The sequence below is a fragment of the Mesoplodon bidens genome (assembly GCF_964165515.1).
Source record: "Mesoplodon bidens genome assembly, contig: HAP1_SCAFFOLD_165, whole genome shotgun sequence".
Taxonomy (NCBI): Eukaryota; Metazoa; Chordata; class Mammalia; order Artiodactyla; family Ziphiidae; genus Mesoplodon; species Mesoplodon bidens.
The window spans coordinates 365,023-509,201 of record NW_027672048.1 but is presented as its reverse complement, the minus strand read 5'-3'; the positions used below and the strand labels follow the sequence as shown (position 1 = coordinate 509,201).

The following is a 144,179-nucleotide window of genomic DNA, read 5'->3' as shown; positions in this document are numbered from 1 at the left end:
GGTCATGTAAATTGATACAGTCACTATGGAGACCAGTATGGACGTTCCTTTAAAAAACTAAAAAGAGAATTACCATAGGATCCAGCAATCCCACTTCTGGGCATATACCCAGAGAAAACCATAAATCACAAAGACAGATTCACCAAAATGTTCACTGAAGCACTATTTACAATAGCCAGGTAATGGAAGCAACCTAAATGCCCACAGACAGATAAATGGAAAAAGATGTGGTACATATGTGAAATGGAATATTACTGAGCCATAAAAAGGAATGAAACTGGGTCATTTGTAGAGAAGTCGATGGATCTAGAGACTGTCATACAGAGGGAAGTAACTCAGAAAGAGAAAAACAAATATTGTATATTAATGCATATATGTGGAACCTAGAAAAATGGTACAAATGAACTAGTTTGCACGGCAGAAATAGAGACAGAGGTAGAGAACAAACGTATGGACACCAAGTGGGGGTAGCCATGGGGTGGTGGTGGTGGGATGAGTTGGGAGATTGGGATTGACCTGTATACATGTATATGCATGAAATAGATAACTAAGAATAACCTGCTGTATAAAAAAATAAATAAAATTAAATTTCAAAATTTTTAAAAATAAAATTTAAAAATAAAACAGAAAAAAGTTCTTCCATTCACACAGATATATTTATATGAATAAATTATTTCCATGCTTATATCAATATATACATAAAAGAGGAATAAAATCTAACACGATCCAAAAAAAAAAAAACGGAACCTAACAGTTATACAGAGGAAAACCCTACCAAGGCACTTGCTCCAGCGGTAAACAATTCTGAAATTGGTAGGAGGTGGGGAATCATCTCTGATACAACAAGCAGCCTCGCCCCCCACGCAAGGAGCGTCCTCATCGCAAAGCTGGGGGACCGTGCCGAGGCCTCTGTGAGTAAACGTGAGCTGAGCCCCAGGCCAGCTGCTGTTGAAATTTTCCCTCCCTTCCCAGGTAAAACACCTGAATATGTACAAGGGCTTGAAAACCTAGAGGAAGGGCCATGGAGCCACACCAGTGACAGCACGCTGGCCAACTTGGTGCCTGCAGGCCAGCCAGGATGGTCCTGGCCCCGGGCGCACTTCTGGAAGCTTTCCATTTCCCTGCCTGAGATACCCCTCCTGTCCCGGCCCCCACTCCTTTTTTTCCTTCCTCACCTCAGCCCGGAGAGAAATTCCAGTGGAAGTTATGGGTGACACATCCTCTTCTTTACAGGTGGCAGCCTGGCAACTCCTGCAGAAAGTCCAGCAGAGCCCCACTCACACCGGGCCACCCACAAAGCCGTGGACCCTCACAGCCTCCCACCAGCACAACCCCGAGACTGCTGACGGGGCAGAGAATATGGAGTCAGGCACAGCTGCAGGGGCTATTGCAGCCTGGAGTGCTGTTTATATTGACCTCAACCCAGGCACACCTGTGGAGGGCTTGTCGGCAGGGTCAGGCTGCCCAGGTCAGCTAATCCTCAGCCCTCAGGGAATCACATTGCAGAAAATGGACCTCGCTAAGACAGAATATTAGCCAAGGAAAAAAAGGACACAATGCCATTTGTAGCACCGTAGATGAGTCTAGAGGTAATCACGTGACTTGTAGTAAGTCAGAAAGTGAAAGACACATATCGTATGATATCACTTATAGGTGTTACCTAAAAATTGATACCAGGGCAGATATTTCCATGGAGAAGGGCAATCACAGATTCATTAAACAAACTTATGGTTCACCAATGGAAAGGTGTGAGGATTGGATTCATTACGATATTGGGGTTAACAGACAGATACAAACACAGGTGAAATATATAATCACCAAAGACCTACGGAATACCAAGAGAAGACTACTCAACATTCTGTCATAATGTACATGGGAAAAGGATCCCAGGAAGAACAGACATATGTGTATGTGTAAAAGAAACACATCTTGCACACCAAAAACAAGCCAAACGTTGTAATCAAACTTGCTGTAATAAAAAATAAAAAAATTAAATTCAAAACACGAACAAGAAGTAGTGAGACACACTTGAGGGGCATTCTCCTGGCCCATTCCGTTCTAAATTCCAAACTAGAACGTGAATTCCATTGAGGTTCTGCTGCCCTAGTAACCAGATTTGGTAAGGGAGAACTGCTGCCACCTTGTGGCCGTTTCACACAACAGCAGCTTTAATCCCAGCGCTAATGGTCAGTGGATATTCAAAATCATTAGAGGCCTGTAAATGACACCTGCCCTGGAAACAAATCCTGGGGTCATATATCGACCAAAAACTTCAAAAGACGTCCATATTTCAAAATGACAGTTTCAAGAGGCATATTTTACGCACATTAGTGTTCTGCTTCTTTTGCTTTCTTTCTTTCTTGGTTAAAAAAACGGGAATGGAAAAAGGCAACCCTCAGAATGGGCGAAAACGTTCGCAAAAGAATCAATGGACAAAGGTTTAAACTCCAATATATATAAACAGCTCATGCAGCTTAATATTAATAAAACAAACAACCCAATACAAAAATGGGCAGAAGATCTAAATAGACGTTTCTTCCAAGAAGACACAGAGATGGCCAAGACGCACATGAAAAGCTGCTCAACATCACTAATTATTAGAGAAATGCAAATCAAAACTACAATGAGGTATGACCTCACTCCTGTTAGAATCGGGATCATCAGATAATCTACAAACAACAAATTCTGGGGACGGTGTGGACAAAAGGAACCCTCTTCCGCTATTGGTGGGCATGTAAATTGATACAGTCACTATGCAGAACAGTATGGAGGTTCCTTTAAAAAACTAAAAAGAGAATTACCATAGGATCCAGCAATCCCACTTCGGGGCATATACCCAGAGAAAACCATAAATCACAAAGACACATTCACCACAATGTTCACTGCAGCACTATCTACAATAGCCAGGTAATGGAAGCAACCTAAATGCCCACAGACAGATGAATGGATAAAGATGTGGTACATATATAAAATGGAATATTACTGAGCCATAAAAAGGAATGAAACTGGGTCATTTGTAGAGAAGTCGATGGATCTAGAGACTGTCATACAGAGTGAAGTAAGTCAGAAAGAGAAAAACATATATTGTATATTAATGCATATATGTGGAACCAAGAAAAATGGTACAAATGAACTAGTTTGCAGGGCCGAAATAGAGACAGAGGTAGAGAACAAACGTATGGACACCAAGTGTGGGAAGCCATGGGGTGGTGGTGGTGGGATGAGTTGGGAGATTGGGATTGACCTGTATACATGTATATGCATGAAATAGATAACTAAGAATAACGTGCTGTATAAAATATAAATAAAATTAAATATCAAAATTTTTAAAAATAAAATTTAAAAATAAAACAGAAAAAAGTACTTCCATTCACACAGATGTATTTATATGAATGAATTATTTCCATGCTTATATCAATAAATACAGAAAAGAGGAATAAAGTCTAACTCGAACCAAAAAAAAAAAAAACCGGATCCTAACAGTTATACAGAGGAAAACCCTACCAAGGCACTTGCTCCAGCGGTAAACAATTCGGAAATTGGTCAGAGGTGGGGAATCATCTCTCATAGAGTCAGCAGCCCCGCCCCCCCACGCAAGGAACGTCCTCATCAGAAAGCTGGGGGACCGTGCCGAGGCCTCTGTGAGTAAACGTGAGCTGAGCCCCAGGCCAGCTGCTGTTGAAATTTTCCCTCCCTTCCCAGGTAAAACACCTGAATATGTACAAGGGCTTGAAAACCTAGAGGAAGGGACGTGGAGCCACACCAGCGACAGCACACTGGCCAACTTGGTGCCTGCAGGCCAGCCAGGATGGTCCTGGCCCCGTGCGCTCTTCTGGAAGGTTTCCATTTCCCTGCCTGAGAAACCCCTCCTTTCCCGGCCCCCACTCCTTTTTTTCCTTCCTCACCTCAGCCCGGAGAGAAATTCCAGTGGAAGTTATGGGTGACACATCCTCTTCTTTACAGGTGGCAGCCTGGCAACTCCTGCAGAAAGTCCAGCAGAGCCACACTCACACCGGGCCACCCACAAAGCCGTGGACCCTCACAGCCTCCCACCAGCACAACCCCGAGACTGCTGACGGGGCAGAGAATATGGAGTCAGGCACAGCTGCAGGGGCTATTGCTGCCTGGAGTGCTGTTTATATTGACCTCAACAGAGGCACACCTGGGGAGGGCTTGCCGGCAGGGTCAGGCTGCCCAGGTCAGCTAATCCTCAGCCCTTAGGGAATCACATTGCAGAAAACGGACCTCGCTAAGACAGAATATTAGCCAAGGAAAAAAAGGACACAATGCCATTTGCAGCACCGTAGATGAGTCTAGAGGTAATCACGTGACTTGTAGTAAGTCAGAAAGTGAAAGACACATATCGTATGATATCACTTATAGGTGTTACCTAAAAATTGATACCAGGGCAGATATTTCCATGGAGAAGGGCAATCACAGATTCATTAAACAAACTTATGGTTCACCAATGGAAAGGTGTGAGGATTGGATTCATTACGATATTGGGGTTAACAGACAGATACAAACACAGGTGAAATATATAATCACCAAAGACCTACGGAATACCAAGAGAAGACTACTCAACATTCTGTCATAACGTACATGGGAAAAGGATCCCAGGAAGAACAGACATATGTATATGTGTAAAAGAAACACATCTTGCACACCAAAAACAAGCCAAACGTTGTAATTAAACTTGCTGTAATAAAAAATAAAAAAATTAAATTCAAAACACGAACAAGAAGTAGTGAGACAAACTTGAGGGGCTTTCTCCTGGCCCATTCCGTTCTAAATTCCAATCTAGAACGTGAATTCCATTGAGGCTCAGCTGCCCTAGTAACCAGATTTGGTAATGGAGAACTGCTGCCACCTTGTGGCCGTTTCACACAACAGCAGCTTTAATCCCAGCGCTAAAGGTCAGTGGATATTCAAAATCATTTGAGGCCTGTAAAGGACACCTGCCCTGAAAACAAATCCTGGGGTCATATATCGACCAAAAAATTCAAAAGACGTCCATACTTCAAAATGACAGTTTCAAGAGGCATATTTTACGCACATTAGTGTTCTGCTTCTTTTGCTTTCTTTCTTTCTTGGTTAAAAAAACGGGAATGGAAAAAGGCAACCCTCAAAATGGTTGAAAACGTTCGAAAAGAATCAATGGACAAAGGTTTAATCTCCAATATATATAAACAGCTCATGCAGCTTAATATTAATAAAACAAACAACCCAATACAAAAATGGGCAGAAGATCTAAATAGACGTTTCTTCCAAGAAGACACAGAGATGGCCAAGAGCACATGAAAAGCTGCTCAACATCACTAATTATTAGAGAAATGCAAATCAAAACTACAATGAGGCATGACCTTACTCCTGTTAGAATCGGGATCATCAGAAAATCTACAAACAACAAATTCTGGGGACGGTGTGGACAAAAGGAACCCTCTTCCGCTATTGGTGGGCATGTAAATTGATACAGTCACTATGCAGAACAGTATGGAGGTTCCTTTAAAAAACTAAAAAGAGAATTACCATAGGATCCAGCAATCCCAGTTCTGGGCATATACCCAGAGAAAACCATAAATCACAAAGACACATTCACCACAATGTTCATTGCAGCACTATCTACAATAGCCAGGTAATGGAAGCAACCTAAATGCCCACAAACAGACGAATGGATAAAGAGGTGGTACATATATAAAATGGAATATTACTGAGCCATAAAAAGGAATGAAACTGGGTCATTTGTAGAGAAGTCGATGGATATAGAGACTGTCATACAGATTGAAGTAAGTCAGAAAGAGAAAAACAAATATTGTGTATTAATGCATATATGTGGAACCTAGAAAAATGGTACAAATGAACTAGTTTGCAGGGCAGAAATAGAGACAGAGGTAGAGAACAAACGTATGGACACCAAGAGGGGGAAGCCATGGGGTGGTGTTGGTGGGATGAGTTGGGAGATTGGGATTGACCTGTATACATGTATATGCATGAAATAGATAACTAAGAATAACCTGCTATATAATAATAAATAAAATTAAATTTCAAAATTTTTAAAAATAAAATTTAAAAATAAAACAGAAAAAAGTTCTTCCATTCACACAGATGTATTTATATGAATGAATTATTTCTGTGCTTATATCAATAAATACATAAAAGAGGAATAAAATCTAACTCGAACCAAAAAAAAAAAACCGGAACCTAACAGTTATACAGAGGAAAACCGTACCAAGGCACTTGCTCCAGCGGTAAACAATTCTGAAATTGTTCAGAGGTTGGGAATCATCTCTCATACAGCAAGCAGGCCCGCCCCCACACGCATGGAGCGTCATCATCGCAAAGCTGGAGGACCGTGCCGAGGCCTCTGTGAGTAAACGTGAGCTGAGCCCCAGGCCAGCTGCTGTTGAAATTTTCCCTCCCTTCCCAGATAAAACACCTGAATATGTACAAGTGCTTGAAAACCTAGAGGAAGGGGCATGGATCCACACCAGCGACAGCACACTGGCCAACTTGGTGCCTGCAGGCCAGCCAGGATGGTCCTGGCCCCGGGCGCTCTTCTGGAAGCTTTCCATTTCCCTGCCTGAGATACCCTTCCTGTCCCGGCCCCCACTCCTTTTTTTCCTTCCTCACCTCAGCCCGGAGAGAAATTCCAGTGGAAGTTATGGGTGACACATCCTCTTCTTTACAGGTGGCAGCCTGGCAACTCCTGCAGAAAGTACAGCAGAGCCCCACTCACACAGGGCCACCCACAAAGCCGTGGACCCTCACACCCTCCCACCAGCACAGCCCCGAGACTGCTGACGGGGCAGAGAATATGGAGTCAGGCACAGCTGCAGGGGCTATTGCTGCCTGGAGTGCTGTTTATATTGACCTCAACCCAGGCACACCTGGGGAGGGCTTGCCGGCAGGGTCAGGCTGCCCAGGTCAGCTAATCCTCAGCCCTCAGGGAATCACATTGCAGAAAATGGACCTCGCTAAGACAGAATATTAGCCAAGGAAAAAAAGGACACAATGCCATTTGCAGCAGCGTACATGAGTCTAGAGGTAATCACGTGACTTGTAGTAAGTCAGAAAGTGAAAGACACATATCGTATGATATCACTTATAGGTGTTACCTAAAAATTGATACCAGGGCAGATATTTCCATGGAGAAGGGCAATCACAGATTCATTAAACAAACTTATGGTTCACCAATGGAAAGGTGTGAGGATTGGATTCATTACGATATTGGGGTTAACAGACAGATACAAACACAGGTGAAATATATAATCACCAAAGACCTACGGAATACCAAGAGAAGACTACTCAACATTCTGTCATAACGTACATGGGAAAAGGATCCCAGGAAGAACAGACATATGTATATGTGTAAAAGAAACACATCTTGCACACCAAAAACAAGCCAAACGTTGTAATTAAACTTGCTGTAATAAAAAATAAAAAAATTAAATTCAAAACACGAACAAGAAGTAGTGAGACAAACTTGAGGGGCTTTCTCCTGGCCCATTCCGTTCTAAATTCCAATCTAGAACGTGAATTCCATTGAGGCTCAGCTGCCCTAGTAACCAGATTTGGTAATGGAGAACTGCTGCCACCTTGTGGCCGTTTCACACAACAGCAGCTTTAATCCCAGCGCTAAAGGTCAGTGGATATTCAAAATCATTTGAGGCCTGTAAAGGACACCTGCCCTGAAAACAAATCCTGGGGTCATATATCGACCAAAAAATTCAAAAGACGTCCATACTTCAAAATGACAGTTTCAAGAGGCATATTTTACGCACATTAGTGTTCTGCTTCTTTTGCTTTCTTTCTTTCTTGGTTAAAAAAACGGGAATGGAAAAAGGCAACCCTCAAAATGGTTGAAAACGTTCGAAAAGAATCAATGGACAAAGGTTTAATCTCCAATATATATAAACAGCTCATGCAGCTTAATATTAATAAAACAAACAACCCAATACAAAAATGGGCAGAAGATCTAAATAGACGTTTCTTCCAAGAAGACACAGAGATGGCCAAGAGCACATGAAAAGCTGCTCAACATCACTAATTATTAGAGAAATGCAAATCAAAACTACAATGAGGCATGACCTTACTCCTGTTAGAATCGGGATCATCAGAAAATCTACAAACAACAAATTCTGGGGACGGTGTGGACAAAAGGAACCCTCTTCCGCTATTGGTGGGCATGTAAATTGATACAGTCACTATGCAGAACAGTATGGAGGTTCCTTTAAAAAACTAAAAAGAGAATTACCATAGGATCCAGCAATCCCAGTTCTGGGCATATACCCAGAGAAAACCATAAATCACAAAGACACATTCACCACAATGTTCATTGCAGCACTATCTACAATAGCCAGGTAATGGAAGCAACCTAAATGCCCACAAACAGACGAATGGATAAAGAGGTGGTACATATATAAAATGGAATATTACTGAGCCATAAAAAGGAATGAAACTGGGTCATTTGTAGAGAAGTCGATGGATATAGAGACTGTCATACAGATTGAAGTAAGTCAGAAAGAGAAAAACAAATATTGTGTATTAATGCATATATGTGGAACCTAGAAAAATGGTACAAATGAACTAGTTTGCAGGGCAGAAATAGAGACAGAGGTAGAGAACAAACGTATGGACACCAAGAGGGGGAAGCCATGGGGTGGTGTTGGTGGGATGAGTTGGGAGATTGGGATTGACCTGTATACATGTATATGCATGAAATAGATAACTAAGAATAACCTGCTATATAATAATAAATAAAATTAAATTTCAAAATTTTTAAAAATAAAATTTAAAAATAAAACAGAAAAAAGTTCTTCCATTCACACAGATGTATTTATATGAATGAATTATTTCTGTGCTTATATCAATAAATACATAAAAGAGGAATAAAATCTAACTCGAACCAAAAAAAAAAAACCGGAACCTAACAGTTATACAGAGGAAAACCGTACCAAGGCACTTGCTCCAGCGGTAAACAATTCTGAAATTGTTCAGAGGTTGGGAATCATCTCTCATACAGCAAGCAGGCCCGCCCCCACACGCATGGAGCGTCATCATCGCAAAGCTGGAGGACCGTGCCGAGGCCTCTGTGAGTAAACGTGAGCTGAGCCCCAGGCCAGCTGCTGTTGAAATTTTCCCTCCCTTCCCAGATAAAACACCTGAATATGTACAAGTGCTTGAAAACCTAGAGGAAGGGGCATGGATCCACACCAGCGACAGCACACTGGCCAACTTGGTGCCTGCAGGCCAGCCAGGATGGTCCTGGCCCCGGGCGCTCTTCTGGAAGCTTTCCATTTCCCTGCCTGAGATACCCTTCCTGTCCCGGCCCCCACTCCTTTTTTTCCTTCCTCACCTCAGCCCGGAGAGAAATTCCAGTGGAAGTTATGGGTGACACATCCTCTTCTTTACAGGTGGCAGCCTGGCAACTCCTGCAGAAAGTACAGCAGAGCCCCACTCACACAGGGCCACCCACAAAGCCGTGGACCCTCACACCCTCCCACCAGCACAGCCCCGAGACTGCTGACGGGGCAGAGAATATGGAGTCAGGCACAGCTGCAGGGGCTATTGCTGCCTGGAGTGCTGTTTATATTGACCTCAACCCAGGCACACCTGGGGAGGGCTTGCCGGCAGGGTCAGGCTGCCCAGGTCAGCTAATCCTCAGCCCTCAGGGAATCACATTGCAGAAAATGGACCTCGCTAAGACAGAATATTAGCCAAGGAAAAAAAGGACACAATGCCATTTGCAGCAGCGTACATGAGTCTAGAGGTAATCACGTGACTTGTAGTAAGTCAGAAAGTGAAAGACACATATCGTATGATATCACTTATAGGTGTTACCTAAAAATTGATACCAGGGCAGATATTTCCATGGAGAAGGGCAATCACAGATTCATTAAACAAACTTATGGTTCACCAATGGAAAGGTGTGAGGATTGGATTCATTACGATATTGGGGTTAACAGACAGATACAAACACAGGTGAAATATATAATCACCAAAGACCTACGGAATACCAAGAGAAGACTACTCAACATTCTGTCATAACGTACATGGGAAAAGGATCCCAGGAAGAACAGACATATGTATATGTGTAAAAGAAACACATCTTGCACACCAAAAACAAGCCAAACGTTGTAATCAAACTTGCTGTAATAAAAAATAAAAAAATTAAATTCAAAACACAAACAAGAAGTAGTGAGACAAACTTGAGGGGCTTTCTCCTGGCCCATTCCGTTCTAAATTCCAATCTAGAACGTGAATTCCATTGAGGCTCTGCTGCCCTAGTAACCAGATTTGGTAAGGGAGAACTGCTGCCACCTTGTGGCCGTTTCACACAACAGCAGCTTTCATCCCAGCGCTAAAGGTCAGTGGATATTCAAAATCATGACAGGCCTGTAAATGACACCTGCCCTGAAAACAAATCCTGGGGTCATATATCGACCAAAAAATTCAAAAGACGTCCATATTTCAAAATGACAGTTTCAAGAGGCATATTTTATGCACATTAGTGTTCTGCTTCTTTTGCTTTCTTTCTTTCTTGGTTAAAAAAACGGGAATGGAAAAAGGCAACCCTCAGAATGGGCGAAAACGGTCACAAAAGAATCAATGGACAAAGGTTTAATCTCCAATATATATAAACAGCTCATGCAGCTTAATATTAATAAAACAAACGCAATACAAAAATGGGCAGAAGATCTAAATAGACGTTTCTTCCAAGAAGACACAGAGATGGCCAAGACGCCCATGAAAAGCTGCTCAACATCACTAATTATTAGAGAAATGCAAATCAAAACTACAATGAGGTATGACCTCACTCCTGTTAGAATCGGGATCATCAGAAAATCTACAAACAACAAATTCTGGAGACGGTGTGGACAAAAGTAACCCTCTTCCGCTATTGGTGGGCATGTAAATTGATACAGTCACTATGGAGAACAGTATGGAGGTTCCTTTAAAAAACTAAAAAGAGAATTACCATAGGATCCAGCAATCCCACTTCTGGGTATATACCCAGAGAAAACCATAAATCACAAAGACACATTCACCACAATGTTCATTGCAGCACTATTTACAATAGCCAGGTAATGGAAGCAACCTAAATGCCCACAGACAGACGAATGGATAAAGATGTGGTACATATATAAAATGGAATATTACTGAGCCATAAAAAGGAATGAAACTGGGTCATTTGTAGAGAAGTCGATGGATCTAGAGACTGTCATACAGAGGGAAATAAGTCAGAAAGAGAAAAACAAATATTGTATATTAATGCATATATGTGGAACCTAGGAAAATGGTACAAATGAACTAGTTTGCAGGGCAGAAATAGAGACAGAGGTAGAGAACAAACGTATGGACACCAAGTGGGGGAAGCCATGGGGTGGTGATGGTGGGATGAGTTGGGATATTGGGATTGACCTGTATACATGTATAAGCATGAAATAGATAACTAAGAATAACCTGCTGTATAGAAAAATAAATAAAATTAAATTTCAAAATTTTTAAAAATAAAATTTAAAAATAAAACAGAAAAAAGTTCTTCCATTCACACAGTTATATTTATATGAATGAATTATTTCCATGCTTATATCAATATATATATAAAAGAGGAATAAAATCTAACACGAACCAAAAAAAAAAAAAACGGAACCTAACAGTTATACAGAGGAAAACCCTACCAAGGCACTTGCTCCAGCGGTAAACAATTCTGAAATTGGTCAGAGGTGGGGAATCATCTCTGATACAACCAGCAGCCCCGCCCCCCACGCAAGGAGCATCCTCATTACAAAGCTGGGGTACCGTGCCGAGGCCTCTGTGAGTAAACGTGAGCTGAGCCCCAGGCCAGCTGCTGTTGAAATTTTCCCTCCCTTCCCAGGTAAAACACCTGAATATGTACAAGGGCTTGAAAACCTAGAGGAAGGGCCATGGAGCCACACCATCGACAGCACGCTGGCCAACTTGGTGCCTGCAGGCCAGCCAGGATGGTCCTGGCCCCGGGCGCTCTACTGGAAGCTTTCCATTTCCCTGCCTGAGATACCCCTCCTGTCCCGGCCCCCACTCCTTTTTTTCCTTCCTCACATCAGCCCGGAGAGAAATTCCAGTGGAAGTTATGGGTGACACATCCTCTTCTTTACAGGTGGCAGCCTGGCAACTCCTGCAGAAAGTCCAGCAGAGCCCCACTCACACCGGGCCACCCACAAAGCCGTGGACCCTCACACCCTCCCACCAGCAAAGCCCCGAGACTGCTGACGGGGCAGAGAATATGGAGTCAGGCACAGCTGCAGGGGCTATTGCTGCCTGGAGTGCTGTTTATATTGACTTCAACCCAGGCACACCTGGGGAGGGCTTGCCGGCAGGGTCTGGCTGCCCAGGTCAGCTAATCCTCAGCCCTCAGGGAATCACATTGCAGAAAATGGACCTCGCTAAGACAGAGTATTAGCCAAGGAAAAACAGGACACAATGCCATTTGTAGCACCGTAGATGAGTCTAGAGGTAATCACGTGACTTGTAGTAAGTCAGAAAGTGAAAGACACATATCGTATGATATCACTTATAGGTGTTACCTAAAAATTGATACCAGGGCAGATATTTCCATGGAGAAGGGCAATCACAGATTCATTAAACAAACTTATGGTTCACCAATGGAAAGGTGTGAGGATTGGATTCATTACGATATTGGTGTTAACAGACAGATACAAACACAGGTGAAATATATAATCACCAAAGACCTACGGAATACCAAGAGAAGACTACTCAACATTCTGTCATAACGTACATGGGAAAAGGATCCCAGGAAGAACAGACATATGTGTATGTGTAAAAGAAACACATCTTGCACACCAAAAACAAGCAAACGTTGTAAACAAACTTGCTGTAATAAAAAATTAAAAAAAATTAAATTCAAAACACGAACAAGAAGTAGTGAGACAAACTTGAGGGGCTTTCTCCTGGCCCATTAGGTTCTAAATTCCAATCTAGAACATGAATTCCATTGAGGCTCTGCTGCCCTAGTAACCAGATTTGGTAAGGGAGAACTGCTGCCACCTTGTGGCCATTTCACACAAGAGCAGCTTTAATCCCAGCACTAATGGTCAGTGGATATTCAAAATCATTAGAGGCCTGTAAATGACACCTGCCCTGAAAACAAATCCTGGGGTCATATATCGACCAAAAAATTCAAAAGACGTCCATATTTCAAAACGACAGTTTCAAGAGGCATATTTCACGCACATTAGTGTTCTGCTTCTTTTGCTTTCTTTCTTTCTTTGTTAAAAAAACGGGAATGGAGAAAGGCAACCCTCAGAATGGGCAAAAACGTACACAAACGAATCAATGGACAAAGGTTTAATCTCCAATATATATAAAAAGCACATGCAGCTTAATATTAATAAAACAAACACCCCAATACAAAAATGGGCAGAAGATCTAAATAGACGTTTCCTCAAAGAAGACACAGAGATGGCCAACACGCACATGAAAAGCTGCTCAACATCACTAATTATTAGAGAAATGCAAATCAAAACTACAATGAGGTAAGACCTCACACCTGTTAGAATCGGCATCATCAGATAATCCACAAACCACAAATTCTGGGGAGGATGTGGACAAAAGGAACCCTCTTCCGCTATTGGTGGGAATGTAAATTGATACAGTCACTATGGAGAAGAGTATGGAGGTTCCTTTAAAAAACTAAAAAGAGAATTACCATAGGATCCAGCAATCCCACTTCTGGGCATATACCCAGAGAAAACCATAAATCACAAAGACAGATTCACCAAAATGTTCACTGAAGCACTATTTACAATAGCCAGGTAATGGAAGCAACCTAAATGCCCACAGACAGATAAATGGAAAAAGATGTGGTACATATGTGAAATGGAATATTACTGAGCCATAAAAAGGAATGAAACTGGGTCATTTGTAGAGAAGTCGATGGATCTAGAGACTGTCATACAGAGGGAAGTAAGTCAGAAAGAGAAAAACAAATATTGTATATTAATGCATATATGTGGAACCTAGAAAAATGGTACACATGAACTAGTTTGCAGGGCAGAAATAGAGACAGAGGTAGAGAACAAACGTATGGACACCAAGTGGGGGAAGCCATGGGGTGGTGGTGGTGGGATGAGTTGGGAGATTGGGATTGACCTGTATGCATGTATATGCATGAAATAGATAACTAAGAATAACCTGCTGTATAAAAAAATAAATAAAATTAACTTTCAAAATTTTTAAAAATAAAATTTAAAAATAAAACAGAAAAAAGTTCTTCCTTTCACACAGATGTATTTATATGAATGAATTATTTCGATGCTTATATCAATAAATACATAAAAGAGGAATAAAATCTAACTCGAACCAAAAAAAAAAAGGAACCTAACAGTTATACAGAGTTAAACCCTACCAAGGCACTTGCTCCAGCGGTAAACAATTCTGAAATTGGTCAGAGGTGGGGAATCATCTCTCATACAGCGAGCAGCCCCGCCCCCCCACGCAAGGAACGTCCTCATCACAAACCTGGGGGACCGTGCCGAGGCCTCTGTGAGTAAACGTGAGCTGAGCCCCAGGCCAGCTGCTGTTGAAATTTTCCCTCCCTTCCCAGGTAAAACACCTGAATATGTACAAGTGCTTGAAAACCTAGAGGAAGGGCCGTGGAGCCACACCAGCGACAGCACGCTGGCCAACTTGGTGCCTGCAGGCCAGCCAGGATGGTCCTGGCCCCGGGCGCTCTTCTGGAAGCTTTCCATTTCCCTGCCTGAGATACCCCTCCTGTCCCGGGCCCCACTCCTTTTTTTCCTTCCTCACCTCAGCCCGGAGAGAAATTCCAGTGGAAGTTATGGGTGACACATCCTCTTCTTTACAGGTGGCAGCCTGGCAACTCCTGCAGAAAGTCCAGCAGAGCCCCACTCACACCGGGCCACCCACAAAGCCGTGGACACTCACACCCTCCCACCAGCACAGCCCCGAGACTGCTGACGGGGCAGAGAATATGGAGTCAGGCACAGCTGCAGGGGCTATTGCTGCCTGGAGTGCTGTTTATATTGACTTCAACCCAGGCACACCTGGGGAGGGCTTGCTGGCAGGGTCAGGCTGCCCAGGTCAGCTAATCCTCAGCCCTCAGGGAATCACATTGCAGAAAATGGACCTCGCTAAGACAGAATATTAGCCAAGGAAAAAAAGGACACAATGCCATTTGCAGCACCGTAGATGAGACTAGAGGTAATCACGTGACTTGTAGTAAGTCAGAAAGTGAAAGACACATATCGTATGATATCACTTATAGGTGTTACCTAAGAATTGATACCAGGGCAGATATTTCCATGGAGAAGGGCAATCACAGATTCATTAAACAAACTTATGGTTCACCAATGGAAAGGTGTGAGGATTGGATTCATTACGATATTGGGGTTAACAGACAGATACAAACACAGGTGAAATATATAATCACCAAAGACCTACGGAATACCAAGAGAAGACTACTCAACATTCTGTCATAACGTACATGGGAAAAGGATCCCAGGAAGAACAGACATATGTGTATGTGTAAAAGAAACACATCTTGCACACCAAAAACAAGCCAAACGTTGTAATCAAACTTGCTGTAATAAAAAATAAATAATTAAATTCAAAACACAAACAAGAAGTTGTGAGACAAACTTGAGGGGCTTTCTCCTGGCCCATTCCGTTCTAAATTCCAATCTAGAACACGACTTCCATTGAGGCTCTGCTGCCCTAGTAACCAGAATTGGTAAGGGAGAACTGCTGCCACCTTGTGGCCGTTTCACACAACAGCAGCTTTCATCCCAGCGCTAATGGTCAGTGGATATTCAAAATCATGACAGGCCTGTAAATGACACCTGTCCTGAAAACAAATCCTGGGGTCATATATCGACCAAAAAAATTCAAAAGACGTCCATATTTCAAAATGACAGTTTCAAGAGGCATATTTTACGCACATTAGTGTTCTGCTTCTTTTGCTTTCTTTCTTTCTTGGTTAAAAAAACGGGAATGGAAAAAGGCAACCCTCAGAATGGGCGAAAACGTTCGCAAAAGAATCAATGGACAAAGGTTTAATCTCCAATATATATAAACAGCTCATGCAGCTTAATATTAATAAAACAAACAACCCAATACAAAAATGGGCAGAAGATCTAAATAGACGTTTCTTCCAAGAAGACACAGAGATGGCCAAGACGCACATGAAAAGCTGCTCAACATCACTAATTATTAGAGAAATGCAAATCAAAACTACAGTGAGGTATGACCTCACTCCTGTTAGAATCGGGATCATCAGAAAATCTACAAACAACAAATTCTGGGGAGGGTGTGGACAAAAGGAACCCTCTTCCGCTATTGGTGGGCATGTAAATTGATACAGTCACTATGGAGAACAGTATGGACGTTCCTTTAAAAAACTAAAAAGAGAATTACCACAGGATCCAGCAATCCCACTTCTGGGCATATACCCAGAGAAAACCATAAATCACAAATACACATTCACCAAAATGTTCATTGCAGCACTATTTACAATAGCCAGGTAATGGAAGCAACCTAAATGCCCACAGACAGACGAATGGAAAAAGATTTGGTACATATATGAAATGGAATATTACTGAGCCATAAAAAGGAATGAAACTGGGTAATCTGTAGAGAAGTCGATGGATCTAGAGACTGTCATACAGAGGGAAGTAAGTCAGAAAGACAAAAAGAAATATTGTATATTAATGCATATATGTGGAACCTAGAAAAATGGTACAAATGAACTAGTTTGCAGGGCAGAAATAGAGACAGAGGTAGAGAACAAACGTATGGACACCAAGTGGGGGAAGCCATGGGGTGGTGGTGGTGGGATGAGTTGGGAGATTGGGATTGACCTGTATACATGTATATGCATGAAATAGATAACTAAGAATAACCTGCTGTATAAAAAAATAAATAAAATTATATTTCAAAATTTTTAAAAATAAAATTTAAAAATAAAACAGAAAAAAGTTCTTCCATTCACACAGATATATTTATATGAATAAATTATTTCCATGCTTATATCAATATATACATAAAAGCGGAATAAAATCTAACACGAACCAAAAAAAAAAAAAACGGAACCTAACAGTTATACAGAGGAAAACCCTACCAAGGCACTTGCTCCAGAGGTAAACAATTCTGAAATTGGTCAGAGGTGGGGAATCATCTCTGATAAAACAAGCAGCCCCGCCCCGCACGCAAGGAGCGTCCTCATCGCAAAGCTGGGGGACCGTGCCGAGGCCTCTGTGAGTAAACGTGAGCTGAGCCCCAGGCCAGCTGCTGTTGAAATTTTCCCTCCCTTCCCAGGTAAAACACCTGAATATGTACAAGTGCTTGAAAACCTAGAGGAAGGGCCGTGGAGCCACACCAGCGACAGCACGCTGGCCAACTTGGTGCCTGCAGGCCAGCCAGGATGGTCCTGACCCCGGGCGCTCTTCTGGAAGCTTTCCATTTCCCTGCCTGAGATACCCCTCCTGTCCCGGCCCCCACTCCTTTTTTTCCTAACTCACCTCAGCCCGGAGAGAAATTCCAGTGGAAGTTATGGGTGACACATCCTCTTCTTTACAGGTGGCAGCCTGGCAACTCCTGCAGAAAGTCCAGCAGAGCCCCACTCACACCGGGCCACCCACAAAGCCATGGACCCTCACACCCTCCGACTAGCACAGCCCCGAGACTGCTGACGGGGCAGAGAATATGGAGTCAGGCACAGCTGCAGGGGCTATTGCTGCCTGGAGTGCTGTTTATATTGACCTCAACACAGGCACACCTGGGGAGGGCTTGCCGGCAGGGTCAGGCTGCCCAGGTCAGCTAATCCTCAGCCCTCAGGGAATCACATTGCAGAAAATGGACCTAGCTAAGACAGAATATTAGCCAAGGAAAAAAAGGACACAATGCCGTTTGCAGCACCGTAGATGAGTCTAGAGGTAATCACGTGACTTGTAGTAAGTCAGAAACTGAAAGACACATATCGTATGATATCATTTATAGGTGTTACCTAAAAATTGATACCAGGGCAGATATATCCATGGAGAAGGGCAATCACAGATTCATTAAACAAACTTATGGTTCACCAATGGAAAGGTGTGAGGATTGGATTCATTACGATATTGGGGTTAACAGACAGATACAAACACAGGTGAAATATATAATCACCAAAGACCTACGGAATACCAAGAGAAGACTACTCAACATTCTGTCATAACGTACATGGGAAAAGGATCCCAGGAAGAACAGACATATGTATATGTGTAAAAGAAACACATCTTGCACACCAAAAACAAGCCAAACGTTGTAATCAAACTTGCTGTAATAAAAAATAAAAAAATTAAATTCAAAACTCGAACAAGAAGTAGTGAGACAAACTTGAGGGGCTTTCTCCTGGCCCATTCCGTTCTAAATTCCAATCTAGAACGTGAATTCCATTGAGGCTCTGCTGCCCTAGTAACCAGATTTGGTAAGGGAGAACTGCTGCCACCTTGTGGCCGTTTCACACAACAGCAGCTTTCATCCCAGCGCTAATGGTCAGTGGATATTCCAAATCATGACAGGCCTGTAAATGACACCTGCCCTGAAAACAAATCCTGGGGTCATATATCGACCAAAAAATTCAAAAGACGTCCATATTTCAAAATGACAGTTTCAAGAGGCATATTTTACGCACATTAGTGTGCTGCTTCTTTTGCTTTCTTTCTTTCTTGGTTAAAAAAACGGGAATGGAAAAAGGCAACACTCAGAATGGGCGAAAACGGTCACAAAAGAATCAATGGACAAAGGTTTAATCTCCAATATATATAAACAGCTCATGCAGCTTAATATTAATAAAACAAACAACCCAATACAAAAATGGGCAGAAGATCTAAATAGACGTTTTTTCCAAGAAGACACAGAGATGGCCAAGACGCACATGAAAAGCTGCTCAACATCACTAATTATTAGTGAAATGCAAATCAAAACTACAATGAGGTATGACCTCACTCCTATTAGAATCGGGATCATCAGAAAATCTACAAACAACAAATTCTGGGAACGGTGTGGACAAAAGGAACCCTCTTCCGCTATTGGTGGGCATGTAAATTGATACAGTCACTATGGAGAACAGTATGGAGGTTCCTTTAAAAAACTAAAGAGAATTACCATAGGATCCAGCAATCCCACTTCTGGGCATATACCCAGAGAAAACCATAAATCACAAAGACACATTCACCACAATGTTCATTGCAGCACTATCTACAATAGCCAGGTAATGGAAGCAACCTAAATGCCCACAGACAGACGAATGGAAAAAGATTTGGTACATATATGAAATGGAATATTACTGAGCCATAAAAAGGAATGAAACTGGGTCATTTGTAGAGAAGTCGATGGATCTAGAGACTGTCATACAGAGGGAAGTAAGTCAGAAAGAGAAAAACAAATATTGTATATTAATGCATATATGTGGAACCTAGAAAAATGGTACAAATGAACTAGTTTGCAGGGCAGAAATAGAGACAGAGGTAGAGAACAAACGTATGGACACCAAGTGGGGGAAGCCATGGGGTGGTGGTGGTGGGATGAGTTGGGAGATTGGGATTGACCTGTATACATGTATATGCATGAAATAGATAACTAAGAATAACCTGCTGTATAAAAAAATAAATAAAATTAAATTTCAAAATTTTTAAAAATAAAATTTAAAAATAAAACAGAAAAAAGTTCTTCCATTCACACAGATATATTTATATGAATAAATTATTTCCATGCTTATATCAATATATACATAAAAGAGGAATAAAATCTAACACGAACCAAAAAAAAAAAAAACGGAACCTAACAGTTATACAGAGGAAAACCCTACCAAGGCACTTGCTCCAGCGGTAAACAATTCTGAAATTGGTCAGAGGTGGGGAATCATCTCTGATACAACAAGCAGCCCCGCCCCGCACGCAAGGAGCGTCCTCATCGCAAAGCTGGGTGACCGTGCCGAGGCCTCTGTGAGTAAACGTGAGCTGAGCCCCAGGCCAGCTGCTGTTGAAATTTTCCCTCCCTTCCCAGGTAAAACACCTGAATATGTACAAGTGCTTGAAAACCTAGAGGAAGGGCCGTGGAGCCACACCAGCGACAGCACGCTGGCCAACTTGGTGCCTGCAGGCCAGCCAGGATGGTCCTGGCCCCGGGCGCTCTTCTGGAAGCTTTCCATTTCCCTGCCTGAGATACCCCTCCTGTCCCGGCGCCCACTCCTTTTTTTCCTACCTCACCTCAGCCCGGAGAGAAATTCCAGTGGAAGTTATCGGTGACACATCCTCTTCTTTACAGGTGGCAGCCTGGCAACTCCTGCAGAAAGTCCAGCAGAGCCCCACTCACACCGGGCCACCCACAAAGCCGTGGACCCTCACACTCTCCCACTAGCACAGCCCCGAGACTGCTAACGGGGCAGAGAATATGGAGTCAGGCACAGCTGCAGGGGCTATTGCTGCCTGGAGTGCTGTTTATATTGACTTCAACCCAGGCACACCTGGGGAGGGCTTGCTGGCAGGGTCAGGCTGCCCAGCTCAGCTAATCCTCAGCCCTCAGGGAATCACATTGCAGAAAATGGACCTAGCTAAGACAGAGTATTAGCCAAGGAAAAACAGGACACAATGCCATTTGTAGCACCATAGATGAGTCTAGAGGTAATCACGTGACTTGTAGTAAGTCAGAAAGTGAAAGACACATATCGTATGATATCACTTATAGGTGTTACCTAAAAATTGATACCAGGGCAGATATTTCCATGGAGAAGGGCAATCACAGATTCATTAAACAAACTTATGGTTCACCAATGGAAAGGTGTGAGGATTGGATTCATTACGATATTGGGGTTAACAGACAGATACAAACACAGGTGAAATATATAATCACCAAAGACCTACGGAATACCAAGAGAAGACTACTCAACATTCTGTCATAACGTACATGGGAAAAGGATCCCAGGAAGAACAGACATATGTATATGTGTAAAAGAAACACATCTTGCACAACAAAAACAAGCCAAACGTTGTAAACAAACTTGCTGTAATAAAAAATTAAAAAAAATTAAATTCAAAACACGAACAAGAAGTAGTGAGACAAACTTGAGGGGCTTTCTCCTGGCCCATTAGGTTCTAAATTCCAAACTAGAACATGAATTCCATTGAGGCTCTGCTGCCCTAGTAACCAGATTTGGTAAGGGAGAACTGCTGCCACCTTGTGGCCGTTTCACACAAGAGCAGCTTTAATCCCAGCACTAATGGTCAGTGGATATTCAAAATCATTAGAGGCCTGTAAATGACACCTGCCCTGAAAACAAATCCTGGGGTCATATATCGACCAAAAAATTCAAAAGACGTCCATATTTCAAAATGACAGTTTCAAGAGGCATATTTTACGCACATTAGTGTTCTGCTTCTTTTGCTTTCTTTCTTTCTTGGTTAAAAAAACGGGAATGGAAAAAGGCAACCCTCAGAATGGGCGAAAATGTTCGCAAAAGAATCAATGGAAAAAGGTTTAATCTCCAATATATATAAACAGCTCATGCAGCTTAATATTAATAAAACAAACAACCCAATACAAAAATGGGCAGAAGATCTAAATAGACGTTTCTTCCAAGAAGACACAGAGATGGCCAAGACGCACATGAAAAGCTGCTCAACATCACTAATTATTAGAGAAATGCAAATCAAAACTACAATGATGTATGACGTCACTCCTGTTAGAATCGGGATAATCAGAAAATCTACAAACAACAAATTCTGGGGAGGGTGTGGACAAAAGGAACCCTCTTCCGTTATTGGTGGGCATGTAAATTGATACAGACACAATGGAGAACAGTATGGAGGTTCCTTTAAAAAACTAAAAAGAGAATTACCATAGGATCCAGCAATCCCACTTCTGGGCATATACCCAGAGAAAACTATAAATCACAAAGACAGATTCACCAAAATGTTCACTGAAGCACTATTTACAATAGCCAGGTAATGGAAGCAACCTAAATGCCCACAGACAGATAAATGGAAAAAGATGTGGTACATATGTGAAATGGAATATTACTGAGCCATAAAAAGGAATGAAACTGGGTCATTTGTAGAGAAGTCGATGGATCTAGAGACTGTCATACAGAGGGAAGTAAGTCAGAAAGAGAAAAACAAATATTGTATATTAATGCATATATGTGGAACCTAGAAAAATGGTACACATGAACTAGTTTGCAAGGCAGAAATAGAGACAGAGGTAGAGAACAAACGTATGGACACCAAGTGGGGGAAGCCATGGGGTGGTGGTGGTGGGATGAGTTGGGAGATTGGGATTGACCTGTATGCATGTATATGCATGAAATTGATAACTAAGTATAACCTGCTGTATAAAAAAATAAATAAAATTAACTTTCAAAATTTTTAAAAATAAAATTTAAAAATAAAACAGAAAAAAGTTCTTCCTTTCACACAGATGTATTTATATGAATGAATTATTTCCATGCTTATATCAATAAATACATAAAAGAGGAATAAAATCTAACTCGAACCAAAAAAAAAAAAAAGGAACCTAACAGTTATACAGAGGAAAACCCTACCAAGGCACTTGCTCCAGCGGTAAACAATTCTGAAATTGGTCAGAGGTGGGGAATCATCTCTCATACAGTCAGCAGCCCCGCTCCCCCACGCAAGGAACGTCCTCATCACAAAGCTGGGGGACCGTGCCGAGGCCTCTGTGAGTAAACGTGAGCTGAGCCCCAGGCCAGCTGCTGTTGAAATTTTCCCTCCCTTTCCAGGTAAAACACCTGAATATGTAGAAGTGCTTGAAAACCTAGAGGAAGGGCCGTGGAGCCACACAAGCGACAGCACGCTGGCCAACTTGGTGCCTGCAGGCAAGCCAGGATGGTCCTGGCCCCGGGCGCTCTTCTGGAAGCTTTCCATTTCCCTGCCTGAGATACCCCTCCTGTCCCGGCCCCCACTCCTTTTTTTCCTTCCTCACCTCAGCCCGGAGAGAAATTCCAGTGGAAGTTATGGGTGACACATCCTCTTCTTTACAGGTGGCAGCCTGGCAACTCCTGCAGAAAGTCCAGCAGAGCCCCACTCACACCGGGCCACCCACAAAGCCGTGGACCCTCACACCCTCCCACCAGCACAGCCCCGAGACTGCTGACGGGGCAGAGAATATGGAGTCAGGCACAGCTGCAGGGGCTATTGCTGCCTGGAGTGCTGTTTATATTGACTTCAACCCAGGCACACCTGGGGAGGGCTTGCTGGCAGGGTCAGGCTGCCCAGGTCAGCTAATCCTCAGCCCTCAGGGAATCACATTGCAGAAAATGGACCTCGCTAAGACAGAATATTAGCCAAGGAAAAAAAGGACACAATGCCATTTGCAGCACCGTAGATGAGTCTAGAGGTAATCACGTGACTTGTAGTAAGTCAGAAAGTGAAAGACACATATCGTATGATATCACTTATAGGTGTTACCTAAAAATTGATACCAGGGCAGATATTTCCATGGAGAAGTGCAATCACAGATTCATTAAACAAACTTATGGTTCACCAATGGAAAGGTGTGAGGATTGGATTCATTACGATATTGGGGTTAACAGACAGATACAAACACAGGTGAAATATATAATCACCAAAGACCTACGGAATACCAAGAGAAGACTACTCAACATTCTGTCATAACGTACATGGGAAAAGGATCCCAGGAAGAACAGACATATGTGTATGTGTAAAAGAAACACATCTTGCACACCAAAAACAAGCCAAACGTTGTAATCAAACTTACTGTAATAAAAAATAAAAAAATTAAATACAAAACACAAACAAGAAGTTGTGAGGCAAACTTGAGGGGCTTTCTCCTGGCCCATTCCGTTCTAAATTCCAATCTAGAACGTGAATTCCATTGAGGCTCTGCTGCCCTAGTAACCAGATTTGGTAAGGGAGAACTGCTGCCACCTTGTGGCCGTTTCACACAAGAGCAGCTTTAATCCCAGCACTAATGGTCAGTGGATATTCAAAATCATTAGAGGCCTGTAAATGACACCTGCCCTGAAAACAAATCCTGGGGTCATATATCGACCAAAAAATTCAAAAGACGTCCATATTTCAAAATGACAGTTTCAAGAGGCATATTTTACGCACATTAGTGTTCTGCTTCTTTTGCTTTCTTTCTTTCTTGGTTAAAAAAACGGGAATGGAAAAAGGCAACCCTCAGAAAGGGCGAAAATGTTCGCAAAAGAATCAATGGAAAAAGGTTTAATCTCCAATATATATAAACAGCTCATGCAGCTTAATATTAATAAAACAAACAACCCAATACAAAAATGGGCAGAAGATCTAAATAGACGTTTCTTCCAAGAAGACACAGAAATGGCCAAGACGCACATGAAAAGCTGTTCAACATCACTAATTATTAGAGAAATGCAAATCAAAACTACAATGATGTATGACGTCACTCCTGTTAGAATCGGGATCATCAGAAAATCTACAAACAACAAATTCTGGGGAGGGTGTGGACAAAAGGAACCCTCTTCCGCTATTGGTGGGCATGTAAATTGATACAGACACTATGGAGAACAGTATGGAGGTTCCTTTAAAATACTAAAAAGAGAATTACCATAGGATCCAGCAATCCCACTTCTGGGCATATACCCAGAGAAAACCATAAATCACAAAGACAGATTCACCAAAATGTTCACTGAAGCACTATTTACAATAGCCAGGTAATGGAAGCAACCTAAATGCCCACAGACAGATAAATGGAAAAAGATGTGGTACATATGTGAAATGGAATATTACTGAGCCATAAAAAGGAATGAAACTGGGTCATTTGTAGAGAAGTCGATGGATCTAGAGACTGTCATACAGAGGGAAGTAAGTCAGAAAGAGAAAAACAAATATTGTATATTAATGCATATATGTGGAACCTAGAAAAATGGTACACATGAACTAGTTTGCAGGGCAGAAATAGAGACAGAGGTAGAGAACAAACGTATGGACACCAAGTGGGGGAAGCCATGGGGTGGTGGTGGTGGGATGAGTTGGGAGATTGGGATTGTCCTGTATGCATGTATATGCATGAAATTGATAACTAAGTATAACCTGCTGTATAAAAAAATAAATAAAATTAACTTTCAAAATTTTTAAAAATATAATTTAAAAATAAAACAGAAAAAAGTTCTTCCTTTCACACATATGTATTTATATGAATGAATTATTTCCATGCTTATATCAATAAATACATAAAAGAGGAATAAAATCTAACTCGAACCAAAAAAAAAAAAAAAGGAACCTAACAGTTATACAGAGGAAAACCCTACCAAGGCACTTGCTCCAGCGGTAAACAATTCTGAAATTGGTCAGAGGTGGGGAATCATCTCTCATACAGTCAGCAGCCCCGCTCCCCCACGCAAGGAACGTCCTCATCGCAAAGCTTGGGGACCGTGCCGAGGCCTCTGTGAGTAAACGTGAGCTGAGCCCCAGGCCAGCTGCTGTTGAAATTTTCCCTCCCTTCCCAGGTAAAACACCTGAATATGTACAAGTGCTTGAAAACCTAGAGGAAGGGCCGTGGAGCCACACCAGCGACAGCACGCTGGCCAACTTGGTGCCTGCAGGCCAGCCAGGATGGTCCTGGCCCCGGGCGCTCTTCTGGAAGCTTTCCATTTCCCTGCCTGAGATACCCCTCCTGTCCCGGCGCCCACTCCTTTTTTTCCTACCTCACCTCAGCCCGGAGAGAAATTCCAGTGGAAGTTATGGGTGACACATCCTCTTCTTTACAGGTGGCAGCCTGGCAACTCCTGCAGAAAGTCCAGCAGAGCCCCACTCACACCGGGCCACCCACAAAGCCGTGGACCCTCACACTCTCCCACTAGCACAGCCCCGAGACTGCTAACGGGGCAGAGAATATGGAGTCAGGCACAGCTGCAGGGGCTATTGCTGCCTGGAGTGCTGTTTATATTGACTTCAACCCAGGCACACCTGGGGAGGGCTTGCTGGCAGGGTCAGGCTGCCCAGCTCAGCTAATCCTCAGCCCTCAGGGAATCACATTGCAGAAAATGGACCTCGCTAAGACAGAGTATTAGCCAAGGAAAAACAGGACACAATGCCATTTGTAGCACCGTAGATGAGTCTAGAGGTAATCACGTGACTTGTAGTAAGTCAGAAAGTGAAAGACACATATCGTATGATATCACTTATAGGTGTTACCTAAAAATTGATACCAGGGCAGATATTTCCATGGAGAAGGGCAATCACAGATTCATTAAACAAACTTATGGTTCACCAATGGAAAGGTGTGAGGATTGGATTCATTACGATATTGGGGTTAACAGACAGATACAAACACAGGTGAAATATATAATCACGAAAGACCTACGGAATTCCAAGAGAAGACTACTCAACATTCTGTCATAACGTACATGGGAAAAGGATCCCAGGAAGAACAGACATATGTATATGTGTAAAAGAAACACATCTTGCACACCAAAAACAAGCCAAACGTTGTAAACAAACTTGCTGTAATAAAAAATTAAAAAAAATTAAATTCAAAACACGAACAAGAAGTAGTGAGACAAACTTGAGGGGCTTTCTCCTGGCCCATTAGGTTCTAAATTCCAAACTAGAACATGAATTCCATTGAGGCTCTGCTGCCCTAGTAACCAGATTTGGTAAGGGAGAACTGCTGCCACCTTGTGGCCGTTTCACACAAGAGCAGCTTTAATCCCAGCACTAATGGTCAGTGGATATTCAAAATCATTAGAGGCCTGTAAATGACACCTGCCCTGAAAACAAATCCTGGGGTCATATATCGACCAAAAAATTCAAAAGACGTCCATATTTCAAAATGACAGTTTCAAGAGGCATATTTTACGCACATTAGTGTTCTGCTTCTTTTGCTTTCTTTCTTTCTTGGTTAAAAAAACGGGAATGGAAAAAGGCAACCCTCAGAATGGGCGAAAATGTTCGCAAAAGAATCAATGGAAAAAGGTTTAATCTCCAATATATATAAACAGCTCATGCAGCTTAATATTAATAAAACAAACAACCCAATACAAAAATGGGCAGAAGATCTAAATAGACGTTTCTTCCAAGAAGACACAGAGATGGCCAAGACGCACATGAAAAGCTGCTCAACATCACTAATTATTAGAGAAATGCAAATCAAAACTACAATGATGTATGACGTCACTCCTGTTAGAATCGGGATAATCAGAAAATCTACAAACAACAAATTCTGGGGAGGGTGTGGACAAAAGGAACCCTCTTCCGTTATTGGTGGGCATGTAAATTGATACAGACACAATGGAGAACAGTATGGAGGTTCCTTTAAAAAACTAAAAAGAGAATTACCATAGGATCCAGCAATCCCACTTCTGGGCATATACCCAGAGAAAACCATAAATCACAAAGACAGATTCACCAAAATGTTCACTGAAGCACTATTTACAATAGCCAGGTAATGGAAGCAACCTAAATGCCCACAGACAGATAAATGGAAAAAGATGTGGTACATATGTGAAATGGAATATTACTGAGCCATAAAAAGGAATGAAACTGGGTCATTTGTAGAGAAGTCGATGGATCTAGAGACTGTCATACAGAGGGAAGTAAGTCAGAAAGAGAAAAACAAATATTGTATATTAATGCATATATGTGGAACCTAGAAAAATGGTACACATGAACTAGTTTGCAAGGCAGAAATAGAGACAGAGGTAGAGAACAAACGTATGGACACCAAGTGGGGGAAGCCATGGGGTGGTGGTGGTGGGATGAGTTGGGAGATTGGGATTGACCTGTATGCATGTATATGCATGAAATTGATAAGTAAGTATAACCTGCTGTATAAAAAAATAAATAAAATTAACTTTCAAAATTTTTAAAAATAAAATTTAAAAATAAAACAGAAAAAAGTTCTTCCTTTCACACAGATGTATTTATATGAATGAATTATTTCCATGCTTATATCAATAAATACATAAAAGAGGAATAAAATCTAACTCGAACCAAAAAAAAAAAAAGGAACCTAACAGTTATACAGAGGAAAACCCTACCAAGGCACTTGCTCCAGCGGTAAACAATTCTGAAATTGGTCAGAGGTGGGGAATCATCTCTCATACAGTCAGCAGCCCCGCTCCCCCACGCAAGGAACGTCCTCATCACAAAGCTGGGGGACCGTGCCGAGGCCTCTGTGAGTAAACGTGAGCTGAGCCCCAGGCCAGCTGCTGTTGAAATTTTCCCTCCCTTTCCAGGTAAAACACCTGAATATGTAGAAGTGCTTGAAAACCTAGAGGAAGGGCCGTGGAGCCACACAAGCGACAGCACGCTGGCCAACTTGGTGCCTGCAGGCAAGCCAGGATGGTCCTGGCCCCGGGCGCTCTTCTGGAAGCTTTCCATTTCCCTGCCTGAGATACCCCTCCTGTCCCGGCCCCCACTCCTTTTTTTCCTTCCTCACCTCAGCCCGGAGAGAAATTCCAGTGGAAGTTATGGGTGACACATCCTCTTCTTTACAGGTGGCAGCCTGGCAACTCCTGCAGAAAGTCCAGCAGAGCCCCACTCACACCGGGCCACCCACAAAGCCGTGGACCCTCACACCCTCCCACCAGCACAGCCCCGAGACTGCTGACGGGGCAGAGAATATGGAGTCAGGCACAGCTGCAGGGGCTATTGCTGCCTGGAGTGCTGTTTATATTGACTTCAACCCAGGCACACCTGGGGAGGGCTTGCTGGCAGGGTCAGGCTGCCCAGGTCAGCTAATCCTCAGCCCTCAGGGAATCACATTGCAGAAAATGGACCTCGCTAAGACAGAATATTAGCCAAGGAAAAAAAGGACACAATGCCATTTGCAGCACCGTAGATGAGTCTAGAGGTAATCACGTGACTTGTAGTAAGTCAGAAAGTGAAAGACACATATCGTATGATATCACTTATAGGTGTTACCTAAAAATTGATACCAGGGCAGATATTTCCATGGAGAAGTGCAATCACAGATTCATTAAACAAACTTATGGTTCACCAATGGAAAGGTGTGAGGATTGGATTCATTACGATATTGGGGTTAACAGACAGATACAAACACAGGTGAAATATATAATCACCAAAGACCTACGGAATACCAAGAGAAGACTACTCAACATTCTGTCATAACGTACATGGGAAAAGGATCCCAGGAAGAACAGACATATGTGTATGTGTAAAAGAAACACATCTTGCACACCAAAAACAAGCCAAACGTTGCAATCAAACTTGCTGTAATAAAAAATAAAAAAATTAAATACAAAACACAAACAAGAAGTTGTGAGGCAAACTTGAGGGGCTTTCTCCTGGCCCATTCCGTTCTAAATTCCAATCTAGAACGTGAATTCCATTGAGGCTCTGCTGCCCTAGTAACCAGATTTGGTAAGGGAGAACTGCTGCCACCTTGTGGCCGTTTCACACAACAGCAGCTTTAATCCCAGCACTAATGGTCAGTGGATATTCAAAATCATTAGAGGCCTGTAAATGACACCTGCCCTGAAAACAAATCCTGGGGTCATATATCGACCAAAAAATTCAAAAGACGTCCATATTTCAAAATGACAGTTTCAAGAGGCATATTTTACGCACATTAGTGTTCTGCTTCTTTTGCTTTCTTTCTTTCTTGGTTAAAAAAACGGGAATGGAAAAAGGCAACCCTCAGAATGGGCGAAAATGTTCGCAAAAGAATCAATGGAAAAAGGTTTAATCTCCAATATATATAAACAGCTCATGCAGCTTAATATTAATAAAACAAACAACCCAATACAAAAATGGGCAGAAGATCTAAATAGACGTTTCTTCCAAGAAGACACAGAAATGGCCAAGACGCACATGAAAAGCTGTTCAACATCACTAATTATTAGAGAAATGCAAATCAAAACTACAATGATGTATGACGTCACTCCTGTTAGAATCGGGATAATCAGAAAATCTACAAACAACAAATTCTGGGGAGGGTGTGGACAAAAGGAACCCTCTTCCGCTATTGGTGGGCATGTAAATTGATACAGACACTATGGAGAACAGTATGGAGGTTCCTTTAAAATACTAAAAAGAGAATTACCATAGGATCCAGCAATCCCACTTCTGGGCATATACCCAGAGAAAACCATAAATCACAAAGACAGATTCACCAAAATGTTCACTGAAGCACTATTTACAATAGCCAGGTAATGGAAGCAACCTAAATGCCCACAGACAGATAAATGGAAAAAGATGTGGTACATATGTGAAATGGAATATTACTGAGCCATAAAAAGGAATGAAACTGGGTCATTTGTAGAGAAGTCGATGGATCTAGAGACTGTCATACAGAGGGAAGTAAGTCAGAAAGAGAAAAACAAATATTGTATATTAATGCATATATGTGGAACCTAGAAAAATGGTACACATGAACTAGTTTGCAGGGCAGAAATAGAGACAGAGGTAGAGAACAAACGTATGGACACCAAGTGGGGGAAGCCATGGGGTGGTGGTGGTGGGATGAGTTGGGAGATTGGGATTGTCCTGTATGCATGTATATGCATGAAATTGATAACTAAGTATAACCTGCTGTATAAAAAAATAAATAAAATTAACTTTCAAAATTTTTAAAAATATAATTTAAAAATAAAACAGAAAAAAGTTCTTCCTTTCACACAGATGTATTTATATGAATGAATTATTTCCATGCTTATATCAATAAATACATAAAAGAGGAATAAAATCTAACTCGAACCAAAAAAAAAAAAAAGGAACCTAACAGTTATACAGAGGAAAACCCTACCAAGGCACTTGCTCCAGCGGTAAACAATTCTGAAATTGGTCAGAGGTGGGGAATCATCTCTCATACAGTCAGCAGCCCCGCTCCCCCACGCAAGGAACGTCCTCATCGCAAAGCTGGGGGACCGTGCCGAGGCCTCTGTGAGTAAACGTGAGCTGAGCCCCAGGCCAGCTGCTGTTGAAATTTTCCCTCCCTTCACAGGTAAAACACCTGAATATGTAGAAGTGCTTGAAAACCTAGAGGAAGGGCCGTGGAGCCACACCAGCGACAGCACGCTGGCCAACTTGGTGCCTGCAGGCCAGCCAGGATGGTCCTGGCCCCGGGCGCTCTTCTGGAAGCTTTCCATTTCCCTGCCTGAGATACCCCTCCTGTCCCGGTCCCCACTCCTTTTTTTCCTAACTCACCTCAGCCCGGAGAGAAATTCCAGTGGAAGTTATGGGTGACACATCCTCTTCTTTACAGGTGGCAGCCTGGCAACTCCTGCAGAAAGTCCAGCAGAGCCCCACTCACACCGGGCCACCCACAAAGCCGTGGACCCTCACACCCTCCCACCAGCACAGCCCCGAGACTGCTGACGGGGCAGAGAATATGGAGTCAGGCACAGCTGCAGGGGCTATTGCTGCCTGGAGTGCTGTTTATATTGACCTCAACCCAGGCACACGTGGGGAGGGCTTGCCGGCAGGGTCAGGCTGCTCAGGTCTGCTAATCCTCAGCCCTCAGGGAATCACATTGCAGAAAATGGACCTCGCTAAGACAGAATATTAGCCAAGGAAAAAAAGGACACAATGCCATTTGCAGCACCGTAGATGAGTCTAGAGGTAATCACGTGACTTGTAGTAAGTCAGAAAGTGAAAGACACATATCGTATGATATCACTTATAGGTGTTACCTAAAAATTGATACCAGGGCAGATATTTCCATGGAGAAGTGCAATCACAGATTCATTAAACAAACTTATGGTTCACCAATGGAAAGGTGTGAGGATTGGATTCATTACGATATTGGGGTTAACAGACAGATACAAACACAGGTGAAATATATAATCACCAAAGACCTACGGAATACCAAGAGAAGACTACTCAACATTCTGTCATAACGTACATGGGAAAAGGATCCCAGGAAGAACAGACATATGTGTATGTGTAAAAGAAACACATCTTGCACACCAAAAACAAGCCAAACGTTGTAATCAAACTTGCTGTAATAAAAAATAAAAAAATTAAATTCAAAACACAAACAAGAAGTTGTGAGACAAACTTGAGGGGCTTTCTCCTGGCCCATTCCGTTCTAAATTCCAATCTAGAACGTGAATTCCATTGAGGCTCTGCTGCCCTAGTAACCAGATTTGGTAAGGGAGAACTGCTGCCACCTTGTGGCCGTTTCACACAACAGCAGCTTTAATCCCAGCGCTAATGGTCAGTGGATATTCAAAATCATGACAGGCCTGTAAATGACACCTGTCCTGAAAACAAATCCTGGGGTCATATATCGACCAAAAAAATTCAAAAGACGTCCATATTTCAAAATGACAGTTTCAAGAGGCATATTTTACGCACATTAGTGTTCTGCTTCTTTTGCTTTCTTTCTTTCTTGGTTAAAAAAACGGGAATGGAAAAAGGCAACCCTCAGAATGGGCGAAAACGTTCGCAAAAGAATCAATGGACAAAGGTTTAATCTCCAATATATATAAACAGCTCATGCAGCTTAATATTAATAAAACAAACAACCCAATACAAAAATGGGCAGAAGAACTAAATAGACGTTTCTTCCAAGAAGACACAGAGATGGCCAAGACGCACATGAAAATCTGCTCAACATCACTAATTATTAGAGAAATGCAAATCAAAACTACAGTGAGGTATGACCTCACTCCTGTTAGAATCGGGATCATCAGAAAATCTACAAACAACAGATTCTGGGGACGGTGTGGACAAAAGGATCCCTCTTCCGCTATTGGTGGGCATGTAAATTGATACAGTCACTATGGAGAACAGTATGGAGGTTCCTTTAAAAAACCAAAAAGAGAATTACCATAGGATCCAGCAATCCCACTTCTGGGCATATACCCAGAGAAAACCATAAATCACAAAGACACATTCACCACAATATTCATTGCAGCACTATTTACAATAGCCAGGTAATGGAAGCAACCTAAATGCCCACAGACAGACGAATGGATAAAGATGTGGTACATATATAAAATGGAATATTACTGAGCCATAAAAAGGAATGAAACTGGGTCATTTGTAGAGAAGTCGATGGATCTAGAGACTGTCATACAGAGGGAAGTAAGTCAGAAAGAGAAAAACAAATATTGTATATTAATGCATATATGTGGAACCTAGAAAAATGGTACACATGAACTAGTTTGCTGGGCAGAAATAGAGACAGAGGTAGAGAACAAACGTACGGACACCAAGTGGGGGAAGCCTTGGGGTGGTGGTGGTGGGATGAGTTGGGAGATTGGGATTGACCTGTATGCATGTATATGCATGAAATAGATAACTAAGAATAACCTGCTGTATAAAAAAATAAATAAAATTAAATTTCAAAATTTTTAAAAATAAAATTTAAAAATAAAACAGAAAAAAGTTCTTCCATTCACACAGATGTATTTATATGAATGAATTATTTCCATGCTTATATCAATAAATACATAAAAGAGGAATAAAATCTAACTCGAACCAAAAAAAAAAAAAACGGAACCTAACAGTTATACAGAGGAAAACCCTACCAAGTCACTTGCTCCAGCGGTAAACAATTCTGAAATTGGTCAGAGGTGGGGAATCATCTCTCATACAGCCAGCAGCCCCGCCCCCCCACGCAAGGAGCGTCCTCATCGCAAAGCTGGGGGACCGTGCCGAGGCCTCTGTGAGTAAACGTGAGCTGAGCCCCAGGCCAGCTGCTGTTGAAATTTTCCCTCCCTTCCCAGGTAAAACACCTGAATATGTACAAGGGCTTGAAAACCTAGAGGAAGGGCCATGGAGCCACACCAGCGACAGCACGCTGGCCAACTTGGTGCCTGCAGGCCAGCCAGGATGGTCCTGGCCCCGGGCGCTCTTCTGGAAGCTTTCCATTTCCCTGCCTGAGATACCCCTCCTGTCCCGGCCCCCACTCCTTTTTTTCCTTCCTCACCTCAGCCCGGAGAGAAATTCCAGTGGAAGTTATGGGTGACACATCCTCTTCTTTACAGGTTGCAGCATGGCAACTCCTGCAGAAAGTCCAGCAGAGCCCCATTCACACCGGGCCACCCACAAAGCCGTGGACCCTCACACCCTCCCACCAGCACAGCCCCGAGACTGCTGACGGGGCAGAGAATATGGAGTCAGGCACAGCTGCAGGGGCTATTGCTGCCTGGAGTGCTGTTTATATTGACCTCAACCCAGGCACACGTGGGGAGGGCTTGCCGGCAGGGTCAGGCTGCTCAGGTCTGCTAATCCTCAGCCCTCAGGGAATCACATTGCAGAAAATGGACCTCGCTAAGACAGAATATTAGCCAAGGTAAAAAAGTACACAATGCCATTTGCAGCACCGTAGATGAGTCTAGAGGTAATCACGTGACCTGTAGTAAGTCAGAAAGTGAAAGACACATATCGTATGATATCACTTATAGGTGTTACCTAAAAATTGATACCAGGGCAGATATTTCCATGGAGAAGTGCAATCACAGATTCATTAAACAAACTTATGGTTCACCAATGGAAAGGTGTGAGGATTGGATTCATTACGATATTGGGGTTAACAGACAGATACAAACACAGGTGAAATATATAATCACCAAAGACCTACGGAATACCAAGAGAAGACTACTCAACATTCTGTCATAACGTACATGGGAAAAGGATCCCAGGAAGAACAGACATATGTGTATGTGTAAAAGAAACACATCTTGCACACCAAAAACAAGCCAAACGTTGTAATCAAACTTGCTGTAATAAAAAATAAAAAAATTAAATTCAAAACACAAACAAGAAGTTGTGAGACAAACTTGAGGGGCTTTCTCCTGGCCCATTCCGTTCTAAATTCCAATCTAGAACGTGAATTCCATTGAGGCTCTGCTGCTCTAGTAACCAGATTTGGTAAGGGAGAACTGCTGCCACCTTGTGGCCGTTTCACACAACAGCAGCTTTAATCCCAGCGCTAATGGTCAGTGGATATTCAAAATCATGACAGGCCTGTAAATGACACCTGTCCTGAAAACAAATCCTGGGGTCATATATCGACCAAAAAAATTCAAAAGACGTCCATATTTCAAAATGACAGTTTCAAGAGGCATATTTTACGCACATTAGTGTTCTGCTTCTTTTGCTTTCTTTCTTTCTTGGTTAAAAAAACGGGAATGGAAAAAGGCAACCCTCAGAATGGGCGAAAACGTTCGCAAAAGAATCAATGGACAAAGGTTTAATCTCCAATATATATAAACAGCTCATGCAGCTTAATATTAATAAAACAAACAACCCAATACAAAAATGGGCAGAAGATCTAAATAGACGTTTCTTCCAAGAAGACACAGAGATGGCCAAGACGCACATGAAAAACTGCTCAACATCACTAATTATTAGAGAAATGCAAATCAAAACTACAGTGAGGTATGACCTCACTCCTGTTAGAATCGGGATCATCAGAAAATCTACAAACAACAGCTTCTGGGGACGGTGTGGACAAAAGGAACCCTCTTCCGCTTGGTGGGCATGTAAATTGATACAGTCACTATGGAGAACAGTATGGAGGTTCCTTTAAAAAACCAAAAAGAGAATTACCATAGGATCCAGCAATCCCACTTCTGGGCATATACCCAGAGAAAACCATAAATCACAAAGACACATTCACCACAATATTCATTGCAGCACTATTTACAATAGCCAGGTAATGGAAGCAACCTAAATGCCCACAGACAGACGAATGGATAAAGATGTGGTACATATATAAAATGGAATATTACTGAGCCATAAAAAGGAATGAAACTGGGTCATTTGTAGAGAAGTCGATGGATCTAGAGACTGTCATACAGAGGGAAGTAAGTGAGAAAGAGAAAAACAAATATTGTATATTAATGCATATATGTGGAACCTAGAAAAATGGTACACATGAACTAGTTTGCTGGGCAGAAATAGAGACAGAGGTAGAGAACAAACGTACGGACACCAAGTGGGGGAAGCCTTGGGGTGGTGGTGGTGGGATGAGTTGGGAGATTGGGATTGACCTGTATGCATGTATATGCATGAAATAGATAACTAAGAATAACCTGCTGTATAAAAAAATAAATAAAATTAAATTTCAAAATTTTTAAAAATAAAATTTAAAAATAAAACAGAAAAAAGTTCTTCCATTCACACAGATGTATTTATATGAATGAATTATTTCCATGCTTATATCAATAAATACATAAAAGAGGAATAAAATCTAACTCGAACCAAAAAAAAAAAAAACGGAACCTAACAGTTATACAGAGGAAAACCCTACCAAGTCACTTGCTCCAGCGGTAAACAATTCTGAAATTGGTCAGAGGTGGGGAATCATCTCTCATACAGCCAGCAGCCCCGCCCCCCCACGCAAGGAGCGTCCTCATCGCAAAGCTGGGGGACCGTGCCGAGGCCTCTGTGAGTAAACGTGAGCTGAGCCCCAGGCCAGCTGCTGTTGAAATTTTCCCTCCCTTCCCAGGTAAAACACCTGAATATGTACAAGGGCTTGAAAACCTAGAGGAAGGGCCGTGGAGCCACACCAGCGACAGCACGCTGGCCAACTTGGTGCCTGCAGGCCAGCCAGGATGGTCCTGGCCCCGGGCGCTCTTCTGGAAGCTTTCCATTTCCCTGCCTGAGATACCCCTCCTGTCCCGGCCCCCACTCCTTTTTTTCCTTCCTCACCTCAGCCCGGAGAGAAATTCCAGTGGAAGTTATGGGTGACACATCCTCTTCTTTACAGGTGGCAGCCTGGCAACTCCTGCAGAAAGTCCAGCAGAGGCCCACTCACACCGGGCCACCCACAAAGCCGTGGACCCTCACACCCTCCCACCAGCACAGCCCCGAGACTGCTGACGGGGCAGAGAATATGGAGTCAGGCACAGCTGCAGGGGCTATTGCTGCCTGGAGTGCTGTTTATATTAACCTCAACCCAGGCACACGTGGGGAGGGCTTGTCGGCAGGGTCAGGCTGCCCAGGTCAGCTAATCCTCAGCCCTCAGGGAATCACATTGGAGAAAATGGACCTCGCTAAGACAGAATATTAGCCAAGGAAAAAAAGGACACAATGCCATTTGCAGCACCGTAAATGAGTCTAGAGGTAATCACGTGACTTGTAGTAAGTTAGAAAGTGAAAGACACATATCGTATGATATCACTTATAGGTGTTACCTAAAAATTGATACCAGGGCAGATATTTCCATGGAGAAGGGCAATCACAGATTCATTAAACAAACTTATGGTTCACCAATGGAAAGGTGTGAGGATTGGATTCATTACGATATTGGGGTTAACAGACAGATACAAACACAGGTGAAATGTATCATCACCAAAGACCTACGGAATACCAAGAGAAGACTACTCAACATTCTGTCATAACGTACATGGGAAAAGGATCCCAGGAAGAACAGACATATGTATATGTGTAAAACAAACACATCTTGCACACCAAAAACAAGCCAAACGTGGTAATCAAACTTGCTGTAATAAAAAATAAAAAAATTAAATTCAAAACACAAACAACAAGTAGTGAGACAAACTTGAGGGGCTTTCTCCTGGCCCACTCCGTTCTAAATTCCAATCTAGAACGTGAATTCCATTGAGGCTCTGCTGCCCTAATAACTAGATTTGGTAATGGAGAACTGCTACCACCTTGTGGCCGTTTCACACAACAGCAGCTTTAATCCCAGCGCTAATGGTCAGTGGATATTCAAAATCATGACAGGCCTGTAAATGACACCTGCCCTGAAAACAAATCCTGGGGTCATATATCGACCATAAAATTCAAAAGATGTCCATATTTCAAAATGACAGTTTCAAGAGGCATATTTTACGCACATTAGTGTTCTGCTTCTTTTGCTTTCTTTCTTTCTTGGTTAAAAAAACGGGAATGGAAAAAGACAACCCTCGAATGGGCGAAAACGTTCGCAAAAGAATCAATGGACAAACGTTTAATCTCCAATATATATAAACAGCTCATGCAGCTTAATATTATTAAAACAAACAACCCAATACAAAAATGGGCAGAATATCTAAATAGACGTTTCTTCCAAGAAGACACAGAGATGGCCAAGACGCACATGAAAAGCTGCTCAACATCACTAATTATTAGAGAAATGCAAATCAAAACTACAATGAGGTATGACCTCACTCCTGTTAGAATCGGGATCATCAGAAAATCTAGAAACAACAAATTCTGGGAATGGTGTGGACAAAAGGAACCCTCTTCCGCTATTGGTGGTCATGTAAATTGATACAGTCACTATGGAGAACAGTATGGAGGTTCCTTTAAAAAACTAAAAAGAGAATTACCATAGGATCCAGCAATCCCACTTCTGGGCATATACCCAGAGAAAACCATAAATCACAAAGACACATTCACCAAAATGTTCATTGCAGCACTATTTACAATAGCCAGGTAATGGAAGCAACCTAAATGCCCACAGACAGACAAATGGAAAAAGAGGTGGTACATATATGAAATGGAATATTACTAAGCCATAAAAAGGAATGAAACTGGGTCATTTGTAGAGAAGTCGATGAATCTAGAGACTGTCATACAGAGTGAAGTAAGTCAGTAAGAGAAAAACAAATATTGTATATTAATGCATATATGTGGAACCTAGAAAAATGGTACAAATGAACTAGTTTGCTGGGCAGAAATAGAGACAGAGGTAGAGAACAAACGTATGGACACCAAGTGGGGGAAGCCATGGGGTGGTGGTGGTGGGATGAGTTGGGAGATTGGGATTGACCTGTATACATGTATATGGATGAAATAGATAACTAAGAATAATCTGCTGTACAAAAAAATAAATAAAATTAAATTTCAAAATTTTTAAAAATAAAATTTAAAAATAAAACAGAAAAAAGTTCTTCCATTCACACAGATGTATTTATATGAATGAATTATTTCCATGCTTATATCAATAAATACATAAAAGAGGAATAAAATCTAACTCGAACCAAAAAAAAAAAAAAAACGGAACCTAACAATTATACAGAGGAAAACCCTACCAAGTCACTTGCTCCAGCGGTAGACAATTCTGAAATTGGTCAGAGGTGGGGAATCATCTCTCATACAGCCAGCAGCCCCGCCCCCCCACGCAAGGAGCGTCGTCATCGCAAAGCTGGGGGACCGTGCCGAGGCCTCTGTGAGTAAACGTGACATGAGCCCCAGGCCAGCCGCTGTTGAACTTTTCCCTCCCTTCCCAGGTAAAACACCTGAATATGTACAAGAGCTTGAAAACCTAGAGGAAGGGCCGTGGAGCCACACCAGCGACAGCACGCTGGCCAACTTGGTGCCTGCAGGCCAGCCAGGATGGTCCTGGCCCCGGGCCCTCTTCTGGAAGCTTTCCATTTCCCTGCCTGAGATACCCCTCCTGTCCCGGCCCCCACTCCTTTTTTTCCTTCCTCACCTCAGCCCGGAGAGAAATTCCAGTGGAAGTTATGGGTGACACATCCTCTTCTTTATAGGTGGCAGCCTGGCAACTCCTGCAGAAAGTCCAGCAGAGCCCCACTCACACCGGGCCACCCACAAAGCCGTGGACCATCACACCCTCCCACCAGCACAGCCCCGAGACTGCTGACGGGGCAGAGAATATGGAGTCAGGCACAGCTGCAGGGGCTATTGCTGCCTGGAGTGCTGTTTATATGGACCTCAACCCAGGCACACCTGGGGAGGGCTTGCCGGCAGGGTCAGGCTGCCCAGGTCAGCTAATCCTCAGCCCTCAGGGAATCACATTGCAGAAAACGGACCTCGCTAAGACAGAATATTAGCCAAGGAAAAAAAGGACACAATGCCATTTGCAGCACCGTAGATGAGTCTAGAGGTAATCACGTGACTTGTAGTAAGTCAGAAACTGAAAGACACATATCGTATGATATCACTTATAGGTGTTACCTAAAAATTGATACCAGGGCAGATATTTCCATGGAGAAGGGCAATCACAGATTCATTAAACAAACTTATGGTTCACCAATGGAAAGGTGTGAGGATTGGATTCATTACGATATTGGGGTTAACAGACAGATACAAACACAGGTGAAATATATAATCACCAAAGACCTACGGAATACCAAGAGAAGACTACTCAACATTCTGTCATAACGTACATGGGAAAAGGATCCCAGGAAGAACAGACATATGTATATGTGTAAAAGAAACACATCTTGCACACCAAAAACAAGCCAAACGTTGTAATCAAACTTGCTGTAATAAAAAATAAAAAAATTAAATTCAAAACACAAACAAGAAGTAGTGAGACAAACTTGAGGGGCTTTCTCCTGGCCCATTCCGTTCTACATTCCAATCTAGAACGTGAATTCCATTGAGGCTCTGCTGCCCTAGTAACCAGATTTGGTAAGGGAGAACTGCTGCCACCTTGTGGCCGTTTCACACAACAGCAGCTTTCATCCCAGCGCTAATGGTCAGTGGATATTCCAAATCATGACAGGCCTGTAAATGACACCTGCCCTGAAAACAAATCCTGGGGTCATATATCGACCAAAAAATTCAAAAGACGTCCATATTTCAAAATGACAGTTTCAAGAGGCATATTTTACGCACATTAGTGTGCTGCTTCTTTTGCTTTCTTTCTTTCTTGGTTAAAAAAACGGGAATGGAAAAAGGCAACACTCAGAATGGGCGAAAACGGTCACAAAAGAATCAATGGACAAAGGTTTAATCTCCAATATATATAAACAGCTCATGCAGCTTAATATTAATAAAACAAACAACCCAATACAAAAATGGGCAGAAGATCTAAATAGACGTTTCTTCAAAGAAGACACAGAGATGGCCAAGACGCACATGAAAAGCTGCTCAACATCACTAATTATTAGAGAAATGCAAATCAAAACTAAAATGAGGTATGACCTCACTCCTATTAGAATCGGGATCATCAGAAAATCTACACACAACAAATTCTGGGGACGGTGTGGACAAAAGGAACCCTCTTCCGCTATTGGTGGGCATGTAAATTGATACAGTCACTATGGAGAACAGTATGGAGGTTCCTTTAAAAAACTAAAAAGAGAATTACCATAGGATCCAGCAATCCCACTTCTGGGCATATACCCAGAGAAAACCATAAATCACAAAGACACATTCACCACAATGTTCATTGCAGCACTATTTACAATAGCCAGGTAATGGAAGCAACCTAAATGCCCACAGACAGACGAATGGATAAAGAGGTGGTACATATATAAAATGGAATATTACTGAGCCATAAAAAGGAATGAAACTGGGTCATTTGTAGAGAAGTCGATGGATCTAGAGACTGTCATACAGAGGGAAGTAAGTCAGAAAGAGAAAAACAAATATTGTGTATTAATGCATATATGTGGAACCTAGAAATATGGTACAAATGAACTAGTTTGCACGGCAGAAATAGAGACAGATGTAGAGAACAAACGTATGGACACCAAGAGGGGGAAGCCATGGGGTGGTGTTGGTGGGATGAGTTGGGAGATTGGGATTGACCTGTATACATGTATATGCATGAAATAGATAACTAAGAATAACCTGCTATATAAAAATAAATAAAATTAAATTTCAAAATTTTTAAATATAAAATTTAAAAATAAAACAAAAAAAAGTTCTTCCATTCACACAGATGTATTTATATGAATGAATTATTTCCGTGCTTATATCAATAAATACATAAAAGAGGAATAAAATCTAACTCGAACCAAAAAAAAAAAAAAACGGAACCTAACAGTTATACAGAGGAAAACCCTACCAAGGCACTTGCTCCAGCGGTAAACAATTCTGAAATTGGTCAGAGGTTGGGCATCATCTCTCATACAGCCAGCAGCCCCGCCCCCCCACGCAAGGAGCGTCCTCATCGCAAAGCTGGGTGACCGTGCCGAGGCCTCTGTGAGTAAACGTGAGCTGAGCCCCAGGCCAGCTGCTGTTGAAATTTTCCCTCCCTTCCCAGGTAAAACACCTGAATATGTACAAGTGCTTGAAAACCTAGAGGAAGGGCCATGGAGCCACACCAGCGACAGCACGCTGGCCAACTTGGTGCCTGCAGGCCAGCCAGGATGGTCCTGGCCCCGGGCCCTCTTCTGGAAGCTTTCCATTTCCCTGCCTGAGATACCCCTCCTGTCCCGGCCCCCACTCCTTTTTTTCCTTCCTCACCTCAGCCCGGAGAGAAATTCCAGTGGAAGTTATGGGTGACACATCCTCTTCTTTATAGGTGGCAGCCTGGCAACTCCTGCAGAAAGTCCAGCAGAGCCCCACTCACACAGGGCCACCCACAAAGCCGTGGACCCTCACACCCTCCCACCAGCACAGCCCCGAAACTGCTGACGGGGCAGAGAATATGGAGTCAGGCACAGCTGCAGGGGCTATTGCTGCCTGGAGTGCTGTTTATATGGACCTCAACCCAGGCACACCTGGGGAGGGCTTGCCGGCAGGGTCAGGCTGCCCAGGTCAGCTAATCCTCAGCCCTCAGGGAATCACATTGCAGAAAACGGACCTCGCTAAGACAGAATATTAGCCAAGGAAAAAAAGGACACAATGCCATTTGCAGCACCGTAGATGAGTCTAGAGGTAATCACGTGACTTGTAGTAAGTCAGAAACTGAAAGACACATATCGTATGATATCACTTATAGGTGTTACCTAAAAATTGATACCAGGGCAGATATTTCCATGGAGAAGGGCAATCACAGATTCATTAAACAAACTTATGGTTCACCAATGGAAAGGTGTGAGGATTGGATTCATTACGATATTGGGGTTAACAGACAGATACAAACACAGGTGAAATATATAATCACCAAAGACCTACGGAATACCAAGAGAAGACTACTCAACATTCTGTCATAACGTACATGGGAAAAGGATCCCAGGAAGAACAGACATATGTATATGTGTAAAAGAAACACATCTTGCACACCAAAAACAAGCCAAACGTTGTAATCAAACTTGCTGTAATAAAAAATAAAAAAAATTAAATTCAAAACACAAACAAGAACTAGTGAGACACACTTGAGGGGCTTTCTCCTGGCCCATTCCGTTCTACATTCCAAACTAGAACGTGAATTCCATTGAGGCTCTGCTGCCCTAGTAACCAGATTTGGTAAGGGAGAACTGCTGCCACCTTGTGGCCGTTTCACACAACAGCAGCTTTCATCCCAGCGCTAATGGTCAGTGGATATTCAAAATCATGACAGGCCTGTAAATGACACCTGCCCTGAAAACAAATCCTGGGGTCATATATCGACCAAAAAATTCAAAAGACGTCCCTATTTCAAAATGACAGTTTCAAGAGGCATATTTTATGCACATTAGTGTTCTGCTTCTTTTGCTTTCTTTCTTTCTTGGTTAAAAAAACGGGAATGGAAAAAGGCAACCCTCGGAATGGGCGAAAACGTTCGCAAAAGAATCAATGGACAAAGGTTTAATCTCCAATATATATAAATAGCTCATGCAGCTTAATATTAATAAAACAAACAACCCAATACAAAAATGGGCAGAAGATCTAAATAGACGTTTCTTCAAAGAAGACACAGAGATGGCCAAGACGCACATGAAAAGCTGCTCAACATCACTAATTATTAGAGAAATGCAAATCAAAATACAATGATGTATGAAGTCACTCCTGTTAGAATCGGGATCATCAGAAAATCTAGAAACAACAAATTCTGAGGATGGTGTGGACAAAAGGAACCCTCTTCCGCTATTGGTGGTCATGTAAATTGATACAGTCACTATGGAGACCAGTATGGACGTTCCTTTAAAAAACTAAAAAGAGAATTACCAAAGGATCCAGCAATCCCACTTCTGGGCATATACCCAGAGAAAACCATAAATCACAAAGACACATTCACCAAAATGTTCATTGCAGCACTATTTACAATAGCCAGGTAATGGAAGCAAACTAAAGGCCCACAGACAGACGAATGGATAAAAATGTGGAACATATATGAAATGGAATATTACTAAGCCATGAAAAGGAATGAAACTGGGTCATTTGTAGAGAAGTCGATGGATCTAGAGACTGTCATACAGAGTGAAGTAAGTCAGAAAGAGAAAAACAAATATTGTATATTAATGCATATATGTGGAACCTAGAAAAATGGTACTAATGAACTAGTTTGCAGGGCAGAAATAGAGACAGAGGTAGAGAACAAACGTATGGACACCAAGTGGGGGAAGCCTTGGGGTGGTGGTGGTGGGATGAGTTGGGAGATTGGGATTGACCTGTATACATGTATATGCATGAAATAGATAACTAAGAATAATCTGCTGTACAAAAAAATAAATAAAATTTAATTTCAAAATTTTTAAAAATAAAATTTAAAAATAAAACAGAAAAAAGTTCTTCCATTCACACAGATGTATTTATATGAATGAATTATTTCCATGCTTATATCAATAAATACATAAAAGAGGAATAAAATCTAACTCGAACCAAAAAAAAAAAAAACGGAACCTAACAGTTATACAGAGGAAAACCCTACCAAGTCACTTGCTCCAGCGGTAAACAATTCTGAAATTGGTCAGAGGTGGGGAATCATCTCTCATACAGCCAGCAGCCCCGCCCCCCCACGCAAGGAGCGTCCTCATCGCAAAGCTGGGGGACCGTGCTGAGGCCTCTGTGAGTAAACGTGACCTGAGCCCCAGGCCAGCTGCTGTTGAAATTTTCCCTCCCTTCCCAGGTAAAACACCTGAATATGTACAAGTGCTTGAAAACCTAGAGGAAGGGCCGTGGAGCCACACCAGCGACAGCACGCTGGCCAACTTGGTGCCTGCAGGCCAGCCAGGATGGTCCTGGCCCCGGGCGCTCTTCTGGAAGCTTTCCATTTCCCTGCCTGAGATACCCCTCCTGTCCCGGCCCCCACTCCTTTTTTTCCTTCCTCACCTCAGCCCGGAGAGAAAGTCCAGTGAAAGTTATGGGTGACACATCCTCTTCTTTACAGGTGGCAGCCTGGCAACTCCTGCAGAAAGTCCAGCAGAGCCCCACTCACACCGGGCCACCCACAAAGCCGTGGACCCTCACACCCTCCCACCAGCACAGCCCCGAGACTGCTGACGGGGCAGAGAATATGGAGTCAGGCACAGCTGCAGGGGCTATTGCTGCCTGGAGTGCTGTTTATATGGACCTCAACCCAGGCACACCTGGGGAGGGCTTGCCGGCAGGGTCAGGCTGCCCAGGTCAGCTAATCCTCAGCCCTCAGGGAATCACATTGCAGAAAACGGACCTCGCTAAGACAGAATATTAGCCAAGGAAAAAAAGGACACAATGCCATTTGCAGCACCGTAGATGAGTCTAGAGGTAATCACGTGACTTGTAGTAAGTCAGAAACTGAAAGACACATATCGTATGATATCACTTATAGGTGTTACCTAAAAATTGATACCAGGGCAGATATTTCCATGGAGAAGGGCAATCACAGATTCATTAAACAAACTTATGGTTCACCAATGGAAAGGTGTGAGGATTGGATTCATTACGATATTGGGGTTAACAGACAGATACAAACACAGGTGAAATATATAATCACCAAAGACCTACGGAATACCAAGAGAAGACTACTCAACATTCTGTCATAACGTACATGGGAAAAGGATCCCAGGAAGAACAGACATATGTATATGTGTAAAAGAAACACATCTTGCACACCAAAAACAAGCCAAACTTTGTAATCAAACTTGCTGTAATAAAAAATAAAAAAATTAAATTCAAAACTCGAACAAGAAGTAGTGAGACAAACTTGAGGGGCTTTCTCCTGGCCCATTCCGTTCTAAATTCCAATCTAGAACGTGAATTCCATTGAGGCTCTGCTGCCCTAGTAACCAGATTTGGTAAGGGAGAACTGCTGCCACCTTGTGGCCGTTTCACACAACAGCAGCTTTAATCCCAGCGCTAATTGGCAGTGGATATTCAAAATCATGACAGGCCTGTAAATGACACCTGCCCTGAAAACAAATCCTGGGGTCATATATCGACCAAAAAATTCAAAAGACGTCCATATTTCAAAATGACAGTTTCAAGAGGCATATTTTACGCACATTAGTGTGCTGCTTCTTTTGCTTTCTTTCTTTCTTGGTTAAAAAAACGGGAATGGAAAAAGGCAACACTCAGAATGGGCGAAAACGGTCACAAAAGAATCAATGGACAAAGGTTTAATCTCCAATATATATAAACAGCTCATGCAGCTTAATATTAATAAAACAAACAACCCAATACAAAGATGGGCAGAAGATCTAAATAGACGTTTCTTCCAAGAAGACACAGAGATGGCCAAGACGCACATGAAAAGCTGCTCAACATCACTAATTATTAGAGAAATGCAAATCAAAACTACAATGAGGTATGACCTCACTCCTGTTAGAATCGGGATCATCAGAAAATCTACAAACAACAAATTCTGGGGACGGTGTGGCCAAAAGGAACCCTCTTTCGTTATTGGTGGGCATGTAAATTGATACAGTCACTATGGAGAACAGTATGGAGGTTCCTTTAAAAAACTAAAAAGAGAATTACCATAGGATCCAGGAATCCCACTTCTGGGCATATACCCGGAAAAAACCATAAATCACAAAGACACATTCACCACAATGTTCATTGCAGCAGTATTTACAATAGCCAGGTAATGGAAGCAAACTAAATGCCCACCTACAGACGAATGGATAAAAATGTGGTACATATATGAAATGGAATATTACTAAGCCATAAAAAGGAATGAAACTGGGTCATTTGTAGAGAAGTCGATGGATCTAGAGACTGTCATACAGAGTGAAGTAAGTCAGAAAGAGAAAAACAAATATTGTATATTAATGCATATATGTGGAACCTAGAAAAATGGTACAAATGAACTAGTTTGCAGGGCAGAAATAGAGACAGAGGTAGAGAACAAACGTATGGACACCAAGTGGGGGAAGCCATGGGGTGGTGGTGGTGGGATGAGTTGGGAGATTGGGATTGACCTGTATACATGTATATGCATGAAATAGATAACTAAGAATAATCTGCTGTACAAAAAAATAAATAAAATTAAATTTCAAAATTTTTAAAAATAAAATTTAAAAATAAAACAGAAAAAAGTTCTTCCATTCACACAGATGTATTTATATGAATGAATTACTTCCATGCTTATATCAATATATACATAAAAGAGGAATAAAATCTAACTCGAACCAAAAAAAAAAAAACGGAACCTAACAGTCATACAGAGGAAAACCCTACCAAGTCACTTGCTCCAGCGGTAAACAATTATGAAATTGGTCAGAGGTGGGGAATCACCTCTCATACAGCCAGCAGCCCCGCCCCCCACGCAAGGAGCGTCCTCATCGCAAAGCTGGGGGACCGTGCCGAGGCCTCTGTGAGTAAACGTGAGCTGAGCCCCAGGCCAGCTGCTGTTGAAATTTTCCCTCCCTTCCCAGGTAAAACACCTGAATATGTACAAGTGCTTGAAAACCTAGAGGAAGGGCCGTGGAGCCACACCAGCGACAGCACGCTGGCCAACTTGGTGCCTGCAGGCCAGCCAGGATGGTCCTGGCCCCGGGCGCTCTTCTGGAAGCTTTCCATTTCCCTGCCTGAGATACCCCTCCTGTCCCGGCCCCCACTCCTTTTTTTCCTTCCTCACCTCAGCCCGGAGAGAAAGTCCAGTGAAAGTTATGGGTGACACATCCTCTTCTTTACAGGTGGCAGCCTGGCAACTCCTGCAGAAAGTCCAGCAGAGCCCCACTCACACCGGGCCACCCACAAAGCCGTGGACCCTCACACCCTCCCACCAGCACAGCCCCGAGACTGCTGACGGGGCAGAGAATATGGAGTCAGGCACAGCTGCAGGGGCTATTGCTGCCTGGAGTGCTGTTTATATGGACCTCAACCCAGGCACACCTGGGGAGGGCTTGCCGGCAGGGTCAGGCTGCACAGGTCAGCTAATCCTCAGCCCTCAGGGAATCACATTGCAGAAAATGGACCTCGCTAAGACAGAATATTAACCAAGGAAGAAAAGGACACAATGCCATTTGCAGCACCGTAGATGAGTCTAGAGGTAATCACGTGACTTGTAGTAAGTCAGAAAGTGAAAGACACATATCGTATGATATCACTTATAGGTGTTACCTAAAAATTGATACCAGGGCAGATATTTCCATGGAGAAGGGCAATCACAGATTCATTAAACAAACTTATGGTTCACCAATGGAAAGGTGTGAGGATTGGATTCATTACGATATTGGGGTTAACAGACAGATACAAACACAGGTGAAATATATAATCACCAAAGACCTACGGAATACCAAGAGAAGACTACTCAACATTCTGTCATAACGTACATGGGAAAAGGATCCCAGGAAGAACAGACATATGTGTATGTGTAAAAGAAACACATCTTGCACACCAAAAACAAGCCAAACGTTGTAATCAAACTTGCTGTAATAAAAAATAAAAAAATTAAATTCAAAACTCGAACAAGAAGTAGTGAGACAAACTTGAGGGGCTTTCTCCTGGCCCATTCCGTTCTAAATTCCAATCTAGAACGTGAATTCCACTGAGGCTCTGCTGCCCTAGTAACCAGATTTGGTAAGGGAGAACTGCTGCCACCTTGTGGCCGTTTCACACAACAGCAGCTTTCATCCCAGCGCTAATGGTCAGTGGATATTCCAAATCATGACAGGCCTGTAAATGACACCTGCCCTGAAAACAAATCCTGGGGTCATATATCGACCAAAAAATTCAAAAGACGTCCATATTTCAAAATGACAGTTTCAAGAGGCATATTTTACGCACATTAGTGTGCTGCTTCTTTTGCTTTCTTTCTTTCTTGGTTAAAAAAACGGGAATGGAAAAAGGCAACACTCAGAATGGGCGAAAACGGTCACAAAAGAATCAATGGACAAAGGTTTAATCTCCAATATATATAAACAGCTCATGCAGCTTAATATTAATAAAACAAACAACCCAATACAAAAATGGGCAGAAGATCTAAATAGACGTTTCTTCCAAGAAGACACAGAGATGGCCAAGACGCACATGAAAAGCTGCTCAACATCACTAATTATTAGAGAAATGCAAATCAAAACTACAATGAGGTATGACCTCACTCCTGTTAGAATCGGGATCATCAGAAAATCTACAAACAACAAATTCTGGGGATGGTGTGGACAAAAGGAACCCTCTTTCGTTATTGGTGGGCATGTAAATTGATACAGTCACTATGGAGAACAGTATGGAGGTTCCTTTAAAAAACTAAAAAGAGAATTACCATAGGATCCAGGAATCCCACTTCTGGGCATATACCCGGAAAAAACCATAAATCACAAAGACACATTCACCACAATGTTCATTGCAGCAGTATTTACAATAGCCAGGTAATGGAAGCAACCTAAATGCCCACCTACAGACGAATGGATAAAAATGTGGTACATATATGAAATGGAATATTACTAAACCATAAAAAGGAATGAAACTGGGTCATTTGTAGAGAAGTCGATGGATCTTGAGACTGTCATACAGAGTGAAGTAAGTCAGAAAGAGAAAAACAAATATTGTTTATTAATGCATATATGTGGAACCTAGAAAAATGGTAGAGATGAACCGGTTTGCAGGGCAGAAATAGAGACACAGTGGTAGAGAAAAAACGTATGGACACCAAGGGGGTGAAGCCACGGGGTGGTGGTGGTGGGGTGCGTAGGGAGATTGGGATTGACCTGTATACATGTATATGTATAAAATAGATAACTAATAATAACCTGCTGTATAAAAAAATAAATAAAATTAAATTTCAAAATTTCCATAAATAAATAAAATTGAAAAATAAAACAGAAAAAAGTTCTTCCCTTCACACAGATGTATTTATATGAATGAATTATTTCCATGCTTATATCTATAAATACATAAAAGAGAAATAAAATCTACCTTGAACCAAAAAAGAAAAAAAAAACAGAACCCACCAGTTATACAGAGGAAAACTCTATCAGGGCACTTGCTCCAGTGGTAAACAATTCTGAAGTTGGTCAGAGGTGGGGAATCACCTCCCACGCAGCCAGCAGGACCCTGCAAGAAGCGTCCTCATTGCAAACCTGGGGGACAGTGCCGAGGCGTCTGTGCGTAAACGTGAGGGGAGCCCCAGGTCAGCTGCTGCTGAACTGTTCCCACCCTTCCCAGGGAAAACACCTGAATATGTACAAGGACTTGAAAGCCTAGAGGAAGGGCCGTGGAGCCACACCAGCGACAGCACGCAGGCCGACTTGGTGCCTGCTGGCCAGCCAGGATGCTCCTGGCCCCGGGCGCTCTTCTGGAAGCTTTCCATTTCCCTGCCTGAGATACCCCTCCTGTCCCTGCCCCCACTGCTTTTTTCCTTCCTCACCTCTGCCCGGGGAGAGATCCCAGCGGAAGGTATGGGTGACACATCCTCTTCTTGAGCAGGTGGCAGCCTGGCAACTCCTGCAGAATCTCCAGCAGAGCCCCACTCACACCGGACCACCCACAAAGCCGTGGCCCCTCACACCCTCCCACCAGCACAGCCCCGAGACTGCTGACGGGGCAGAGAATATGGCGTCAGGCATACCTCAGTGCCTCTTGCTGCCTGGAGTGGTGTTTATATTGACCTCAACACACGCACACCTGGGCAGGGCTGGTCGGCAGGGTCAGGCTGCCCAGGTCAGCCAATCCTCAAACCTCAGGGGCTCACATTGCAGAATATGGACCTCGCTGAACCGGCTAGGTCCAAGGAACAGGTGTGGGCTCCTACGAGTCAGGATAGACAAGGGGCTGCAGCTCCGGCTTGTTTTCTCATCATTTTATCTGGCCCATGAGTGGGAGACAACTTCAAGAAGACACTCTCTTAATGAGAGGAACCCAGGAGTCAGGGAGAGGAGGGGTGATGGGTGGAGACAGAGGCCTGGTGCCCTGTCTGCAGTGGAAGTCTCTGGAAGACCAGGCAGAGGGAGGCCGCACAGAGTGACGCCCAGGGTCACAGACCTGTCGGAGATGCTGTTTGTTAGTTCAAGTCCTGCTCTGACGTGCTCTGTGTCAGCTCTGAGAGACAGGCCATCTGGGGTGCTCTGAAATGAGGGCTATGTGCACGATTCCTGTGTTCCCAGCCCTGCTGTCCTACCTGCCCACGGGAGCTACGTATCCTGGGAGGGGCCTGATCATGAGAGCCCCATAGGCTGCTGGGTAGTTGCACAGGTGAGCTCCGTAAGCTGGGAGTGGCCTGACCATGAGAGCCCCGTGGGCTGCTGGGGACCTGCCCAGGTGAGCCCCATATCCTGGGAGGGGCCTGACCACGAGAGCCCCATGGGCTGCTGGGTCGTTGCGCAGGTGAGCTCCATAACCTGGCATTGCCCTGACCACGTCAGCCCCGTGGGCTGCTGGGGACCTGGTAAAGGATGTTAGGACAGTCAGTGAAGTCACCGAGGATATACATCCAGTCGTTCCTAATTCCTACACCCTGCTGGTCATTCTACCATCCACCACGACATGGTTTTCTGTATTAGACTTCAATGATGCCTTCTTCTGTATTCCATTGGTCCCAGAAAGGCTCTGCTGCCCTAGTAACCCGATTTGGGAATGGAGAAATACCGCCACCTTGTGGCCATTTCCCACAACAGCAGCTTTAAACCCAGTGCTAATGGTCACTAAATATTCACACTCATTGCAGGCCTGTGAATGACACCTGCCCTCAAAAACAATCCTGGGGTCGAAAATGGACCCAAAAATTCAAAAGAGGGCAACCATCCAAGAAGACTATTTCAAGAGGTTAATTGTACTCTCCGTTTTTTTCTGTTTTTCTGTACAAGAAATTTAAAAAGGCATGGAAAAAGGCTGAACATTAGGAATAATTAAAGATATGCAAATCCAAATGACAAAAACCTATCAGCTCACACCAGTCAGAATGGCCATCAGCAAAAATTCTGCAAACAATACATGCTGAAGGGGTTTTGGAGAAATGCCTACCATGTGGAATCCCCCCAAAAAAGTTCAAACTCATAGAAACAGAGATTAGAAAAGTGATTTCCAGGGCTTGGGAGGTAGAGGAAATAGGAAGCAGTTGGGAAAAGGGTACAAAATTTCAGCTATAAGATAATGTATAACATGATGATTGTGGTTGAAAATGCTATCTTGTATAACTAAAATTTACTAACAGTGGAAATTAAATGCTGTCACCAAATTTTTTTTAAAAAGATGTGAGGTGATGGATGTGTTAATTAGCAAGACGAGAAGAATCTTTCACAGTGAATATCAAATTATTACAATGTATACTTTAAATATCTTATAATTTAATGTCAGTTATACCTCAATAAAGCTGATCAAAAAATTACCAAAGAAATAGCTATGGTCTCAGAATCCCCAAGGGTAAAAGACTTTACAGACAGTCTAACTGGAACAAAATCAATTAGAGTTCAGATGGATTCTTCCTAGATTTTCATAAATTTCATTTTGTACTGACGTGAAAAGGTTAGGCCATGCTCTAGGGGTGTTAAAAACATGGCACTGCCTGTCCCTTAAATCAGTAGAAGCCGTGGCTTAGTCTCCTTGCTTCAGAACAATTACAGTCGTCAAGAAATTAGTCAAAGCATCTTCAGATCTTGTGTTAGGCTCACCTTTAAATCTGATGTTACCACAGGCAGTAAATCTCTATTGCTAAAGGAAATCACTCATCATTTTTCTACTAGTTAACTAAATAATTATAAACTATTGCTGCTTTCTTTTTCTTATATTACCATCTACTGGTATAATATTCTTTGAATATACAGAGTAGTTACAATAATTGTTTTAATGTCCTTGTCTGTCAACTCTAATGTTTGTGTTAGTTCTGGGTCAATTTTGATTTTCTCATTATGGGCCCTATTTTCCTGCTTCTTTGCATGCCTGATAACTTTGCCAGAAATCGTGATTCTACCTTGATGGGTACCATAATTTTGTATCCTTCTAAATATTCTTAAGCTCTGTTTTGGAACACAGTTACTTGGAAATGGGTCATTTGGGGCCACGCTGTTAAGACGTGTTAGGAGCAGAGCTGTGTTGACTCCAGGGCTCACTATTCACTACTACGGAGGCCAGGCCCTGTTGTTTACTACCCAGTGCCCGGAAATCACAAGATTTCCAATTCTGGCTGGTGAGAACTGGTACTGCACGCGCGTGTGTGTGTGTGTGCGTATGTGTGCGTGCGTGCGTGTATGTGTGCGTGCATGTGCATGCTGGGCACTGTCACTTCTAACCCTTTTGGATGGCCTTTTCTCCAGCCTTAGGTAGATTCCTCAAAGGCATGTGCTGCCCAGTACTCAGCTCAGTACTCAGAGAGGACCTTGTGGGCGTCTCTGTGCGGCTCTCTCCTCTCCCGTCCTGTGTCCTGGAACGCTTGCAGCCTGTGTCTCCCTGGACTCTCAATTCTCATTCCTTAACCCAGGGAACCCATCCTGATTTCCACTCCTTGCATCACAGGCTGAACTCCCTCAAGGCTGTAAGTCGAGGCAACAATAGGGCTCACCTCACTTGTTCCCTTTCTTTCAGGGATGAGAGTGCTTTGTTGCTTGATGTCCAGTCCCTTAAAAACCATTGTTTCATATTTTGTCTGTTTTTTTGTTATTTCAAATGAAAGTAGAGGGTCACAATAGAAGCTAGTATATATGATAGATACTCTAAACGTACTATAGAAACACTTCTAAAGTATCATAGAAATGCTTTAACAAATCATCCCACTAAATAGGCTGTTTTAACTATAATCTTGACTAGAAATGATCACCAGTCTAACTCTATAATTCTCCTCTTGTTCTGGATGAGGATATTAATATTCTTGGCATGTGACTGTTACGACAACACTCATTTGCAACCCATTAAGATTGATCATCTCTCCTGTGCAGCAATTGGGATCTTTGTTCCTATGCATATTTCAGGACCAAGGTTTTCAGTGCCACCCCAGGACCAGGTTAATTGTTCTCTGGGGCTCTTAGTTAGGCTGTTTCAAGATTCTGACTCCCCAATACCATCAAATTGACAATACCTCCTTACCTCCAAAGGGATAAATACTATAGGAGTTAGACAACTTAAGGAGGCTTTTACCAGCCTGCCAATCAGTGAGTCCCTCACTCTTGAAAGTCAGACACAGAAATGGATGCCCTCCAAGAAACTTGCCTCTGAATGTCAATTAATCAACAATAGTCTCACTCAAGTACTACACATCTGCAGATGATGTCAACCCACTTAAACCTCTGAAACTCTTCCAGTGCTTGAACTCCATGCTTTCTCAAAACCCTATATAAGATCAGCAGTTTGCTCTGATCAGGGGGGCCACTGTCTGACTAACATCTCTCCCCTACCACAGTAAGCAATAAATTCAGTGGTGTTTTTTTATTTTTTAGTATTTTGTTCTATTTTTAAAATTTATTTATTTTGGGCTGCATTGGGTATTCGTTGCTGTGCGTGGCTTTCTCTAGTTGCAGAGACCAGGGGCTACTCTTTGTTGCAGTGCATGGGCTTCTCATTGTGGTGCCTTCTCTTGTTGTGGAGCATGGGCTTTAGGTGTGCGGGCTGCAGTAGTTGCAGCATGCGGACTCAGTAGTTGCAGCACGCAGGCCCTAGAGTGCAGGCTTCAGTATTTGTGGCACATGGGCTTAGTTGCTCTGCGGCATGTGGGATCTTCCTGGACCAGGGATTGAACCTATGTCTCCTGCATTGGCAGGTGGATTACTAAACACTGCACCACCAGGGAAGTCCCCAGCTGTGTTTTTTTATATTAGATATTGAGTGCTGGGCTCATCAACCTCTGAGTCTTATATTTGATATTCTAATTTTATAATTGCTCATTTGATTTAGGTCCTAATACTATTATCAGCAGCTACCATTACTTGAGCATCAAGTAAGCCAGGTATTATGCCAGCTGTTTACATACTTTAAATCTGGATTACTTAATCTGAAATGAGAAGATAAAGCTGAATTTATTGCTTACTATAGTAAGGGAGAGCTACATTGGTCAGGCATAATCTCCTGGAACAGAGTTGAATAAACTTCTTTGTAAATGTCCAAGGAACCAGCAAATACAACCTCTGAGATATCTTATATACGAATAGAGATATGGTCTTATAAAAGGTGTGCTAGTAATTACCCAGCATAGAAGGGTATATGTTTACTAGACAGTGGGAGAGTTTTTACCACTTTTCAGGTGATCGTATTTCCAGGGAGTATCTACTAGGTGTTAGACTAGGACATTTCACTGAAATAAAGTATCATATCATTTAGTTGCCAAATCATCCAGTACCTCATTAAATGCTTTTTGATAAAATTTACTTAAAACAATAGCCAAGTATCATGCAACAGCATCTCCTATCATACAACACATTAATATAAATTTACTGGGTGGAAAATGGGGAAAGGGACAAAAAAGATGGGGTGGTTCTGTATTGATATCAAAGAGTTCATAAAAGGATAAACTCAGGTCCAAAATCTTCAGTCCACATCAAAGACTTCATGTCCTGATGACGGTGGAAACAGCCCAGCCCTAGTTGCTGGGCTCAGGGAATCAGGGTGATGTAGCTGTTCTAAGTGAAGAAGCTCCTCTGTCAAGGACACCACCTCTCTTTAGTTCAGAATGACACTTCTTGGGCACAAGTCTAAGATTCAGTTTATTCTCCCATCGATGTAGAGCAGACTGATCGGATATGCTGCTGTGCCTTTTATCTTGGTCCTATTGGAAAGAAAACACACCCCAAAACTGTTAGAAACTAACTGCAGAGCTGAGGACCTATTTTGTCTTTATGGATGTCATTTTCTTTTCAAGATAGGTGGTTCTACACTAGACAGCTTGGGAGAGGTAGAAGTTTTAAGAAAGAAATTCAGTTCATTGGTTTTCCAAACAGCAGTTTAAAGAGATCTACAGATTAGTGGAGAGTAGCTGGATGAAGAGAGAACTTGTGTAATTAGAAATCTGAGAAGGAACAAATCCAGAATTGCTTAAGACACACAAATATTCCACCTCTTTCCGCCACCTGTCTTCCCTCTGCAACGGGTTTTTGGTCAGCTCAAGTTGTAGGCCATCGCGTTTGCACTTAAACCAGCGCCAAGCTTGTTCCAGGTTAGCTGTTATCTGCACATACAAATGTTCTCATTAAAATTTACAACAAAGGAACACTTAATCATTTTGTGTATTAGTTCAAGAGACTCTTTTTTTTGCGGTACATGGGCCTCTCACTGTTGTGGCCTCTCCCGTTGCGGAGCACAGGCTCCGGACACGCAGGCTCAGCGGCCATGGCTCACGGGCCCAGCCGCTCCGCGGCGTGTGGGATCTTCCCGGACCGGGGCACGAACCCGTGTCCCCTGCATCAGCAGGCGGACTCTCAACCACTGTGCCACCAGGGAAGCCTGAGACTCTTTCTTTTTACACTGTATAATTTAAAATCTTTATTTCCCCACACAATTAGAAAATGGGCTTCATATTAGTTAAACTGGAAGTTTTCTTCCTATAGTTGCCAGTTCAAGAGACTTTACCTAGATATTAAAAGACTCAAATTCTAACTTCATGGTCTTTGCCACCTGTTTGCATAATACACATCCTCCTATAGATGAGAGAATAATTTCTGAATATGGAGTTAAACAATGAATGCAAACCTGCTGATTTTCATGCATTTGTTAATATTTCCTGGATGTGAACTGAGGTGAGAGGGCTCGGGAGAAAGTTAAGATAGGAGTGAAAGTACAAGATGGCATTGAAAATTCGAGTGGTAGTTCAAACCACACTTTGAGTTCTGCTCTCTGAGACTAAACACTTCTCCAAAGTCCCTGAACTGTAAAGCCTAGATTTTCCTGCTGTGCTTTATAAAGGTAATAGAACGAATTAGTAAAAACACTGGACCAGCTTAGTGTAAGTGGTATTTTTTATTTCCTTTATCAAAATATTTTATACTTTAGCTCCTAAGCACAAACTTCCAAATGATCTGTTAGACTTGAAAACAGTCCCTCTAATAGTCTGCCTTTGAAGATGATCTAGAATCAGTATTCATTTACTTGACAAATATTTATTGAGTGCCTATATGTGCCTAGCACTTTTCTATGTATTTGGGATATTTTGTTATTTTGAAGGTAGAGCCAACAGGTTTTTATTATATATAAAGGTTGCTTCAAAATAGCTGTAGAACATATCCTGTGAAATAAAAAGTAAAATGACTGGTTTTCCCCCTTTGATTATTTATGTTTCATGGACAGCATTTTCATGTTTTGACTCTGAGGTCTCAGAGTCTAGTGTATTTCTCTCTTGCTTGGGGGAAGGCAAGTTCGATGAGACCAGGGGCTTCTTCTGGCTTATTCAGCCTATAGCTCCATCACCTAGCACGGTACAAGCCATATAATAGGTCCTTTATAAATTTGTGCTACTATGTACTTGTCCCATATTAACCAGGTCACAGTGTGAGTACAAAATAGTGAGACAAGAAAATAGAGCTCTGCTTGTCATTTAACTTTTAGAAAGCTACAAAGCTAAAGTAGTTTCCAGGTCTGTTTGTGTATCCTGACGACAGACACACTCCCATCCACCCCCAAACCAAACCCCACTTTTCTCTTTATCAGAAGTGGAGGGAAAGTTGCTTGAAATGACATTCATTGTACATCATGTCTCCTCTTGTATGGTGAATGAGAATGGAGCCAACGTTTATTGAAACTTACTCCAAGCCATCTATCAGAGTAACAGTGGTAGGTAATAACTTCCTGACTATTATACAAGTGGTAACTGATGAGTTACAGAAAGTAAATGTAACTTCCTTAAGGGCCCAGTAAGTGTCATTGTTGGCAAACTCACAAGAGACGAGTCCATATTCCTTTTAATTAATTAATTAATTAATTAAAGCATCTTTATTGGAGTATAATTGCTTTACAGTGGTGTTAGGTTCTGCTTTATAACAAACTGAATCCGTTATACATATACATATGTCCCCATATCTCTTCCCTCTTGTGTCACCCTCCCTCCCACCCTCCCTATCCCACCCCTCTAGGTGGTCACAAAGCACTGAGCTGATCTCCCTGTGCTATGCAGCTGCTTCCCACTAGCTATCTATTTTACGTTTGGTAGTGTGTATATGTCCAAGCCACTCTCTCACTTCGTCCCAGCTTACCCTTCTCCCTCCCTGTATTCTCAAGTCCATTCTCTAGTAGGTCTGTGTCTTTATTCCCGTCTTGCCCTTAGGTTCTTCATGACCTTTTTTGTTCTTTTTTTTTAGATTCCATATATATGTGTTAGCATATGGTATCTGATTTTCTCTTTCTGACTTACTTCACTCTTTATGACAGACTCTAGGTCCATCCATCTCAGTACAAATAACTCAATTTTGTTTACTTTTATGGCGAGTAATATTCCATTGTATATATGTGCCACATCTTCTTTGTCCATTCATCTGTCGATGGACACTTAGGTTGCTTCCATGTCCTGGCTATTGTAAATAGAGCTGCAATGAACATTGTGGTACATGACTCTTTTTGAATTATGGTTTTCTCAGGGTATATGCCCAATAGTGGGATTGCTGGGTCATATGCTAGTTCTATTTTTAGGTTTTTAAGGAATCTCCATACTGTTCTCTATAGTGGCTGTATCAATTTACATTCCCACCAACAGTGCAAGAGGGTTCCCTTTTCTCCACACCCTCTCCAGCATTTATTATTTGTAGATTTTTTTTTTTGCAGTACACGGGCCTGTCACTGTTGTGGCCTCTCCTGTTGTGGAGCACAGGCTCTGGACGTGCAGGCTCAGCGGCCATGGCTCACGGGCCCAACTGCTCCGTGGCATGTGGGATCTTCCCAGACCGGGGCATGAACCCATGTCCCATGTATCGGCAGGTGGACTCTCAACCACTGCACCGCAAGGGAAGCCCAACTGTGTGTAGATTTTTTGATGATGGCCATTCAGACTGGTGTGAGGTGATACCTCACTGTAGTTTCGATTTGCATTTCTCTAATGATTAGTGATGTTGAGCATCTTTTCATGTGTTTGTTCACCATCTGTATCTTCTTAGGAGAAATGTCTCTTTAGGTCTTCTGCCCATTTTTGGATTGCATTTTCTGTTTTTTTGATATTGAGCTGCATGAGCCTCTTGTATATTTTGGAGATTAATCCTTTGTCAGTTGCTTCATTTGCAAATATTTTCTCCCATTCTGAGGGTGGTCTTTTCATCTTGTTTGTGGTTTCCTTTGCTGTGCAAAAGATTTTAAGTTTCATTCGGTCCCATTTGTTTTTGTTTCTGTTTCCATTTCTCTAGGAGGTGGGTCAAAAAGGATCTTGCTGTGATTTATGTCATAGAGTGTTCTGCCTATGTTTTCCTCTAAGAGTTTGATAGTGTCTGGCCTTACATTTAGGTCTTTAATCCATTTTGAGTTTATTTTTGTGTATGGTGTTAGGGAGTGTTCTAATTTCATTCTTTTACATGCAGCTCTCCAGGTTTCCCAGCACTACTTATTGAAGAGGCTGTCTTTTATCCACTGTATATTCTTGCCTCCTTTGTCAAAGATAAGGTGACCATATGTGAGTGGATTTATCTCAGGGCTTCCTATCCTGTTCCATTGATCTATATTTCTCTTTTTGTGCCAGTACCATACTGTCTTGATAACTTTAGCTTTGTAGTATAGTCTGAAGTCTGGGAGCCTGATTCCTCCAGCTCTGTCTTTCTTTCTCAAGATTGCTTTGGCTATTGGGGTCTTTTGTGTTTCCATACAAATTGTGAAGTTTGTAAGTTGCTTTGGGTAGTATAGTCATATTCACAAATGTTGATTCTTGCAATCCAAGAACATGGTATACCTCTCCATCTGTTTGTATCATCTTTAACTTCTTTCATCAGTGTCTTACAGTTTTCTGCATACAGGGCTTTTGTCTCCTTAGGTAGGTTTCTTCCTAGGTATTTTATTCTTTTTGTTGCAATGGTAAATGGGAGTGTTTCCTTAATTTCACTTTCAGATTTTTCATCATTATTGTATAGGAATGCTAGAGATTTCTTTGCATTAATTTTGTATCCTGCTACACTACCAAATTCATTGATTAGCTCTATTAGTTTTCTGGTAGCATCTTTAGGATTCTCTATGTATAGTATCATGTCATCTGCAAAAAGTAATGTTTTACTTCTTTTTTTCTGATTTTCATTCCATTTTTTTCTTTTTTCTTCTCTGATAGCTGTGGCTAAAGCTTCCAAAACTATGCTGAATAATAGTGGTAAGAGTCGGCAACCTTGTCTTCTTCCTGATCTTAGAGGAAATGGTTTCAGTTTTTCCCCATTGAGGACGATATGCCTACTTTCTGGAGGGTTTTTATCATAAATGGGTTTTGAATTTTGTCAAAAGCTTTCTCTGTATCTATTGAGATGGTCATATGGTTTTTCTCCTTCAGTTTGTTAATATGTTGTATCACATTGATTGATTTGTGTATATTGAAGAATCCTTGCATTCCTTGGATAAACCCCACTTGATCATGGTGTATGATCCTTTTAATGTGCTGTAGGGATTCTGTTTGCTAGTATTTTGTTGAGGATTTTTTCATCTATGTTCATGAGCAATATTGGCCTGTAGTTTTCTTTCTTTGTGACATCTTTGTCTGGTTTTGATATCAGGGTGATGGTGGCCTCACAGAATGAGTTTGGGCGTGTTCCTCCCTCTGCTATATTTTGGAAGAGTTTGAGAAGGATAGGTGTTAGTTCTTCTCTAAATGTTTGATAGAATTCATCTGTGGATCCATCTGGTCCTGGGCTTTTGTTTATTGGAAGATTTTTAATCACAGTTTCAATTTCAGTGCTTGTGATTGGACTCTTCATATTTTCTCTTTCTTCCTGGTTCAGTCTTGGAAGGTTGTGCATTTCTAAGAATTTGTCCATTTCTTCCAGGTTGTCCATTTTATTGGCATAGAGTTGCTTGTAGTAATCTCTCATGACCCTTTGTATTTCTGCAGTGTCAGTTGTTACTACTCCTTTTTCATTTTTAATTCTATTGATTTGTGTCTTCTTCCTTTTTTTCTTGATGAGTCTGGCTAATGGTTTATCAATTTTGTTTATCTTCTCAAAGAACCAGCTTTTAGTTTTATTGATCTTTGCTACTGTTTCCTTCATTTCTTTTTCATTTATTTCTCATCTTTATGATTTCTTTCCTTCTGCTAACTTTGGGGATATTTTGTTCTTCCTTCTCTAATTGCTTTAGGTGTAAGGTTAAGTCATTTATTTGAGATGTCTCTTGTTTCTTGAGGTAGGATTTTTTTTGCTATAAACTTCCCTCTTAGCACTGCTTCTGCTGCATCCCATAGGTTTTGTGTCATCATTTTCATTGTCATTTGTTTCTAGGTATTTTTTTGATTTACTCTTTGATTTCTTCAGTGATCTCTTGGTTATTTAGCTGTGTATTGTTTAGCCACCATGTATTTTTATTTCTTACAGATTTTTTCCTGTAGTTAATTGATATCCAGTCTCATAGCGTTGTGGTCAGAAAAGATACTTGATACGATTTCAATTTTCTTAAATTTACTGAGGATTGATCTGTGACCCAAGATATGATCTATTCTGAGTGTTCCATGAGCACTTGAGAAGAAAGTATATTCTATTGTTTTTGGATGGAATGTCCTATAAATGTCAATTAAGTACATCTTGTTTAATGTATCATTTGAAACTTGTGTTTCCTTATTTCTTTCCAGTTTGGATTATCTGTTCATTGGTGAAAGTGGGGTGTTAAAGTCCCCTGCTGTGATTGTGTTGCTCTTGATTTCCCCTTGTATGGCTGTTAGCATTTGCCTTATGTTTTGAGGTGCTCCTATGATGGGTGTATATTTACAATTGTTATATCTTCTTCTTGGATCAATCTCTTGATCATTATGTAGTGTCCTTGTCTCTTGTAATAGTCTTGATTTTAAAGTCTATTTTGTCTGATATGAGAATTGCTACTCCAGCTTTCTTTTGCTTTCCATTTGCATGCAATATCTTTTTCTATCCCCTCACTTTCAGTCTGTATGTGTCCCTAGGTCTGAAGTGGCTCTCTTGTAGACAGCATATATGTGGGTCTTGTTTTTGTATCCATTCAGCCAGTCAGTGTCTTTTGGTGGGAGCATTTAATCCATTTACATTTAAGGTAATTATTGATATGTATGCTACTATTACCATTTTCTTAATTGTTTTGGGTTTGTTATTGTAGGTCTTTCCCTTCTCTTGTGTTTCCTGCCTAGAGAAGTTCCTTTAGCATTTGTTGTAAAGCTGGTTTGGTGGTGCTGCATTCTCTTAGCTTTTGCTTATCTATAAAGGTTTTAATTTCTCTGTTGAATCTGAATGACATCCTTTCTTGGTAGAGTAATATTGGTTGTAGGTTTTTCCCTTTCACCACTTTAATTATGTTCTGCCATTCCCTTTTGGGTTGCAGAGTTTCTGCTGAAAAATCAGCTGTTAACCTTATGGGGATTCCCTTGTATGTTATTTGTTGCTTTTCCTTTGCTGCTTTTAACATTTTTTCCTTGTATTTAAATTTTGATAGTTTGATTAATGTGTCTCGGCATGTTTCTCTTTGGGTTTATCATGTGTGGTACTCTCTGTGCTTCCTGGACTTGATTGACTATTTCATTTCCCATGTTAGGGAGGTTCTCAACTATAATCTCTTCAAATATTTTCTGAGTCCCTTTCTTTTCTCTTCTTCTTCTGGGACCCCTATATTTCGAATGTTGGTGTGTTTAATGTTGTCTCAGAGGTCTCTGAGACTGCCCTCAATTCTTTTCATTCTTTTATTCTGCTCCCTGGCAGTTATTTCCACCATCTTATCTTCCAGCTCACTTATCCATTCTTTTTCCTCAGTTATTCTGCTACTGATTTCTTCTAGAGTATTTCTAATTTCAGTAACTGTTTGTTTGTTTGCTCTTTAATTCTTCTAGATCCTTGTTAAATGTTTCTTGTAATTTCTCCATTCTGTTTCCGAGATTTTGGATCACCTTTACTGTCATTACTCTGAATTCTTTTTCAGGTAGCTTGCCTATTTCATCTTCACTTATTTGTCTTTTAGGTTTTCACCTTGTTCCTTCATCTATAACATTTTTTTTGTCATTTCATTTTTGTTTTGATGGGTGGTGCTGTATTCCTATCTATCTTACTGGTTGTCTGGCCTGAGACGTCCAGCACTGGAGTTTGCAGGCAGTTGGATAGAGCCGGGTCTTGGTGCTGAGATGAGGACCTCCAGGATGCCTGACTCCCATTAATATTCCCTGGGGTTTGAGGTTCTCTGTTAGTGCAGCAGACTTGGAGCTCCCACCACAGGAGCTCGGGCCTCACCTCTGTCCTGGGAACCAAGATCTTGCAAGTTTTGTGGTATTGTAAAAAAGAAAAAGAAAAAGGAAAAAAAGGACCAGAGCAGCACAATATCAAAGAATAAAAAAGAAAAGAAAATTAGAAAGATAAAAAATATATTAGGAAATATAAAACTATAATTGAAACAACTACAACAAGGTAAAATAAAACCACAACAGAAAAAGGGGGGTGGGTACAAGCCAAAAGGAGAGAACAATAACAAAGTGTAAAGAATAAAAAAAAATTAGAAAAATTAAAGATTAGGAAATATAAAAATAGAAGAGAATCAACAATGAGTCAACAAGGTAAAACAGAACGCCAAACTAAGAGAGGAAAAAAAAAGCCTTAGCTATGGGGTGGTGGGGTTTAGGCAGGGGTGGAACTTAGGCAGGGGCGAGTTTTAAGGTGGGGCAAGACCTAGGCTCAGAACTCTCATAGCAGGAAAAGGCACTGGGGGTGGGGCCTAGGTGGGGTGATGTTCAAGTGTGGGGCAGAACCTATGCTTAGGACCTGGGTGGAAGGAAGGGAGGGCCTCTGCAGTGTGGAGTTCTAGAGTTTGGAGGTAAGGCCCTGAGTGAGGTTGTGTGGGTGGGGATTAGGCCCAGTGCCCTGGACGGGGTCTCTGAGTATAGAGGTGAGGGCCTGGGTGGGGGGTGTAGGGGCAGGGCTTGGGCTCTGCGTAGTAGGAGGGAGGCTCTAAGGATTAGGCCCAGGAGCCCAACAGGGAAAGTGCTGGCCCTGTTTCCTTCCATTCCTCTGTGCGCTCCACCACTGTCTCCTCCAGGGTCTCCCCCGTTGCTGCAGGACCCCTAGCCGTGGGTGTGTCCCACAGGGTGTAGGTACTCCTCCCCTCGCCCAGCCAACCCTCAGGGGTGCCAGTCACACAGGTCCAGCCTTTACTTTTCATCCCCCTTCCATCCGACTCCCTCAGGACCCGCACAGCTGGAGGGGGCCTCAGTGAGCAGAGGGTCAGGCCCGGGATCTCAGCAGGCTCCCAGTGGCCCAAGTGGGCAGGGGAAACCTGGTCCTGATCCATTTTGATCCTCTGTCCTCCCATTGGTACCAAAATTTCCCCCTACAGGCATGGAATTCCTAACCCTCCCCTAACTGCCCGTCAGGTGCCAGTCCAGTCCCACCTCAGCTTCTCCTCCCCCTTCACTCCCACCCACGCTCCAGGTCCTACCTGGTCTCTGGGGGTTCCTCCCGTCCCCTTAGGTGTCCGTGGTCCCCCAGGTGCCCTCGTTGTGAGGAGACGCAAATTCCGCGTCCTCCTAGTGCACCGTCTTCACCCTGCCCCCCATATTCTTTTTAATATACCATTCTGACAGTCATATTATCATGTAACTTAATGGCTACAAAAGGGATAAACTGGCAGCAATGTCACTGTGATACCTTTAGCTTAATAATCTCTTCTTTTTTGAATTTTATTTATTTATTATACAGCACGTTCTTATTGGTTATCTATTTTATACATATTAGTGTAGATATGTCAATCCCAATTCCAGGCATTTCTGGAATTTCAGGGGCTTGGACGACCAAGTTAATATTAGTCAATATCAATCAATCATTTAGCATTCTATGATGTCTCATCAAGACACAGAATCTTAATCTAAAACTATTCTTTATAACGGAGGCTATACTAAGGTATTGGTTCTTGCCTTTTGCACTCCTGACAACTGTGTTACTGAAGGATATTACACGGACTTGTGTTTCAGGGTCATCGTGTCTGAGGAAGCTTGTCTAAGTCTTCATGTCCGTGGGTCTGCCTTACCTGTTCTGATTCCACACTAGCTTCTTTCAGTTTATCCTCTGTTGCCTCTTTACATTTCTTCAGGTGTCTAACTGTTTCTTCCAATTCCTGAAAACGTGATACAGAGATCTTTGACAAACTCCCAACGTACTATATATGGAAGAAAAAGCTTCAATATTGTAATAAATGAGCAACCAAATTATGAAAGTATGATGGGGTACTTTCTAACTCCAGGTGCTACCAGACTATAGGATAAAAACTATTATTTTCAGTTGAACCTACAGTATACATTTGTGTATATGATTATGGATTTTGATTTACAGATTCTCCTGAGAAAAGATGATTAACATCTCTTTCCAGAACTGGAGAATACTTTTCATAGCAGACAATCTCTGTTGGAAGGCAAGAGCAACGTCTTGTACAATCACTGTGGAAGAGACAGCTGGGGAGCCAGAATGAGACACTGGCAGCTAATGAGAAACCAAACACTGATGCAGCAGTATCTCTGCGGGTCAAAGAGTCTCCCCCCCACCTCACCCCAGGCAATCTGCCCACTTCCCAGGTGTAGCTGTAATTCCCAGAGAACACATGGTGGTGGTGTGGCTCTGAAACCATCTTCCCAAGACACCACTGCCTGCCTGGATCCTCATGAGATACTAAGTAGGAGAGGAGAGTTAGGGTTTCTCATACAACATTCCTCCTCTCTATGTTCTGAGCATTATTCGCCTTAGCTGATAAGTGGAACTTAATTTGGGCCTTTTGATCCTTTATTTTCTCCTTGCTGCTGTTCAGTACCTTTTCCAAATCTGTGAGTTTCTGCCGCAGCTCCCGGTTGGTCCGGGATACTTCCACTTCTCTGAAGTTGCTTTCATCAAGGGCTTTTTTCAGCTGTGGGATACAAAGGGACAATTAGAACATTTTAACCTCCCATTCAGTAAGAGAAGCTTATGTTTAGCTGTGTCCCTATATTTTGTTCTCTTTGGACCTTTCTTTTAAAAAGGAGGTTAAGTGAGGGGACTTCCCTGGTGGTCCAGTGGCTAAGACTCTGTGCTCCCAATGCATGGGGGCCGGGTTTGATCCCTGGTCAGGGAACTAGATCCTGTGTGCCACAACTAAAGATCCTGTGTGCTGCAACTAAGACCTGGCACAGCCAAATAAATAGATATTTTTAAAAGGAGGGTAAGTGAGGCAATATTAAGAAGTAGATTTGTGGAGAAACACTCTCAGTGATTTTCATAATTTTTAACACTAAAGAACACAATTATTCTTAGAACAGATAATGTAAATGTATGTGCGTCATTTGCTTTTTAAGAGCATGGCTTTGGAATCAGACAGAAGTTAAAATCTCAGCTTCACCACACACTAGTCAAGTAATTTCAGATAATTAACTTCCCTAAGCTAAAGATTCATCATTGGAAAAGTATGAGAATAGCCTACTTCATAGAATTCATGTAACAGTTAAACAAGAGGAGGCAGAGAAGGAATATAGAGCCTGGCAAATACTAATTGCTCAGTGCTCATTGCTGTGCTTTAAAGGTTTTTTTTTTTTCTTTAAAAGCTTAAGCTCGTCTCTTTCTGTCACTTGTGACCTCACGTATGGAGAAGTGAAAATAAATTATATGGAGTTTATGTAAATACACCTGTCAGTTATTGACTATCCTTGCCTGTATTTTTATAATCTTGCTTTTTTTTTCTCTTGAGGTATAGTTGATTTATGATATTATATTAGATTTAGGTGTATGACATAGTGATTAAAAATTTTTATAGATTATACTCATTATTATAAAATACTGGCTATATTCCCTGTGCTGTACAATATATCCTTGTAGCTTATTTACATAGTAGTTTATAATTCTTATGAATATTGATTTTGTTTAGAAATTTTAATAAACTTGTCTAGTGGAAAAATAACATAGTGATTACTATTGAAAACAAGACAACAGGCCCACAATGAAGTCACTTATGCTAAACCTTATGCCACCAAACTGAGACTTAATTACAGTTTTGGCTCTCCCAGAAAAGGACTCTTAAACCAGTCAATCAGGAATGGCCTGATCAACATTAGGTGAGTAATCTGCCTGACAGACCCCTGCCATCCCTTAAAGGAAGTAACTCTGCTACTAGTAACTAATCTACTTTTTTGCCTAGTATAACTTCCTTGTTCCTACTCCCCTCTGCCTATAAAAGTCTTTCACTTTACACAACTCCTCAGAGCGCCTTTCTATTGCAATCGATTGCATACTGCCTGATTCAAATTGATTTTTGTTCAAATACACTCTTAATTTTATTATTCCTCAATTTATCTTTTAACGGTACTGAAATCATTTTACAGTGTTCCCCCTCTTCCTCATATGCCCTTAAATGAGTACCACTGGATTTGTAGGAAGAAGAGACGGCAGCTCTCCTCCCCCTTCACTCCCCTGCACGCCCCAGGTCCTCCCTGGTCTCTGGGGGTTCCTCCCGTCCCCTTAGGTGTCCGTGGTCCCACAGGTGCCCTCGTTGTGAGGAGACGCGAATTCCGCGTCCTCCTAGTGCACCGTCTTCACCCCGCCCCCCCATATTCCTTTTAATATACCATTCTGACAGTCATATTATCATGTAACTTAATGGCTACAAGAGGGATAAACTGGCAGCAATGTCACTGTGATACCTTTAGCTTAAGAATCTCTTCTTTTTTGAATTTTATTTATTTATTATACAGCACGTTCTTATTGGTTATCTATTTTATACATATTAGTGTAGATATGTCAATCCCAATTCCAGGGATTTCTGGAATTTCAGGGGCTTGGACGACCAAGTTAATATTAGTCAATGTCAATCAATCATTTAGCATTTTATGATGTCTCATCAAGACACAGAATCTTAATCTAAAACTATTCTTTATCACGGAGGCTATACTAAGGTATTGGTTCTTGCCTTTTGCACTCCTGACAACTGTGTTACTGGAGGATATTACACGGACTTGTGTTTCAGGGTCATCGTGTCTGAGGAAGCTTGTCTAAGTCTTCATGTCCATGGGTCTGCCTTACCTGTTCTGATTCCACACTAGCTTCTTTCAGTTTATCCTCTGTTGCCTCTTTACATTTCTTCAGGTGTCTAACTGTTTCTTCCAATTCCTGAAAACGTGATACAGGGACTTTTGACAAACTCCCAATGTAGTATATATGGAAGAAACAGCTTCAATATTGTAATAAATGAACAACCAAATTATGAAAGTATGATGGGGTACTTTCTAACTCCAGGTGCTACCAGACTATAGGATAAAAACTATTATTTTCAGTTGAACCTACAGTATACATTTGTGTATATGATTATAGATTTTGATTTACAGATTCTCCTGAGAAAAGATGATTAACATCTCTTTCAAGAACTGGAGAATACTTTTCATAGCAGACAATCTCTGTTGGAAGGCAAGAGCAACGTCTTGTACAATCACTGTGGAAGAGACAGCTGGGGAGCCAGAATGAGACACTGGCAGCTAATGAGAAACCAAACACTGATGCAGCAGTATCTCTGCGGGTCAAAGAGTCTCCCCCCCACCTCACCCCAGGCAATCTGCCAACTTCCCAGGTGTAGCTGTAATTCCCAGAGAACACATGGTGGTGATGGGGCTCTGAAACCATCTTCCCCAGACACCACTGCCTGCCTGGATCCTCATCAGATACTAAGGAGGAGAGGAGAGTTAGGGTTTCTCATACAACCTTCCTCCTCTCTATGTTCTGAGCATTATTCGCCTTAGCTGATAAGGGGAACTTAATTTGGGCCTTTTGATCCTTTATTTTCTCCTTGCTGCTGTTCAGTACCTTTTCCAACTCTGTGAGTTTCTGCCGCAGCTCCCGGTTGGTCCGGGATACTTCCACTTCTCTGAAGTTGCTTTCATCAAGGGCTTTCTTCAGCTGTGGGATACAAAGGGATAATTAGAACATTTTAACCTTCCATTCAGTAAGAGAAGCTTATGTTTAGCTGTGTCCCTATATTTTGTTCTCTTTGGACCTTTCTTTTAAAAAGGAGGTTAAGTGATGGGACTTCCCTGGTGGTCCAGTGGCTAAGACTCTGTGCTCCCAATGCATGGGGGCCGGGTTTGATCCCTGGTCAGGGAACTAGATCCTGTGTGCCACAACTAAAGATCCTGTGTGCTGCAACTAAGACCTGGCACAGCCAAATAAATAGATATTTTAAAAAGGAGGGTAAGTGAGGCAATATTAAGAAGTAGATTTGTGGAGAAACACTCTCAGTGATTTTCATAATTTTTAACACTAAAGAACACAATTTTTCTTAGAACAGATAATGTAAATGTATGTGCGTCATTTGCTTTCTAAGAGCATGGCTTTGGAATCAGACAGAAGTTAAAATCTCAGCTTCACCACACACTAGTCAAGTAATTTCAGATAATTAACTTCCCTAAGCTTCAGGTTCATCATTGGAAAAGTATGAGAATAGCCTACTTCATAGGATTCATGTAACAGTTAAACAAGAGGAGGCAGAGAAGGAATATAGAGCCTGGCACACACTAATTGCTCAGTGCTCATTGCAGTGCGTTAAAGGTTTTTTTTTTTTTTTTAAAAAAAACGTAACATCGTGACCACATATATGGAGAAGTGAAAATAAATTATATGGAGTTTATGTAAATACACCTGTCAGTTATTGACTATCATTGCATATATTTTTATAATATTGATTTTGTCTATTGAGGTATAGTTGATTTATGATATCATATTAGTATTAGGTGTAGGACATAGTGATTAAAATTTTTTATAGATTATACTCCAGTTATTATAAAATACTGGCTATATTCCCTGTGCTGTACAATATATCCTTGTAGCTTATTTACATAGTAGTTTATACTTCTTAAGAATATTGATTTTTGTTTAGAAATTTTAATAAACTTGTCTACTGGAAAAACAACATAGTGATTACTATTGAAAACAAGACAACAGGCCCAAAATGAAGTCACTTATGCTAATCCTTATGTCACCAAACTGAGACTTAATTACAGTTTTGGCTCTCCGAGAAAAGGACTCTTAAACCAGTCAATCAGGAATGGCCTGATCAGCATTAGGTGAGTAATCTGCCTGACAGACCCCTGCCGTCCCTTAAAGGAAGTAACTCTGCTACTAGTAACTAATCTACGTTTTTGCCTAGTATAAATTCCTTGTTCCTGCTCCCCTCTGCCTATAAAAGTCTTTCATTTTATACAACTCCTCAGAGCGCCTTTCTATTGCAATCGATTTCATACTGCCTGATTCAGATTGATTTTTGTTCAAATAAACTCTTAATTTTATTATTCCTCAATTTATCTTTTAACAGTACTGAAATCATTTTACAGAGTTCCCCCTCTTCCTCATATGCCCTTAAATGAGTACCACTGGATTTGTAGGGAGAAGAGACGGCAGCTCTCCTCCCCCTTCACTCCCCCACACGCCCCAGGTCCTACCTGGTCTCTGGGGTTTCCTCCCGCCCCCTTAGGTGTCCGCGGTCCCCCAGGTGCCCTCGTTGTGAGGAGACGCGAATTCCGCGTCCTCCTAGTGCACCGTCTTCACCCCGCTCCCCCATATTCCTTTTAATATACCATTCTGACAGTCATATTATCATGTAACTTAATGACTACAAAAGGGATAAACTGGCAGCAATGTCACTGTGATACCTTTAGCTTAAGAATCTCTTCTTTTTTGAATTTTATTTATTTATTATACAGAAAGTTCTTATTGGTTATCTATTTTATACATATTAGTGTAGATATGTCAATCCCAATTCCAGGGATTTCTGGAATTTCAGGGGCTTGGACGACCAAGTTAATATTAGTCAATGTCAATCAATCTTTTAGCATTCTATGATGTCTCATCAAGACACAGAATCTTAATCTAAAACTATTTTTTATAATGGAGGCTATACTAAGGTATTGGTTCTTGCTTTTTGCACTCCTGACAACTGTGTTACTGAAGGATATTACACGGACTTGTGTTTCAGGGTCATCGTGTCTGAGGAAGCTTGTCTAAGTCTTCATGTCCATGGGTCTGCCTTACCTGTTCTGATTCCACACTAGCTTCTTTCAGTTTATCCTCTGTTGCCTCTTTACATTTCTTCAGGTGTCTAACTGTTTCTTCCAATTCCTGAAAACGTGATACAGAGATTTTTGACAAACTCCCAATGTACCATATATGGAAGAAAAGGCTTCAATATTGTAATAAATGAGCAATCAAATTATGAAAGTATGATGGGGTACTTTCTAACTCCAGATGCTACCAGACTATAGGATAAAAACTATTATTTTCAGTTGAACCTACAGTATACATTTCTGTATATGATTATGGATTTTGATATACAGATTCTCCTGAGAAAAGATGATTAACATCTCTTTCAAGAACTGGAGAATACTTTTCATAGCAGACAATCTCTGTTGGAAGGCAAGAGCAACGTCTTGTACAATCACTGTGGAAGAGACAGCTGGGGAGCCAGAATGTGACACTGGCAGCTAATGAGAAACCAAACACTGATGCAGCAGTATCTCTGTGGGAAAAAGAGTCTCCCCCCCTCCCCCCAGGCAATCTGCCCACTTCCCAGGTGTAGCTCTAATTCCAAGAGAACACATGGTGGTGGTGGGGCTCTGAAACCATCTTCCCCAGACACCACTCCCTGCCTGGATCCTCATCAGATACTAAGGAGGAGAGGAGAGTTAGGGTTTCTCATACAACCTTCTTCCTCTCTATGTTCTGAGCATTATTCGCCTTAGCTGATAAGAGGAACGTATTTTGGGCCTTTTGATCCTTTATTTTCTCCTTGATGCTGTTCATTATATTTTCCACCTCTGTAAGTGTCTGCCGCAGCTTCCGGTTAGTCTGGGATACTTCCACTTCTCTGAAGTTGCTTTCATCAAGGGCTTTCTTCAGCTGTGGGATACAAAGGGTAAATTAGAACATTTTAACCTTCCACTCAGTAAGAGAAGTTTATGTTTAGCTGTGTCCCTATATTTTGTTCTCTTTGGACCTTTCTTTTTAAAAGGAGGTTAAGTGATGGGACTTCCCTGGTGGTCCAGTGGCTAAGACTCTGTGCTCCCAATGCATGGGGGCCGGGTGTGATCCCTGGTCAGGGAACTAGATCCTGTGTGCCACAACTAAAGATCCTGTGTGCTGCAACTAAGACCTGGCACAGCCAAATAAATAGATATTTTAAAAAGGAGGTGTATATATGTCCATGCCTCTCTTTCGCTTTGTCACAGATTACCCTTCCCCCTCCCCATATCCTCAAGTCCATTCTCAAGTAGGTCTGTGTCTTTATTCCCGTTTTGCCCATAGGTTCTTCATGACATTTTTTTTTTAATTCCGCCGCAGAGCACAGGGAGATGAGCTTGGTGCTTTGTGTTCGCCTGGAGGGGTGGGATGGGGAGGGTGGGAGGGAGGGAGATGCATGGGGGAGGGGATGTGGGAGCAGATGTATATGTATGACTGATTCACTTTGTTATAAAGCAGAAACTAATTAAAAAAAATAAAAAGGAGGGTAAGTGAGGCAATATTTAGAAGTAGATTTGTGGAGAAACACTCAGTGATTTTCATAATTTTTAACACTAAAGAACACAATTTTTCTTAGAACAGATAATGTAAATGTATGTGCGTCATTTGCTTTCTAAGAGCATGGCTTTGGAATCAGACAGAAGTTAAAATCTCAGCTTCACCACACACTAGTCAAGTAATTTCAGATAATTAACTTCCCTAAGCTTCAGGTTCATCATTGGAAAAGTATGAGAATAGCCTACTTCATAGGATTCATGTAACAGTTAAACAAGAGGAGGCAGAGAAGGAATATAGAGCCTGGCATACACTAATTGCTCAGTGCTCATTGCAGTGCGTTAAAGGTTTTTTTTTTTTTTTTTTAATAAAAAAACGTAACATCGTGACCTCATATATGGAGAAGTGAAAATAAATTATATGGAGTTTATGTAAATACACCTGTCAGTTATTGACTATCCTTGCATATATTTTTATAATATTGATTTTGTCTATTGAGGTATAGTTGATTTATGATATCATATTAGTATTAGGTGTAGGACATAGTGATTAAAAATTTTTATAGATTATACTCCAGTTATTATAAAATACTGGCTATATTCCCTGTGCTGTACAATATATCCTTGTAGCTTATTTACATAGTAGTTTATACTTCTTATGAATATTGCTTTTTGTTTAGAAATTTTAATAAACTTGTCTACTGGAAAAATAACATAGTGATTACTATTCAAAACAAGACAACAGGCCCACAATGAAGTCACTTATGCTAAACCTTATGTCACCAAACTGAGACTTAATTACAGTTTTGGCTCTCCCAGAAAAGGACTCTTAAACCAGTCAATCAGGAATGGCCTGATCAGCATTAGGTGAGTAATCTGCCTGACAGACCCCTGCCATCCCTTAAAGGAAGTAAATCTGCTAATAGTAACTAATCTACGTTTTTGCCTAGTATAAATTCCTTGTTCCTGCTCCCCTCTGCCTATAAAAGTCTTTCATTTTATACGACTCCTCAGAGCGCCTTTCTCTTGCAATCGATTGCATACTGCCTGATTCAGATTGATTTTTGTTCAAATAAACTCTTAATTTTATTATTCCTCAATTTATCTTTTAACAGTACTGAAGTCATTTTACAGAGTTCCCCCTCTTCCTCATATGCCCTTAAATGAGTACCACTGGATTTGTAGGGAGAAGAGACGGCAGCTCTCCTCCCCCTTCACTCCCCCCCACGTCCCAGGTCCTACCTGGTCTCTGGGGGTTCCTCCCGTCCCCTTAGGTGTCCGTGGTCCCACAGGTGCCCTCGTTGTGAGGAGACGCGAATTCCGCGTCCTCCTAGTGCACCGTCTTTACCCCGCCTCCCCATATTCCTTTTAATATACCATTCTGACAGTCATATTATCATGTAACTTAATGGCTACAAAAGGGATAAACTGCCAGCAATGTCACTGTGATACCTTTAGCCTAAGAATCTCCTCTTTTTTGAATTTTATTTATTTATTATACAGCACGTTCTTATTGGTTATCTATTTTATACATATTAGTGTAGATATGTCAATCCCAATTCCAGGGATTTCTGGAATTTCAGGGGCTTGGACGACCAAGTTAATATTAGTCAATATCAATCAATCTTTTAGCATTCTATGATGTCTCATCAAGACACAGAATCTTAATCTAAAACTATTCTTTATAACGGAGGCTATACTAAGGTATTGGTTCTTGCCTTTTGCACTCCTGACAACTGTGTTACTGGAGAATATTACACGGACTTGTGTTTCAGGGTCATCGTGTCTGAGGAAGCTTGTCTAAGTCTTCATGTCCGTGGGTCTGCCTTACCTGTTCTGATTCCACACTAGCTTCTTTCAGTTTATCCTCTGTTGCCTCTTTACATTTCTTCAGGTGTCTAACTGTTTCTTCCAATTCCTGAAAACGTGATAAAGAGATTTTCGACAAACTCCCAATGTACCATATATGGAAGAAAAGGCTTCAATATTGTAATAAATGAGCAATCAAATTATGAAAGTATGATGGGGTACTTTCTAACTCCAGGTGCTACCAGACTATAGGATAAAAACTATTATTTTCAGTTGAACCTACAGTATACATTTGTGTATATGATTATGGATTTTGATATACAGATTCTCCTGAGAAAAGATGATTAACATCTCTTTCAAGAACTGGAGAATACTTTTCATAGCAGACAATCTCTGTTGGAAGGCAAGAGCAACGTCTTGTACAATCACTGTGGAAGAGACAGCTGGGGAGCCAGAATGTGACACTGGCAGCTAATGAGAAACCAAACACTGATGCAGCAGTATCTCTGCGGGACAGAGTCTCCCCCCACCTCCCCCCAGGCAATCTGCCCACTTCCGAGGTGTAGCTGTAATTCCTAGAGAACACATGGTGGTGGTGGGGCTCTGAAACCATCTTCCCCAGACACCACTCCCTGCCTGGATCCTCATCAGATACTAAGGAGGAGAGGAGAGTTAGGGTTTCTCATACAACCTTCTTCCTCTCTATGTTCTGAGCATTATTCGCTTTAGCTGATAAGAGGAACGTAATTTGGGCCTTTTGATCCTTTATTTTCTCCTTGATGCTGTTCATTATATTTTCCACCTCTGTAAGTGTCTGCCGCAGCTTCCGGTTGGTCTGGGATACTTCCACTTCTCTGAAGTTGCTTTCATCAAGGGCTTTCTTCAGCTGTGGGATACAAAGGGAAAATTAGAACATTTTAACCTTCCACTCAGTAAGAGAAGTTTATGTTTAGCTGTGTCCCTATATTTTGTTCTCTTTGGACCTTTCTTTTTAAAAGGAGGTTAAGTGATGGGACTTCCCTGGTGGTCCAGTGGCTAAGACTCTGTGCTCCCAATGCATGGGGGCCGGGTGTGATCCCTGGTCAGGGAACTAGATCCTGTGTGCCACAACTAAAGATCCTGTGTGCTGCAACTAAGACCTGGCACAGCCAAATAAATAGATATTTTAAAAAGGAGGTGTATATATGTCCATGCCTCTCTTTCGCTTTGTCACAGATTACCCTTCCCCCTCCCCATATCCTCAAGTCCATTCTCAAGTAGGTCTGTGTCTTTATTCCCGTTTTGCCCATAGGTTCTTCATGACATTTTTTTTTTAATTCCGCCGCAGAGCACAGGGAGATGAGCTTGGTGCTTTGTGTTCGCCTGGAGGGGTGGGATGGGGAGGGTGGGAGGGAGGGAGATGCATGGGGGAGGGGATGTGGGAGCAGATGTATATGTATGACTGATTCACTTTGTTATAAAGCAGAAACTAATTAAAAAAATAAAAAGGAGGGTAAGTGAGGCAATATTTAGAAGTAGATTAGTGGAGAAACACTCAGTGATCTTCATAATTTTTAACACTAAAGAACACAATTTTTCTTAGAACAGATAATGTAAATGTATGTGCGTCATTTGCTTTCTAAGAGCATGGCTTTGGAATCAGACAGAAGTTAAAATCTCAGCTTCACCACACACTAGTCAAGTAATTTCAGATAATTAACTTCCCTAAGCTTCAGGTTCATCATTGGAAAAGTATGAGAATAGCCTACTTCATAGGATTCATGTAACAGTTAAACAAGAGGAGGCAGAGAAGGAATATAGAGCCTGGCACACACTAATTGCTCAGTGCTCATTGCAGTGCGTTAAAGGTTTTTTTTTTTTAAAAAAAAAAAAAAACATAACATTGTGACCTCATATATGGAGAAGTGAAAATAAATTATATGGAGTTTATGTAAATACACCTGTCAGTTATTGACTATCCTTGCATATATTTTTATAATATTGATTTTGTCTATTGAGGTATAGTTGATTTATGATATTATATTAGTATTAGGTGTAGGACATAGTGATTAAAAATTTTTATAGATTATACTCCAGTTATTATAAAATACTGGCTATATTCCCTGTGCTGTACAATATATCCTTGTAGCTTATTTACATAGTAGTTTATACTTCTTATGAATATTGCTTTTTGTTTAGAAATTTTAATAAAATTGTCTACTGGAAAAATAACATAGTGATTACTATTCAAAACAAGACAACAGGCCCACAATGAAGTCACTTATGCTAAACCTTATGTCACCAAACTGAGACTTAATTACAGTTTTGGCTCTCCCAGAAAAGGACTCTTAAACCAGTCAATCAGGAATGGCCTGATCAGCATTAGGTGAGTAATCTGCCTGACAGACCCCTGCCATCCCTTAAAGGAAGTAACTCTGCTACTAGTAACTAATCTACGTTTTTGCCTAGTATAAATTCCTTGTTCCTGCTCCCCTCTGCCTATAAAAGTCTTTCATTTTATACAACTCCTCAGAGCGCCTTTCTATTGCAATCGATTGCATACTGCCTGATTCAGATTGATTTTTGTTCAAATAAACTCTTAATTTTATTATTCCTCAATTTATCTTTTAACAGTACTGAAATCATTTTACAGAGTTCCCCCTCTTCCTCATATGCCCTTAAATGAGTACCACTGGATTTGTAGGGAGAAGAGACGGCAGCTCTCCTCCCCCTTCACTCCCCCCCACGTCCCAGGTCCTACCTGGTCTCTGGGGGTTCCTCCCGTCCCCTTAGGTGTCCGTGGTCCCACAGGTGCCCTCGTTGTGAGGAGACGCGAATTCCGCGTCCTCCTAGTGCACCGTCTTCACCCCGCCCCCCCATATTCCTTTTAATATACCATTCTGACAGTCATATTATCATGTAACTTAATGGCTACAAAAGGGATAAACTGCCAGCAATGTCACTGTGATACCTTTAGCCTAAGAATCTCCTCTTTTTTGAATTTTATTTATTTATTATACAGCACGTTCTTATTGGTTATCTATTTTATACATATTAGTGTAGATATGTCAATCCCAATTCCAGGGATTTCTGGAATTTCAGGGGCTTGGACGACCAAGTTAATATTAGTCAATATCAATCAATCTTTTAGCATTCTATGATGTCTCATCAAGACACAGAATCTTAATCTAAAACTATTCTTTATAACGGAGGCTATACTAAGGTATTGGTTCTTGCCTTTTGCACTCCTGACAACTGTGTTACTGGAGGATATTACACGGACTTGTGTTTCAGGGTCATCGTGTCTGAGGAAGCTTGTCTAAGTCTTCATGTCCGTGGGTCTGCCTTACCTGTTCTGATTCCACACTAGCTTCTTTCAGTTTATCCTCTGTTGCCTCTTTACATTTCTTCAGGTGTCTAACTGTTTCTTCCAATTCCTGAAAACGTGATACAGAGATTTTCGACAAACTCCCAATGTACCATATATGGAAGAAAAGGCTTCAATATTGTAATAAATGAGCAATCAAATTATGAAAGTATGATGGGGTACTTTCTAACTCCAGGTGCTACCAGACTATAGGATAAAAACTATTATTTTCAGTTGAACCTACAGTATACATTTGTGTATATGATTATGGATTTTGATATACAGATTCTCCTGAGAAAAGATGATTAACATCTCTTTCAAGAACTGGAGAATACTTTTCATAGCAGACAATCTCTGTTGGAAGGCAAGAGCAACGTCTTGTACAATCACTGTGGAAGAGACAGCTGGGGAGCCAGAATGTGACACTGGCAGCTAATGAGAAACCAAACACTGATGCAGCAGTATCTCTGCGGGACAGAGTCTCCCCCCACCTCCCCCCAGGCAATCTGCCCACTTCCGAGGTGTAGCTGTAATTCCTAGAGAACACATGGTGGTGGTGGGGCTCTGAAACCATCTTCCCCAGACACCACTCCCTGCCTGGATCCTCATCAGATACTAAGGAGGAGAGGAGAGTTAGGGTTTCTCATACAACCTTCTTCCTCTCTATGTTCTGAGCATTATTCGCTTTAGCTGATAAGAGGAACGTAATTTGGGCCTTTTGATCCTTTATTTTCTCCTTGATGCTGTTCATTATATTTTCCACCTCTGTAAGTGTCTGCCGCAGCTTCCGGTTGGTCTGGGATACTTCCACTTCTCTGAAGTTGCTTTCATCAAGGGCTTTCTTCAGCTGTGGGATACAAAGGGAAAATTAGAACATTTTAACCTTCCACTCAGTAAGAGAAGTTTATGTTTAGCTGTGTCCCTATATTTTGTTCTCTTTGGACCTTTCTTTTTAAAAGGAGGTTAAGTGATGGGACTTCCCTGGTGGTCCAGTGGCTAAGACTCTGTGCTCCCAATGCATGGGGGCCGGGTGTGATCCCTGGTCAGGGAACTAGATCCTGTGTGCCACAACTAAAGATCCTGTGTGCTGCAACTAAGACCTGGCACAGCCAAATAAATAGATATTTTAAAAAGGAGGTGTATATATGTCCATGCCTCTCTTTCGCTTTGTCACAGATTACCCTTCCCCCTCCCCATATCCTCAAGTCCATTCTCAAGTAGGTCTGTGTCTTTATTCCCGTTTTGCCCATAGGTTCTTCATGACATTTTTTTTTTAATTCCGCCGCAGAGCACAGGGAGATGAGCTTGGTGCTTTGTGTTCGCCTGGAGGGGTGGGATGGGGAGGGTGGGAGGGAGGGAGATGCATGGGGGAGGGGATGTGGGAGCAGATGTATATGTATGACTGATTCACTTTGTTATAAAGCAGAAACTAATTAAAAAAAAATAAAAAGGAGGGTAAGTGAGGCAATATTTAGAAGTAGATTTGTGGAGAAACACTCAGTGATTTTCATAATTTTTAACACTAAAGAACACAATTTTTCTTAGAACAGATAATGTAAATGTATGTGCGTCATTTGCTTTCTAAGAGCATGGCTTTGGAATCAGACAGAAGTTAAAATCTCAGCTTCACCACACACTAGTCAAGTAATTTCAGATAATTAACTTCCCTAAGCTTCAGGTTCATCATTGGAAAAGTATGAGAATAGCCTACTTCATAGGATTCATGTAACAGTTAAACAAGAGGAGGCAGAGAAGGAATATAGAGCCTGGCACACACTAATTGCTCAGTGCTCATTGCAGTGCGTTAAAGTTTTTTTTTTTTTTTAAAAAAAAAACGTAACATCGTGACCTCATATATGGAGAAGTGAAAATAAATTATATGGAGTTTATGTAAATACACCTGTCAGTTATTGACTATCCTTGCATATATTTTTATAATATTGATTTTGTCTATTGAGGTATAGTTGATTTATGATATTATATTAGTATTAGGTGTAGGACATAGTGATTAAAAATTTTTATAGATTATACTGCAGTTATTATAAAATACTGGCTATATTCCCTGTGCTGTACAATATATCCTTGTAGCTTATTTACATAGTAGTTTATACGTCTTATGAATATTGCTTTTTGTTTAGAAATTTTAATAAACTTGTCTACTGGAAAAATAACATAGTGATTACTATTCAAAACAAGACAACAGGCCCACAATGAAGTCACTTATGCTAAACCTTATGTCACCAAACTGAGACTTAATTACAGTTTTGGCTCTCCCAGAAAAGGACTCTTAAACCAGTCAATCAGGAATGGCCTGATCAGCATTAGGTGAGTAATCTGCCTGACAGACCCCTGCCATCCCTTAAAGGAAGTAACTCTGCTACTAGTAACTAATCTACGTTTTTGCCTAGTATAAATTCCTTGTTCCTGCTCCCCTCTGCCTATAAAAGTCTTTCATTTTATACAACTCCTCAGAGCGCCTTTCTATTGCAATCGATTGCATACTGCCTGATTCAGATTGATTTTTGTTCAAATAAACTCTTAATTTTATTATTCCTCAATTTATCTTTTAACAGTACTGAAATCATTTTACAGAGTTCCCCCTCTTCCTCATATGCCCTTAAATGAGTACCACTGGATTTGTAGGGAGAAGAGACGGCAGCTCTCCTCCCCCTTCACTCCCCCCCACGTCCCAGGTCCTACCTGGTCTCTGGGGGTTCCTCCCGTCCCCTTAGGTGTCCGTGGTCCCACAGGTGCCCTCGTTGTGAGGAGACGCGAATTCCGCGTCCTCCTAGTGCACCGTCTTCACCCCGCCCCCCCATATTCCTTTTAATATACCATTCTGACAGTCATATTATCATGTAACTTAATGGCTACAAAAGGGATAAACTGCCAGCAATGTCACTGTGATACCTTTAGCCTAAGAATCTCCTCTTTTTTGAATTTTATTTATTTATTATACAGCACGTTCTTATTGGTTATCTATTTTATACATATTAGTGTAGATATGTCAATCCCAATTCCAGGGATTTCTGGAATTTCAGGGGCTTGGACGACCAAGTTAATATTAGTCAATATCAATCAATCTTTTAGCATTCTATGATGTCTCATCAAGACACAGAATCTTAATCTAAAACTATTCTTTATAACGGAGGCTATACTAAGGTATTGGTTCTTGCCTTTTGCACTCCTGACAACTGTGTTACTGGAGGATATTACACGGACTTGTGTTTCAGGGTCATCGTGTCTGAGGAAGCTTGTCTAAGTCTTCATGTCCGTGGGTCTGCCTTACCTGTTCTGATTCCACACTAGCTTCTTTCAGTTTATCCTCTGTTGCCTCTTTACATTTCTTCAGGTGTCTAACTGTTTCTTCCAATTCCTGAAAACGTGATACAGAGATTTTCGACAAACTCCCAATGTACCATATATGGAAGAAAAGGCTTCAATATTGTAATAAATGAGCAATCAAATTATGAAAGTATGATAGGGTACTTTCTAACTCCAGGTGCTACCAGACTATAGGATAAAAACTATTATTTTCAGTTGAACCTACAGTATACATTTGTGTATATGATTATGGATTTTGATATACAGATTCTCCTGAGAAAAGATGATTAACATCTCTTTCAAGAACTGGAGAATACTTTTCATAGCAGACAATCTCTGTTGGAAGGCAAGAGCAACGTCTTGTACAATCACTGTGGAAGAGACAGCTGGGGAGCCAGAATGTGACACTGGCAGCTAATGAGAAACCAAACACTGATGCAGCAGTATCTCTGCGGGACAGAGTCTCCCCCCACCTCCCCCCAGGCAATCTGCCCACTTCCGATGTGTAGCTGTAATTCCTAGAGAACACATGGTGGTGGTGGGGCTCTGAAACCATCTTCCCCAGACACCACTCCCTGCCTGGATCCTCATCAGATACTAAGGAGGAGAGGAGAGTTAGGGTTTCTCATACAACCTTCTTCCTCTCTATGTTCTGAGCATTATTCGCTTTAGCTGATAAGAGGAACGTAATTTGGGCCTTTTGATCCTTTATTTTCTCCTTGATGCTGTTCATTATATTTTCCACCTCTGTAAGTGTCTGCCGCAGCTTCCGGTTGGTCTGGGATACTTCCACTTCTCTGAAGTTGCTTTCATCAAGGGCTTTCTTCAGCTGTGGGATACAAAGGGAAAATTAGAACATTTTAACCTTCCACTCAGTAAGAGAAGTTTATGTTTAGCTGTGTCCCTATATTTTGTTCTCTTTGGACCTTTCTTTTTAAAAGGAGGTTAAGTGATGGGACTTCCCTGGTGGTCCAGTGGCTAAGACTCTGTGCTCCCAATGCATGGGGGCCGGGTGTGATCCCTGATCAGGGAACTAGATCCTGTGTGCCACAACTAAAGATCCTGTGTGCTGCAACTAAGACCTGGCACAGCCAAATAAATAGATATTTTAAAAAGGAGGTGTATATATGTCCATGCCTCTCTTTCGCTTTGTCACAGATTACCCTTCCCCCTCCCCATATCCTCAAGTCCATTCTCAAGTAGGTCTGTGTCTTTATTCCCGTTTTGCCCATAGGTTCTTCATGACATTTTTTTTTTAATTCCGCCACAGAGCACAGGGAGATGAGCTTGGTGCTTTGTGTTCGCCTGGAGGGGTGGGATGGGGAGGGTGGGAGGGAGGGAGATGCATGGGGGAGGGGATGTGGGAGCAGATGTATATGTATGACTGATTCACTTTGTTATAAAGCAGAAACTAATTAAAAAAATAAAAAGGAGGGTAAGTGAGGCAATATTTAGAAGTAGATTTGTGGAGAAACACTCAGTGATTTTCATAATTTTTAACACTAAAGAACACAATTTTTCTTAGAACAGATAATGTAAATGTATGTGCGTCATTTGCTTTCTAAGAGCATGGCTTTGGAATCAGACAGAAGTTAAAATCTCAGCTTCACCACACACTAGTCAAGTAATTTCAGATAATTAAATTCCCTAAGCTTCAGGTTCATCATTGGAAAAGTATGAGAACAGCCTACTTCATAGGATTCATGTAACAGTTAAACAAGAGGAGGCAGAGAAGGAATATAGAGCCTGGCACACACTAATTGCTCAGTGCTCATTGCAGTGCGTTAAAGGTATTTTTTTTTTTTTTAAAAAAAACGTAACATCGTGACCTCATATATGGAGAAGTGAAAATAAATTATATGGAGTTTATGTAAATACACCTGTCAGTTATTGACTATCCTTGCATATATTTTTATAATATTGATTTTGTCTATTGAGGTATAGTTGATTTATGATATTATATTAGTATTAGGTGTAGGACATAGTGATTAAAAATTTTTATAGATTATACTCCAGTTATTATAAAATACTGGCTATATTCCCTGTGCTGTACAATATATCCTTGTAGCTTATTTACATAGTAGTTTATACTTCTTATGAATATTGCTTTTTGTTTAGAAATTTTAATAAACTTGTCTACTGGAAAAATAACATAGTGATTACTATTCAAAACAAGACAACAGGCCCACAATGAAGTCACTTATGCTAAACCTTATGTCACCAAACTGAGACTTAATTACAGTTTTGGCTCTCCCAGAAAAGGACTCTTAAACCAGTCAATCAGGAATGGCCTGATCAGCATTAGGTGAGTAATCTGCCTGACAGACCCCTGCCATCCCTTAAAGGAAGTAACTCTGCTACTAGTAACTAATCTACATTTTTGCCTAGTATAAATTCCTTGTTCCTGCTCCCCTCTGCCTATAAAAGTCTTTCATTTTATACAACTCCTCAGAGCGCCTTTCTATTGCAATCGATTGCATACTGCCTGATTCAGATTGATTTTTGTTCAAATAAACTCTTAATTTTATTATTCCTCAATTTATCTTTTAACAGTACTGAAATCATTTTACAGAGTTCCCCCTCTTCCTCATATGCCCTTAAATGAGTACCACTGGATTTGTAGGGAGAAGAGACGGCAGCTCTCCTCCCCCTTCACTCCCCCCCACGTCCCAGGTCCTACCTGGTCTCTGGGGGTTCCTCCCGTCCCCTTAGGTGTCCGTGGTCCCACAGGTGCCCTCGTTGTGAGGAGACGCGAATTCCGCGTCCTCCTAGTGCACCGTCTTCAACCCGCCCCCCCATATTCCTTTTAATATACCATTCTGACAGTCATATTATCATGTAACTTAATGACTACAAAAGGGATAAACTGGCAGCAATGTCACTGTGATACCTTTAGCTTAAGAATCTCTTCTTTTTTGAATTTTATTTATTTATTATACAGCACGTTCTTATTGGTTATCTATTTTATATATATTAGTGTAGATATGTCAATCCCAATTCCAGGGATTTCTGGAATTTCAGGGGCTTGGACGACCAAGTTAATATTAGTCAATGTCAATCAATCTTTTAGCATTCTATGATGTCTCATCAAGACACAGAATCTTAATCTAAAACTATTCTTTATAACGGAGGCTATACTAAGGTATTGGTTCTTGCCTTTTGCACTCCTGGCAACTGTATTACTGAAGGATATTACACGGACTTGTGTTTCAGGGTCATCGTGTCTGAGGAAGCTTGTCTAAGTCTTCATGTCCGTGGGTCTGCCTTACCTGTTCTGATTCCACACTAGCTTCTTTCAGTTTATCCTCCTTTGCCTCTTTACATTTCTTCAGGTGTCTAGCTGTTTCTTCCAATTCCTGAAAACGTGATACAAAGATTTTTGACAAACTCCCAATGTACCATATATGGAAGAAAAGGCTTCAATATTGTAATAAATGAACAATCAAATTATGAAAGTATGATGGGGTACTTTCTAACTCCAGGTGCTACCAGACTATAGGATAAAAACTATTATTTTCAGTTGAACCTACAGTATACATTTCTGTATATGATTATAGATTTTGATATACAGATTCTCCTCAGAAAAGATGATTAACATCTCTTTCCAGAACTGGAGAATACTTTTCATAGCAGACAATCTCTGTTGGAAGGCAAGAGCAACGTCTTGTACAATCACTGTGAAAGAGACAGCTGGGGAGCCAGAATGTGACACTGGCAGCTAATGAGAAACCAAACACTGATGCAGCAGTATCTCTGCGGGACAAAGAGTCTCCCCCGCACCTCACCCCAGGCAATCTGCCCACTTCACAGGTGTAGCTGTAATTCCCAGAGAACACATGGTGGTGGTGGGGCTCTGAAACCATCTTCCCCAGACACCACTCCCTGCCTGGATCCTCATCAGATACTAAGGAGGAGAGGAGAGTTAGGGTTTCCCATACAACTTTCCTCCTCTCTATGTTCTGAGCATTATTCGCCTTAGCTGATAAGTGGAACTTAATTTGGGCCTTTTGATCCTTTATTTTCCCCTTGCTGCTGTTCAGTACCTTTTCCAACTCTGTGAGTTTCTGCCGCAACTCCCGGTTTGTCCGGGATACTTCCATTTCTCTGAAGTTGCTTTCATCAAGGGCTTTCTTCAGCTGTGGGATACAAAGCAAAATTAGAACATTTTAACCTTCCATTCAGTAAGAGAAGCTTATGTTTAGCTGTGTCCCTATATTTTGTTCTCTTTGGACCTTTCTTTTAAAAAGGAGGTTAAGTGATGGGACCTCCCTGGTGGTCCAGAGGCTAAGACTCTGTGCTCCCAATGCATGGGGGCCGGGTTTGATCCCTGGTCAGGGAACTAGATCCTGTGTGCCACAACTAAAGATCCTGTGTGCTGCAACTAAGACCTGGCACAGCCAAATAAATAGATATTTTAAAAAGGAGGTTAAGTGAGGCAATATTAAGAAGTAGATTTGTGGAGAAACACTCTCAGTGATTTTCATAATTTTTAACACTAAAGAACACAATTTTTCTTAGAACAGATAATGTAAATGTATGTTCATCATTTGCTTTCTAAGAGCATGGCTTTGGAATCAGACAGAAGTTAAAATCTCAGCTTCACCACACACTAGTCAAGTAATTTCAGATAATTAACTTCTCTAAGCTAAAGATTCATCATTGGAAAAGTATGAGAATAGCCTACTTCATAGGATTCATGTAACAGTTAAACAAGAGGAGGCAGAGAAGGAATATAGAGCCTGGCACACACTAATTGCTCAGTGCTCATTGCTGTGCTTTAAAGGTTTTTTTTTTATTTTTTTAAAGCTTAAGCTCGTCTCTTTCTGTCACTTGTGACCTCATGTATGGAGAAATGAAAATAAATTATATCGAGTTTGTGTAAATACACCTGTCAGTTATTGACTATCCTTGAATGTATTTTTATAATGTTGCTTTATTTTCTCCTGAGGTATAATTGATTTATGATATTATATTAGATTTAGGTGTATGACATAGTGATTAAAAATTTTTATAGATTATACTCCATTTATTATAAAATACTGGCTATATTCCCTGTGCTGTACAATATATGCTTGTAGCTTATTTACATAGTAGTTTATACTTCTTATGAATATTCCTTTATGTTTAGAAATTTTAATAAACTTGTCTCGTGGAAAAACAACATAGTGATTACTATTGAAAACAAGACAACAGTCCCACAATGAAGTCACTTATGCTAAACCTTATGTCACCAAACTGAGACTTAATTACAGTTTTGGCTCTCCCAGAAAAGGACTCTTAAACCAGTCAATCAGGAATGGCCTGATCAGAATTAGGTGAGTAATCTGCCTGACAGACCCCTGCCATCCCTTAAAGGAAGTAACTCTGCTACTAGTAACTAATCTACTTTTTGGCCTAGTATAACTTCCTTGTTCCTGCTCCCCTCTGCCTATAAAAGTCTTTCATTTTATACAACCCCTCAGAGCGCCGTTCTATTGCAATCGATTGCATACTGCCTGATTCAGATTGATTTTTGTTCAAATAAACTCTTAATTTTATTATTCCTCAATTTATCTTTTAACAGTACTGAAATCATTTTACGGAGTTCCCCCTCTTCTTCATATGCCCTTAAATGAGTACCACTGGATTTGTAGGGAGAAGAGACGGCAGCTCTCCTCCCCCTTCACTCCCCCCCCATGTCCCAGGTCCTACCTGGTCTCTGGGGGTTCCTCCCATCCCCTTAGGTGACCGTGGTTCCCCAGGTGCCCTCGTTGTGAGGAGACGCGAATTCCGCATCCTCCTAGTGCACCGTCTTCACCTTGCCCCCCCATATTCCTTTTAATATACCATTCTGACAGTCATATTATCATGTAACTTAATGGCTACAAAAGGGATAAACTGCCAGCAATGTCACTGTGATACCTTTAGCCTAAGAATCTCCTCTTTTTTGAATTTTATTTATTTATTATACAGCACGTTCTTATTGGTTATCTATTTTATACATATTAGTGTAGATATGTCAATCCCAATTCCAGGGATTTCTGGAATTTCAGGGGCTTGGACGACCAAGTTAATATTAGTCAATGTCAATCAATATTATCACATTGATGATGTCTCATCAAGACACAGAATCTTAATCTAAAACTATTCTTTATAACAGAGGCTATACTAAGGTATTGGTTCTTGCCTTTTGCACTCCTGACAACTGTGTTACTGAAGGATATTACACAGACTTGTGTTTCAGTGTCATCGTGTCTGAGGAAGCTTGTCTAAGGCTTCATGTCCATGGGTCTGCCTTACCTGTTCTGATTCCACACTAGCTTCTTTCAGTTTATCCTCTGTTGCCTCTTTACATTTCTTCAGGTGTCTAACTGTTTCTTCCAATTCCTGAAAACGTGATACAGAGATCTTTGACAAACTCTCAACGTACTATATATGGAAGAAAAAGCTTCAATATTGTAATAAATGAGCAACCAAATTATGAAAGTATGATGGGGTACTTTCTAACTCCAGGTGCTACCAGAGTATAGGATAAAAACTATTATTTTCAGTTGAAGCTACAGTATACATTTGTGTATATGATTATAGATTTTGATTTACAGATTCTCCTGAGAAAAGATGATTAACATCTCTTTCAAGAACTGGAGAATACTTTTCATAGCAGACAATCTCGGTTGGAAGGCAAGAGCAACGTCTTGTACAATCACTGTGGAAGATACAGCTGGGGAGCCAGAATGTGACACTGGCAGCTAATGAGAAACCAAACACTGATGCAGCAGTATCTCTGCGGGACAAACAGTCTCCCACCCATCTCCCCCCAGGCAATCTGCCCACTTCCCAGGTGTAACTGTCATTCCAAGAGAACACATGTTGGTGGTGGGGCTCTGAAACCATCTTCCCCAGACACCACTGCCTGCCTGGATCCTCATCAGATACTAAGGAGGAGAGGAGAGTTAGGGTTTCTCATACAACCTTCCTCCTCTCTATGTTCTGAGCATTATTCGCCTTAGCTGATAAGTGGAACTTAATTTGGGCCTTTTGATCCTTTATTTTCTCCTTGCTGCTGTTCTGTACCTTTTCCAACTCTGTGAGTTTCTGCCGCAGCTCCCGGTTGGTCCGGGATACTTCCACTTCTCTGAAGTTGCTTTCATCAAGGGCTTTCTTCAGCTGTGGGATACAAAGGGACAATTAGAACATTTTAACCTTCCATTCAGTAAGAGAAGCTTATGTTTAGCTGTGTCCCTATATTTTGTTCTCTTTGGACCTTTCTTTTAAAAAGGAGGTTAAGTGATGGGACTTCCCTGGTGGTCCAGTGGCTAAGACTCTGTGCTCCCAATGCATGGGGGCCGGGTTTGATCCCTGGTCAGGGAACTAGATCCTGTGTGCCACAACTAAAGATCCTGTGTGCTGCAACTAAGACCTGGCACAGCCAAATAAATAGATATTTTAAAAAGGAGGGTAAGTGAGGCAATAATAAGTAGATTTGTGGAGAAACACTCTCAGTGATTTTCATAATTTTTAACACTAAAGAAAACAATTTTTCTTAGAACAGATTATATAAATGTATGTTCGTCATTTGCTTTCTAAGAGCATGGCTTTGGAATCAGACAGAAGTTAAAATCTCAGCTTCACCACACACTAGTCAAGTAATTTCAGATAATTAGCTTCTCTAAGCTGAAGATTCATCATGGGAAAAGTATGAGAATAGCCTACTTCATAGGATTCATGTAACAGTAAAACAAGAGGAGGCAGAGAAGGAATATAGTGCCTGGCAATTACTAATTGCTCAGTGCTCATTGCTGTGCTTCAAAGGTTTTTTTTTTTTTTTTTAAAGCTTAAGCTCGTCTCTTTCTGTCACTTGTTACCTCACATATGGAGAAGTGAATATAAATTATATGGAGTTTATGTAAATACACCTGTCAGTTATTGCTGAACCTTGCATATATTTTTATAATCTTGCTTTTTTTTCTCTTGATGTATTGTTCATTTATGACATTATATTAGATTTAGGTGTATGACATAGTGATTAAAAATTTTTATAGATTATACTCCAGTTATTATAAAATACTGGCTATATTCTCTGTGCTGTACAATATATCCTTGTAGCTTATTTACATAGTAGTTTATACTTCTTATGAATATTGCTTTATGTTTAGAAATTTTAATAAACTTGTCTACTGGAAAAATAACATAGTGATTACTATTCAAAACAAGACAACAGGCCCACAATGAAGTCACTTATGCTAAACCTTATGTCACCAAACTGAGACTTAATTACAGTTTTGGCTCTCCCAGAAAAGGACTTTTAAACCAGTCAATCAGGAATGGCCTGATCAGCATTAGGTGAGTAATCTGCCTGACAGACCCCTGCCATTCCTTAAAGGAAGTAACTCTGCTACTAGTAACTAATCTACTTTTTTGCCTAGTATAACTTCCTTGTTCCTGCTCCCCTCTGCCTATAAAAGTCTTTCATTTTATACAACCCCTCAGAGCGCCGTTCTATTGCAATCGATTGCATACTGCCTGATTCAAATTGATTTTTGTTCAAATAATCTCTTAATTTTATTATTCCTCAATTTATCTTTTAACAGTACTGAAATCATTTTACAGAGTTCCCCCTCTTCCTCATATGCCCTTAAATGAGTACCACTGGATTTGTAGGAAGAAGAGACGGCAGCTCTCCTCCCCGCTTATTCCCCCCCACGCCCCAGGTCCTACCTGGTCTCTGGGGGTTCCTCCCATCCCCTTAGGTGACCGTGGTCCCCCAGGTGCCCTCGTTGTGAGGAGACGCGTATTCTGCGTCCTCCTAGTGCACCGTCTACACCCCGCCCCCCCATATTCCTTTTAATATACCATTCTGACAGTCATATTATCATGTAACTTAATGACTACAAAAGGGATAAACTGCCAGCAATGTCACTGTGATACCTTTAGCTTAAGAATCTCTTCTTTTTTGAATTTTATTTATTTATTATACAGCACGTTTCTATTGGTTATCTATTTTATACATATTAGTGTAGATATGTCAATCCCAATTCCAGGGATTTCTGAAATTTCAGGGCTTGGACGACCAAGTTAATATTAGTCAATGTCAATCAATCTTTTAGTATTCTATGATGTCTCATCAAGACACAGAATCTTAATCTAAAACTATTCTTTATAACGGAGGCTATACTAAGGTATTGGTTCTTGCCTTTTGCACTCCTGACAACTGTGTTACTGAAGGATATTACACGGTCTTGTGTTTCATGGTCATCGTGTCTGAGGAAGCTTGTCTAAGTCTTCATGTCCGTGGGTCTGCCTTACCTGTTCTGATTCCACACTAGCTTCTTTCAGTTTATCCTCTGTTGCCTCTTTACATTTCTTCAGGTGTCTAACTGTTTCTTCCAATTCCTGAAAACGTGATAGAGAGATTTTTGAAAAACTCCCAATGTACTATATATGGAAGAAAAGGCTTCAATATTGTAATAAATGAGCAATCAAATTATGAAAGTATGATGGGGTACTTTCTAACTCCAGATGCTACCAGACTATAGGATAATAACTATTGTTTTCAGTTGAACCTACAGTATACATTTGTGTATATGATTATGGATTTTGATATACAGATTCTCCTGAGAAAAGATGATTAACATCTCTTTCAAGAACTGGAGAATACTTTTCATAGCAGACAATCTCTGTTGGAAGGCAAGAGCAAAGTCATGTACAGTCACTGTGGAAGAGACAGCTGGGGAGCCAGAATGTGACACTGGCAGCTAATGAGAAACCAAACACTGATGCAGCAGTATCTCTGTGGGAAAAAGGGTCTCCCCCCCTCCCCCCAGGCAATCTGCCCACTTCCCAGGTGTAGCTCTAATTCCAAGAGAACACATGATGGTGGTGGGGCTCTGAAACCATCTTCCCCAGACACCACTTCCTCCCTGGATCCTTATCAGATACTAAGGAGGAGAGGAGAGTTAGGGTTTCTCATACAACCTTCTTTCTCTCTATGTTCTGAGCATTATTCGCCTTAGCTGATAAGAGGAACGTAATTTGCGCCTTTTGATCCTTTATTTTCTCCTTGATGCTGTTCATTATATTTTCCATCTCTGTGAGTGTCTGCCGCAGCTCCCGGTTGGTCTGGGATACTTCCACTTCCCTGAAGCTGCTTTCATCAAGGGCTTTCTTCAGCTGTGGGATACAAAGGGAAAATTAGAACATTTTAACCTTCCACTCAGTAAGAGAAGCTTATGTTTAGCTGTATCCCTATATTTTCTTCTCTTTGGACCTTTCTTTGTAAAAGGAGGTTAAGTGATGGGACTTCCCTGGTGGTCCAGTGGCTAAGACTCTGTGCTCCCAATGCATGGGGGCCGGGTTTGATCCCTGGTCAGGGAACTAGATCCTGTGTGCCACAACTAAAGATCCTGTGTGCTGCAACTAAGACCTGGCACAGCCAAATAAATAGATATTTTAAAAAGGAGTTTAAGTGAGGCAATATTAAGAAGTAGATTTGTGGAGAAACACTCACAGTGATTTTCATAATTTTTAACACTAAAGAACACAATTTTTCTTAGAACAGATAATGCAAATGTATGTGCGTCATTTGCTTTCTAAGAGCATGGCTTTGGAATCAGACAGAAGTTAAAATCTCAGCTTCACCACACACTAGTCAAGTAATTTCAGATAATTAACTTCCCTAAGCTTCAGGTTCATCATTGGAAAAGTATGAGAATAGCCTACTTCATAGGATTCATGTAACAGTTAAACAAGAGGAGGCAGAGAAGGAATATAGAGCCTGGCACACACTAATTGCTCAGTGCTCATTGCTGTGCTTTAAAGGTTTTTTTTTTTTAAAAAAAACTTAACCTCGTGACCTCATATATGGAGAAGTGAAAATAAATTATATGGAGTTTATGTAAATATACCTGTCAGTTATTGACTACCGTTGCATATATTTTTATAATATTTATTTTGTCTATTGAGGTATAGTTAATTTATGATATTATATTAGTATTAGGTGTAGTACATAGTGATTAAAAATTTTTATAGATTATACTCCAGTTATTATAAAATACTGGCTATATTCCCAGTGCTGTACAATATATCCTTGTAGCTTATTTACATAGTAGTTTATACTTCTTATGAATATTGCTTTTTGTTTAGAAATTTTAATAAACTTGTCTACTGGAAAAATAACATAGTGATTACTATTCAAAACAAGACAACAGGCCCACAATGAAGTCACTTATGCTAAACCTCATGTCACCAAACTGAGACTTAATTACAGTTTTGGCTCTCCCAGAAAAGGACTCTTAAACCAGTCAATCAGGAATGGCCTGATCAGCATTAGGTGAGTAATCTGCCTGACAGACCCCTGCCGTTCCTTAAAGGAAGTAACTCTGCTACTAGTAACTAATCTACTTTTTTGCCTAGTATAAATTCCTTGTTCCGGCTCCCCTCTGCCTATAAAAGTCTTTCATTTTATACAACTCCTCAGAGCTCCTTTCTATTGCAATAGATTGCATACTGCCTGATTCAGATTGATTTTTGTTCAAATAAACTCTTAATTTTATTATTCCTCAGTTTATCTTTTAACAGCACTGAAATCATTTTACAGAGTTCCCCCTCTTCCTCATATGCCCTTAAATGAGTACCACTGGATTTGTAGGAAGAAGAGACGGCAGCTCTCCTCCCCCTTTACGCCCCCCCACGCCCCAGGTCCTACCTGGTCTCTGGGGGTTCCTCCCATCCCCTTAGGTGACCGTGGTCCCCCAGGTGCCCTCGTTGTGAGGAGACGCGTATTCTGCGTCCCGTTAGTGCACCGTCTTCTCCCCGCCCCCCCATATTCCTTTTAATATACCATTCTGACAGTCATATTATCATGTAACTTAATGACTACAAAAGGGATAAACTGGCAGCAATGTCACTGTGATAACTTTAGCCTAAGAATCTCTTCTTTATTGTATTTTATTTATTTATTATACAGCACGTTCTTATTGGTTATCTATTTTATACATATTAGTGTAGATATGTCAATCCCAATTCCAGGGATTTCTGGAATTTCAGGGGCTTGGACGACCAAGTTAATATTAGTCAATATCAATCAATATTATCGCATTGATGATGTCTCATCAGGACACAGAATCTTAATCTAAAACTATTCTTTATAACGGAGGCTATATTAAGGTATTGGTTGTTGCCTTTTGCACTCCTGACAACTGTGTTACTGAAGGATATTACACGGACTTGTGTTTCAGGGTCATCGTGTCTGAGGAAGCTTGTCTAAATCTTCATGTCCGTGGGTCTGCCTTACCTGTTCTGATTCCACACTAGCTTCTTTCAGTTTATCCTCTGTTGCCTCTTTACATTTCTTCAGGTGTCTAACTGTTTCTTCCAATTCCTGAAAACGTGATACAGAGATTTTTGACAAACTCCCAATGTACTATATATGGAAGAAAAAGCTTCAATATTGTAATAAATGAACAACCAAATTATGAAAGTATGATGGGGTACTTTCTAACTCCAGGTGCTACCAGACTATAGGATAAAAACTATTATTTTCAGTTGAACCTACAGTATACATTTGTGTATATGATTATAGATTTTGATCTACAGATTCTCCTGAGAAAAGATGATTAACATCTCTTTCCAGAAATGGAGAATACTTTTCATAGCAGACAATCTCTGTTGGAAGGCAAGAGTTTGATGGTCTCTTGAAGTCCCTTTTCCTTAATTAAATGTGCTTTCATTAGGTTGGGAGTAGATAAAATTCCTGTAATGGCAACAGATGTATCTGAGCTACGGGGAAGAACCAAGTGGTGTAAAGTTCCTGAAAGACTATGAAGTTCACAAGTCTTACTTAGTAGCTAGTACTTTGCATATGTGAGCTTTAGCCGTTCTTTAAAATGAGTATCATTTTTATTAAGTTGAACATGAAGACAAGGTGCCATAGTCAAAGCTCCAGGCTTCATTCCTAGATATGATTCTAAGGACTTAGCTAAGATGAACGACTTGTAAGTTTGTCTTCTTCTATAGAGCCTAGAAAAGCCAGGTGCCCTCATGCTGGGTTTTGCACATGGCCTTTGCTGGTAATCTCTGAGATGAATCTTAGGAACCCTTTTACCTGGCAGTGATGCTCCAGCTCCCACCTCCTCTTCTGCTCTGCCTCGAGCTGCAGCTCTTGCTGTTTATTCTGAGCTGACAGATCATGTTGGCTCTTGGCCAACAGCTGCATCTCCTGCTGTAGGTTAGTCATTTCAGATACACATTTCTGGATACTCAGTGACTGGTAGGGCACAAAGAGGGAGACGGTTGGTGAACCTGTCCAAGTTTTGGATTTCATGTGAATGGTAAACTGTGTGTGGAAATCATCTACCCGTTCATCGCCTTTTTTTCTGATACTGATCCTTAATTAGCTCCATTTGCCTCAATTCTGTTTCTATTTGCTGAATGTAAATGTGGAAATTACATAGAAAGATGATCAGTGGAAAAACTGGCTTGCTCTTTTTGCCTATAGGCTGACAGAAAGAATCCCACATGAGATCCACTGTTACCAGTTCCTGCTGGGCTCTCCTACCCATCCAGCCCCCTGACCCCGAAAGAGCAAAGTCGTGTACAATCACTGTGGAAGAGACAGCTGGGGAGCCAGAATGTGACACTGGCAGCTAATGAGAAACCAAACACTGATGCAGCAGTATCTCTGCGGGACAAAGAGTCTCCCCGCACCTCACACAAGGCACCCTGCCCACTTCCCAGGTGTAGCTGTAATTCCCAGAGAACACATGGTGGTGGTGGGGCTCTGAAACCATCTTCACCAGACACCACTCCCCCCTGCCTGGATCCTCTTAAGATACTAAGGAGGAGAGGAGAGTTAGGGTTTCTCATACAACCTTCCTCCTCTCTATGTTCTGAGCATTATTCGCCTTAGCTGATAAGAGGAACTTAATTTGGGCCTTTTGATCCTTTATTTTCTCCTTGCTGCCATTCAGTACCTTTTCCAACTCTGTGAGATTCTGCCGCAGCTCCTGGTTAGTCCGGGATACTTCCACTTCTCTGAAGTTGCTTTCATCAAGGGCTTTCTTCAGCTGTGGAATACAAAGGGAAAATTAGAACATTTTAACCTTCCATTCAGTAAGAGAAGCTTATGTTTAGCTGTGTCCCTATATTTTGTTCTCTTTGGACCTTTCTTTTAAAAAGGAGGTTAAGTGATGGGACTTCCCTGGTGGTCCAGTGGCTAAGACTCTGTGCTCCCAATGCATGGGGGCCGGGTTTGATCCCTGGTCAGGGAAATATATCCTGTGTGCCACAACTAAAGATCCTGTGTGCTGCAACTAAGACCTGGCACAGCCAAATAAATAGATATTTTAAAAAGGAGGGTAAGTGAGGCAATATTAAGAAGTAGATTTGTGGAGAAACACTCTCAGTGATTTTCATAATTTTAAAACTAAAGAACACAATTTTTCTTAGAACAGATAATGTAAATGTATGTGCGTCATTTGCTTTCTAAGAGCATGGCTTTGGAATCAGACAGAAGTTAAAATCTCAGCTTCACCACACACTAGTCAAGTAATTTCAGATAATTAACTTCTCTAAGCTAAAGATTCATCATTGGAAAAGTGTGAGAATAGCCTACTTCATAGGATTCATGTAACAGTTAAACAAGAGGAGGCAGAGAAGGAATATAGAGCCTGGCACACACTAATTGCTCAGTGCTCATTGCTGTGCTTTAAAGGTTTTTTTTTTTTTTTTTTTAAAGCTGAAGCTCGTCTCTTTCTGTCACTTGTGACCTCATGTATGGAGAAATGAAAATAAATTATATCGAGTTTATGTAAATACACCTGTCAGTTATTGACTATCCTTGAATGTATTTTTATAATCTTGCTTTTTTTTCTCTTGAGGTATAGTTGATTTATGATATTATATTAGATTTAGGTGTATGACATAGTGATTAAAAATTTTTATAGATTATACTCCAGTTATTATAAAATACTGGCGATATTCCCTGTGCTGTACAATATATCCTTGTAGCTTATTTACATAGTAGTTTATAATTCTTATGAATATTCCTTTATGTTTGGAAATTTTAATAAACTTGTCTAGTGGAAAAATAACATAGTGATTACTATTGAAAACAAGAAAACAGGCCCACAATGAAGTCACTTATGCTAAACCTTATGTCACCAAACTGAGACTTAATTACAGTTTTGTCTCTCCCAGAAAAGGACTCTTAATCCAGTCAATCAGAAATGGCCTGATCAGCATTAGGTGAGTAATCTGCCTGACAGACCCCTGCCATCCCTTAAAGGAAGTAACTCTGCTACAAGTAACTAATCTACTTTTTTGCCTAGTATAACTTCCTTGTTCCTGCTCCCCTCTGCCTACAAAAGTTTTTCATTTTATACAACTCCTCAGAGCGCCTTTCTATTGCAATCGATTGCATACTGCCTGACTCAAATTGATTTTTGTTCAAATAAGCTCTTAATTTTATTATTCCTCAATTTATCTTTTAACAGTACTGAAATCATTTTACAGAGTTCCCCCTCTTCCTCATATGCCCTTAAATGAGTACCACTGGATTTGTAGGGAGAAGAGACGGCAGCTCTCCTCCCCCTTCACACTCCCCCATGCCCCGTGTCCTACCTGGTCTCTGGGGGTTCCTCCTGTCACCTTTAGTGTCCGTGGTCCCCCAGGTGCCCTCGTTGTGAGCACACGCGAATTCCGCATCCTCCTAGTGCACCGTATTCACCACGCCCCCCCCTATTCCTTTTAATATACCATTCTGACAGTCATATTATCATGTAACTTAAAGGCTATAAAGGGGATAAACGGGCAGCAATTTCACTGTGATTCCTTTAGCTTAAGAATCTCTTCTTTGGGCCTCCCTGGTGGCGCAGTGGTTGAGAGTCCGCCTGCCGATGCAGGGGATACGGGTTCGTGCCCCGGTCTGGGTGGATCCCATATGCCGCGGAGCGGCTGGGCCCGTGAGCCATGGCCGCTGGGCCTGCGCATCCGGAGCCTGTGCTCCGCAACGGGAGAGGCCACAACAGTGAGAGGCCCGCATACCACAAAAAAAAAGAAAAAAAAAAAAAGAATCTCTTCTTTTTTGAATTTTATTTATTTATTATACAGCACATTCTTATTGGTTATCTATTTTATACATATTAGTGTAGATATGTCAATCCCAATTCCAGGGTTTTCTGGAATTTCTGGGACTTGGACGACCAAGTTAATATTAGTCAATGTGAATAATCTATTAGCATTCTATGATGTCTCATCAAGACACAGAATCTTAATCTAAAACTATTCTTTATAACGGAGGCTATACTAAGGTATTGGTTCTTGCCTTTTGCACTCCTGACAACCGTGTTACTAAAGGATATTACACGGACTTGTGTTTCAGGGTCATCGTGTCTGAGGAAGCTTGTCTAAGTCTTCATGTCCGTGGGTCTGCCTTACCTGTTCTGATTCCACACTAGCTTCTTTCAGTTTATCCTCTGTTGCCTCTTTACATTTCTTCAGGTGTCTAACTGTTTCTTCCAATTCCTGAAAACGTGATACAGAGATTTTTGACAAACTCCCAATGTACTATATATGGAAGAAAAAGCTTCAATATTGTAATAAATGAGGAACCAAATTATGAAAGTATGATGGGGTACTTTCTAACTCCAGGTGCTACCAGACTATAGGATAAAAACTATTATTTTCAGTTGAACCTACAGTATACATTTGTGTATATGATTATAGATTTTGATTTACAGATTCTCCTGAGAAAAGATGATTAACATCTCTTTCCAGAAATGGAGAATACTTTTCATAGCAGACAATCTCTGTTGGAAGGCAAGAGTTTGATGGTCTCTTGAAGTCCCTTTTCCTTAATTAAATGTGCTTTCATTAGGTTGGGAGTAGATAAAATTCCTGTAATGGCAACAGATGTATCTGAGCTACGGGGAAGAACCAAGTGGTGTAAAGTTCCTGAAAGACTATGAAGTTCACAAGTCTTACTTAGTAACTAGTTCTTTGCATATGTGAGCTTTAGCCATTCTTCAAAAATGAGTATCATTTTTATTAAGTTTAACATGAAGATGAGGTGTCATTGTCAAAGCTCCAGGCTTCATTCCTAGATATGATTCTAAGGACATAGCTAAGATGAATGACTTGTAAGTTTGTCTTCTTCTACAGAGCCTAGAAAAGCCAGGTGCCCTCATGCTGGGTTTTGCACATGGCCTTTGCTGGTAATCTCTGAGATGAATCTTTGGAATCCTTTTACCTGGCACCGATGCTCCAGCTCCCACCTCCTCTTCTGCTCTGCCTCGAGCTGCAGCTCTTGCTGTTTCTTCTGAGCTGACAGATCATGTTGGCTCTTGGCCAATGGCTGCATCTCCTGCTGTAGGTTAGTCATTTCAGATACACATTTCTGGATACTCAGTGACTGGTAGGGCACAAAGAGGGAGACGGTTGGTGAACCTGTCCAAGTTTGGGATTTCCTGTGAATGGTAAACTGTGTGTGGAAATAATCTACCTGTTCATAACTTTTTTTCTGATACTGATCCTTATTTAACTCCATTTGGCTCAATTCTGTTTCTATTTGCTGAAAGTAAATGTGGAAATAACATAGAAAGATGATCAGTGGAGAAACTGGCTTGCTCTTTTTGCCTATAGGCTGACAGAAAGAATCCCACATGAGATCCACTGTTACCAGTTCCTGCTGGGCTCTCCTTCCCATCCAGCCCCCTGAACCCGAAAGAGCTAAGTCTTGTACAATCACTGTGGAAGAGACAGCTGGGGAGCCAGAATGTGACACTGGCAGCTAATGAGAAACCAAACAATGATGCAGCAGTATCTCTGCGGGACAGAGTCTCCCCCCACCTCACCCCGGGCAATCTGCCCACTTCCCAGGTGTAGCTCTAATTCCCAGAGAACACATGGTGGTGGTGGGGCTCTGAAACCATCTTCACCAGACACCACTCCCTGCCTGGATCCTCATCAGATACTAAGGAGGAGAGGAGAGTTAGGGTTTCTCATACAACCTTCTTCGTCTCTATGTTCTGTGCATTATTCGCCTTAGCTGATAAGAGGAACTTAATTTGGGCCTTTTGATCCTTTATTTTCTCCTTGATGCTGTTCATTATATTTTCCATCTCTGTAAGTGACTGCCGCAGCTCCCGGTTGGTCCGGGATACTTCCACTTCTCTGAAGTTGCTTTCATCAAGGGCTTTCTTTAGCTGTGGGATACAAAGGGAAAATTAGAACATTTTAACCTTCCATTCAGTAAGAGAAGTTTATGTTTAGCTGTGTCCCTATATTTTGTTCTCTTTGGAACTTTCTTTTTAAAAGGAGGTTAAGTGATGGGACTTCCCTGGTGGTCCAGTGGCTAAGACTCTGTGCTCCCAATGCATGGGGGCCGGGTTTGATCCCTGGTCAGGGAACTAGATCCTGTGTGCCACAACGAAAGATCCCGTGTGCTGCAACTAAGACCTGCACAGCCAAATAAATAGATATTTTAAAAAGGAGGGTAAGTGAGGCAATAATAAGAAGTAGATTTGTGGAGAAACACTCTCAGTGGTTTTCATAATTTTTAACACTAAAGAACACAATTTTTCTTAGAACAGATAATGTAAATGTATGTGCGTCATTTGCTTTCTAAGAGCATGGCTTTGGAATCAGATAGAAGTTAAAATCTCAGCTTCACCACACACTAGTCAAGTAATTTCAGCTAATTAACTTCCCTAAGCTTCAGGTTCATTATTGGAAAAGTATGAGAATAGCCTACTTCATAGGATTCATGTAACAGTTAAGCAAGAGGAGGCAGAGAAGGAATATAGAGCCTGGCACACACTAATTGCTCAGTGCTCATTGCTGTGCTTTAAAGGTTTTTTTTTTTTTTAAAAAAAAAAACGTAACCTCGTGACCTCATATATGGAGAAGTGAAAATAAATTATATGGAGTTTATGTAAATACACCTGTCAGTTATTGACTATCCTTGCATATATTTTTATAATATTTATTTTGTCTATTGAGGTATAGTTAATTTATGATATTATATTAGTTTTAGGTGTAGGACAGTGATTAAAAATTTTTATAGATTATACTCCAGTTATTATAAAATACTGGCTATATTCCCTGTGCTGTACAATATATCCTTGTAGCTTATTTACATAGTAGTTTATACTTCTTATGAATATTGGTTTTTCTTTAGAAATTTTAATAAACTTGTCTACTGGAAAAATAACATAGTGATTACTATTGAAAACAAGACAACAGGCCCACAATGAAGTCACTTATGCTAAACCTCATGTCACCAAACTGAGACTTAATTACAGTTTTGGCTCTCCCAGAAAAGGACTCTTAAACCAGTCAATCAGGATTGGCCTGATCAGCATTAGGTGAGTAATCTGCCTGACAGACCCCTGCCATCCCTTAAAGGAAGTAACTCTGCTACTAGTAACTAATCTACTTTTTTGCCTAATATAACTTACTTGTTCCTGCTCCCCTCTGCCTATAAAAGTCTTTCATTTTATACAACTCCTCAGAGCGCCTTTCTATTGTAATCGATTGCATACTGCCTGATTCAGATTGATTTTTGTTCAAATAAGGTCTTAATTTTATTATTCCTCAATTTATCTTTTAACAGTAATGAAATCATTTTACAGAGTTCCCCCTCTTCCTCATATGCCCTTAAATGAGTACCACTGGATTTGTAGGGAGAAGAGACGGCAGCTCTCCTCCCCCTTCACTCCCCCCAACACCCAAGGTCCTACCTGGTCTCTGGGGGTTCCTCCCATCCCCTTAGTTGTCCGTGGTCCCCCAGGTGCCCTCGTTGTAAGAAGACGCGAATTCCCCGTCCTCCTAGTGCACCGTCTTCACCACGCCCCCCCATATTCCTTTTAATATACCATTCTGACAGTCATATTATCATGTAACTTAATGACTACAAAAGGGATAAACTGGCAGCAATGTCACTGTGATAACGTTAGCTTAAGAATCTCTTCTTTATTGAATTTTATTTATTTATTATACAGCACGTTCTTATTGGTTATCTATTTTATACATATTAGTGTAGATATGTCAATCCCAATTCCAGGCATTTCTGGAATTTCAGGGGCTTGGACGACCAAGTTAATATTAGTCAATATCAATCAATCTTTTAGCATTCTATGATGTCTCAGCAAGACACAGAATCTTAATCTAAAACTATTCTTTATAACGGAGGCTATACTAAGGTATTGGTTCTTGCCTTTTGCACTCCTGACAACTGTGTTACTGAAGGATATTACACGGACTTGTGTTTCAGGGTCATCGTGTCTGAGGAAGCTTGTCTAAGTCTTCATGTCCGTGGGTCTGCCTTACCTGTTCTGATTCCACACTAGCTTCTTTCAGTTTATCATCCGTTGCCTCTTTACATTTCTTCAGGTGTCTAACTGTTTCTTCCAATTCCTGAAAACGTGATACAGAGATTTTTGAAAATCTCCCAATGTACTATATATGGAAGAAAAAGCTTCAATATTGTAATAAATGAGCAAGCAAATTATGAAAATATGATGGGGTACTTTCTAACTCCAGGTGCTACCAGACTATAGGATAAAAACTATTATTTTCAGTTGAACCTACAGTATACATTTGTGTATATGATTATAGATTTTGATTTACAGATTCTCCTGAGAAAAGATGATTAACCTCTCTTTCCAGAAATGGAGAATACTTTTCATAGCAGACAATCTCTGTTGGAAGGCAAGAGTTTGATGGTCTCTTGAAGTCACTTTTCCTTAATAAAATGTGCTTTTCAATAGGTTGGGAGTAGATAAAAGTCCTGTAATGGCAACAGATGTATCCGAGCTACGGGGAAGAACCAAGGGGTGTAAAGTTCCTGAAAGATTATGAAGTTCACAAGTGTTACTTAGTAACTAGTACTTTGCATATGTGAGCTTTAGCCGTTCTTTAAAATGAGTATCATTTTTATTAAGTTGAACATGAAGACGAGGTGCCATAGTCAAAGCTCCAGGCTTCATTCCTAGATATGATTCTAAGGACTTAGCTAAGATGAACGACTTGTAAGTTTGTCTTCTTCTATAGAGCCTAGAAAAGCCAGGTGCCCTCATGCTGGGTTTTGCACATGGCCTTTGCTGGTAATCTCTGAGATGAATCTTAGGAATCCTTTTACCTGGCACCTATGCTCCAGCTCCCACCTCCTCTTCTGCTCTGCCTCGAGTTGCAGCTCTTGCTGTTTCTTCTGAGCTGACAGATCATGTTGGCTCTTGGCCAACAGCTGCATCTCCTGCTGTAGGTTAGTCATTTCAGATACACATTTCTGGATACTCAGTGACTGGTAGGGCACAAAGAGGGAGACGGTTGGTGAACCTGTCCAAGTTTTGGATTTCTTGTGAATGGTAAACTGTGTGTGGAAATAATCTACCTGTTCATAACTTTTTTTCTGATACTGATCCTTATTTAACTCCATTTGGCTCAATTCTGTTTCTATTTGCTGAAAGTAAATGTGGAAATAACATAGAAAGATGATCAGTGGAGAAACTGGCTTGCTCTTTTTGCCTATAGGCTGACAGAAAGAATCCCACATGAGATCCACAGTTACCAGTTTCTGCTGGGCTCTCCTTCCCATCCAGCCCCCTGAACCCGAAAGAGCTAAGTCTTGTACAATCACTGTGGAAGAGACAGCTGGGGAGCCAGAATGTGACACTGGCAGCTAATGAGAAACCAAACAATGATGCAGCAGTATCTCTGCGGGACAGAGTCTCCCCCCACCTCACCCCGGGCAATCTGCCCACTTCCCAGGTGTAGCTCTAATTCCCAGAGAACACATGGTGGTGGTGGGGCTCTGAAACCATCTTCACCAGACACCACTCCCTGCCTGGATCCTCATCAGATACTAAGGAGGAGAGGAGAGTTAGGGTTTCTCATACAACCTTCCTCCTCTCTATGTTCTGAGCCTTATTCGCCTTAGCTGATAAGTGGAACTTAATTTGGGCCTTTTGATCCTTTATTTTCTCCTTTATGCTGTTCAGTACCTTTTCCAACTCTGTAAGTGTCTGCCGCAGCTCCCGGTTGGTCCGGGATACTTCCACTTCTCTGAAGTTGCTTTCATCAAGGGCTTTCTTCAGCTGTGGGATACAAAGGGACAATTAGAACATTTTAACCTTCCATTCAGTAAGAGAAGCTTATGTTTAGCTGTGTCCCTATATTTTGTTCTCTTTGGACCTTTCTTTTAAGAAGGAGGTTAAGTGATGGGACTTCCCTGGTGGTCCAGTGGCTAAGACTCTGTGCTCCCAATGCATGGGGGCCGGGTTTGATCCCTGGTCAGGGAACTAGATCCTGTGTGCCACAACTAAAGATCCTGTGTGCTGCAACTAAGACCTGCACAGCCAAATAAATAGATATTTTAAAAAGGAGGGTAAGTGAGGCAATAATAAGAAGTAGATTTGTGGAGAAACACTCTCAGTGATTTTCATAATTTTTAACACTAAAGAACACAATTTTTCTTAGAACAGATAATGTACATGTATGTGCGTCATTTGCTTTCTAAGAGCATGGCTTTGGAATCAGACAGAAGTTAAAATCTCAGCTTCACCACACACTAGTCAAGTAATTTCAGCTAATTAACTTCCCTAAGCTTCAGGTTCATTATTGGAAAAGTATGAGAATAGCCTACTTCATAGGACTCATGTAACTGTTAAACAAGAGGAGGCAGAGAAGGAATATGGAGCCTGGCACACACTAATTGCTCAGTGCTCATTGCTGTGCTTTAAAGGTTTTTTTTTTTTTTAAAAGCTTAAGCTCGTCTCTTTCTGTCACTTTTGACCTCATGTATGGAGATGTGAAAATAAATTATATGGAGTTTATGTAAATACACCTGTCAGTTATTGACTATCCTTGCATGTATTTTTACAATATTCCTTTTTTGTCTATTGAGGTATAGTTGATTTATGATATTATATTAGTTTTATGTGTAGGACATAGTGATTAAAAATTTTTATAGATTATACTCCAGTTATTATAAAATACTGGCTATATTCCCTGTGCTGTACAATATATCCTTGTAGCTTATTTACATAGTAGTTTATACTTCTTATGAATATTGCTTTTTGCTTAGAAATTTAAATAAACTTGTCTACTGGAAAAATAACATAGTGATTACTATTCAAAACAAGACAACAGGCCCACAAGGAAGTCACTTATGCTAAACCTTATGTCACCAAACTGAGACTTAATTACAGTTTTGGCTCTCCCAGAAAAGGACTCTTAAACCAGTCAATCAGGAAAGGCCTGATCAGCATTAGGTGAGTAATCTGCCTGAAAGACCCCTGCCATCCCTTAAAGGAAGTAACACTGCTAGTAGTAACTAATCTACTTTTTTGCCTAGTATAACTTCCTTGTTCCTGCTCCCCTCTGCCTATAAATGTCTTTCATTTTATACAACTCCTCAGAGCACCTTTCTATTGCAATCGATTGCATACTGCCTGACTCAAATTGATTTTTGTTCAAATAAACTCTTACTTTTATTATTCCTCAATTTATCTTTTAACAGTACTGAAATCATTTTACAGAGTTCCCCCTCTTCCTCATATGCCCTTAAATGAGTATCACTGGATTTGTAGGAAGAAGGCACGGCAGCTGAGAAGGAGACAATAGGAGTGTGGTATTCTCTGTGGCTTGTAAGTATTTAACTTGTCAAAGTAAAAAGTCAAAATTGTTACCTTTCTCTTTATTCTTGCTCATTCCCTCAGATCCTAACCTCACACTACAGTGTTAGTCTTTTATTATCACCCAACTAAATTTCTGTTAGATATTCCACCATTTCCTCAATCAGAGCTTTGTCAAAACTGAGTAAGCCCTAAAAACTATCCCTCAAAAGTACCCTGGAAAGCAGTTGTGATGATTTCCATTTTGATTGAGGAAACTGAGACTCAGAAGTGAAGTCATCTGCACAGATAGTAAATTTACACATTGCTAATAAGAGGCAGCGCTGGGAGTCTTAAACAGTGCACCCTGAGCCCACCCCTGCCACTAACTGCTCAAGACATCACACTCATACTGTTCCTTGGTCTCTCCTGCACAAGTTCACCCTCTTTACTGATCCCTGTTAAAAGGATTTAATTTTTAAATATTCTGAACAACTCTCTCTGAATAAAGGTACTTTTAATTTCAGTGTCCATTTTTGTTTCCCACAGAAATTACTTCTATAATATTTTAACACTTATACAGTGCTTTTTCAACTTACAAAGCATCATATAAACGCTTGAATCTGATTTTGTGACTGTGCGCTGTCAAGTGCAATTGCTAAATATGCTAAATTTGGCAAAATACAGACTGGCCACCCCAACCAAGTCTTGGAATTATTTTAATTACTCCCTCCGCTGTGCTTATGATACATTTAGTGTCTGATTTTTCTATTAATTAAAATGGATTTTTGATTTGATTGTTCTCTATTTTCAACAGAAACACTTTGCTTGGCTCTAATCATCTGAAGCCCAGAGTAAATGCTCTAGTTCCCCTTAGCCTCCATGTTTCCAGTTTCTCTTTATTCTTACCTAGTCTCCACTGCTAACAGACTAACCGACCTAACATTGTGCTTACAGCCTTCTCAGAAACCTACAGTGCTCTCCTTTTACCTAATACTTTCCATCCAACATTCTGGGAGTCAAGGCCATCTACCAGCTGGTCTCATCTAAGCTAACCCCCTTTTCTCAGAAATTTCCTAAAGTCTCTGTTCTGATCAAGAGAGGAAAATCCTTTTTCTTTGCTCACATGTCCTATTTATTCCTGTAACTAACTTTCTTCATCCTCTTACATAGAGTGTCACAGCCCTGACAGCTCTGCCAGTCTCAACCCTGTAGAATTTCGTCAAGCTTCCCCTCTTCTTCGATCACCCAACCAGCCTAAAACAAACTTTCCCTTACTTTTGAATTCCTTTAAAATTGTACACAGCTTCTAGCTATCCAGGAAACATCTTCTGATGTCTTCCTAGTTGTCTCATGTAAAGAGTGGAGATGACAATTAAATAAGGGGTAATTTAGCACGGACCACATCTTCTGCTGTTTTTACTTGTGCCTCTTAGGAGCAGGTAGGTGCATGATGGATGCTAGTTAAGTGAATAGAGGAGACAGGTGATTGGCCATCTGCCTAGCAGATGGCAGTCTCCTCCTTCCCACTCAGTTATTATTCTCCAATGGGAAGGCTGTCACCAAGGCATTCCTTCATTCGGCAGATAACTGTATATCAGAAACTTTTTGTGTGTTAAGTTACAAACAGCATAGTGATGTATCTGGCCTCCTGGCAAAAGGGGGATTAGAAGAACCAAAGAACAACTGTAGCCATTCTCGGAAATCCTGTGGCTGGTTCTCCTCTTCAAAGGCATTCACCTAGAGGGAGACTTTTGTCACTTGCCTCCATACCTCAGTCACTTCCCGTTGTGCTGCTTTCCTTGCAGTTTCTCTCTCAATTTGAAACTGCTTCCTTAGAGCATCTATGCGTTCAGCATGCAATTCTGCTTCTATTTTGGATTCTTCACTCATCTGTTCTCTGTTTTGAAAAAGAGACATGATAAATCACCTTTAGAAAACATCTTAGTAGGCGTCATTTACCAATGAGAAGCAGATCAGTCACCAGGTAAAAATCACTGATCTGGAACTCATTAACAGAAGAAGAAATAAGCATTTACCTACAGCATTCAAAAACAAAAAGTTATTCAATATAAAGAGATCCACCCAAAAGAGTGAAACACATACTCTTGTTTTAACCAATACTGAGTAGTCTTGAGCCAGCAACATTTCACCAGAATATAAAATTTGTACAGATTACAAATATGAAAACTACCTTCTTTGCTTTAGCTTATACTTGTCTGCTATACCAGTATGTCCACTACATGAAAGGAATAAAGATCCACATGCACAATGCATTTCCCTTGGGTATAAATTTTCATGGGATGTTATTAATATCTAAATCCTATTTGCCTAGATAAAGTTTAACAAAAAAAAACTTTAGTGGGTTGACCTGAACTTGATGGGTTTGACCTCACTAATCTCAGGGAAAAAGTTGAAAACAATGAATGGTTTAGCAGCTGCTTAAATGGAATTATCCCACTCCTGGAGGGGTTATTCCCATCCATCCTTCTGTTTCTACTTTTCCAAATCATGCTTTTAAAGGACACATAAGCTTCTGATAGAAAAGGTTTGGCAGAAACATGTAAGTATCCCTTCCAACTTGGTTTAAAACTTCATGTACAGAAGAAGACTGACACTATATGAGGGAAGAGCTGAAAAGGAGCGTACCCCAGCCAGCTAATATCTGCTCTGCTCAACTATGCCTGCTTCCTTCACATGGCTCTGCTAGGAGTACTAGCTCAATGTAGGGAAAAAGGGTTTAACTGGTTTATGTGAATTAGCCAAACTTTCTCTTCCAGAGGCTCTTCCCTAATTCCACTGTGACTATACTGCGCTTACATGAAGGTTTCCAACTTCCGTAGCTCAAGTTCTTTGCTTTCCAATTTCTCTTGAACAGGATCAAGCTTTGTTTGCAGCTGATGATTTGTCTGGAGAGCTTGCTCCAGGCTCATAGCCAGTTTCCTGTTTTCTTCTCTAGCTACATCTAGAGCTTTTTGTAGAGCCTCCATCTGAAAGAGAGAAGAAAGAAGATTGTTTTTAATTCCACTGTAACAGATACAAGAAGTCCATAACACTCTATATTCACTCTTTAAACGTTGAAACAATAATTATTTGGAACCAGAACCAAAGACTCCAGATGCCTGGAATATATATATGTGAGAACTTATTACAGACAGTCCTTAGGAGACTCGTAGAAGGTGATAGGAAGGGTATGCTCCACTGGTCACTAGAGAGTTTTGGAAAATAGAGCCAACTTACTTATCCTAATTTCTAAGGTTTTAAACCAGTTGAACTCCCCTTCCTGATCCTATGACCCTCTGGTCTCACTGCCTAGAGAGATAAGAACTGGCAACTGTCCCTTGTATATCCTTCTAGAAAAAGCTTTTTATAGGAAATATCTCTATTTTATATGTGTGCATATGTGTAGATACATATTCATGTGTGTATACACCTATAAACATGTGAGTATGCCTCCTTATTAAGTGGGATCACTCTCGCTACTTCTGACTAAAGTTATGTTTTTTTCTAAGCCCTTTAAGTTCACTTGTGCATTAATACATGAAAAGAATGCAGACCATATAAGACAAAGAGAGTTAGGCATAATTATGGTCCTGGTTTGCCAATAAATGGTTCACTGTAAGATCACAGACCCATTTCCCATTTGGAAATATGTCACTGTTCAAAACTCAGACTTGAATGGAAAGGAAATTTACCCAATTGTTTTACTCCATTTTTCCAAAATAGCAATATGCCAATAAAATAAAAAATATCAACGTTATCATCTATAAAAACCTGGCTTCTACCTTACTGTTGTGCTGGGCATCCACGACAAGGATTCTGGACCGCCTCTGGTCCACTTCTGCTTCCAGCTTCTGTACCCGCTGTTGATTTAGAGCCCTGTAAATGAAGGGCACAGGGAGAGTGACCACAGAAAAGTACCATCTAGGAGTGATACCACTGGGAGTTACAGGGCACCTTCCAGGAAGCCCAAATGGCATATGTAGTGGGCTACAGATGCTCAGAATATCTGAGAGTTGGCAGGAGACAATTAGTAGCCTCAGCTTCAGGTTAAGAAACTAATTTTCCTATGGATTAAAATTTGTCCCATTTATGATTCAATTTGGCTTTATATATTAAAGTATCAGAACATGTTAATGACTAACTTATGGGCTGGTAACTTTATACTATATATATATTACTAGTACAAAAATATATCACCTCTGTATGGACTGGCTTGCTGTTGAGATTTCTGCTTTTTACCCAGAATTTTATTGTGAATAGTAAACAATTTTTAATACCATTCCCTTGACTTTTTTTTTAAGTTCAGAGGTAATACAGATTCATAATATGTAAAAAAACCAAGCACAATGAAGAATATAAAACTCACTTGTTCTCCCATAACACAGAGGCAATATTCACCACTAATGTATTACAATAGGTCTTACAGGTCTGATTAAACTCAAACCATTTGTTCATTAACCTAAAAGGGAAACTTTTATGTAATTTTTGAAACATTTAAAGGAGTTCACTTACAAAACATGGCTAAAAGTAGTTCTCAGAATGATTCATCTAAAATAAATAAGATACTAATTAATGGATAATTAATTCAAACAGAAGTAGACACTTGGCTTTAATCTTGACAATTATCATTCTGTAGACTCAAGGGCAGGTATAAATGGTGTAGAAAACAGCAAGGATAAAACAGCATATATCACATGAATTTCTAGAATACATACTTATTTACATTGCTACAAAATATGAGAATTTTTGGATATCATTTTTATTTATAATTCCAGATTTTCCTGAATTTGCTAGTTCTTTAAATACCATTTTACTACTTTATTTTCACAAGGGAATCAATAGAAAATGACTGTTTCTTGACTGCACTCTGTTCTTTACTACAACGCTGCAGAATAATACAAGTACAAAGACAGAAAAATAATCTCTGGTACCTTTCTTTCTTGAGGCCTGCAATCTCTGCATCCCTCCGCCCAAGCTCTATTTGCACTTTTTCCAGAGCGCCTTGCATCTTACTGTGAGAAGCCAACACATTCTCCAACATGATTGTAACTTTGCAGTTGTCTTCTTTAGCTTCTGCCAGTTGTTGCTGAAAGTTTCCCACCTAATAGAAAATGAAATAAGACAAAGATATTTGATCCTTTCTGGTTATTTTTCTGCTGAGTCCCATGACTTCTAGAAGAGTATGGAAACCAGGTCCGGTAGAATGCTAAGAGGAATAATTAAAGTATATTTTATATTTATTTTGTTTCTTAAGTTATTTTGACTTTGAAAAAAAGAAAACTAGACCCTAGATCATATGGATCCTATGAAGAGCTCTGCAGTGCATCCTAACTATTGTTGTGTCACAGCACATATATTAACTAGAGACATAAGGACCAACAGCTTCTTGGGTCTAGAGGTGGTCCCAGACTGGCCTGTGCTAGCCCTCCTCAGCTATCTTACCACAGGGTCAGAAGAAGATAACACCATTGAAGCCCATCAGAATTATCTGAGGAAAGAGGACCATAAGTGGAAGCTGCTGAAGAATGATGTGACTCACAGCCCTCTTCAGAGGGGCAAAATCTAGCACCTGCTGTCAAGAATTTTGGGATATTACCCCTCTTCCCACTAAGTACACACACTGTTAAGCAGAAAGCATTTGGTAATTTGACTTAACATAAACTCTTAACAGTGTTATATCACATTAATAATACATAAGTAGGTGGTTATTATTACCAAGGTCAGATGTGTTTCAACAGAAAAAAATAGGACTTTTGATTATTTTAAGACAGGAAGAAAAAAAAACATTGGGAGTTAAATCATGTATTTTTAAAGGAAATATTTTAGAGCTCTTCTAAAGTTATCCTTTCTTTAGGAAAAAAAATCCTCTTCTGATCAATCCTCATTCTGTTTTACTAAAGGTAACAAGTAAAGAAAGAATATGGCTCATGAAAGATTTCAGAAGTGCTTCATTTCAGTAACAGACTTCAGAAAGGATTGATGTCTTGCCTTCTTGTTCTCCCTGTCCTCCAAAGCTTCGAGGTCATGTTTCAACTTCTGACACTCTTTTAGGGCTGCAGCACGACCCTTCACAACTCGTGAGAGCTCAAGTTCTTTCTTTTCAAGAATGGATTTCACCTTAGTAGAAAAAAAGAAATGATAAATGATTCTCCCAAAGCACAGCCAATCAGCAATTAGAATAAGACACAGCAATTTAGAAACCAAATTTAAAATGTTTAATTAAATATGCTCATATATTATTGTAAATAAAAACTAGCTTTAGTAGCTGTTTTTCCCCTTAAAACTACAAAGCAAAAAAATCTGTTAATAAACATGGGCAAATCTCTAATATATGTCAATCTCTATGGCAGCGCAGAATGAAGGTAAGGGAGATGAGACAATGATGCTAAGATGAAAAACACGGGAGAAACTGATTATCACAGAATTTGAAAATATAACGTAAATTAATATCATAAAAGCAAAGGTGAATAACTAGATAGTGTCAAGAAAATAGTGTTACAGAAGTGTTCTAAATACTGTCCTAATCCTAATTAGAAGTATTCGACTTTTACAAATCTGAAACACTTTTAGTATATCTACAGAGTTGTTTCAGATTCATCATACTATTCTAAATATTACTCTTTTAAAAAATATTTTATCTTGAAATACAGAGTCACAGGAGTTTACAAAATTAGTGCAGAGTCCCCATGCACTCATTTCCCTGCTTCTAATGATGACATCTTATATTGTAGTTCAACATTAAAATCAGGAAATAGACTTTAATGAGAAAAACTACACTACAAAATTTACAATTATCAGTTTTTATTTTTTTTTCAGTACACGGGTCTCTCATTGTTGTGGCCTCTCCCATTGCGGAGCAGAGGCTCCGGACATGCAGGCTCAGCGGCCATGGCTCACGGGCCCAGCCGCTCCGTGGCATGTGGGATCTTCCCGGACCGGGGCACGAACCCGCGTCCCATGCATCGGTAGGCGGACTCTCAACCACTGCGCCACCAGGGAAGCCCTTCACCATTTTTTTTAACCTGCATTCATCTGTGTATGCACACATGCACATAGCTCTATGTAATTTGACCCCATGCACATATTCCTGTGATCACGACAACCAAGATACAGAACTGCTCCACTGCCGCAAACAACTCACTTGTGCTACTTCTCTGTGTTCACACCCTCCCCCAAACTCATCCCATGCCCCTGGCAACCAGTAATTTGTTCTCTATCGCTACTGTTTTTGTCATTTCAAGAATGTTATTTGAAACATTTAAAAATAATTAATTTTAGTATAATACATTCACATTTTTTAAAACAGCCTTACTGAGATATAGTTGAAATACAATAAGCTATGTATATTTAAAGTGTACAATATTGATATATGTATAAACCATAATCATGATAATGAACACTTCCATTATCACAAAAGTTCCCTTATGCCTTTTTGTAATTTCCCCCACTTCTATATCTCCCTGTTCCTACACATCCACCCAAGGCTACCACTGACCTGTTTTTCTGTCACAATCAATTCACTTTTATTTCCTAGAATTTTATAGAAATGAAATCATATTTGATGTACTCATTTTTGAATGATTTTCCACTCAGCACAATTATTGTGAGATTCACTCACTCTTCTTTATATATCAATACTTCTTCCTTTCTGTTGCTGAACAGTGTTCTGCTGAACACTGGAGTTGTTCCAGTTTTAAGCTGTTACAAGTAGAGCTGCTCTGGGCAGTGGTATACAGATCTTCGTGTAGATATATGCTTTCATTTATCTTTGGTGAATGCATAGGAGTGGACTGGCTGGGTTGTATGGTAGTAGTATGTCTCACTTTTAAAGAAACTACCAAACTATTTTCCAGAGTGGCCGAGCGATTTTACATTCCCTTCAGCAATGAATGAGAGTTCCTCCACATCTTCACTAACACTTGGGGTAATCAGTTTTTCAATCTTAGACATTCTAATAGTGTGTGGTAGTACCTCACTGCAGTTTTAATTTTCATTTCCCTAATGACTGATGTTTAACATCTTTTCAGGTGCTTATTTATCATCCGTATATCTTTTTTGGTGAAACGTGTGTTCACCAAATAAATAAAATACTTTGCGCCTTTTTTTTCCAGATTGTTTTTCCTTCTTAGTGAGTTTTGAGAGTTTTTAATAAACTGTGGAGACAAGACCTTTATCAGATATGTGATTTGAAAATGTTTTCTTCCCCCAGCCTGTAGCTTTTCATTTTCTTAACAATGTCTTTGAAGAGCATACGTTGTCAATGTTCCATTTTTTTCCTTTATGGATCATGCTTTTGATGTCAAATCTAAGAAATCTTAGTGTAATCCAAGATCACAATGGTTTCATCCTATGTTTCAGAAGTTTTACAGTGTTAAGTTTTACCTTTAGGGCTTTCATCCATTTTGAGTTAATTTTTATATATGGTAAGAGGTATGGATCAAAGGTATTTTGTTGTTGTTTTTTGTTTGTTCCTGCATATGATACCCAATTACTTTAGCACATTTGTTGAAAAGACCATCCTTTCTCTACTTTTACTTCTGTTGAAAATAAAATGTTCATAAAATTTTTCTGGATGGGTAGCACATTCACATTACTCTTAAGGTACAAAAGGATAAAGTGAAAAATCTCCCAGCCACCCAGCTTCCTTCCTCGAAAATAATGTTGCCAATTTATTACGATTCATTTTAGAGAGACTCTATTCAAAAGTGAATACATATGTATACTTCATCGCCCCAACCCTTTTGCACACAAATAGTAAAATACTCTGTATGCTCTTCTGAACCTTGACTGTTTTAACCTAATAATAGATATGTTATGATTAAGATAAATATATCTTCAAACAGTATTCCAAACTATGGATATACCATGATTTATTTAGCCAGCCTCTTACTGATGGACTTTTGGTTGTTTCTAGTCTTTTGCTAATAACAAACAATACTTCAGAAAGTAACCTTGTAAACATGTCTTATGTACAAGCTAGTGTATCTGTAGGAAAGAGTACAACTGTGGGTGTAAAGTGATAAACAAAGCCAAATTGTCCTCCACAGGAAAAGGGCACTCCAAACAGCAGCAAAGAAGAATGCCTTTTCCCCACATCTTCCTCAATATTATACTTCCTTATAACTTTTAACCTGTAACGTTAAAAATACTTTAACATCTTCTGTAAGGATTCAAGAATAGTACAAAAGATGCTAACTTATAAGGTTTTGAAAACCTATTGTATTTTGTTCTAGAAAAGCACATTAGGAAGAATATAGTTTGTATAATTTTACCAGTGCTTATAAATTATTTATAAAAATGAAAAGGCCACTAGCAAAAGTGCTTACAGGAAGGGTCTAAATTGTAGTTAACTCTGGAAGACAAGCTATAGTACTCTCTATTTTTAAATACCAAACAAAGATGGATGCTCTAGTCAGTTTTCTTTGGGAAGTATTTTCCAGTGTTCAAGTTCTCAGGGCTTCTATTTATGTATTTCTACTTGAAAATCAGGCTTTCCCCATTTTACTGTAAATGTTAAGACTATTAGCATTAATTTTTAAAGTGAAAATTAGATTAAAAATCTCAATGGTTACTCTTAAGCCAAATATGACATTTCTGTGTCCAAATCAAAAACTAAGTATGCAATAGCCAGAATGATGGTTTTGATCTACATCATCAGTTTTTGCTGTTTGTGAAGAAGTTCTTTCCTTGTTGTTACTCACACCTCCGAACGTTATCTTTCTAGATGTTACTACTTTTCTTCATTGTCGTATAAATCTGAAATTTCCTTATGATTTAATTTGTGGCCTTCACTTACCGAATCCCGGTGAAGAAAATTTGGGGACTCATCATTTTTTAATGCTCTTGAGGCAAGAATGTCTATTTTACCTTCCAGTCTTCCCTCCATGGTTTTAATGGCATTCAAAAGAGTCTTTAGAGAGATCCCAGAGTCTCCAATCTCCTGAGAAGACCTCACAGAAGTCAGGGTAGGTGCAAAGGTCACATGGTGTGTAGGGTTTGGCCTAACACTGGGCAAAACAACTGATGAACTTCGTTCCTTTACAGTGTTGACACGGGGCCTATGGCTTTAAAGTAATTTTGAAGATGCAGGCCTCTCTGGAGACTTCCTCCTTCTTGGAAGCATCAGCAATTTAAAAAGACAAAATCAACTAAACCTAGAATTATTTTTCAGTGAGTGCCCCCTTTACTATGAGACACAACACAACGTTCTAAATGAAGCTGGGATGGAAAATATACTTTAAAATGTGTTCCTTTGCTTTCAGAATGAAGAAAATACTAGTGTAAAGTATGTCCTCATGAAGAAACAAAGCAGATCTAATGAGGTCCCCTTTACCAGTATAGTCAGATTGTTAGAACCCATTTGAAGACACATTCTAGTTGCTTGGTTACCAAGGGTATACATACACAAACGTTATAGTTAAAGAAGTTACACATGCTTACACTGTTAAAAATTCAAAATAAATAATGTGATAAATTTGTAAATCATTGTTAATAGTCTCAGTAGTCTCAGTCTCAATAGCCACCATGCTAACAAGTAAGCACCTTCACTACTAATACCTCCTTCAAGTGCACTATTGCAAGTATATCTTGTTGGCAATGAGTTCTGCATTCGCCTGTAATTAAAAACCCCAAGATACTTGTTCCTCACCTCTGCCAAAAGTTTTAAGGTTCAAATTAAAAAAACACTTCCTCTATGATAGAGATTCTCGATGCTTTCATCATGATGATGTCCCCTATGCATGCTCACAATACAATCTATTTTGTTTCTGAAAGGCATAACCTTCTATTCTATAATAAAGTCTGCCGAGTACATTCCTAATCCTGCAATTAGAGCATGCAAGTTGAATGTCCCAATACTGCTTCAGGCATCTTTATGAACTCTTCTGTGGTTGAGTGGAACCTTGTACATCGAGGGTGTTTAAAATATTTTTGATAAATTGAGTCAAGTGAGAGAATATTCATCTTTCTGGGATCATACGGTGAGTTGGGGAGAAAGTCACCAATTTCTTAAAAGCTAATTAAAACAACATAGAAGCAATCTGTTTTATAGCTATTAATCACACCTGAGCATATTTGCCCTCTAGTGCCTTATTCAACTTGCGTAGATGGTCCTTCTGTGAACTGGTTTCAGTTAAAGGATGTAGTTGTTCTTCTAGCTGCTTAACTTTTGTCTAGAGGGAAAACAGAAGAATAAGAAAACAAGTCTCATTAAAGAAATATATATATATATATACACACACACACACACACACACACACACACGCCAAAACAGAAAAAAAAAGATGTCACAAGTTTTGCAGAAAAAAATCACAGAAAATCCTTAAAACTTGTAAAAAGCGATCCTGTTTTTCTAATGATGCTATTTCAACTAAAATAGCTATTTCAACAAATAAAATAGGCTATAGCCCTATACATGTACTGAGATAATTCATTTGGTTTATAGCATTTATGGAAACTCCAAATTAACATGACTCATGAATATAACAGTGAGACTTTGTGGGTAAAATATTTCAATTTTAAAGAAATTGTGGTATCTAGTATTCAAAACCCTTTCTGAGTACGGATGATTAGAATTGTCAATATGTAAGGAGACAAGAGTCTTGTGTTTACCCACAGAGAATTACGCAAGTTGAATTAACAGAATTCTTAGAGGCTGGATTATATTTGAAAACTAACTCATAAAGCTGACTACTCACATCTTTCACTTTAAAGAAAAGATGATTTGGGGGAATAAAATCATTAATATTTACTCACAAATCTCCAAATTGTGTGTTTTTCTACATTTTCTTCCTCTTATTCCCAACCCTCTCAATACAAATCGACACTTAACATTACTGAGCTTATCTCTGAATCAGAAAAAAAATTCATCCAAAATTTTTAATTTAAATCAACCTTTTCCTCTCTCAGTATCTTTTCTTGTTTCCCACCTCTGAAGGGCAAACTCCTCTTGGTTGTAGCTACTGATTGTTTTCAAGAACTGTTAAAATTTGAGTGCTAATACTTCATTTTTTTTAGAAAGGCTACATGAAAACACATTTTTGTCTTAGCAAATCTCTCTTGTTCCATCAGCAGAATCCTTTTTCTCATCTTTGCCTGTTTCTGGTGCTCTTTTCCACAGTGTACAGTATTAAACATGTTCCGTGGCTCCCCCTTAAGTGTATTCACTTAAGGTTCAGAATTAGAATGGCTGCCTCTAAAGAGAGGTATTGATGCAACACTTATTCTCATTTTAAACGTAAGCAAACTGCTGTTAACCTTAGAACTCAGTGGAAAATACTGATGAACACTCAAGAATTTTCGATTTGCCTCTCTTCAAACAAAACACAGAATATCCTTGTTCCACAATATTTCTCAGGTAACTTACGCTACCCCCAGCCTCAGAGTACTCAATAAAATGCCCTGAAACTTGTCAGATGGCATGTTCTCATCTATAAAGCACTTTACTTTTTATACTGGGTTTCATTTTGGAAAGAATTTCTAATTCAGGACACTGGAATGGGGAAGAACACAGAAGCAAATAAATCCTGCTGCCCTCAGAGATCTGATGTTCCTGTGTCATTAAAATCCAAGTAGCTTCCACAGCTAGCTTACCAGGCAGTCTCGGAAATACCAGTATTTAGGTCAAGGTCATATCCTCCTACTGTTTCAAATGATCTAAATATATATAGATACATATTTTTAAAAATTGAGGTAGAGTTGATTTATAATATTATGTAAGTTTCAACTATACAACATAGGGATTCACAATTTTTAAAGATTATACTCCATTTACAGTTATTATAAAATATCGGCTATAGTCCATGTAATGTACAATATATCTTTGTAGCTTATTTTATACACAGTAGTCTGTACTTCTTAATCTCCTACCCTAATATTGCCCCTTACATATATTTTCTAGTATAAAACTATAAAAACATAACACTATAGAAACTGTGAGACACCTAAGAAATGGATGAAAAGAAACTGTGTGTGTGTGTGTGTGTGTGTGTGTGTGTGTGGTACGCGGGCCTCTCACTGTTGTGGCCTCTCCTACTGCGGAGCACAGGCTCTGGACACGCAGGCTCAGCGGCCATGGCTCACGGGCCCAGCCGCTCCGTGGCACGTGGGATCTTCCCGGACCGGGGCACGAACCCGCGTCCCATGCATCGGTAGGCGGACTCTCAACCACTGCGCCACCAAGGAAGCCCTTCACCATTTTTTTTAACCTGCATTCATCTGTGTATGCACACATGCACATAGCTCTATGTAACTGGACCCCATGCACATATTCCTGTGATCACGACAACCAAGATACAGAACTGCTCCACTGCCGCAAACAACTCACTTGTGCTACTTCTCTGTGTTCACACCCTCCCCCAAACTCATCCCATGCCCCTGGCAACCAGTAATTTGTTCTCTATCGCTACTGTTTTTGTCATTTCAAGAATGTTATTTGAAACATTTAAAAATAATTAATTTTAGTATAATACATTCACATTTTTTAAAACAGCCTTACTGAGATATAGTTGAAATACAATAAGCTATGTATATTTAAAGTGTACAATTTTGATATATGTATAAACCATAATCATGACAATGAACACTTCCATTATCCCAAAAGTTCCCTTATGCCTTTTTGTAATTTCCCCCACTTCTATATCTCCCTGTTCCTACACATCCACCCAAGGCTACCACTGACCTGTTTTTCTGTCACAATCAATTCACTTTTATTTCCTAGAATTTTATAGAAATGAAATCATATTTGATGTACTCATTTTTGAATGATTTTCCACTCAGCACAATTATTGTGAGATTCACTCACTCTTCTTTATATATCAATACTTCTTCCTTTCTGTTGCTGAACAGTGTTCTGCTGAACACTGGAGTTGTTCCAGTTTTAAGCTGTTACAAGTAGAGCTGCTCTGGGCAGTTGTATACAGATCTTCGTGTAGATATATGCTTTCATTTATCTTTGGTGAATGCATAGGAGTGGACTGGCTGGGTTGTATGGTAGTAGTATGTCTCACTTTTAAAGAAACTACCAAACTATTTTCCAGAGTGGCCGAGCGATTTTACATTCCCTTCAGCAATGTATGAGAGTTCCTCCACATCTTCACTAACACTTGGGGTAATCAGTTTTTCAATCTTAGACATTCTAATAGTGTGTGGTAGTACCTCACTGCAGTTTTAATTTGCATTTCCCTAATGACTGATGTTTAACATCTTTTCAGGTGCTTATTTATCATCCGTATATCTTTTTTGGTGAAACGTGTGTTCACCAAATAAATAAAATACTTTGCGCCTTTTTTTTCCAGATTGTTTTTCCTTCTTAGTGAGTTTTGAGAGTTTTTAATAAACTGTGGAGACAAGACCTTTATCAGATATGTGATTTGAAAATGTTTTCTTCCCCCAGCCTGTAGCTTTTCATTTTCTTAACAATGTCTTTGAAGAGCATACGTTGTCAATGTTCCATTTTTTTCCTTTATGGATCATGCTTTTCACGTCAAATCTAAGAAATCTTAGTGTAATCCAAGATCACAATGGTTTCATCCTATGTTTCAGAAGTTTTACAGTGTTAAGTTTTACCTTTAGGGCTTTCATCCATTTTGAGTTAATTTTTATATATGGTAAGAGGTATGGATCAAAGGTATTTTGTTGTTGTTTTTTGTTTGTTTCTGCATATGATACCCAATTGCTTTAGCACATTTGTTGGAAAGACCATCCTTTCTCTACTTTTACTTCTGTTGAAACTAAAATGTTCATAAAATTTTTCTGGATGGGTAGCACATTCACATTACTCTTAAGGTACAAAAGGATAAAGTGAAAAATCTCCCAGCCACCCAGCTTCCTTCCTCGAAAATAATGTTGCCAATTTATTACGATTCATTTTAGAGAGACTCTATTCAAAAGTGAATACATATGTATACTTCATCGCCCCAACCCTTTTGCACACAAATAGTAAAATACTCTGTATGCTCTTCTGAACCTTGACTGTTTTAACCTAATAATAGATATGTTATGATTAAGATAAATATATCTTCAAACAGTATTCCAAACTATGGATATACCATGATTTATTTAGCCAGCCTCTTACTGATGGACTTTTGGTTGTTTCTAGTCTTTTGCTAATAACAAACAATACTTCAGAAAGTAACCTTGTAAACATGTCTTATGTACAAGCTAGTGTATCTGTAGGAAAGAGTACAACTGTGGGTGTAAAGTGATAAACAAAGCCAAATTGTCCTCCACAGGAAAAGGGCACTCCAAACAGCAGCAAAGAAGAATGCCTTTTCCCCACATCTTCCTCAATATTATACTTCCTTATAACTTTTAACCTGTAACGTTAAAAATACTTTAACGTCTTCTGTAAGGATTCAAGAATAGTACAAAAGATGCTAACTTATAAGGTTTTGAAAACCTATTGGATTTTGTTCTAGAAAAGCACATTAGGAAGAATATAGTTTGTATAATTTTACCAGTGCTTATAAATTATTTATAAAAATGAAAAGGCCACTAGCAAAAGTGCTTACAGGAAGGGTCTAAATTGTAGTTAACTCTGGAAGACAAGCTATAGTACTTTCTATTTTTAAATACCAAACAAAGATGGATGCTCTAGTCAGTTTTCTTTGGGAAGTATTTTCCAGTGTTCAAGTTCTCAGGGCTTCTATTTATGTATTTCTACTTGAAAATCAGGCTTTCCCCATTTTACTGTAAATGTTAAGACTATTAGCATTAATTTTTAAAGTGAAAATTAGATTAAAAATCTCAATGGTTACTCTTAAGCCAAATATGACATTTCTGTGTCCAAATCAAAAACTAAGTATGCAATAGCCAGAATGATGGTTTTGATCTACATCATCAGTTTTTGCTGTTTGTGAAGAAGTTCTTTCCTTGTTGTTACTCACACCTCCGAACGTTATCTTTCTAGATGTTACTACTTTTCTTCATTGTCGTATAAATCTGAAATTTCCTTATGATTTAATTTGTGGCCTTCACTTACCGAATCCCGGTGAAGAAAATTTGGGGACTCATCATTTTTTAATGCTCTTGAGGCAAGAATGTCTATTTTACCTTCCAGTCTTCCCTCCATGGTTTTAATGGCATTCAAAAGAGTCTTTAGAGAGATCCCAGAGTCTCCAATCTCCTGAGAAGACCTCACAGAAGTCAGGGTAGGTGCAAAGGTCACATGGTGTGTAGGGTTTGGCCTAACACTGGGCAAAACAACTGATGAACTTCGTTCCTTTACAGTGTTGACACGGGGCCTATGGCTTTAAAGTAATTTTGAAGATGCAGGCCTCTCTGGAGACTTCCTCCTTCTTGGAAGCATCAGCAATTTAAAAAGACAAAATCAACTAAACCTAGAATTATTTTTCAGTGAGTGCCCCCTTTACTATGAGACACAACACAACGTTCTAAATGAAGCTGGGATGGAAAATATACTTTAAAATGTGTTCCTTTGCTTTCAGAATGAAGAAAATACTAGTGTAAAGTATGTCCTCATGAAGAAACAAAGCAGATCTAATGAGGTCTCCTTTACCAGTATAGTCAGATTGTTAGAACCCATTTGAAGACACATTCTAGTTGCTTGGTTACCAAGGGTATACATACACAAACGTTATAGTTAAAGAAGTTACACATGCTTACACTGTTAAAAATTCAAAATAAATAATGTGATAAATTTGTAAATCATTGTTAATAGTCTCAGTAGTCTCAGTCTCAATAGCCACCATGCTAACAAGTAAGCACCTTCACTACTAATACCTCCTTCAAGTGCACTATTGCAAGTATATCTTGTTGGCAATGAGTTCTGCATTCGCCTGTAATTAAAAACCCCAAGATACTTGTTCCTCACCTCTGCCAAAAGTTTTAAGGTTCAAATTAAAAAAACACTTCCTCTATGATAGAGATTCTCGATGCTTTCATCATGATGATGTCCCCTATGCATGCTCACAATACAATCTATTTTGTTTCTGAAAGGCATAACCTTCTATTCTATAATAAAGTCTGCCGAGTACATTCCTAATCCTGCAATTAGAGCATGCAAGTTGAATGTCCCAATACTGCTTCAGGCATCTTTATGAACTCTTCTGTGGTTGAGTGGAACCTTGTACATCGAGGGTGTTTAAAATATTTTTGATAAATTGAGTCAAGTGAGAGAATATTCATCTTTCTGGGATCATACGGTGAGTTGGGGAGAAAGTCACCAATTTCTTAAAAGCTAATTAAAACAACATAGAAGCAATCTGTTTTATAGCTATTAATCACACCTGAGCATATTTGCCCTCTAGTGCCTTATTCAACTTGCGTAGATGGTCCTTCTGTGAACTGGTTTCAGTAAAAGGATGTAGTTGTTCTTCTAGCTGCTTAACTTTTGTCTAGAGGGAAAACAGAAGAATAAGAAAACAAGTCTCATTAAAGAAATATATATATATATACACACACACACACACACACACACACACACACACACGCCAAAACAGAAAAAAAAAGATGTCACAAGTTTTGCAGAAAAAAATCACAGAAAATCCTTAAAACTTGTAAAAAGCGATCCTGTTTTTCTAATGATGCTATTTCAACTAAAATAGCTATTTCAACAAATAAAATAGGCTATAGCCCTATACATGTACTGAGATAATTCATTTGGTTTATAGCATTTATGGAAACTCCAAATTAACATGACTCATGAATATAACAGTGAGACTTTGTGGGTAAAATATTTCAATTTTAAAGAAATTGTGGTATCTAGTATTCAAAACCCTTTCTGAGTACGGATGATTAGAATTGTCAATATGTAAGGAGACAAGAGTCTTGTGTTTATCCACAGAGAATTACGCAAGTTGAATTAACAGAATTCTTAGAGGCTGGATTATATTTGAAAACTAACTCATAAAGCTGACTACTCACATCTTTCACTTTAAAGAAAAGATGATTTGGGGGAATAAAATCATTAATATTTACTCACAAATCTCCAAATTGTGTGTTTTTCTACATTTTCTTCCTCTTATTCCCAACCCTCTCAATACAAATCGACACTTAACATTACTGAGCTTATCTCTGAATCAGAAAAAAAATTCATCCAAAATTTTTAATTTAAATCAACCTTTTCCTCTCTCAGTATCTTTTCTTGTTTCCCACCTCTGAAGGGCAAACTCCTCTTGGTTGTAGCTACTGATTGTTTTCAAGAACTGTTAAAATTTGAGTGCTAATACTTCATTTTTTTTAGAAAGGCTACATGAAAACACATTTTTGTCTTAGCAAATCTCTCTTGTTCCATCAGCAGAATCCTTTTTCTCATCTTTGCCTGTTTCTGGTGCTCTTTTCCACAGTGTACAGTATTAAACATGTTCCGTGGCTCCCCCTTAAGTGTATTCACTTAAGGTTCAGAATTAGAATGGCTGCCTCTAAAGAGAGGTATTGATGCAACACTTATTCTCATTTTAAACGTAAGCAAACTGCTGTTAACCTTAGAACTCAGTGGAAAATACTGATGAACACTCAAGAATTTTCGATTTGCCTCTCTTCAAACAAAACACAGAATATCCTTGTTCCACAATATTTCTCAGGTAACTTACGCTACCCCCAGCCTCAGAGTACTCAATAAAATGCCCTGAAACTTGTCAGATGGCATGTTCTCATCTATAAAGCACTTTACTTTTTATACTGGGTTTCATTTTGGGAAGAATTTCTAATTCAGGACACTGGAATGGGGAAGAACACAGAAGCAAATAAATCCTGCTGCCCTCAGAGATCTGATGTTCCTGTGTCATTAAAATCCAAGTAGCTTCCACAGCTAGCTTACCAGGCAGTCTCGGAAATACCAGTATTTAGGTCAAGGTCATATCCTCCTACTGTTTCAAATGATCTAAATATATATAGATACATATTTTTAAAAATTGAGGTAGAGTTGATTTATAATATTATGTAAGTTTCAACTATACAACATAGGGATTCACAATTTTTAAAGATTATACTCCATTTACAGTTATTATAAAATATCGGCTATAGTCCATGTAATGTACAATATATCTTTGTAGCTTATTTTATACACAGTAGTCTGTACTTCTTAATCTCCTACCCTAATATTGCCCCTTACATATATTTTCTAGTATAAAACTATAAAAACATAACACTATAGAAACTGTGAGACACCTAAGAAATGGATGAAAAGAAACTGTGTGTGTGTGTGTGTGTGTGTGTGTGTGTGTGTGTGGTACGCGGGCCTCTCACTGTTGTGGCCTCTCCTACTGCGGAGCACAGGCTCCGGACACGCAGGCTCAGCGGCCATGGCTCACGGGCCCAGCCGCTCCGTGGCACGTGGGATCTTCCCGGACCGGGGCACGAACCCGCGTCCCATGCATCGGTAGGCGGACTCTCAACCACTGCGCCACCAGGGAAGCCCTTCACCATTTTTTTTAACCTGCATTCATCTGTGTATGCACACATGCACATAGCTCTATGTAACTGGACCCCATGCACATATTCCTGTGATCACGACAACCAAGATACAGAACTGCTCCACTGCCGCAAACAACTCACTTGTGCTACTTCTCTGTGTTCACACCCTCCCCCAAACTCATCCCATGCCCCTGGCAACCAGTAATTTGTTCTCTATCGCTACTGTTTTTGTCATTTCAAGAATGTTATTTGAAACATTTAAAAATAATTAATTTTAGTATAATACATTCACATTTTTTAAAACAGCCTTACTGAGATATAGTTGAAATACAATAAGCTATGTATATTTAAAGTGTACAATTTTGATATATGTATAAACCATAATCATGACAATGAACACTTCCATTATCCCAAAAGTTCCCTTATGCCTTTTTGTAATTTCCCCCACTTCTATATCTCCCTGTTCCTACACATCCACCCAAGGCTACCACTGACCTGTTTTTCTGTCACAATCAATTCACTTTTATTTCCTAGAATTTTATAGAAATGAAATCATATTTGATGTACTCATTTTTGAATGATTTTCCACTCAGCACAATTATTGTGAGATTCACTCACTCTTCTTTATATATCAATACTTCTTCCTTTCTGTTGCTGAACAGTGTTCTGCTGAACACTGGAGTTGTTCCAGTTTTAAGCTGTTACAAGTAGAGCTGCTCTGGGCAGTTGTATACAGATCTTCGTGTAGATATATGCTTTCATTTATCTTTGGTGAATGTATAGGAGTGGACTGGCTGGGTTGTATGGTAGTAGTATGTCTCACTTTTAAAGAAACTACCAAACTATTTTCCAGAGTGGCCGAGTGATTTGACATTCCCTTCAGCAATGTATGAGAGTTCCTCCACATCTTCACTAACACTTGGGGTAATCAGTTTTTCAATCTTAGACATGCTAATAGTGTGTGGTAGTACCTCACTGCAGTTTTAATTTGCATTTCCCTAATGACTGATGTTTAACATCTTTTCAGGTGCTTATTTATCATCCGTATATCTTTTTTGGTGAAACGTGTGTTCACCAAATAAATAAAATACTTTGCGCCTTTTTTTTCCAGATTGTTTTTCCTTCTTAGTGAGTTTTGAGAGTTTTTAATAAACTGTGGAGACAAGACCTTTATCAGATATGTGATTTGAAAATGTTTTCTTCCCCCAGCCTGTAGCTTTTCATTTTCTTAACAATGTCTTTGAAGAGCATACGTTGTCAATGTTCCATTTTTTTCCTTTATGGATCATGCTTTTGATGTCAAATCTAAGAAATCTTAGTGTAATCCAAGATCACAATGGTTTCATCCTATGTTTCAGAAGTTTTACAGTGTTAAGTTTTACCTTTAGGGCTTTCATCCATTTTGAGTTAATTTTTATATATGGTAAGAGGTATGGATCAAAGGTATTTTGTTGTTGTTTTTTGTTTGTTTCTCCATATGATACCCAATTGCTTTAGCACATTTGTTGGAAAGACCATCCTTTCTCTACTTTTACTTCTGTTGAAACTAAAATGTTCATAAAATTTTTCTGGATGGGTAGCACATTCACATTACTCTTAAGGTACAAAAGGATAAAGTGAAAAATCTCCCAGCCACCCAGCTTCCTTCCTCGAAAATAATGTTGCCAATTTATTACGATTCATTTTAGAGAGACTCTATTCAAAAGTGAATACATATGTATACTTCATCGCCCCAACCCTTTTGCACACAAATAGTAAAATACTCTGTATGCTCTTCTGAACCTTGACTGTTTTAACCTAATAATAGATATGTTATGATTAAGATAAATATATCTTCAAACAGTATTCCAAACTATGGATATACCATGATTTATTTAGCCAGCCTCTTACTGATGGACTTTTGGTTGTTTCTAGTCTTTTGCTAATAACAAACAATACTTCAGAAAGTAACCTTGTAAACATGTCTTATGTACAAGCTAGTGTATCTGTAGGAAAGAGTACAACTGTGGGTGTAAAGTGATAAACAAAGCCAAATTGTCCTCCACAGGAAAAGGGCACTCCAAACAGCAGCAAAGAAGAATGCCTTTTCCCCACATCTTCCTCAATATTATACTTCCTTATAACTTTTAACCTGTAACGTTAAAAATACTTTAACGTCTTCTGTAAGGATTCAAGAATAGTACAAAAGATGCTAACTTATAAGGTTTTGAAAACCTATTGGATTTTGTTCTAGAAAAGCACATTAGGAAGAATATAGTTTGTATAATTTTACCAGTGCTTATAAATTATTTATAAAAATGAAAAGGCCACTAGCAAAAGTGCTTACAGGAAGGGTCTAAATTGTAGTTAACTCTGGAAGACAAGCTATAGTACTTTCTATTTTTAAATACCAAACAAAGATGGATGCTCTAGTCAGTTTTCTTTGGGAAGTATTTTCCAGTGTTCAAGTTCTCAGGGCTTCTATTTATGTATTTCTACTTGAAAATCAGGCTTTCCCCATTTTACTGTAAATGTTAAGACTATTAGCATTAATTTTTAAAGTGAAAATTAGATTAAAAATCTCAATGGTTACTCTTAAGCCAAATATGACATTTCTGTGTCCAAATCAAAAACTAAGTATGCAATAGCCAGAATGATGGTTTTGATCTACATCATCAGTTTTTGCTGTTTGTGAAGAAGTTCTTTCCTTGTTGTTACTCACACCTCCGAACGTTATCTTTCTAGATGTTACTACTTTTCTTCATTGTCGTATAAATCTGAAATTTCCTTATGATTTAATTTGTGGCCTTCACTTACCGAATCCCGGTGAAGAAAATTTGGGGACTCATCATTTTTTAATGCTCTTGAGGCAAGAATGTCTATTTTACCTTCCAGTCTTCCCTCCATGGTTTTAATGGCATTCAAAAGAGTCTTTAGAGAGATCCCAGAGTCTCCAATCTCCTGAGAAGACCTCACAGAAGTCAGGGTAGGTGCAAAGGTCACATGGTGTGTAGGGTTTGGCCTAACACTGGGCAAAACAACTGATGAACTTCGTTCCTTTACAGTGTTGACACGGGGCCTATGGCTTTAAAGTAATTTTGAAGATGCAGGCCTCTCTGGAGACTTCCTCCTTCTTGGAAGCATCAGCAATTTAAAAAGACAAAATCAACTAAACCTAGAATTATTTTTCAGTGAGTGCCCCCTTTACTATGAGACACAACACAACGTTCTAAATGAAGCTGGGATGGAAAATATACTTTAAAATGTGTTCCTTTGCTTTCAGAATGAAGAAAATACTAGTGTAAAGTATGTCCTCATGAAGAAACAAAGCAGATCTAATGAGGTCCCCTTTACCAGTATAGTCAGATTGTTAGAACCCATTTGAAGACACATTCTAGTTGCTTGGTTACCAAGGGTATACATACACAAACGTTATAGTTAAAGAAGTTACACATGCTTACACTGTTAAAAATTCAAAATAAATAATGTGATAAATTTGTAAATCATTGTTAATAGTCTCAGTAGTCTCAGTCTCAATAGCCACCATGCTAACAAGTAAGCACCTTCACTACTAATACCTCCTTCAAGTGCACTATTGCAAGTATATCTTGTTGGCAATGAGTTCTGCATTCGCCTGTAATTAAAAACCCCAAGATACTTGTTCCTCACCTCTGCCAAAAGTTTTAAGGTTCAAATTAAAAAAACACTTCCTCTATGATAGAGATTCTCGATGCTTTCATCATGATGATGTCCCCTATGCATGCTCACAATACAATCTATTTTGTTTCTGAAAGGCATAACCTTCTATTCTATAATAAAGTCTGCCGAGTACATTCCTAATCCTGCAATTAGAGCATGCAAGTTGAATGTCCCAATACTGCTTCAGGCATCTTTATGAACTCTTCTGTGGTTGAGTGGAACCTTGTACATCGAGGGTGTTTAAAATATTTTTGATAAATTGAGTCAAGTGAGAGAATATTCATCTTTCTGGGATCATACGGTGAGGTGGGGAGAAAGTCACCAGTTTCTTAAAAGCTAATTAAAACAACATACAAGCAATCTGTTTTATAGCTATTAATCACACCTGAGCATATTTGCCCTCTAGTGCCTTATTCAACTTGCGTAGATGGTCCTTCTGTGAACTGGTTTCAGTAAAAGGATGTAGTTGTTCTTCTAGCTCCTTAACTTTTGTCTAGAGGGAAAACAGAAGAATAAAAAAACAAGTCTCATTAAAGAAATATATATATATATATACACACACACACACACACACACACACACACGCCAAAACAGAAAAAAAAAGATGTCACAAGTTTTGCAGAAAAAAATCACAGAAAATCCTTAAAACTTGTAAAAAGCGATCCTGTTTTTCTAATGATGCTATTTCAACTAAAATAGCTATTTCAACAAATAAAATAGGCTATAGCCCTATACATGTACTGAGATAATTCATTTGGTTTATAGCATTTATGGAAACTCCAAATTAACATGACTCATGAATATAACAGTGAGACTTTGTGGGTAAAATATTTCAATTTTAAAGAAATTGTGGTATCTAGTATTCAAAACCCTTTCTGAGTACGGATGATTAGAATTGTCAATATGTAAGGAGACAAGAGTCTTGTGTTTACCCACAGAGAATTACGCAAGTTGAATTAACAGAATTCTTAGAGGCTGGATTATATTTGAAAACTAACTCATAAAGCTGACTACTCACATCTTTCACTTTAAAGAAAAGATGATTTGGGGGAATAAAATCATTAATATTTACTCACAAATCTCCAAATTGTGTGTTTTTCTACATTTTCTTCCTCTTATTCCCAACCCTCTCAATACAAATCGACACTTAACATTACTGAGCTTATCTCTGAATCAGAAAAAAAATTCATCCAAAATTTTTAATTTAAATCAACCTTTTCCTCTCTCAGTATCTTTTCTTGTTTCCCACCTCTGAAGGGCAAACTCCTCTTGGTTGTAGCTACTGATTGTTTTCAAGAACTGTTAAAATTTGAGTGCTAATACTTCATTTTTTTTAGAAAGGCTACATGAAAACACATTTTGTCTTAGGAAATCTCTCTTGTTCCATCAGCAGAATCCTTTTTCTCATCTTTGCCTGTTTCTGGTGCTCTTTTCCACAGTGTACAGTATAAAACATGTTCCGTGGCTCCCCCTTAAGTGTATTCACTTAAGGTTCAGAATTAGAATGGCTGCCTCTAAAGAGAGGTATTGATGCAACACTTATTCTCATTTTAAACGTAAGCAAACTGCTGTTAACCTTAGAACTCAGTGGAAAATACTGATGAACACTCAAGCATTTTCGATTTGCCTCTCTTCAAACAAAACACAGAATATCCTTGTTCCACAATATTTCTCAGGTAACTTACGCTACCCCCAGCCTCAGTGTACTCAATAAAATGCCCTGAAACTTGTCAGATGGCATGTTCTCATCTATAAAGCACTTTACTTTTTATACTGGGTTTCTTTTTTGGAAGAATTTCTAAATCAGGACACTGGAATGAGGAAGAACACAGAAGCAAATAAATCCTGCTGCCCTCAGAGATCTGATGTTCCTGTGTCATTAAAATCCAAGTAGCTTCCACAGCTAGCTTACCAGGCAGTCTCGGAAATACCAGTATTTAGGTCAAGGTCATATCCTCCTACTGTTTCAAATGATCTAAATATATATAGATACATATTTCTAAAAATTGAGGTAGAGTTGATTTATAATATTATGTAAGTTTCAACTATACAACATAGGGATTCACAATTTTTAAAGATTATACTCCATTTACAGTTATTATAAAATATCGGCTATATTCCATGTAATGTACAATATATCTTTGTAGCTTATTTTATACACAGTAGTCTGTATTTCTTAATCTCCTACCCTAATATTGCCCCTTACATATATTTTCTAGTATAAAACTATAAAAACATAACACTATAGAAACTGTGAGACACCTAAGAAATGGATGAAAAGGAACTGTGTGTGTGTGTGTGTGTGTGTGTGTGTGTGTGTGTGTGGTACGCGGGCCTCTCACTGTTGTGGCCTCTCCCATTGCGGAGCACAGGCTCCGGACACGCAGGCTCAGCGGCCATGGCTCACGGGCCCAGCCGCTCCGTGGCACGTGGGATCTTCCCGGACCGGGGCACGAACCCGCGTCCCATGCATCGGTAGGCGGACTCTCAACCACTGTGCCACCAGGGAAGCCCTTCACCATTTTTTTTTAACCTGCATTCATCTGTGTATGCACACATGCACATAGCTCTATGTAACTGGACCCCATGCACATATTCCTGTGATCACGACAACCAAGATACAGAACTGCTCCACTGTCGCAAACAACTCACTTGTGCTACTTCTCTGTGTTCACACCCTCCCCCAAACTCATCCCATGCCCCTGGCAACCAGTAATTTGTTCTCTATCGCTACTGTTTTTGTCATTTCAAGAATGTTATTTGAAACATTTAAAAATAATTAGGGCCTCCCTGGTGGCGCAGTGGTTGAGAGTCCGCCTGCCGATGCAGGGGATACGGGTTCGTGCCCCGGTCTGGGAGGATCCCATATGCCGCGGAGCGGCTGGGCCCGTGAGCCATGGCCTCTGGGCCTGCGCGTCCGGAGCCTGTGCTCCGCAACGGGAGAGGCCAAAACAGTGAGAGGCCCGCATACCGCAAAAAGAAAAAAAAATAAAAATAAAAAATAAAAATAATTAATTTTAGTATAATACATTCACATTTTTTAAAACAGCCTTACTGAGATATAGTTGAAATACAATAAGCTATGTATATTTAAAGTGTACAATTTTGATATATGTATAAACCATAATCATGATAATGAACACTTCCATTATCCCAAAAGTTCCCTTATGCCTTTTTGTAATTTCCCCCACTTCTATATCTCCCTGTTCCTACACATCCACCCAAGGTTACCACTGACCTGTTTTTCTGTCACAATCAATTCACTTTTATTTCCTAGAATTTTATAGAAATGAAATCATATTTGATGTACTCATTTTTGAATGATTTTCCACTCAGCACAATTATTGTGAGATTCACTCACTCTTCTTTATATATCAATACTTCTTCCTTTCTTTTGCTGAACAGTGTTCTGCTGAACACTGGAGTTGTTCCAGTTTTAAGCTGTTACAAGTAGAGCTGCTCTGGGCAGTTGTATACAGATCTTCGTGTAGATATATGCTTTCATTTATCTTTGGTGAATGCATAGGAGTGGACTGGCTGGGTTGTATGGTAGTAGTATGTCTCACTTTTAAAGAAACTACCAAACTATTTTCCAGAGTGGCCGAGTGATTTGACATTCCCTTCAGCAATGTATGAGAGTTCCTCCACATCTTCACTAACACTTGGGGTAATCAGTTTTTCAATCTTAGACATTCTAATAGTGTGTGGTAGTACCTCACTGCAGTTTTAATTTGCATTTCCCTAATGACTGATGTTTAACATCTTTTCAGGTGCTTATTTATCATCCGTATATCTTTTTTGGTGAAACGTGTGTTCACCAAATAAATAAAATACTTTGCGCCTTTTTTTTCCAGAGTGTTTTTCCTTCTTAGTGAGTTTTGATAGTTTTTAATAAACTGTGGAGACAAGACCTTTATCAGATATGTGATTTGAAAATGTTTTCTTCCCCCAGCCTGTAGCTTTTCATTTTCTTAACAATGTCTTTGAAGAGCATACGTTGTCAATGTTCCATTTTTTTCCTTTATGGATCATGCTTTTCACGTCAAATCTAAGAAATCTTAGTGTAATCCAAGATCACAATGGTTTCATCCTATGTTTCAGAAGTTTTACAGTGTTAAGTTTTACCTTTAGGGCTTTCATCCATTTTGAGTTAATTTTTATATATGGTAAGAGGTATGGATCAAAGGTATTTTGTTGTTGTTTTTTGTTTGTTTCTCCATATGATACCCAATTGCTTTAGCACATTTGTTGGAAATACCATCCTTTCTCTACTTTTACTTCTGTTGAAAATAAAATGTTCATAAAATTTTTCTGGATGGGTAGCACATTCACATTACTCTTAAGGTACAAAAGGATAAAGTGAAAAATCTCCCAGCCACCCAGCTTCCTTCCTCGAAAATAATGTTGCCAATTTATTACGATTCATTTTAGAGAGACTCTATTCAAAAGTGAATACATATGTATACTTCATCGCCCCAACCCTTTTGCACACAAATAGTAAAATACTCTGTATGCTCTTCTGAACCTTGACTGTTTTAACCTAATAATAGATATGTTATGATTAAGATAAATATATCTTCAAACAGTATTCCAAACTATGGATATACCATGATTTATTTAGCCAGCCTCTTACTGATGGACTTTTGGTTGTTTCTAGTCTTTTGCTAATAACAAACAATACTTCAGAAAGTAACCTTGTAAACATGTCTTATGTACAAGCTAGTGTATCTGTAGGAAAGAGTACAACTGTGGGTGTAAAGTGATAAACAAAGCCAAATTGTCCTCCACAGGAAAAGGGCACTCCAAACAGCAGCAAAGAAGAATGCCTTTTCCCCACATCTTCCTCAATATTATACTTCCTTATAACTTTTAACCTGTAACGTTAAAAATACTTTAACGTCTTCTGTAAGGATTCAAGAATAGTACAAAAGATGCTAACTTATAAGGTTTTGAAAACCTATTGGATTTTGTTCTAGAAAAGCACATTAGGAAGAATATAGTTTGTATAATTTTACCAGTGCTTATAAATTATTTATAAAAATGAAAAGGCCACTAGCAAAAGTGCTTACAGGAAGGGTCTAAATTGTAGTTAACTCTGGAAGACAAGCTATAGTACTTTCTATTTTTAAATACCAAACAAAGATGGATGCTCTAGTCAGTTTTCTTTGGGAAGTATTTTCCAGTGTTCAAGTTCTCAGGGCTTCTATTTATGTATTTCTACTTGAAAATCAGGCTTTCCCCATTTTACTGTAAATGTTAAGACTATTAGCATTAATTTTTAAAGTGAAAATTAGATTAAAAATCTCAATGGTTACTCTTAAGCCAAATATGACATTTCTGTGTCCAAATCAAAAACTAAGTATGCAATAGCCAGAATGATGGTTTTGATCTACATCATCAGTTTTTGCTGTTTGTGAAGAAGTTCTTTCCTTGTTGTTACTCACACCTCCGAACGTTATCTTTCTAGATGTTACTACTTTTCTTCATTGTCGTATAAATCTGAAATTTCCTTATGATTTAATTTGTGGCCTTCACTTACCGAATCCCGGTGAAGAAAATTTGGGGACTCATCATTTTTTAATGCTCTTGAGGCAAGAATGTCTATTTTACCTTCCAGTCTTCCCTCCATGGTTTTAATGGCATTCAAAAGAGTCTTTAGAGAGATCCCAGAGTCTCCAATCTCCTGAGAAGACCTCACAGAAGTCAGGGTAGGTGCAAAGGTCACATGGTGTGTAGGGTTTGGCCTAACACTGGGCAAAACAACTGATGAACTTCGTTCCTTTACAGTGTTGACACGGGGCCTATGGCTTTAAAGTAATTTTGAAGATGCAGGCCTCTCTGGAGACTTCCTCCTTCTTGGAAGCATCAGCAATTTAAAAAGACAAAATCAACTAAACCTAGAATTATTTTTCAGTGAGTGCCCCCTTTACTATGAGACACAACACAACGTTCTAAATGAAGCTGGGATGGAAAATATACTTTAAAATGTGTTCCTTTGCTTTCAGAATGAAGAAAATACTAGTGTAAAGTATGTCCTCATGAAGAAACAAAGCAGATCTAATGAGGTCCCCTTTACCAGTATAGTCAGATTGTTAGAACCCATTTGAAGACACATTCTAGTTGCTTGGTTACCAAGGGTATACATACACAAACGTTATAGTTAAAGAAGTTACACATGCTTACACTGTTAAAAATTCAAAATAAATAATGTGATAAATTTGTAAATCATTGTTAATAGTCTCAGTAGTCTCAGTCTCAATAGCCACCATGCTAACAAGTAAGCACCTTCACTACTAATACCTCCTTCAAGTGCACTATTGCAAGTATATCTTGTTGGCAATGAGTTCTGCATTCGCCTGTAATTAAAAACCCCAAGATACTTGTTCCTCACCTCTGCCAAAAGTTTTAAGGTTCAAATTAAAAAAACACTTCCTCTATGATAGAGATTCTCGATGCTTTCATCATGATGATGTCCCCTATGCATGCTCACAATACAATCTATTTTGTTTCTGAAAGGCATAACCTTCTATTCTATAATAAAGTCTGCCGAGTACATTCCTAATCCTGCAATTAGAGCATGCAAGTTGAATGTCCCAATACTGCTTCAGGCATCTTTATGAACTCTTCTGTGGTTGAGTGGAACCTTGTACATCGAGGGTGTTTAAAATATTTTTGATAAATTGAGTCAAGTGAGAGAATATTCATCTTTCTGGGATCATACGGTGAGGTGGGGAGAAAGTCACCAATTTCTTAAAAGCTAATTAAAACAACATAGAAGCAATCTGTTTTATAGCTATTAATCACACCTGAGCATATTTGCCCTCTAGTGCCTTATTCAACTTGCGTAGATGGTCCTTCTGTGAACTGGTTTCAGTAAAAGGATGTAGTTGTTCTTCTAGCTCCTTAACTTTTGTCTAGAGGGAAAACAGAAGAATAAGAAAACAAGTCTCATTAAAGAAATATATATATATACACACACACACACACACACACACACACACACACGCCAAAACAGAAAAAAAAAGATGTCACAAGTTTTGCAGAAAAAAATCACAGAAAATCCTTAAAACTTGTAAAAAGCGATCCTGTTTTTCTAATGATGCTATTTCAACTAAAATAGCTATTTCAACAAATAAAATAGGCTATAGCCCTATACATGTACTGAGATAATTCATTTGGTTTATAGCATTTATGGAAACTCCAAATTAACATGACTCATGAATATAACAGTGAGACTTTGTGGGTAAAATATTTCAATTTTAAAGAAATTGTGGTATCTAGTATTCAAAACCCTTTCTGAGTACGGATGATTAGAATTGTCAATATGTAAGGAGACAAGAGTCTTGTGTTTACCCACAGAGAATTACGCAAGTTGAATTAACAGAATTCTTAGAGGCTGGATTATATTTGAAAACTAACTCATAAAGCTGACTACTCACATCTTTCACTTTAAAGAAAAGATGATTTGGGGGAATAAAATCATTAATATTTACTCACAAATCTCCAAATTGTGTGTTTTTCTACATTTTCTTCCTCTTATTCCCAACCCTCTCAATACAAATCGACACTTAACATTACTGAGCTTATCTCTGAATCAGAAAAAAAATTCATCCAAAATTTTTAACTTAAATCAACCTTTTCCTCTCTCAGTATCTTTTCTTGTTTCCCACCTCTGAAGGGCAAACTCCTCTTGGTTGTAGCTACTGATTGTTTTCAAGAACTGTTAAAATTTGAGTGCTAATACTTCATTTTTTTTAGAAAGGCTACATGAAAACACATTTTGTCTTAGGAAATCTCTCTCGTTCCATCAGCAGAATCCTTTTTCTCATCTTTGCCTGTTTCTGGTGCTCTTTTCCACAGTGTACAGTATAAAACATGTTCCGTGGCTCCCCCTTAAGTGTATTCACTTAAGGTTCAGAATTAGAATGGCTGCCTCTAAAGAGAGGTATTGATGCAACACTTATTCTCATTTTAAACGTAAGCAAACTGCTGTTAACCTTAGAACTCAGTGGAAAATACTGATGAACACTCAAGAATTTTCGATTTGCCTCTCTTCAAACAAAACACAGAATATCCTTGTTCCACAATATTTCTCAGGTAACTTACGCTACCCCCAGCCTCAGAGTACTCAATAAAATGCCCTGAAACTTGTCAGATGGCATGTTCTCATCTATAAAGCACTTTACTTTTTATACTGGGTTTCTTTTTTGGAAGAATTTCTAATTCAGGACACTGAAATGGGGAAGAACACAGAAGCAAATAAATCCTGCTGCCCTCAGAGATCTGATGTTCCTGTGTCATTAAAATCCAAGTAGCTTCCACAGCTAGCTTACCAGGCAGTCTCGGAAATACCAGTATTTAGGTCAAGGTCATATCCTCCTACTGTTTCAAATGATCTAAATATATATAGATACATATTTTTAAAAAACTGAGGTAGAGTTGATTTATAATATTATGTAAGTTTCAACTATACAACATAGGGATTCACAATTTTTAAAGATTATACTCCATTTATAGTTATTATAAAATATCGGCTATAGTCCATGTAATGTACAATATATCTTTGTAGCTTATTTTATACACAGTAGTCTGTACTTCTTAATCTCCTACCCTAATATTGCCCCTTACATATATTTTCTAGTATAAAACTATAAAAACATAACACTATAGAAACTGTGAGACACCTAAGAAATGGATGAAAAGGAACTTTCTGTGTGTGTGTGTGTGTGTGTGTGTGTGTGTGTGTGTGGTACGCGGGCCTCTCACTGTTGTGGCCTCTCCCATTGCGGAGCACAGGCTCCGGACACGCAGGCTCAGCGGCCATGGCTCACGGGCCCAGCCGCTCCGTGGCACGTGGGATCTTCCCGGACCGGGGCACGAACCCGCGTCCCATGCATCGGTAGGCGGACTCTCAACCACTGCGCCACCAGGGAAGCCCTTCACCATTTTTTTTAACCTGCATTCATCTGTGTATGCACACATGCACATAGCTCTATGTAACTGGACCCCATGCACATATTCCTGTGATCACGACAACCAAGATACAGAACTGCTCCACTGCCGCAAACAACTCACTTGTGCTACTTCTCTGTGTTCACACCCTCCCCCAAACTCATCCCATGCCCCTGGCAACCAGTAATTTGTTCTCTATCGCTACTGTTTTTGTCATTTCAAGAATGTTATTTGAAACATTTAAAAATAATTAATTTTAGTATAATACATTCACATTTTTTAAAACAGCCTTACTGAGATATAGTTGAAATACAATAAGCTATGTATATTTAAAGTGTACAATTTTGATATATGTATAAACCATAATCATGATAATGAACACTTCCATTATCCCAAAAGTTCCCTTATGCCTTTTTGTAATTTCCCCCACTTCTATATCTCCCTGTTCCTACACATCCACCCAAGGCTACCACTGACCTGTTTTTCTGTCACAATCAATTCACTTTTATTTCCTAGAATTTTATAGAAATGAAATCATATTTGATGTACTCATTTTTGAATGATTTTCCACTCAGCACAATTATTGTGAGATTCACTCACTCTTCTTTATATATCAATACTTCTTCCTTTCTGTTGCTGAACAGTGTTCTGCTGAACACTGGAGTTGTTCCAGTTTTAAGCTGTTACAAGTAGAGCTGCTCTGGGCAGTTGTATACAGATCTTCGTGTAGATATATGCTTTCATTTATCTTTGGTGAATGCATAGGAGTGGACTGGCTGGGTTGTATGGTAGTAGTATGTCTCACTTTTAAAGAAACTACCAAACTATTTTCCAGAGTGGCCGAGCGATTTTACATTCCCTTCAGCAATGTATGAGAGTTCCTCCACATCTTCACTAACACTTGGGGTAATCAGTTTTTCAATCTTAGACATTCTAATAGTGTGTGGTAGTACCTCACTGCAGTTTTAATTTGCATTTCCCTAATGACTGATGTTTAACATCTTTTCAGGTGCTTATTTATCATCCGTATATCTTTTTTGGTGAAACGTGTGTTCACCAAATAAATAAAATACTTTGCGCCTTTTTTTTCCAGATTGTTTTTCCTTCTTAGTGAGTTTTGAGAGTTTTTAATAAACTGTGGAGACAAGACCTTTATCAGATATGTGATTTGAAAATGTTTTCTTCCCCCAGCCTGTAGCTTTTCATTTTCTTAACAATGTCTTTGAAGAGCATACGTTGTCAATGTTCCATTTTTTTCCTTTATGGATCATGCTTTTGATGTCAAATCTAAGAAATCTTAGTGTAATCCAAGATCACAATGGTTTCATCCTATGTTTCAGAAGTTTTACAGTGTTAAGTTTTACCTTTAGGGCTTTCATCCATTTTGAGTTAATTTTTATATATGGTAAGAGGTATGGATCAAAGGTATTTTGTTGTTGTTTTTTGTTTGTTTCTGCATATGATACCCAATTGCTTTAGCACATTTGTTGGAAAGACCATCCTTTCTCTACTTTTACTTCTGTTGAAACTAAAATGTTCATAAAATTTTTCTGGATGGGTAGCACATTCACATTACTCTTAAGGTACAAAAGGATAAAGTGAAAAATCTCCCAGCCACCCAGCTTCCTTCCTCGAAAATAATGTTGCCAATTTATTACGATTCATTTTAGAGAGACTCTATTCAAAAGTGAATACATATGTATACTTCATCGCCCCAACCCTTTTGCACACAAATAGTAAAATACTCTGTATGCTCTTCTGAACCTTGACTGTTTTAACCTAATAATAGATATGTTATGATTAAGATAAATATATCTTCAAACAGTATTCCAAACTATGGATATACCATGATTTATTTAGCCAGCCTCTTACTGATGGACTTTTGGTTGTTTCTAGTCTTTTGCTAATAACAAACAATACTTCAGAAAGTAACCTTGTAAACATGTCTTATGTACAAGCTAGTGTATCTGTAGGAAAGAGTACAACTGTGGGTGTAAAGTGATAAACAAAGCCAAATTGTCCTCCACAGGAAAAGGGCACTCCAAACAGCAGCAAAGAAGAATGCCTTTTCCCCACATCTTCCTCAATATTATACTTCCTTATAACTTTTAACCTGTAACGTTAAAAATACTTTAACGTCTTCTGTAAGGATTCAAGAATAGTACAAAAGATGCTAACTTATAAGGTTTTGAAAACCTATTGGATTTTGTTCTAGAAAAGCACATTAGGAAGAATATAGTTTGTATAATTTTACCAGTGCTTATAAATTATTTATAAAAATGAAAAGGCCACTAGCAAAAGTGCTTACAGGAAGGGTCTAAATTGTAGTTAACTCTGGAAGACAAGCTATAGTACTTTCTATTTTTAAATACCAAACAAAGATGGATGCTCTAGTCAGTTTTCTTTGGGAAGTATTTTCCAGTGTTCAAGTTCTCAGGGCTTCTATTTATGTATTTCTACTTGAAAATCAGGCTTTCCCCATTTTACTGTAAATGTTAAGACTATTAGCATTAATTTTTAAAGTGAAAATTAGATTAAAAATCTCAATGGTTACTCTTAAGCCAAATATGACATTTCTGTGTCCAAATCAAAAACTAAGTATGCAATAGCCAGAATGATGGTTTTGATCTACATCATCAGTTTTTGCTGTTTGTGAAGAAGTTCTTTCCTTGTTGTTACTCACACCTCCGAACGTTATCTTTCTAGATGTTACTACTTTTCTTCATTGTCGTATAAATCTGAAATTTCCTTATGATTTAATTTGTGGCCTTCACTTACCGAATCCCGGTGAAGAAAATTTGGGGACTCATCATTTTTTAATGCTCTTGAGGCAAGAATGTCTATTTTACCTTCCAGTCTTCCCTCCATGGTTTTAATGGCATTCAAAAGAGTCTTTAGAGAGATCCCAGAGTCTCCAATCTCCTGAGAAGACCTCACAGAAGTCAGGGTAGGTGCAAAGGTCACATGGTGTGTAGGGTTTGGCCTAACACTGGGCAAAACAACTGATGAACTTCGTTCCTTTACAGTGTTGACACGGGGCCTATGGCTTTAAAGTAATTTTGAAGATGCAGGCCTCTCTGGAGACTTCCTCCTTCTTGGAAGCATCAGCAATTTAAAAAGACAAAATCAACTAAACCTAGAATTATTTTTCAGTGAGTGCCCCCTTTACTATGAGACACAACACAACGTTCTAAATGAAGCTGGGATGGAAAATATACTTTAAAATGTGTTCCTTTGCTTTCAGAATGAAGAAAATACTAGTGTAAAGTATGTCCTCATGAAGAAACAAAGCAGATCTAATGAGGTCCCCTTTACCAGTATAGTCAGATTGTTAGAACCCATTTGAAGACACATTCTAGTTGCTTGGTTACCAAGGGTATACATACACAAACGTTATAGTTAAAGAAGTTACACATGCTTACACTGTTAAAAATTCAAAATAAATAATGTGATAAATTTGTAAATCATTGTTAATAGTCTCAGTAGTCTCAGTCTCAATAGCCACCATGCTAACAAGTAAGCACCTTCACTACTAATACCTCCTTCAAGTGCACTATTGCAAGTATATCTTGTTGGCAATGAGTTCTGCATTCGCCTGTAATTAAAAACCCCAAGATACTTGTTCCTCACCTCTGCCAAAAGTTTTAAGGTTCAAATTAAAAAAACACTTCCTCTATGATAGAGATTCTCGATGCTTTCATCATGATGATGTCCCCTATGCATGCTCACAATACAATCTATTTTGTTTCTGAAAGGCATAACCTTCTATTCTATAATAAAGTCTGCCGAGTACATTCCTAATCCTGCAATTAGAGCATGCAAGTTGAATGTCCCAATACTGCTTCAGGCATCTTTATGAACTCTTCTGTGGTTGAGTGGAACCTTGTACATCGAGGGTGTTTAAAATATTTTTGATAAATTGAGTCAAGTGAGAGAATATTCATCTTTCTGGGATCATACGGTGAGGTGGGGAGAAAGTCACCAGTTTCTTAAAAGCTAATTAAAACAACATACAAGCAATCTGTTTTATAGCTATTAATCACACCTGAGCATATTTGCCCTCTAGTGCCTTATTCAACTTGCGTAGATGGTCCTTCTGTGAACTGGTTTCAGTAAAAGGATGTAGTTGTTCTTCTAGCTCCTTAACTTTTGTCTAGAGGGAAAACAGAAGAATAAAAAAACAAGTCTCATTAAAGAAATATATATATATATATACACACACACACACACACACACACACACACGCCAAAACAGAAAAAAAAAGATGTCACAAGTTTTGCAGAAAAAAATCACAGAAAATCCTTAAAACTTGTAAAAAGCGATCCTGTTTTTCTAATGATGCTATTTCAACTAAAATAGCTATTTCAACAAATAAAATAGGCTATAGCCCTATACATGTACTGAGATAATTCATTTGGTTTATAGCATTTATGGAAACTCCAAATTAACATGACTCATGAATATAACAGTGAGACTTTGTGGGTAAAATATTTCAATTTTAAAGAAATTGTGGTATCTAGTATTCAAAACCCTTTCTGAGTACGGATGATTAGAATTGTCAATATGTAAGGAGACAAGAGTCTTGTGTTTACCCACAGAGAATTACGCAAGTTGAATTAACAGAATTCTTAGAGGCTGGATTATATTTGAAAACTAACTCATAAAGCTGACTACTCACATCTTTCACTTTAAAGAAAAGATGATTTGGGGGAATAAAATCATTAATATTTACTCACAAATCTCCAAATTGTGTGTTTTTCTACATTTTCTTCCTCTTATTCCCAACCCTCTCAATACAAATCGACACTTAACATTACTGAGCTTATCTCTGAATCAGAAAAAAAATTCATCCAAAATTTTTAACTTAAATCAACCTTTTCCTCTCTCAGTATCTTTTCTTGTTTCCCACCTCTGAAGGGCAAACTCCTCTTGGTTGTAGCTACTGATTGTTTTCAAGAACTGTTAAAATTTGAGTGCTAATACTTCATTTTTTTTAGAAAGGCTACATGAAAACACATTTTGTCTTAGGAAATCTCTCTCGTTCCATCAGCAGAATCCTTTTTCTCATCTTTGCCTGTTTCTGGTGCTCTTTTCCACAGTGTACAGTATAAAACATGTTCCGTGGCTCCCCCTTAAGTGTATTCACTTAAGGTTCAGAATTAGAATGGCTGCCTCTAAAGAGAGGTATTGATGCAACACTTATTCTCATTTTAAACGTAAGCAAACTGCTGTTAACCTTAGAACTCAGTGGAAAATACTGATGAACACTCAAGAATTTTCGATTTGCCTCTCTTCAAACAAAACACAGAATATCCTTGTTCCACAATATTTCTCAGGTAACTTACGCTACCCCCAGCCTCAGAGTACTCAATAAAATGCCCTGAAACTTGTCAGATGGCATGTTCTCATCTATAAAGCACTTTACTTTTTATACTGGGTTTCTTTTTTGGAAGAATTTCTAATTCAGGACACTGAAATGGGGAAGAACACAGAAGCAAATAAATCCTGCTGCCCTCAGAGATCTGATGTTCCTGTGTCATTAAAATCCAAGTAGCTTCCACAGCTAGCTTACCAGGCAGTCTCGGAAATACCAGTATTTAGGTCAAGGTCATATCCTCCTACTGTTTCAAATGATCTAAATATATATAGATACATATTTTTAAAAAACTGAGGTAGAGTTGATTTATAATATTATGTAAGTTTCAACTATACAACATAGGGATTCACAATTTTTAAAGATTATACTCCATTTATAGTTATTATAAAATATCGGCTATAGTCCATGTAATGTACAATATATCTTTGTAGCTTATTTTATACACAGTAGTCTGTACTTCTTAATCTCCTACCCTAATATTGCCCCTTACATATATTTTCTAGTATAAAACTATAAAAACATAACACTATAGAAACTGTGAGACACCTAAGAAATGGATGAAAAGGAACTTTCTGTGTGTGTGTGTGTGTGTGTGTGTGTGTGTGTGTGTGGTACGCGGGCCTCTCACTGTTGTGGCCTCTCCCATTGCGGAGCACAGGCTCCGGACACGCAGGCTCAGCGGCCATGGCTCACGGGCCCAGCCGCTCCGTGGCACGTGGGATCTTCCCGGACCGGGGCACGAACCCGCGTCCCATGCATCGGTAGGCGGACTCTCAACCACTGCGCCACCAGGGAAGCCCTTCACCATTTTTTTTAACCTGCATTCATCTGTGTATGCACACATGCACATAGCTCTATGTAACTGGACCCCATGCACATATTCCTGTGATCACGACAACCAAGATACAGAACTGCTCCACTGCCGCAAACAACTCACTTGTGCTACTTCTCTGTGTTCACACCCTCCCCCAAACTCATCCCATGCCCCTGGCAACCAGTAATTTGTTCTCTATCGCTACTGTTTTTGTCATTTCAAGAATGTTATTTGAAACATTTAAAAATAATTAATTTTAGTATAATACATTCACATTTTTTAAAACAGCCTTACTGAGATATAGTTGAAATACAATAAGCTATGTATATTTAAAGTGTACAATTTTGATATATGTATAAACCATAATCATGATAATGAACACTTCCATTATCCCAAAAGTTCCCTTATGCCTTTTTGTAATTTCCCCCACTTCTATATCTCCCTGTTCCTACACATCCACCCAAGGCTACCACTGACCTGTTTTTCTGTCACAATCAATTCACTTTTATTTCCTAGAATTTTATAGAAATGAAATCATATTTGATGTACTCATTTTTGAATGATTTTCCACTCAGCACAATTATTGTGAGATTCACTCACTCTTCTTTATATATCAATACTTCTTCCTTTCTGTTGCTGAACAGTGTTCTGCTGAACACTGGAGTTGTTCCAGTTTTAAGCTGTTACAAGTAGAGCTGCTCTGGGCAGTTGTATACAGATCTTCGTGTAGATATATGCTTTCATTTATCTTTGGTGAATGCATAGGAGTGGACTGGCTGGGTTGTATGGTAGTAGTATGTCTCACTTTTAAAGAAACTACCAAACTATTTTCCAGAGTGGCCGAGCGATTTTACATTCCCTTCAGCAATGTATGAGAGTTCCTCCACATCTTCACTAACACTTGGGGTAATCAGTTTTTCAATCTTAGACATTCTAATAGTGTGTGGTAGTACCTCACTGCAGTTTTAATTTGCATTTCCCTAATGACTGATGTTTAACATCTTTTCAGGTGCTTATTTATCATCCGTATATCTTTTTTGGTGAAACGTGTGTTCACCAAATAAATAAAATACTTTGCGCCTTTTTTTTCCAGATTGTTTTTCCTTCTTAGTGAGTTTTGAGAGTTTTTAATAAACTGTGGAGACAAGACCTTTATCAGATATGTGATTTGAAAATGTTTTCTTCCCCCAGCCTGTAGCTTTTCATTTTCTTAACAATGTCTTTGAAGAGCATACGTTGTCAATGTTCCATTTTTTTCCTTTATGGATCATGCTTTTGATGTCAAATCTAAGAAATCTTAGTGTAATCCAAGATCACAATGGTTTCATCCTATGTTTCAGAAGTTTTACAGTGTTAAGTTTTACCTTTAGGGCTTTCATCCATTTTGAGTTAATTTTTATATATGGTAAGAGGTATGGATCAAAGGTATTTTGTTGTTGTTTTTTGTTTGTTTCTGCATATGATACC

At 39.8% G+C, this 144,179-nt stretch overlaps 1 pseudogene across 1 annotated transcript; it reads right to left on the bottom strand.

Moving 5' to 3' along the window:
* Window positions 1–55,202: 55,202 nt before the first annotated feature.
* On the bottom strand, window positions 55,203–114,640 carry LOC308610683 (coiled-coil domain-containing protein 150-like; annotated as a pseudogene). Its single transcript has 11 exons — window positions 114,314–114,640; window positions 110,506–110,634; window positions 109,449–109,618; window positions 108,300–108,393; window positions 107,335–107,504; window positions 106,288–106,414; window positions 94,260–94,329; window positions 94,008–94,169; window positions 93,198–93,284; window positions 55,900–56,010; window positions 55,203–55,611 (listed from the first exon to the last, which is right to left on the bottom strand). The product of its transcript is annotated as a coiled-coil domain-containing protein 150-like (transcript).
* Window positions 114,641–144,179: the final 29,539 nt, after the last annotated feature.